Source organism: Phaseolus vulgaris, chromosome 9 (assembly GCF_051622355.1).
Source record: "Phaseolus vulgaris cultivar YP4 chromosome 9, ASM5162235v1, whole genome shotgun sequence".
Taxonomy (NCBI): Eukaryota; Viridiplantae; Streptophyta; class Magnoliopsida; order Fabales; family Fabaceae; genus Phaseolus; species Phaseolus vulgaris.
Genome location: NC_143506.1, coordinates 26,562,603 through 26,706,781, shown reverse-complemented (window position 1 = coordinate 26,706,781; position 144,179 = coordinate 26,562,603). Strand labels below are relative to the sequence as shown.

General features: G+C 29.9%; 7 protein-coding genes and 1 long non-coding RNA gene across 20 annotated transcripts in view; 3 read left to right on the top strand and 5 right to left on the bottom strand.

The window, feature by feature from the left end:
* Positions 1-86, top strand: part of LOC137822321 (uncharacterized) — a 3,597-nt gene extending 3,511 nt beyond the window's left edge. Inside the window, exon 1 of the mRNA XM_068627207.2 lies at positions 1-86. This exon is cut by the window's left edge and continues 3,511 nt beyond it. Coding sequence (XP_068483308.2) covers positions 1-86 — 86 coding nt within the window.
* Positions 87-36,403: 36,317 nt separating this feature from the next.
* On the top strand, positions 36,404-38,453 carry LOC137821713 (heavy metal-associated isoprenylated plant protein 7). The gene is made up of 5 exons (XM_068626439.2): positions 36,404-36,586; positions 36,719-36,959; positions 37,041-37,240; positions 37,372-37,456; positions 37,810-38,453. Exons 1-5 carry the CDS (start codon positions 36,578-36,580, stop codon positions 38,283-38,285), a joined length of 1,011 nt encoding a protein of 336 aa, XP_068482540.1. The 5' UTR covers positions 36,404-36,577; the 3' UTR covers positions 38,286-38,453.
* Positions 38,454-53,681: 15,228 nt separating this feature from the next.
* Positions 53,682-56,124, bottom strand: LOC137823038 (palmitoyl-acyl carrier protein thioesterase, chloroplastic). Its single transcript, XM_068628142.2, has 6 exons — positions 55,350-56,124; positions 54,981-55,114; positions 54,757-54,870; positions 54,482-54,659; positions 54,297-54,365; positions 53,682-54,151 (listed from the first exon to the last, which is right to left on the bottom strand). The coding sequence occupies exons 1-6, from the start codon at positions 55,734-55,736 to the stop codon at positions 53,903-53,905; spliced, it is 1,131 nt and encodes a 376-aa protein (XP_068484243.1). The 5' UTR covers positions 55,737-56,124; the 3' UTR covers positions 53,682-53,902.
* A 3,117-nt stretch (positions 56,125-59,241) lies between these two features.
* LOC137821344 (dual specificity protein phosphatase PHS1) lies at positions 59,242-65,939 on the bottom strand. 4 transcript variants are annotated; one of them, XR_016515681.1, is made up of 11 exons: positions 65,658-65,905; positions 65,413-65,484; positions 65,216-65,349; positions 64,720-64,912; positions 64,220-64,396; positions 63,956-64,116; positions 62,390-63,470; positions 61,689-61,835; positions 61,367-61,594; positions 59,981-60,138; positions 59,242-59,837 (listed from the first exon to the last, which is right to left on the bottom strand). XR_016515681.1 is itself a non-coding variant. In XM_068625893.2 (11 exons), the coding sequence occupies exons 1-11, from the start codon at positions 65,721-65,723 to the stop codon at positions 59,477-59,479; spliced, it is 2,766 nt and encodes a 921-aa protein (XP_068481994.1). In that variant the 5' UTR covers positions 65,724-65,939; the 3' UTR covers positions 59,242-59,476. The 4 variants fall into 4 exon arrangements, 3 of the variants coding, with proteins under 3 accessions (XP_068481994.1, XP_090151641.1, XP_090151640.1); XM_068625893.2 differs by having other exon boundaries at positions 62,402-63,470; positions 65,658-65,939; XM_090295515.1 differs by having other exon boundaries at positions 62,402-63,481; positions 65,658-65,782.
* A 5,567-nt stretch (positions 65,940-71,506) lies between these two features.
* Positions 71,507-75,181, bottom strand: LOC137823053 (serine carboxypeptidase-like 45). The gene is made up of 10 exons (XM_068628166.1): positions 74,536-75,181; positions 74,297-74,398; positions 74,084-74,179; positions 73,647-73,739; positions 73,479-73,558; positions 73,080-73,367; positions 72,877-73,001; positions 72,627-72,719; positions 72,391-72,508; positions 71,507-71,935 (listed from the first exon to the last, which is right to left on the bottom strand). The coding sequence occupies exons 1-10, from the start codon at positions 74,792-74,794 to the stop codon at positions 71,786-71,788; spliced, it is 1,404 nt and encodes a 467-aa protein (XP_068484267.1). The 5' UTR covers positions 74,795-75,181; the 3' UTR covers positions 71,507-71,785.
* Positions 75,182-77,064: 1,883 nt separating this feature from the next.
* Positions 77,065-77,966, top strand: LOC137823054 (uncharacterized). Its single transcript, XR_011083051.1, has 2 exons — positions 77,065-77,469; positions 77,605-77,966. It is a non-coding gene; the product is annotated as an uncharacterized LOC137823054 (long non-coding RNA).
* A 275-nt stretch (positions 77,967-78,241) lies between these two features.
* Positions 78,242-87,635, bottom strand: LOC137823052 (coiled-coil domain-containing protein SCD2). Of its 4 annotated transcripts, none has more exons than XM_068628162.1 (17): positions 86,807-87,635; positions 86,362-86,531; positions 84,898-84,979; positions 84,701-84,742; positions 84,558-84,620; positions 83,682-83,731; positions 83,554-83,581; positions 83,139-83,213; positions 82,920-83,030; positions 82,780-82,840; positions 82,474-82,590; positions 82,267-82,385; positions 81,760-81,829; positions 81,477-81,518; positions 80,754-80,794; positions 80,231-80,357; positions 78,242-78,676 (listed from the first exon to the last, which is right to left on the bottom strand). In XM_068628162.1, exons 1-17 carry the CDS (start codon positions 87,194-87,196, stop codon positions 78,537-78,539), a joined length of 1,728 nt encoding a protein of 575 aa, XP_068484263.1. In that variant the 5' UTR covers positions 87,197-87,635; the 3' UTR covers positions 78,242-78,536. The 4 variants fall into 4 exon arrangements, with proteins under 4 accessions (XP_068484263.1, XP_068484262.1, XP_068484264.1 ...); XM_068628161.1 differs by having other exon boundaries at positions 84,898-84,991; positions 86,807-87,630; XM_068628163.2 differs by having other exon boundaries at positions 84,898-84,991; positions 86,362-86,527; positions 86,807-87,607.
* Positions 87,636-93,714: 6,079 nt separating this feature from the next.
* On the bottom strand, positions 93,715-108,656 carry LOC137820809 (uncharacterized). 7 transcript variants are annotated; one of them, XR_011082696.2, is made up of 14 exons: positions 108,392-108,655; positions 108,165-108,275; positions 107,057-107,154; positions 106,768-106,851; positions 106,505-106,635; positions 106,242-106,314; positions 106,106-106,151; positions 105,866-105,975; positions 99,107-99,214; positions 98,974-99,033; positions 97,687-97,748; positions 97,222-97,332; positions 95,376-95,688; positions 93,715-94,385 (listed from the first exon to the last, which is right to left on the bottom strand). XR_011082696.2 is itself a non-coding variant. In XM_068625065.2 (13 exons), the coding sequence occupies exons 1-13, from the start codon at positions 108,543-108,545 to the stop codon at positions 94,176-94,178; spliced, it is 1,560 nt and encodes a 519-aa protein (XP_068481166.2). In that variant the 5' UTR covers positions 108,546-108,652; the 3' UTR covers positions 93,715-94,175. The 7 variants fall into 7 exon arrangements, 4 of the variants coding, with proteins under 4 accessions (XP_068481166.2, XP_090151517.1, XP_068481167.2 ...); XR_016515608.1 differs by having other exon boundaries at positions 94,045-94,385; positions 99,107-99,209; positions 108,392-108,656; XR_016515607.1 differs by lacking the exon at positions 97,222-97,332 and having other exon boundaries at positions 99,107-99,209; positions 108,392-108,656.
* Between the last annotated feature and the right edge of the window lie 35,523 nt (positions 108,657-144,179).

Below are 144,179 nucleotides of genomic sequence, written 5' to 3'. Positions count from 1 at the left end.
GGATGTATTTCCAAAATCACAAGGTCATTGTTAGGACTAACTATCCCATTATGAAGATTCTCACCAAACCTGACCTCGCCGGATGAATGATAGGTTGGGCAGTCGAACTGTCAGAATTCCACATCGAATACCAACCCAGGGGAGCCATCAAGTCCCAAGCCCTCGCCGACTTCACAGCAGAACTCACTCCCTATCGGACCGAACGGACTCCCCGATGGACACTATACGTAGATGGGTCATCTAACAGTCGTTCGTCCGGAGCAGGAGTTGTACTTGAAGGACCAGGGGAGATTGTTGTCGAACAAGCCATGAAATTTGAATTTAAAACTTCCAATAATCAAGCCGAATACGAAGCTATAATCGCAGGTTTGCATCTGGCGATTGAATTGGAGGTAACAAATATAACTTGTAAAAGCGACTCCCGTCTAGTCGTCGGACAGCTTACAGGGGAGTATGAGGTAAGAGAAACATTACTCCAACAGTATTTTCATTTCGTAAAAAATCTTCTAAACAGGTTCAAAGAAATCTCCTTCCAACACGTACGGAGGGAAAATAATACTAGGGCGGACGCTCTATCGAGATTGGCTACCCTAAAAAAGAAAGGCGCCCACCGGTCGGCCATACACGTGACCCTGGCTAAACCAAGTGTTGGTACCGAAGAATGCATGGCGACTGACACCCAACCTAACTGGATGACTCCCATAAAACAATATCTTACCGATGGTGTATGCGATCCACATTTGGAGAAAACGATGAAGTTACAAGCCGCCCGATACATACTGATTGGCGAAGATCTTTACAGGAGAGGGTATTCCCGTCCCCTCCTAAAATGCCTTGGTCCAGAACAAGTCACTTATGTAATGATCGAGTTACACGAAGGGATATGCGGAACCCATTCAGGAGCGCGGACTATGTCCGCCAAAATTCTAAGAGCAGGATACTACTGGCCGACCTTACAAGGAGACTGCACTGAATACGTTCAAAAGTGCGTGAAATGTCAAGAGTTCGGCACCCTATTGCACCAAAAACCAGAGCATTTGCACTACATCCTATCCCCTTGGCCGTTCGTGAAATGGGGAATGGATATTATCGGACCTTTCACACCCGGAAAAGGGCAATGCAAGTTCCTACTGGTGGGTATAGATTACTTTACCAAATGGATTGAGGCTGAACCACTAACAGCCATCACCGCCCGGAACGTACAAAGCTTTGTGTGGAAAAACATTGTCTGCAGGTTCGGCCTACCTCAGATCATTATCACAGACAACGGTCGACAGTTCACCGACCGTGGGCTAGCTGAATTCTATGAGAAACTTCACATCAAACATATAACGAGTTCGGTCGAACACCCTCAAACCAACGGTCAGGCGGAAGCCGCCAACAAAGTTATTCTCAATGAGTTAAAGAAGAGACTTGGCCCGTCCAAGGGAAATTGGACTGAAGAATTGTTAGAGGTTTTGTGGGCTTATCGTTGTACTCCCCAGTCAACAACTCAAGAAACACCTTATAGCCTGACGTACGGCACAGAAGCCATGATTCCGGTCGAAATCGGCGAGCCTTCACTACGCCGACAGACGTTAGACCTAGACTTAAACAAGGAAAGTCTACTAGTCGGCCTCGACCTCATTAATGAATTAAGGGACAAATGCAAGATAAGGGAAGAAGCATGCAAGATACGAGCAGCACGAAGGTACAACTCCAAAGTGAAGCCACGAAGCTATCAGAAAGGAGATCTAGTTTGGCGCATGCGCAGCGACGCCCGGAAGGACGGAGGAAAGTTTTCAAGCAATTGGGAAGGTCCGTTCCGCATCTCCGACACAGCAACAGGAGGAGCTTATTACTTAGAATATTTGTCAGGAAAATCTGTACCGAGAACGTGGAATGCCACGCATCTCAAATTCTATTACAGTTGATGAATAAACTTAGTGCACTCTTTCCTCGCTCGGTAGTTTTATCCCTAAGGAGGGTTTTCTACCGAGAAGGTTTTAACGAGGCACTTTAAATCACCAATCTTGGTCAGAAATTCAGTTAATTCACCGTTCATTCGGTCGGAATACATAACGAAAGTTATCCGAATTATAACTTAAACGTTATTCACCAATCTTGGTCAGAAATTCAATTAATTCACCGTTCATTCGGTCGGAATACATAACGAAAGTTATCCGAATTATAACTTAAACGTTATTCACCAACCTTGGTCAGAAATCGAAATTATTTATGCCTCGTTCGGCATCAGAATTATCTTATTACTTTAATGTAATCAGAATTATTTATGCCTCGTCCGGCATCAGAATTATCTTATTACTTTAAGGTAATGCGAATTATTTATGCCTCGTCCGGCATCAGAATTATCTTATTACTTTAAGGTAATCCGAATTATTTATGCCTCGTCCGGCATCAGAATTATATCATTACAATTATTCACCAACCTTGGTCAGAAATTCAATCAATTTATTAATTAACCGTTCATTCGGTCGAGATTATATAACTACGGCTCTCCGAATCATATACTTCTTCAAACCCGGATCTATGCTCACAACAATCTCTGCAACATAAACACGAAAGTAAGAAACAGATACGCTATTAGCCGAACGACCGCAAGAAGAAGGTGCTCACCTTTTAGTTCCGCCTACTGCTTGGACGACCCATAAAGAGCTATCAGTTCCCGCGTAGGGAGCCTACACGGTAGTTGATTCACGACCATCAAAATTTCTTGGTCGATGGGAGACAAAGATTCCCAAAGCCGATGGTCAAGAGAAGTGGGATTCTCCGTCCAATAGAATGGAAATTTTGTGCTTCCAGCGGCATTATAGAATAGATTTTGTGCACCGGACGACCCCAGGGTACTCATGGTAAAATTATCACAAAAACCCCTGCGTCTCATACGACTCTTCGTCCTTCCATGACCTCGAGCCTGGGGGGCAAGTGTACCGGTCGGCACCGGACGACCGCAGTATACTCATGGTAAAATCATCACAAAACCCTGCGTCTTATACGACTCTTCGTCCTTCCATGACCTCTAGCCGGACGACCGAATGGTTTATGTCGATTAAATCTAATTTAATCCAGAACGTGGTTACACGTGTAGAAAATAGCAGTTATGACAACCATTGACGAAGTAAAAACACGTTCTCTAGACCACTCCCCTGGTTTTCAGGAAACCACCAGGCACGACCCAAAGACCACTAAGCATGTCTCTAACCATCAACTGATTGGCCCACATGGCCAAGGCCCAGGTCAACCTACTAAAGGGACTTCTGAAAAGGGGGAAAAGGTTTTTTCCATACTATCAGAGAATTCTCACTTGAGCACCATCGCTGACTTGAGCGTCGGAGTGCAATCGCAGATACCCCCGCCGGCCGACCGAAGCACGCGAAGAGAAAGAAGACTTGAAGAATAGGACAACCAAGAGTGAAGAAGACACCTTGTATCGACGTGGATCAACATTACTCAGTCCCCAATAATATTAACTGTTTTGTTTAATATTAATAATATGAGGAGGTACAAATTACCGATTCAATTCCTATTCCTCGTATATAGTATTATTTATCATTTTATTTTTTCATCTAATACTCTTTATTTTTATTTCTCTATTTATAATTTTTTGGTTTTATTTCTCTATTTAGCACCTTTTTGTTTTTATTTTTCTATCTAGCACAATTAAAAAAGTAAAACAATAAATAAATTAATAAATTAAAAAAATTGAATACATTAAAAAAATAAATATTTTTAATGTTTAAAATAGTTAGAAATATAATTAATGAATAAAGAAATAATTTTTTACAAAATAAAAATAAAAAATTAATATATAAATTAAAAATGTTTAGTTTACTTTTTTTTTAAGAATGAGAAAATAAAAAAATTAAACCCTACAACAACATAAAAGTTAAATCTATATATAAAAATTAGTATTTTTATTATTATTATTAATGATGTAATCATGTTAATTTCAAGTAAAAAATACATGATATAATTATATAAAAAAAATCAAAGACAACTAGTATTAATTAGTAGTAGACACAGATGATATTGAAGAGATCCTAAAAAAACTAAAGGAAATGTTACACTTAATGCTTAAAAATGAGAAGAGAAAACATAAAATAAATAAATAAAATATAGAAAATAAAAACAGCAACAATAAAAATAAAAACAAAAAACAGAAATAAATAAAGAATGACAGAAAAAAAATAATAACTAAAAACATAAAAGATATAAAAGGGTTTAGGGTTTAGAAGACAAAACAAAATAAGATAAAGATAAAAGATATAAAAAAAACAAATCAAAACAAGATAAAGATAAGAGATATAAGACCATACTAAATAAGTATATGTTGAACATAAAAAGAAAAAAAAGAAAATAAATGAGAGATGATAATTCATTTAATGTTTTCTTCAATGGTACATTAAATAGTTTATGCGGAATGAAAACATAATTAATGACGAGAAGTAGACAATTTAGTATTGTTGGGACACGTTCTTTTTGTGTGTCGTGGTGTTTAACCATATGAATCATATTTTTTTCGTTCACGTTGTTCTCTTATGTCCATATCAGTCCTTATTCGACGACTTAGGCCTTCCCTTTGAGGTTTTTTTCATGGGCATAGTATATGACCAGTGTATGCAGACCAATACTATTCAATATTATTTGTGTGTCCACTACTAATTAATACTAATTGACTTTGTTTCTTTTATAATTATGTCCCGTATTTTTTATTTGAAATTAACATTATTATATCATTAATAATAATAAAAATAAATACTAATTTATGTTTATAGATTCAACTTTTATGTTGTTGTAGGGTTTTATTTTTTATTTTCTCCATTGTTAAAAAAATTAAACTAAAAATTTTTAATTTATTACTTTTTTATTTTTATTTTGTAAACTTTCATTTCTTTATTCATTAATAACTATTTTAAAAATTATAAATATTTATTTTTTAATGCATTCAAAATAAAAATTAAGTGCTAAATAGGGAAAAAAATGTTAGATGAAAAAAATAAAAATATAAATAGTGATACATCAAGAATTGAATCACTAACTACCATGTCCAAAAGTAATAATTAACTACTCGTGAAGAAAAGGTAACCATCTTTACTTATGTGATAATGACTAAATGTATATTTTCATAATGGATTTATTGTTTGAAAAATTACTGTTTGAAACTATTATGCTATAAATTAATCTCTACGTAACATGTTTTATAAATATTCACCACGACCATGGATATACTCGGTAGTCCCAGACTGTTTTAATAATTTTTTTGCTAATAATATACTTTCTAACACATTCCTTATTGTTGGTTAATTTTTTTTTTTTGAAAAATTATAGAATACGTTCATTGAATAAAAAGTGAGACCAATTTTTATTTCCAATAAAAGCTCGGTAGAGTGTATTAAAAAAAGTGGTAGCAAAAGATATGTGCTAGAATTTTATCATTTTGTTTATTTATTGAGCTTCGCTTTATTTAGATAATCACAGGCATAAGTATTTTTAGAGAAAAATAAATAAATTTCCATATACTAAAATAAACTTATATTTGTAATATTTTAATTTAAAGAAGAAACTTAAATAGTTTCCTTTCTTATTTTTTTATCAATACATATTTTATAAAGAAAGCCTCATAAATATAGTGAGCAGTTAGCTCGAGTTTCAACCTCATAACAAAAAGACGTGACAAAGTTGACAGAAAGGAAGTTTTAGATGTTTTCATTTATGGTGACACTTTTATTTAAGGTTGAGATTTTAACAGTTAGAGTTGAGTACCTAAGGAAGATTCTCACTGGACACGAACTTAACCAAGATATGGTGAGAATGCAATGCAATTGCGGAATTGAAATGGGCACAAGGTAACATCAATGGTGGTCATCGCCTCCCAAATGATGCACCATACTCATGATTATGAGTGAAACCCAAGAGCAACAAAGAAGATAAACTAAGAGACAAACACATAAATTGGAATGGAGAAATGGAATGAGAAAACTTATGATGGTGGGTGAGAAATGTCACGCCACTTGGAGTGTAATGTGCTCCAAGATGAGTGTGTTGGCCGCCACTTGAAGCTTCCCATTCACTCAAGATAAGACCTCTGAGAGCTCACACAGTTTGTGCAGAGTTTCTTTACTTCATTCAATTTCAACTCGTAAAATACAATGGGTAGACCTCATATTTATAGGTGAATGAGCCTTGGAAAATAAGCAAGAGGGTAGGATGGGAAAAGGGAAAAAAGGGGTAGCCTTAGGGTTTGACTAAGTCAAACCTGCACCATAAGCTTGTCCTAGAAACTAGGTCAAAACTCTTTCCTAAAGGGTTAGGAACAAGCTAAAATAATAACTACACCCCCTATTATGCTAAAAACACCTTATTCTAGCCTATCTTTGCTATTTGGACCCTTAAAGTGAGCCCAAAATTATTTACAACATATTTTATCGCTTAAGAAGACCAAAAGGAAGAACAGTTGGTGCTCTGGTTTATGCCCATCTTCTCTGGTCAGGTCCATGAGATCCTTGGTGGGGTCTTGAATTATTTGTTGAGATGATGGTTCGTCATGTGCTTTGTCTTTTGCTTCCTTGATCATCATCATAACTACTTGGTTTGTATCACCCAATCATCTCCTTTCTTTCCTAGAATCCTAAAATTAACACGAATTTGGGAATAAATTGTTCTTATTTAAATTAACATCACAAAATATATAAAAAGGTATAATTTCATAAATTAGGGGTTATTTTATATTTATTTTAGCAATTAATACCCATAAGTGTATATATTTTAATATGAAATATTACTGAAATTTGGCATTTATCAGTAAGAAAGATTAACTTCAATCCCAATTCTATCAATCAACTTCGCATAATCATTTATTCTATTTTTTATTTAAATTATGAGCACATTTTATTGAAACAATGTTCATATCTCTTGAATCAATTTATTGTACATATTTCAATATTTAGTGAGTTTTACATATTAAAATTTTAAGGAAATTGTTCCTTATGGGTTCGATATCTGTCTTTTGAGACGAAGTATTACTTCTGACTCGATACACTTGTCAAATTAGGTCAATAGCACATTAACCCTTTAAAGCTTTGTGACTTGAATCTTCAATCATATTCATATCTTTGCCACATATGCTTTCACTGTAATTACCTTGGACGTTGAGTATGGAAATATTTTCTTTGTTTTTCGCATCATAGGTTTTCTCAATTTCTTTATCTTTTAGAAACGTTTATCTGATGTTTCTTGAATCTCGTTCTCCATTACGTAAAATACGCTCTTCACTTGGTCTTGTACTTGTTCTTCACACATTTTCTTAAATCAGCTTTTCTCGAACATTGTACTAATTCTTCATCACATTAGACACTGAATAAGGAAAGTTGTGTTTGCATCTTAAAGTCTTGTTCTCACTTGTTCTCTTATTAATTTAATCTCTTTCGAGATTCTCTTTTTCTTGTTATGTGCAACAACTTGAATTTCATCAATGACTTCCCATGAATTGCACTCCACAACAACTTTATGGTATCCGTTGGACCTTTGGTAAAGAAACTTGCTCTCATTTTCCTTTATGTCTTAATTATTCCTAAAATCACATAAGGAAACTTTTGTGATGATTAGTAATATTAATATTTCAACATTTCAAAGCAATTATATCCCTGAATAAAAATTTCTTAATATCTTAGAATATCAAATGAATTATCAATACATTTCATTCTTAGATATTAATTCAAACACATAATCAATATATTCAAGTTAATTATCCAAATTAAATCTCTTCTTTTATCAATCATAATTTCTCTTAAATATATACCACAAAATGTATTTTGAAAAACCTTTTCAAACATAGATTTAAATCTTAATTAAGTAGAACTATGTTTTCACAAAATATCTTTTGCATAGATATATCAATTAAGCTCATTACGCTTTAGAGACTGTTTTCATAACATAAACAATTTAGCCTTAAAATATATTCGTTAAAACTTATTTAAAAACATTTTGAATTCCAATTAAAGCATTGTTTTTTTATTAAATATGATTTGTATAACTCAACATGATCAAAACACGTTTTGAACACATTGAATAGTCTTTTGAGAACATGTAAAAGTGAAAGGATTAAGTATGGAAACTTCCCTAACATTTGTTCGTCCAGTGTATGATATTCGTCTGTGACGTTCTTTCGATCATTGTTTGGTCTGTGTAAGGCTCAAACTTTACTGTGTGTAGTGCGTCGATCAACATCGTTTGGTGCATTTGTCTTTGTGCATTTTGTGTTTAGACTTCGTCTAACACTTGAGTATGACACTTGATCCATTGAGTTCTTTGTAGACTTTGTCTATTATGAGATCTATACAACTTGTTGCATCTAAGATATTCTCAAGGTTTGAAAGTTTTATCGTTGGGATCGTTTAAGACTGATTTGTCTCAACACTGCTGAGCCATTCTTCATGCATTGGGTATATTGACTCTCCTACTTCATCCCTAGTTGCTTGCTTTTCTTCACTTTTCTACACAATTCTCTGTAATTTCTTTCTTCTCTTCGTGTTCTTCATATGCAGTCATTGTTAGAGTGTTTTGGCATGCTTCTTGTTGATATTTATAAAATTTCTTCCTAATTTACATGTCATTTAACCTATGAATTGTCTTACAAGTATGCACTTATCACTGGTGCAACGGTTGATTTTAGGAAAAAAAAAGAAAACAAATTAAATAACAAAATGTGAGCTCTATGATTAGCAACCAACTGTTGTTGAATATGTTCCACAACATCCTTCATCCTTGATTGAGGTTGAGTAGCTTAAGGTAAGACTTGCTTAACTGTAGATTATTCTCTTGTTGGAGTGGCTACCTTCCTTCTTGGCACTTAATTATGAATTTGGTTAGTGCAGTTAGTCTAAATATAATCTTTAATGATGGATGGTTTGATGATGCTTACTGGATAACTATGCACTCTTAGTCCATACTTTTGCATTGTTTAGAGATCAAGATGGAAAAAATAAAGGCTTTGCAGTACCTCTAACAGTGGTCTGAGAGATAAATGATCTGTGTATCTCTTCGATGATCAATTATGCTATGTCCACTATGATTCCCTGAGTTATACAATAAAGTAATTGTTCTTGTCTAAGGTCATGTAAAAAACATGAGTCATGGGAATAATGTTAGCAAACATGATGCTTACCCATACTCATGTTTGACCTTTACATTTTCCTAGGAAGACCAATTCTTCCTCTTCCAATTGCTTGTTTAGATATTCCCAAATGTTCTGCCACTACTACCATGGAGATGTCCTTCCTTCTTTTATTCAACTCTCTGTTCATTTCTTCAGTTATGTCCAAATTAATTGGAAGGTGTCTTCCTATAGCAGTTGCATCATAACAAATGTGCTATCCTTTTACCCATGAGTATCTGTAAATTTCATTCAAGTTCATTAGGTAGACATTTGCAAATAACTCTCTCATTGTTTCTTCATGAAAATAAGGGCAGGGTGTGATTAATCTGTTCCACTTCCTCTTTTGTATTTTTGTTTTGAATTCCTCGAATTCCCAATGAGCAATTATACTTTTCTTTCCACTACAATGACTCTAGATTTCAACTAATAGTACCTTCCTTATTTTCCTTTCTTCAGGAATCCTGCTTTATCCCATAGCTTTACTTTAGTCCTCATTCTCTAAGCTTCCTCCACTTCCCTAAAGAAAGTGGAGTTAATTCACACATGTTTCATGAGGAAGATACAACTCCCTTACAAGGTCAGAAACTGAAAACTCTATTCTACTATTTATAGGTTTATACAAGGCTAGAAGATGTTGTGGTGCATGCAAGAAGAGTCTTATGATGTGACTCTTCTATGTGTTTTTCTAGTCATTGTCCTTGTAAGGGGTCTCATGTGTCTTCATGGATGATCCTCCATCATTAAAGCTCTTCGTAAATTTCTTTTTAAGTGTTATTTTTACTCTATTTATCGAGTTTCTAATCTTTAGAAATAAATGTGTTTTTCACTCGTGCCCAAAAACTGATTTTAAAACTAACTAACCTCAGCTTCTTTTTCCAAGGCCTTCTAGTATAGGTTGACGAGGAACTATTAACCATCTACTACCAATTTTTGCATAATTTTTACTCTGAGTTTTGATTTCGAATTTTCATTACTTGAATATCTTTATTAAAAAAAATAATGTTGATTTGATAAAAAACAATTAGAAGAATTTTTAATAATTTTCTTAAAAGTTAAACTACACTAAACATTTTATAAACGAGCAATGGTAAAGCTAAGTAAAAAGCTGCAATTAAAGTTGAAAATAAGATTTTAATCTTACTTTAGTTAACTTTTTTATTCCAAGTTTGTAAAGCCACTTTGGGTTTACAGGGTAGAGTTAATCGCTGTCACCATAATCAAAATCATAATTTTATGCATTACATACAAGAATTTATCTTCAAATTAATGAGCGAGGTGTGCTTCCTCAGGCAACACAACTCCTAAGCTCTATCTGACAATAATGATTCGGAGAGAATTCATTGGAGTTAGGTACATACATCACCTAAAGCATTCTCTCCTTTCATTGCACTAAACACTATCTTTTATCATTGTTGTTATGAAAAATTAAAGACATTCACCCACCCATCACATCCTTGCAGCAAATGCACTCAAACCTTAAACCTACCCCTTCGCTTTCTGCCTTCCATAAATGACAATATCAACAAAAACACATCTCTTTATCTCTATCCCAAAAATTTATAAATAAAGCCACAATCGTACATACATGTCATTGTTTCGTATTCCTCTTTTCTTCTTTCTCTATTAGTGTGTGTATATATATATCGTTCCTTTTGAGATCCTTTTACGTACACTAGTCATAAGAGATATTTTTTTAATATTTATTAACCCTAGCAAATACCCTTTTGACATTTTTAAACGAAAAATGTCAGTCACGTTAGTGTTGAAGATGTTTCTCTTTTATAAGTTTTTTTAAAATGGTTAATTCAGATTAGACGCAAGTAAACTCCGTTTCATTATTTCATACTGATTCTTATGCTAGAAAGCCTTTTAAAAGTATCAATAGATTATTCAAGTTACAAAACTTGTAAAAACCAAATCATTATTAGTGTTTGATTTGTCCAATTAACCTGCATGTGATTTCAATAGCCTGTTTTGATCGTGGTTGGGGATGAGAGTAACGAAACGACATGAGTTTCTCTCTGTACATATATAATTAACAAAATAAAGAACCACAATGTTACAGTAAATGAAGACCAAATAAAAACAAAAGCTAAAAAAAAAAAAAAAAAAAAGTAAAGTGAGTTTGATCTTGTTGATTAGGTATACTTCTTCCTTCTTTTTTTCATTCCCAAATAATTCTAAATACTTGACATCTATGTTAAAGAAGTTTAGGGATGATCTTCAAAAACCTCCTAAAGGTTATCTACTTCTAAGAAGATTTTCACAAACAAATCATCTCTTCCCTAAACATTCTCTACAACCATGGCCTGTATCTAGAATTCACCCATGTGAACTCTCCAAGCTCATGAACATAAGTTTGTTTCACATCCTAAACTTAGAAATCTTCTTTGGGAACAAACTAACTATGTTATTTGCAGGAGTTCTAAATTTGAGGACGAATTCTTTCCAATCTGGGGGCATGATACAAACCAAAGCAACCAGCAGATGACTAAGAACACATCAAACACCTCACAAAATGGTCAGTCATCTTAGTATACAAAGTCGGACTCCACCAAACCTCGAGAAAGCATAAGTGGAAGAAGAAGTTATAAACCAGAATATCAGAAGTTCTTCCTTCTGGTCTTTTCCACAGGAGAAAAGTTATGTAAATAAATTGAGTTCATTTTAGAGGTCCAAATAGCAAAGATAGGCTAGAATAAGGTGCCTTTAGCATAATAGGGGGTGTGGGTAGCATTTTAGCTTGTTCCTAGCCCTTTTGGAAGACATTTTGACATAGTTTCTAGAAGAACAAGCCTAGGATGCAAGTTGGACTTAGTCAAACCCTAAGGCTGGCCATTTTTCCTTTTTCCCATCCTATCCCTTTAGCTTGTTCTCCAAGGCTCCTTCACTTATAAATAGGAGGCCTACCTGGTGTATTTTTCAAGTTGAAATTAATAGAAGAAGAGTTACTCTTCACAAATATTGTGTGAGCTTGAGTGAGTGTTATCTCCTCTCCCTTGGTCTTATCTTGATGAGAATGAAGCTCTCAAGTGGTGGTCTTCCACTCATCTTGATGGTTACCACCCATCAAGTGGCGTGAACATCACTCTCATTTTCCATAAGTTTCCTTCTTCCATTCTCCTTCATTTTCGCCTTCCATTTTATGTTCATTGTCTTTGTTTCCTTCATTGTATTGTTTTCGATTTTGTCTTTATCAATTGAGTTTTGCAACCATTCTCACCATATCTTGTCTTTTCCTTTATGAAATAAATATTCACATCTACTTAACCACTTGGTTAAGTTAATGTCCAATGGAGATTTTCCTAAGATTTTCACTCTTAAATTCCTAAAATCTCAATCTAAATAAAGTGTCACACCATAAAATGAACAATCATAAAATCAACTCACATCATAGTTCAAAGGATACTTAAAAGAGGGCTCCTTTAACAATAAGGAGTTTATGTGATTTGATTTTAGAATTGATGGAGGACCATCCGGAGGACACGTATTGAGTCTTTAACTAGGGCCATGGTTAGAAAAATGGAAGAAGAAGGAGTTCAGAAAACTATTTTTGTGGAAAATTAATTTTTAATCTTTTTCTTCCAAATTTCCTAGTCTTATAAATTTGTACAAAGTAGTATAGACTTTATTTTAGACTTGTATTTCGACCACTAACCTGGGCCATGTTTTAAGGCCAATTTTGCCAATTAGACCAGGGGTGTAAATAGAAAAAAAAAGTCTAACTAGAGTTACAATTGGGCCTCCTTGGACCCAATACAACTTTAGACCATCTGAAGAGTTTTTTTAGAGTTAAAGCTTGCACCATGGCTGTCCATAGCACTATAAATACAAGTGTTAGCCCCCTTGTAAATCAAATTTGAATTGATAATGAAATGTTGCCCAAGTTGCTAGCTCATTCTCTTCAAATTCTCACTCTCAAGTTTGCACTTCTATTAGTGTTTTGCTTGAATCTTCTTAGGAGTTGGTCTAACCTCTCTTAAGCTTCATTATCATCATACACCAATATTTCGAAATTTCTTTTACCCATTTTAGCCACTCAATGCCACCAAATTCCACACCCCAAAATACATAACAAAAGACTCATAACAATGCAAGCTAGGATTGCATCAAGAATTGCACATTTTTATGAGTTGCACTTGTTTATGAGTTTTTGGTTTTAATCAGAGTAAGGTGAGACTCAATGAAGACTGTCACTGGACACGAACTTAATCAAATGGTTAAGTAAGTGTGAATGTTCTCTTCTAGAGAGCAAAAGAGAGAATACAATTATAAAAATGATGATGATGAATTGCGGAAATGTAGACAAGTAAAGATAGAAGATGACCGAATTATAAAGAGAAATAAAGTGCATAGATGGATAGGGAAATGGTGTAATGAAGAAAAGGAAAATAGAGAAAAGATAAGAGAGCTTAGGTGAAATGAAGGGGATGATCATGCCACTTGAAAGGTGAGGGAATTCTAATATGAGTGGTGAGGAGCCGCCACTTGAGGTGCACTACTCTCAAGATAAGACCCAAGAACAATTTAGAGACAAAGTTCACTAATCACTCAAGTAGAGCTTCTCTTTTTAATTCAAATTCAAGTGTAAATTACATGAGGCAGGGCACCCTTTATATAGGAGAGAGTGACTTGGGGAGCAAGAGTGAGAGGGGTATAGGCGTATTTGTGAGAAACTTTCTAGAAGTAGGTCAAAAATCCCTAAACCTAGGTGCACTTGTCATGAAAGGTGGACTTGGCACAAACCCAATTTATGCTAAGTACATCCCAATTTATGCTAAATGAACCCTACTCTAACTTATTCTTCTATTTAGACCCCCAAAGTGAGCCCTATTTATTTACATAAAATTCTTTTGTGAAAAGACTAGAAGGAAGAACACATGATATTCTGGTTTATTTTTTGTTCTTCTTCTGCTTAGAATTTCTTGAGGTTTGGTTGGGGCCTGGTCTTGTATGCTGAGATGTCTGACCTAATTGTGAAGTGTTTGTTGTGTCCTTAATCATTTGCTTGTCAAGGTTGTTTGTATTGGGAGTGGACTTAGTGGAAGTAGGGAAAGAAGAAGTTGAGTATGAAGAAGAAAGGGAAGAAAAAACTGTTAGTTTCCTAGATTTCTCTCCCTATGAGGAGTCATAGATTTTTTAGAAGTCTTCAGAAATTGAGCTAACATTTGTTTTAATTTAGCAACTTCATTCCTAGTTTCTCTTAACTCCCTTTTAAGTTCTTCATTTCTCTTGGTTTTGTGCATGTGATGCATATGATCACTCATTGTTGATTAAAAATTGAAAGAGTTTTCACAAAGGTTTGAAATCAACAAAGGTGATAAAAAAAATTCATAAAATATTTTTATTTTAGGTGAAGTCCTTCAAAACTACAATAGGAGATTTCTCCAAGTTCACTCCTAGAAAAGTGAAGTGAGTCACTAGAACTGCTTAAGTACCAGAGCTTACCATAGATAGTGCTCACTAGAGTAATTTCAAAGAGCCTTCAAAACACATTTTGACAACACAAGTGTGTGTGCAAAAAAAAAAAACAATGAGTCCTAAAGATCAAAAAAAGGTCTACTAGGTATTTGAAGAAAGAAATTTTTGCACTAGGTGTCTTAGAGATCTAAACAAATAAAGAAAAACAAAGTCATGTAGTGAAGACAAATTCTAGACGAACCTTAAGTGAAAGTTCAACTAACACTCAAAGTGAATTGACACACTTTCACATTAAGAAGTCGAGATTACTATTCCAGGGTTTTTGAGTGGGATTGCTTTAGGAGCATTTTCCAAAATGTTGCACAAAATTAAAGAATGCAGAAAAAAAATGTACACAAAATTTCATGACACAAAAAGTCAAGGGATTTTTTTTTCTTGGCACTTTAATGTAATTGCAAAGATGGTGTGCAACTGTAATCTCTATGAATCCACTTGAGTAGCTCAAAAATACTCCTCTTGAACGCCTCTTGGTTCTTGGTAGGAGGCCAATAAACCTCAAGCTTGAGGCTCTTAGAAGGAGAAGGCAATGTGCTTCAAAACAAGCGTGCACCTACGAATCAATGGCCAAACACGAACATCCATGAAAAGGAAACAAAAAATATGTGAAGAGGAAGACACAAAATCTGTGAAAAGGAAGACATAAAATGAGAGGGAGAGTGAAATGTGAGCCACGGTGAAATGAGAGCGGGAGTGAAAAATGAGGGGGAGACCGAAAAGTTAGAAAGGTGGCGTGGAGACAACCATGTATCTTGTGCTAGGTCACTCAACCAACGATGGTCAAGCAAAGGCTAAGCCCTACCTTCCACCTAACATTGGTGATGGTCCAACTCACTATCAACCCTGGTTCACACACAGCGCCGACTAAGACCTGACTTTCTTTTCTCAAACCTTGCATTGTCCAAGCCCTGATTACTTTTCTTCATGAGTTGTATGGATCGACGACCTAAACCTTGCATGCCCCAAACCACTGTAGAGTAGAGACGGTCCAGCCCCATCTAGAATTCGTCCATCCCTAGAAAAAATCTTTGTATGTAGGCTTTGCGTGCGTCGATTTGCGTTACACAGTGTTGTTTGTCTCCATTTGTGTCCATTTTGCGTCTCCATTGCCCATACTTTTGTGCATGTGAATTTCGCATCAATATAACCCACTCTAACACCGTCTTTCATGTGACCGACACTTAAATTTGGTCTCTATATCACTGTTTTCTTGTAGGAAAAATAATGGAAGACATAAATATCCTTCATCAACTTAAGGTAAATGACCATCCACACCAGTAAAAGACCACATTCTATGGATTAAACTAATCTAATCTAATCTAAGTGAGGTTATTACCAATATCAAATAACAACACATAACCTCACAAACACTATAATGAGACAATGGATAACATTCCAATATTGATACAAGAAAAATAATTCATACCAACAAACAAACAATAATTAAGCACAAAAGCAGCAAAGAAAAAAAAGAGTGAAATGAATGAATGTTCCTAAATTGTTACAATTCTATAAATTAGCAAACATGTCTCTTTATATCGTTAGCAACTTAGTAGTAGTTGAGTCTTCACTATGATAAGTGGGTGGAAAACATAAGTTTCTTCTAAAGTCACTCGTCAAAGCCCTTAGAAATTTATATGTTTCAGACTTACTATATGCTTATTTTGGTTGAGTGAACATTCAGAAATATATTAGACCTAGTAGGAGTATGGTGTATACACACTCAAGGTGATCTACCCATCTTACAATAAAGTCAATTGAGACTCTAAGTGAGAAAAGTGGATAGGTAACCTAATCCTATAAGATATATACAATTAAACATATTGACTCAAAATGAATCAATCAACTTGAATACCACTTTTACTTACATGGACTAACCTAAAATAAGGTACAACTAGTGGAGTTGAAAGGGACTCTTCCCTCAAAGAATGTTAAAACCTAAACATAACAAAGTAATAATAATAATAATCAATAAAGAATACTAATATATATATAGTATATCAAACTTTATATATTTGAAAAGTAAAAGCTAGGCATCTGTGTATTTAAAGCATTCAAGGTAAAAATATATCATACATCAACATAACATGGCCCTCCAATTCGCAATTGTTAGGTTTCATTATACCACATAAACAACACAATACCATTAAACAAAATTGAGGATGGACTCTACCTTGAAAACATGTACACTTCCCAAGCTTTGAATGATTACAATGATCAAATGGTTACCTCTCTATGTCATGCACAATATTTTCATACTACACTACTATCGTAAAGAAAATGAAAGGAAAAAAAAAACACAAAAAGGTGGGAAAAAATTTATACAACAGCCAACCAAAAACATAATATATTAAAAAACTTATTTTAGTGTATTTTTTCATAGCACTAGAATGTAATTGGGATAATTGGAAGATAGCAGTACAATATAATTAGGATAATTGGAAGATTTCAATATGCAAAAATAGAAGTTAGCAAAAGAAGCATAGTGATAAAGAATTCAATTTCATCCTTGACTTGTTAAGTGATACTTTCAATAAATAGAACGTGCAGGCTTAAATCAAATCACTTTTTAAACCTTATACCAAAATAAAATCACACAGTGGCACAAGATATGAGAATAGAAAAGAAGAGTATGAACAAATTAAAACAATCGCAAGATGTGATTCACGACAACTACAAGACATTCTGACAAACAAAAATTCAAAACATATCCTAAAATTCTTAATCGGGAGTCCATGAAAATATGATTCACAACAACTACAGACACCTTGGTGATAAATTTTTTTAAACTCGCCCTACAAAATCCTAAGCATAAGTATTAACTTAACCTTGACACAATTAGGTTTAGAGGTTTTATCAACGATGAGACAATTTGGTAAGGACTATGTGATTCAGAGTTGCTGAGCAACGGTGCGATCTTGTGTAGTGAAGCAATTTCTCAAAAATGGTAGAAATGAGAGTTTCCAAAAGAGAGATGCACCACAAATTTAATACTGAGAAAAGAGTTCTCTTTGACGAGAAATTAACTTTTTTCTTGGAGAAACAAAATTTCACTTAAGTTTTTCTTTGATTAAGAGGGAATTGATGGAGGGAATGAAAATGGTAGCAGACAAAAAGGAATAATAATAATTATGGGACTTTTGTAGAATAATGGTATTGAAAATATCATCATTATTATTTGGGGATGTTTGACTACCCTATGTGATTTTCATATGTTAAAAAAAATCTTTTTAAACTAAAATAATTTTATGTGTATTTAAAATAATATTTTTTAAAAGTTATATTATAAGAAAATTATTAAATAAAAAATAATTTTAGAGGTAAAAATAATAATATTAAATATTATTTTAAAGACTAGTAAAATTATTAGTATTTAAATTAGTTTTTATTATTGATAAATAGTTTCTAAATTGGTATATAATATCAAAGATTTAGCTACCAACATTAGAATCTAAATAGTTGTTAACTAAAGTGTTAGTAGCTAATACAAATTTAAAAACTATTTATCAATAATAAAAATAAATTTAGATATTAATAATTTTTTTAGTCTCTAAAATAGTATCTAATTTAGTCAATATAACTATTTTTTAATTTAAAATTGATTTCTATTTAATGATTTTCTAATAGTGTTACAGGAGAAAAAAAAATTATATTATATATATATTATTTATAAAAAATATTTTTTTTCAAAGTATTTATAGAAAAAAATTGTCTAAATATGTCTATCATTTTTATCACAAAAGTTTAAAAGAATGTTATTTTTTATTAATAAAAAATAAGAAATAAATTAAGCACATTTAAGAGATACTTTAACTCTATATAAAAAAGCTATATGACATGGTCTCAATTCACATAAAAAAAAGCATTTTAACCACAACACAACATATCATGTTCTCTAAACTCAATCATACAAAAGTGACTCCAAGATGTGAATCCCATATATCTCCATAAGTCTCTACATTGACTCCGTGTTCTTGTTACAAATGAATTTATATCAAGAAGGATTTGTTGTATCATTAGCAAAATATGATAACATTTGTTAGATTTACACCAACTCTAATCTACATGAAGTCTCTTGTATTTGGCATTGCATTGTAGTCTCCTACATCCAGTCAAAATTATCTTACCAACTTGCTTCAATTGTTTACCTGCATTAAGCTTTAAACCTCTACTAAAAAAATTATAAAATAAAAACTAATTTTAAAAACAAAAAATAATTAATTATTATATTAATTAAATTAAATATTATTTAAAAAATTAAAAAAATTATTAGTATTTAAAATATTTTCTATTAATAAAAAAATTTATAAATTAATTTTTAATTGGTATGTAAAGGGAGATTTGAGTGAATGTCAACTTTATTCAAACAGATAACAAATTATGTGTTTTCTTTCTTTCTATATATGCAAGATGTTTTTCTTTGGAAATACATAAAAGAATATCTAATATGAAAATTATAATGATGATAATACCAAGAAAAATATTAAAGCTAATCAACACTTTAATTATTATTATTATTATTATAATTAATACATCTAGGAAATAAATTTATATAATATGAAAAAGCTTTAAAGCAGTAAGGGTAAGAAGTGTTACTAATTTTTCTTTCTGTATTAGCTGTTGCGAACTATTTCCTAAGATCAGTGGACAATCAATTCAATCATATATTTTCTTACTCATTATGTGATAATATGTCATCAAATTTTATTGTCTTTGGTGGCATATCATATATACTGTGAAATAATGAAGATGAGACCAAAGAGACAAAGTTGTTGATTAGGTGAGTCATGAAAGGTAAACTAACTTTTTCATCATAGGTATGTTTTCTTCAATTTTACCATTCACACGTGTGTATACCATATACCATCTGCTTTTATCATTGTCGAAGGAATCTGTTTACTTTCTACCTTATCCTCAAGTTACTTGTTCTTGATGAAGACTATTGTTGCATGTTATTTTGTTTGATGACTGACTCCAGATAAGTATAACCTGTGTTGTGTTAAAAGCCAAACCGTAACCATTTTGGACGGATAAGATTTGGCAGACCCGTTTTGTTTGTTCTTCTTTTCCTCATCAGTATCTCAGTTAAGAAAGTGGTTGAATCTAATTTTTGGGTCCAGTTCACTGAATGAATCCAGATGTGAAACAACCTTTCCTTCTGTTCTAATTTGCAAAAAAAACATTTAAATATAATTATACTTTGGTTGAACGGAATGGTGGGTAGGACCACAATACAACACCGTATTCTGCTGATTACCCAAAAGGTCCCAAAACAACCTAGGAAATGCCAAATAACATTTGATAAGTTTGTTGGGAAGTGCTATTTTTTTGGCCAATATTGTAATACATAAATTAATTTGTAATTAGATGCAAACATACTCGTTAACATAATAGAAAGTATGCTTGTGAAATCTAATAACTAAAGATGTGAGAGAAAAAATAATTTGAAGTCATTGAGTATGAGTGTGATTTGTGTGATTTCTAGTTAGTGTGTAATTAGGTAGTTATGAGTGGTTACCATGATTGAAGCTCAAGAATAATTTATGTAACTGAAGCAAATGATTAATTTGTTAGATTGCTTGGAGTTTGAAGATTCTACTTTGAGATACACTAGAATAACTAGAATAACAAGAAAAAAACACTTTGGTGGGGTATTATTGACTCCAACCCTGAACAGGAGTTATATTCTCTTTACCTACAACAGTGAACTCCAATGAACATAACTGTTGTCAAACAAAGATTAATATTGTAATTGTTCAAGAAAATGACAACATATTGTTATAAGTTAACACTATCAGTCTTACCTCTTATTTTTTTTTTACTACTATAACTATCAGATTTTATAGTAATTAATGTTTTAGAATATATTATGATTTTTTTCTTTTATTTTTTTAATTTAGAGAAATTTGTAGATCTATAACAATATATCATAAAAATAATATTATAATCCTATTTGTCTTAATTATATTATAAAATTATATTTTAAATATTATATTACAAGAAAATTATTAAATAAAAATTAATATCTTAATTTATAAATTAGTTTTTATGTTGGTATCTAACATTAATTACTAACAACTTTACATTTTAAATTAATCACTATAAAAACTAATTTAAAATATAAAATAAAAATAAATATCAAACAACTTAATATTATAATTCTATTTATCTTAATTATATTTTAAAATTATATTATTTTAATTTTTTTTATTAAAAATCATTAAATAAAAATTAATATCTTAATTTATAAAATACTTCTTATATATTTATTGGTATCTAATATTATTTACAAAGTAATTTAGATTTTAAATTAATTACTATAAAAACTAATTTATAATCTAAAATAATTAATATCTAAAATCTTAATTTAAAATTACTTTAAAAATTAATAATTACCTTTTATTTTTAAAATTAATTTATATTTAATAAATATATTTAGTTAAGATTTTTTTAATATTATAATTAGTTTAAACAAATAGGAAACAATATTAATCTATAAATTATCCACCCCCACGAGAAATATATAAAATATATAAAATAGAAAGAAGTTACAACCATCAATCAGCCTAAGTTACAGCATGGACAGTGTTGGAGAACAAAATTGCAACTAAAGCTAACTTGATGAGAAGGGGAATCACGGTGGAGAGCAACATATGTAATATGTGAGGAGGAAGCGGAAACAACCCTTCATCTGTTTGGTACGTGTAGGGTAGCGTGGCTGGTTTGGGTAAAATGCTCTGAGTGGGTGAGCATGACAGTGGTGGTTCATCAAGATCCAAAAATGTTTTTCTCCCCATTTCAGGATGACGAGGAAAGTGAAGACGTTAACTGGATCTGTTATTGTGGGTGAGTAATAGTTATAGACGAAATTTAGAAACAAAGGAATAAGAAGGTTTTCAAGAACGGCTGGACGCATAGATCACATATAAATCTTCACAATGGTGCAGTGCAAGTCTGGTCATGGGTCACCTCGAAGGTACGTTTAACATGTTTTTCCTACTCAGATTGATGTTTTGAACCTTTGGTATGTATGAGATCAATCAAAAATAGGAAAGGTTAGAGGGGGAGGTCGATTTGAGTTGGTCTGATCCAAGTTAGGGGTATTACTTTGTATTTAGACATGGGTAGACAACGAACTTTTCCCGCGTTGTCTGCTTTATAACTATCAATGTGTGTGGTAGGCTGAAGAAAGTTGTTGGTTTTGCATAAGAGTTAAGATATCCCTAAAATACTTTCATTTATTCCTTTTTTTTATAAAATAAAATATAAAGAAAAAAAAATAGATAAATATGGATAACATCAAAGAATCAAGAGCAAATTAGACAGCTATCATGTTGATGATATTTTAACATTTGATGTCCTGACATAACATAGTAAATTAAATCATTTAATAATGTTACTTTATAAATTAAATTGATATATTATGATATTTTATGTACTAAAATTACATATTTATTTTTTACTCATTTTTTATAATTTATTTTTATTATACTTTTTATTCATTTTCACACAAAAATTATCAAATAAAAAATTTAGATTTTACAATAATGTTCATAAATAAATAAATAAGAAAAAAAGTTGTGTCATATATTAATATGAACATATAATTCCATGTTACACCTAGACATCACTTTATATAATTGTAACTATCACATCTCTTGAGCATAATTGTTCAGACCTAAATCACTTTATATAATTGTAACTATCACATCTCTAGAGCATAATTGTTCACACCTAACAAAAAAGATACATTATGTAAGTAGTGAATAATTAATTTTGATTAGATGAATAGAAAATATCAATACAAAATACAGAATAATTTTTAAAAAAACACAAATACTTACTCATAAACCACCACAGGAAGAATGAATTGAGAAACCAACTAATAAAAAATAAAATTTCATATAAAACATTTATAATTATATTTTTAAAACTATTCAATAATATAATAAAAATATATTTGCATAAAAGATAAATAAAACAATTTTAAAGATTCAACACTGCAAACGGTCAGATTTATGTAAACAAACATTTATCAGTTATAATAAACACTTATCGGTTATAATAAGTCAAAAATTATATTTATGTTTACCATAAATTTTCAAATAAATTTTATTCATTATGGTTAATACTAAAGTAAAATGAAATAGATTACTTTATTATTGACAAAAATTAACAAATAAAATTTAATATCAGATAAATATAAAATAATTAAAAAATCATGGATAGAAATTATTTATAACTTTTTAAAATAATAATAATTAACTGCATACATTTTTACTAATATATTTACTTTAAATATAATATTTAAAAGATCAGGGACCAAGCCCCATGTACCAAAATAAAGTTAGATATCTCTAAGCCAATAAACAACAACTATGAGAAATAAGACACATTATTGTTAATATAAATGATACATACAAAAAATACTTTTCTCAATTTTACTTACATGAGTAAATTTAATATATATATATATATATATATTAAAATGTAAGTGATATTTGAAAATTTGATTTTAGAAACAAAATTGTGTTTTCAAACACTTTTTAACTATTTTTCTTCAAAAGTATTGTATTTTGTAGGACAGTTTTAAATAATTTAATGATTTTTTAAATAGATATAAAATATGTGTTTATAAGAGTTTTTTGTTTTTAAAAAATTGCATTATAAGTCATGTTTCCAAAAAAATGATATTTTTAAAAAAATATTGAGTTTACAAGCATAATATTAGAATTTTTATTATTTTTAAGTTGAATTCGTACTTAATTAAGATTTTATTATATTGTAATTTATACTAAAATTGCACAATTTTTAATTTTAAAACGATTTAATTATTTATTTAAGTATGAATAATTATTATCGTTATAATTTTCTTATGATTGTGAGTACTGATTCATCTTCCTAATTATTAAAATTTTATATTGGTATCAAGAATGCAATTTATACCTATACACAAAGACGAAGAATTTTGATTTATAATTAGATGAAAATAAAGTTTATATGTTTTGTCATTTTTAAAAAATTATTGACTATTGATAAAAAAAAATATGTGTTATTATTAATAATCAAATTAGTGATAAAAAAAAGTGTAGTCACTACCGTGACCAAAAGAGTTATCAAAAGTCAGTTTTGTAATTTAATATCACCAAAATAATTACTATAATTTTAGTTAAAAAAATCGATCACAAAATCGATTATCAAATTTGTTCTCAATTGATCGAAAAAATTAATCACATAAAATCAATCACAAAATTAGTAACCAAATCGGTCACAAAATCAATCTCAGATCTGTCACTAAATCAATCACAAATGTTTTTTTTATTTCCCAACAATTTATAAATATTTCTAACTTCCATTTTTCACGTTCAACTCACTCCCTCGCACTTCTCCCACCCTCAAACTAATTTTAATAATATTAATAATATTTAAATTAGAAATAGTAATAATAGTAGTATTATTGTTAACATTATTATTAATATTAACATTAATAACATTATTATTAATAATAATATTAATAATTGTTATTCTTATTATTAATATTAATAATTATTATTAATAATAATATTAATATCTACATTAATAATATTAATAAATAACATTAGTAAATATAATAATGATAATAATAAGAATATCATTAATAATATTAATAAATAACATTAGTAAATATAATAATAATAATGATATTAACATTAATAATATTATTAAATTAATGCTAATGATCTTTCTTGTATGTCTTTTATTGGACATTGTTATACTTGGTTTAATGGAAGGAGAATGTTGCATAGAATTCAAAGAAGACTGGATAGGGTTTTATGTAATGGAGTGTGTCTGGATGAATGATATTCTTGTACTTATGAAGTTCTTGTTAAAAATTGTTCTGATCATTCCCATATTCTTGTTAGTCTTGCTAGTAATTCTTTAAGGAAGATTAACAATTTTCGTTTCTTTTTTGTTAGGCTTAAGGCCACTTCATGTATGAAGCTTATTCATGATTCTTGGACTAATAAGGTTGTTGGTTCTCCTATGTTTATTTTGCAACATAAGTTAAAAAGGTTGAAAATTGAGCTCCGAGACTGGAATAAAAACTCTTTTGATAATGTTTACAATGCAGTTCTTCTTAAGTAGGGTCTCCTCCTTGCTATTCAACAAACCTTAGAGACTGTTAGTTTGTCTGATATTGATGGGCTTCTCTATCAAGAAATGATTGCTAAGAAGGAGCTTGATCATACTCTTCACTATCAATATTTGTTTTGAAAAGAAAGGACCAACATGCTTTGGTTTAAAGATGGAGATAAAAATACTGCTTTTTTCCATGTTGCGGTCAAGAGGAGAAATAATTCTGGTGGGATTCATCGAGTACAGATTGATAATGAGGTTACTGAGGATCCTAAACTCATTGAGAATCATATTTTGGACTTTTATAAAAATCTTTATGCTGAGTCTATTTCTAATGTTCAAGATACAAGCAATATGGAAGATTTTATTGGTACTTATATTCCTGAGCTGGTTTCCTCTGAGAAGAATATGATGTTGATTAAATATCCTGATTTTTTGGAAATCAAGAATGTTATTTTTAATCTTAATGGTAATAGTGCTCCTGGTGTTGATGGTTTTGGTGGTGTTTTCTATCATTCTTGCTGGAAAATTATTGGGACTTATGTTTGCAATGCTATTCAACAGTTTTTTAAACAAAACTAGGTTCTCCCTGGAATGAAAAGTAATGTGGTTTCTCTTATTCCTAAGATTCAGGATGTTGAATCCATTAAAGATTACAGACCAATTGTTGTTGCTAATTTCAAATTTAAGATTGTTTCCAAGATATTAACAGATAGGCTTGCACTTATGGCTACTAGAATTATTTCTCCTAATCAATATGGGTTTGTGCAGGGTAGACAGATTCAAGATTATATTGGTATTGCTTCTGAAGCTATTAACATGCTTTCTAAAAAGGTTAGAGAAGGTAATGTGGCTTACAAAGTTGATATTCATAAAGACTTTGACACTCTGAGTTGGAAGTTCTTATTATTTGTTTAGACACGCTTTGGTTCTCACCCTCGTTTGTCGGTTGGATTAGTACAATTCTTCGTTTAGCTATGCTTTCTATCAGAATAAATGGCAGTTTGGTGGTTTTTTTTTTTCCTTATAGTAAAGGTGTCAGGAAAAGTGATCCTTTGTCTCCTTTACTTTTCTGTCTTGCAGAGGAAGTTCTTAGTAGAGATATCTCTAAGCTTGTGAATGATAAGAAGGTTTTACATATGGCTAGTCCACAAGGTTATCTCACTCCCTCTCATATTTTATATGTTGATGACATATTTGTTTTATATAGGGCAGATAATAAGTCTCTTATAAATTTGAGTATTTTTCTTAAAACATATGGTGATTTTTCGGGTCAATATGTTTATAATTCTAAGAATAGTTTTTTCACCAGGATAATTCTACAAGATTTGTCACCAAAATTCAATGTATTCTTTCTTGTAGTCATGGTTGTTTGCCTTTCACTTATTTAGGAGTGTCTATCTTTGTTGGTGCTCCAAAGTATCGATTTTTCAACCTTTGGCTGATAAAGTCATATTGAAGCTAGCATCTTGGAAAGGTAAATCTCTTAACATGATGGGTCGAATTCAGTTGGTCAATACGGTGATTACTGAATTTCTAGCTTATAGCTTTAATATGTATAAATGGCCTATTTCACTTCTTAAGCAAGTTGAGCAGTGGTGTGAAAATTTTATTTGGACTAGTGATATTCTGAAAAAAGGCATAGCTACCGTTAATTCGAGGACGATTTGTTCACCTCTTGAGAATAGAGGTTTGAAGATTATTAACCTTCATCATGAAAATAATGCGTATCTTCTTAAGCTTTCTTGGAACTTTGCTTATAGCAACAAGCTTGGTCTTTTCTCCTGAAAGTCAGGGTTCTTAAATCAAAATACGAGTCTATAATGGTTTATAAATCCTCATCTCTTTGGCCTGGAATTAAGCAATTTTATTCTACTATACTTGATAATACTTCTTCTAGACTGTTGGTACAAGTACTTTTATTAATTTCTGGAATGATAAATGGTGTTCTACTACTTCTTTAGCAAATATTGTAGGATTATCTAATGGTGCTAGCATTTCGGATATCGTCTCTTAGTTTTGGACTGGTTGTGATTGGATTATTCCCTTGTCTTTACAGCAAATGCCTCATTTTTTTAATCATATCATGGTTAGGGAGGAACGGGATCTCCCTAATTGGATTCTAGATGAGTCTGGTCGTTTCACTCCTAAATTGGCTAAGACTTTTTTCTTGAAACCAGGAGTTCCCTGTGGTTGGGGTAAATTCATTTGGTCTTCATATATTTTGCCTTCCAAAACTCTAATACTTTGGAAAGTTTTTCATGGGTGGTTTCCTATAGATCAACATATTCAGAATAAAGGTTTGCATATATGTTCTATGTGTACGCGTTGTGAAAAGCACGAGGAATCTATTCAACATTTATTTTTTGAATGCTCTAATGCTTTACATATTTGGAGTTGAGTTCGACAAATTTTTCTCACTTCTCATTTCTCTAATAAGGATGATCTTCTTTCTTTTATAGAGAGTGATGGTAGTCTTTTGGTTAAATTGATTAAGCTTGATGTGATAACTTTTTCTATTTGGATGATATGGCGTATGAGGAATTATGTTAGATTTTAGGATAAGATTGATGTTTCTAGGGCTATTTCGGTAATTAAAGATTAACTTGTCTAGTGGGAAATTCGTTTAAAGCTTCAATGAAGAATGATAAGTTGGATTTCAACGTGATTAACTTTTTTTGGTATTAATACTCGTACTGGTAAAGTTTTTCGTCCTCTTCCTGTTAGATGGGAGTTCCCTTCACCAGGTTGTGTTAAAATTAACACTGATGGGGCTGCTAGGGGATATCTTTGCTACTTGTGGAGGTATTTTTTGTGGGAGTATGGGGGAGTTTATTGATGTTTTATATGCGTTTCTTGAAGTTCAGACTGCTATGATTGCTGAGTTTTATGGAGTTATATATACTATTGAGGAAGCTCAAAAGATGGGGCTTACTAATGTATGACTTGAATGTGATTCTGCCTTGATTTGTGCTGCATTTATTGTTAAGACTAATGTTTTGTGGATGCTTCGTAATCGATGAAATACTTGTCTTAATTACTATGGGAAAATCAGGTTTAGGTTTACTTATATGTTTCGTGAAGGGAAAGTATGTGTTGATAAGTTGGCTAATTTAGGATTTATTCATAGATAATCATTTCATTGGTATAATATGCTTTCATCTAGTATGTTCTTAGAATTCTTTATGAATATAGTCTACCTATGTATCAGTTTTATTAACATGAGTTTTGGTCTAGTTTCCCCATATTGTTTTTGTATTTTCTTTCTTTTTTCTTTTTTAATAATACTTTTTTTCGTGTGATGACAGATGATTGTTGTTACTTGAGGTGTGAGCCTAGCTGAGATGCCAAGTTGCATAGTGATACCTAACATAAAAGCTTTTATAGAAAAAACATTAGTAAATATAATAATAATAATATTAACATTAATAATATTAATATTAATAAATATAATAGTAATATCAATAATGATATAATATTATTAATAATAATTAAAATAATTTTAATTATAATTTTAATATAACATCATTAATGATACTATTATTAATATTGATAATGATAATAATATAAAGAATAATAATAATAGTAATAATAATAACAATAATAATCATAATTTGATCATTAAAAGTTTTTGGTGTAGTGGTTACATGTTTTTATACTTAGTGGACCTGGGTTTAACCATTTCTTGCAGCAAAATATTAATATTAACTTTAATAGTTTAAAAATTATTACTAATAATAAAATCATTTTATTTTGTAGTACAAAATTTTAAAATAGTCACTAAATTTGTTCGAACTAAGAAATAACTTGTCGAACTCATAATATTTTAGAAGTATTGACTCCTTTATCTCTTATCCTAAATGTAGTTTTCATAAAACTTAACCTCATAAAAAACAATTATGCTTTCAAATGTTGATTGTATGATCTTGTATCCTATGACAAAAACTATAAATCAAATGAGTTAATAAATTAGCAATGGAATTAAATGTTACTATCATTAGTAAAGTTAAAACACATTACCAATTACCAATGTTTTTAACTTAATGTTCTTGAATTTTTTATGTAAAAGTTTAATGAAATATGTTAAATATAGTACAGTGATTATGAATCTTATGCATCTGACCCAACTTACTCGTAAGATTGATAATATAGTCTCTCTTTTTTTGTCTATTATAGTATATAAGCTTTCTTAACGCATTAGATATTGTTGTAAAAGTTGGAGGAACCACATTAAATTCACCTTTGCCCCACCGTCAATGCATGACTTAAAAACCAAAAAACACACTCTATGATAAATAACAATGGATCTTTCACACCATCCATCATATACTACCAAATTTATCAGTTATGCTATGTAGATTTTATTGCAAACATGCAACCATCTAGAAAGATCGTAATATGATCTTCTTAGTCTCCAAATTCCATGACAAGTGTTTTTTTAGTCGTCCATATCATTTTGTACGTCATAAAATAATAATTAATTGAATCTAAATAGTATGTTACATACCACCAATGTTAATTATAAATAAATATAATAATTATAATTATTATATTAACAAGGGAATCAAAGTCATAGCTTAGGACTAAACATAAAACACTAAACCACACAAATTTAATAATCTCATTATCTTTATTATTATTATTAATATTAATATTATTTTTGTTATTATTTTTAATAATAATAATATTATTATTAATTTTATTATTATTATTGGTATTGGTATTATTAATATCATTGTTATTGTTATAGTTAATATTAATATTATTAATTTTATTATTATTACAACTAATAATAATATTATTGTTATTGTTATAGTTAATAATATTATTATTATTAAAATTATTTCTATTATTATTAATATTAATTTTATTAATAATATTATTTTTTATTATTAATATTACCTACGCATACATATCCATAGTTAAATTTATTTAGAATATATATATATCTATGGATAATTTACCTACGAATTTATATTTATGAATAATAATTTATATGTATTAAATTTGTGACGGATACAAATATATAGATAAAAATTAATATGTAATGTTAAATTTATTTATAAATATGAATTCGAATTTAATAATTCTTATATAAGTTTAAAATTTCTTATGATGTTTGTGCATCAATTGGAAGGTTATGGTTGTTTTCCTAAAATTTTTTATTAAGAGAGGCATGGCTGTCCAATGGTATTATGCAAGAGGGATTGTGTCCTATTCTTCGTTCTCATCAAAGTCATCCATAATATCTCTTATAATAGGTTCATCCTCAATGCCCATTGAACTGCCACACACTTGAACCCTATTCATATATTATAACATTAAAAAATATACCGTTTAGCATACCAAGTGCAAAACATTACAAGGGACAAACCTTATATTAAGTATTCTGAGAAAGAAACTACAAGTAAGGATGGGATTGTATTAAAGTAGTCATAGTTGTGACATAGCATTGGTTATACTTTAAAGTTGCTTTGTATATTTTCAAATTGCAATACCTAAATTTTTAATGAAATGATATTTTCAAATTGCAATACTTTAATTTTTAATGAAATGATAGGTAAATGTATAGTTTATCATAGGTGATAAATATGACTTGACAAAGTTTTTCAAGCTTTAAATTGCCTTAAAGTGTGAAAAGAACTAATTTAGGCTAAATTATTCACATTTGCAAACGCTCTTAACTCCCGCATTAAAAACTGCTTTCATAAATGCGTGCATAACCTTTTTTTACCAATATAACAAGTGTAAAAGGAATGAGAAGTTTGAAGATGAATAAGATTTGAAATTAAAATCTATCACTATTATTCATTTAAATGCAAAGATGTCACAATTTTGATAATCATTAACTAATATATTTGAATTTGGTGGTAGAAACAAGGGTAGCAAAGGTTTGTATATATTGTTGCATGTTGGATTTGGGTGGTAAAATGACTTCACAAAGAAAAATTGCATTTCTAAGTATGACTTCTATTTACATAATTTTTTAAATTTTTACCTATTCCAGAAAATTTAAGAAAAATATTGCACCATTTTGATACTTTAACCTATACAATTAATTAATTAATTATATATATAATATTTACATCACTAAGTAGTCTTCAAACAACTAAAAATATAATACAATAATCCAAGCATAATACGTTATATATTTATAAAAATATGTAAACAATAACTTATCATCACCTCTTAACTAAACAAGGAACAACTTATAACAAAAAGTCTTTGATTTATACTACCTCGTATGTAGTAATGTATATGGTATATATGTATGTAGTTTCATGGTGACATGACTTCTCTCACGTCATCATATAGAATGAATATAATATGGTGAGAAGTCTTTGATTGTCATAATAACCATTGTACTGAACAAGAGTGCTCGAGGGCTCGAGACCTTGGCTATTGGATCCAAATGGTAGGTAACGAGTTTGGCCTAGATGTTGGTTAGCCTAGAAAGGGTAATTAAGATAAAATATATAATTATTATTATCATATTATTCCGAAGATAAAAGATAGAGAGATATTTTATTTGTTGTGATATTATATTTTATTTGTGATATTATATTTTATCTGTTGTGATATTATATTTTATCTGTTAATTTTATTTATTGTGATATTATATTTTATCTGTTGTGGTATTATAATTTATTTGTTATGATATTATTCTGAAGATAAAATATAAAGAGATATTTTATCTGTTGTGATATTATTTTGAAGAAAAATATAAAGAGATATTTTATTTATTGTGATATTATTCTAAAGATAAAAGATAAAAAAATATTTTATCTCTTGTGATATTATTTTGAAGATAAAAGATATAATTGTTATTATTTAAGTCTTATCATATTACTCTGAAGATGAAAGATATTATGCAAACATAAATATTTTTCATAGTTATTTATATAACTAGTTATTCTCATTCTAGATATTTTAATACTTAATTTTTTTATTAGGTTTAATATTTGTGTGTAGTTATCTTGGTAACTCTTAACTTATTATTTATGTTGTTATTTTATACTATGTTTTAATGTGTTTTAATACTTTTCAAGAATCATAGTATTAAATTAGTATTAAGCTTATGTATTGGTAGATGAATTCTAGAAAAATGGTTGTTCTTAATTAAGAGGTTTACGTATATCATAATTTTTTTAAAACAAAAAACATATTAAAAAAGGTAAATTGGTAATTGATTTGGGACTAAAAAAAATCAATCCTTACTTCAATCAGTATTGAAGCCAAAATAGAAACAATATATTTTTAAAAATGGTAAATTTTGCTGTATAATTAGTCACCAAAATTGTTGTATATTCAATGTGTTATCGGTCATCAAATTTGTCACAAATTGACTCGTTTAAATAATCCTCTAGTGAAAACAAGACTTTACATAACTTGTTTACTGAAAAACTGTTGTTAAAAGTATCATTTTAAAATTTCATCTTCACTTCTTTTTTTGTTGTTCTCTTTCCCTCTGCACAGACTTGCTCACTAGTACCGCCAACAACACCAATCGCTCGGGTACCACCACCCAATGCAGCGCCCAACGCTCCTTCCCCCTGTGCACACTCACACTCCCGTTCCTGACGCACCTCCTTCCCTCCTACCCTCAGGCAATGCACACCTTTTCCCCTCACCACCACCCTCATAATAATTTATGTTATATTCAACTTAACATTTCATATATTTTACTTAACTTACATTACAATTTGTGTTGGTCTTCGATTGTATATTTGATTGTTGAGATTTCGTGTCACCACTTTCATTTCGTGTTACCTGAAGACCAATATGAAATATTTGTAACCATATACACCATCTTAGGATAGATGACTGATTAAAATGACATTAGGTTTTTATTGAACTTTTTGATATACTAAATTTTTTTGTTTAAATTTATATATTTTTGGGAGTTTTTTTATATTTAAATTGTTTAAACTAGCACTATTTGAGTTTTTTTTTTAGATATGCATATGTGAGGATAGTAATATTTCATTGCATATGTCACAAACTTTTAGTCATTTTTAACAACGATTGTAAGAAAAACTGTCATATATAATTTTAACAACAATTCTACTTACAACCATCATTAAAAGTAGCAAATTTGTTTACAACAAATTCTTTTACTCGTTGTTAATTCATCACTTATATTGACCTTTTTTTTTTAGTTAAAATCAGTATGATAATGCTCGCCATTAAAAATAACGGTCTTATAACAACAGCTTGTTAAGAACAATTTTGGAATCGTTTTTAATTATCGTTAAAAATTGTTTTTACATTAATTACTTCCGTAATTTATATATATATATATATATATTTTATTTTTTTTTTTACTCTGATGTGATTATTACAATGCTACATAGATTTTTTTTAAAAATCTACTCTAATAATAAAATCGTTAAAGTAAGTGCTTAACTTGATTTCATAAATCATACATTGATATTGTACTAATACTTAAAATATTTCTATATTAATTTCTTTTATTCATATCATAATTTTTTCTTAAACAATATTGCTTATATAAATTAAAGAATTGGTATAAGTATGTTACATATTTTGTTTTAAAAATAAATGTGACTCGACATTATTTCACTTTAAACAAATTTTGCAAGACTTACAGTAAAGATGACTTAATACACATAGTCGTAAATAGCTACTAATATTTTGCATTGATAGTTAATAATTATCAATAACCAAGCTATCAAGTTATGAATAAATATAATGACTTTATCTTCGGATTGGTCTAACTTTCTAACGTATTTGTTATGTGACATTAACTTTAGAAGATAGATGGTAATTAATAAGATGACTTATATAAATTCTTATTTATAAGATTTGAATTAATAAATTTATTGCTAGATGTATACTGACATAAAAAAACAAATATTTAAATAAATTTTATTATATAAATGAAACTTGTATTATTTAGAAAAAAATATATTAATATGTAATTATAGTTTTAGTTTTTAATATAGTTAAATATTTATTAAAATTTTGATTTTTTTAAAGTTTTATATATATTTTTTATTTATGCTAATTATTTTATTTAAATAAGTGGATATGATGAGTATTAATAAAATTTAAATTTTTTATTTCTCAACTTAAATTACTGTTATACTGGATGTTTTATAAATTTCTATTGTCTGTAGTCTTCACATATCATGAAACACTAATTACTTTAATTGAACTACATCAAAATAAATAATATTTTAATAAATACTATAAATAGTGTAATAATTAATTATCTCTACTATAAAATTGAAATGCATAATAGATGAAATAAATTAAAAATAAAAAAGGAACTGAAATATAAAGGATAACAATAAAAAAAATTAAATAAGTTATAAATTATAAACTAATTCAAGTAACTAATTGAAGTAGCTTGCCACTTATAAACTAAATCTATTACTTTAATAATCTTATCAAATATTTTCGTATTAATAAAACTAGCTTATAAATTGGTAAAATAAGCTAATTTATTAATCTTATCAAACTCAATCTAAGTTGTTTAATACATAAAGTAACTGAATTATTTGAGAAAGCAATTTAAATAAATAATAACCTCTTAATAATTAAGAATCTATATTATAATTTTAAACAAAAAATATTAATGTTAAAATAGATGTATAGAGAAATATATCATATGCAAATATTGTTAAATACAATTCCCTAATCATGAATTATCATATGCATAAAAGTATTTACTTTTGTAATAAATAATATAAAAATTATGTTAACAATACCTTTTATTAATTAATCATGTAATTTTTTTTTTATCTTAACTTATAATCATTTAACTTAATTAATATATAATATGAAAACGTCTTGTAAAAAGAAGAAAGTTTACTTAAAACCCACCAGTCATAAAACTTACAATGATAAAAAAAAATACTTTTTTTAAATAGCTTGAAGACTAATTTTGTTTCTATCAATTAAATAGATTTAAAAGGTTTTTATATTTGAATTGTTTACAACAACAAAATAATTAAATAAAAATTAATTTTAAAAATAAAAAAATATTTATTATATTAACTATATTAAATATTATTTTGCATATTAAAAAATTATTATATATAAAATAGTTTCTATTATTAATAAAATGATTAAATATATTTTTGGTATTGTACCATAATATAATTTTCGTCATTGGTTCAAACTTTAGACCATCCAAATACTTATATTATGAAAATGATTGGAATACAACTTTTTGTATGTGAAATGGTTGTTAGTTTTTTCAAAAGATTTTTAGTTTTTTTTTTAAAATTCGTTATTCTTTTGATTGCATATTGATGTTCATTATAACTACTTTTAATGAGTTGATAAAGTGAAACCTCAAAATGAATCATTTTCAGATACAAAATGACTTATTCCAATCATTTTCGTACTACAAACACCTGGATGATCTTTGTACTATAACATGAAATTAATTTTCATCATTGATTCAAACTTTACATCATCGCGTACTTGTAGTGTGAAAATTATTGAAATAGGTCGTTTTGTATCTGAAATGATTATTAGTTTTTTCAAAGATTTTTAATTTTTTCAAAATTTGATATTATTTTGATTGCATATTGATGTTAAGTGTAACTACTTTCAATAAGTTGATGAAATGAAACTTTAAATTGAACTAATTCCATATACAAAATACTTTATTTCAATATTTTTATATCACAAAAATACATGGTCTAAAGTTTGAATATCAACTATAACCAATTTAATAATTTTTGTGCAAAGCATTAGTATACATTATATGTGAATACATCTTAATAAGAGACTGAATCTTGATTTATATGATATTATGAGAAAATTGTGTTTTACTTCAACATTGATAAAGTTTTCAACATCTTTGAGTGTGACTGAAACAAAACATTGAGTCAGCATTGGAAATGATTTTCAAAACTCTTGGTAGTTAAAAGTTTTAATATGATTTTTTAATTAGTTTTTATCAATACTTTCCCTTAGTTTTCTTAACTAAGTCTAATCTAACGTATAACGGACAGTTAACACTAAATAAGTTATCATAAAATAAGTTATTATAACCTGTTAATTTTACCCATAATTGTATTTTGATAATTTCTTAATTGAATTATTAAACTAAACTAAGATTTCCTCCGTTTCTTTCAAAAGAAATCAAAATCACATTTATATAATATGTACGTTATGTATACATGTGGAGATTTGGTTTTTGATGTGGTTTTGTTATTTCATTTTGGTTTGGGTGGGGTTTTGGTACCCGGATTCAAAATAATCCTCCAATTATCTAACTCAAATTCTTATAATAGTTAGACTTGCACAAAAATGTACTTATATTTTTTTTTTGTACATGTCCATTAAATCTGATCATCATTTTCTGAATTTTTACATATAATATTTCTCTAATTAACGTTTTTGTTATTAACAAGGACTACTTTTAATAAATTTATACAACTATTTGCTTAAGTGTTAAGATATTATATAATCCTATATTAAATAATATAAATAGTTTTAATACTTAAATGGTTTTTGGTGACATATTAAACTATGTTTAAAACATTATGAGATGTACTTGTAATATTATGAAAGAAAACTAACAATATTAATAAATGATTAATTATAAATAATTAATATGGGCGTTTAAGAAACTAAATAAAAATAAAAGAGAGAGAGAGAATACAATATAATGTTGTGTTATATATAACTAGTTTAGAAGTGGTAGTACAGAAAAGAAAGAGAGAAGTGAGGGAAAAGGGTGAAAGAAACAAAGGGGGAAATAACAGGCTTAGCAGCAAAAAGTAGCACCTCCCCTAAGCTTATCCCAGCGCCATACTCCACCCACTTCCAGTAGTTTCAGTAACACTCATGGGGGAGGTCTTAGTAACCCTTCTCTACCTTTCTTTTTTCTATTCACTCTTATGTGTTTCAGACACGTGGAACTAACCTCTATTATTATTATTATTCCTCCTTCTGATTTTGTGATTTTGTGCTTCTTTTGTGATTTAGGAGGAAAAGAAACCAGAGGAACCCAAGGCCAAGGAGAAAAAACCAGAGGAACCCGAAAAGAAACAAGAGGAGAAGAAGGAAGAAACTGCGGCAAAACCAGCGGGAGAGAAAAAACCAGAAGAGGAGAAGAAAGAAGTGACTCCTCCACCGCCACCGCCTCCGCAGGAGATTGTGCTCAAAGTGTTCATGCATTGCGAGGGTTGCGCTCGCAAGGTTCGTCGCTCCCTCAAAGGATTCCCAGGTGGGTCCCACTTTTTTCACACAACACCCATTTTGATTCGTGGCATCATATCTGAACCCACTCGTGTGTGTTTGAGTTTAGGTGTCGAAGATGTACTCACCGATTGCAAATCTCACAAGGTGGTTGTCAAGGGAGAGAAAGCGGATCCTCTGAAGGTTTTGGAGAGAATACAGAGGAAGAATCACAGACTGGTCGAGCTTCTCTCTCCGATCCCGAAACCTCCAGAGGAGCAGAAGGTCCCGGAAGAAGAAAAGCCCAAGCTCGAAGAGAAAGTTGAAGAGGTTTGGTTCTTTCTACACTGGCTTGTTGTTTTGTCCTATAACCAATATTTTATGCATTATTTTTACCATACCTATTTGCGGTGTGGGATTCTAACAAATTATGCCGGCGTTTATCTTTTCCTTCTGCGCAGACTCCGATTGTGACGGTTCTGAAAGTTCACATGCATTGCGAAGCTTGTTCACTGGAAATCAAGAGACGCATACAGAGAATGAAGGGTATATGTTTGATTTAATTTTTCCTAAGCTACATCCCATCAGCACGAGGTCTATTGTTTGTTGGGTCAATTAAGCAGAACAAGTACTTTCTCTGTTTGAATCTGAATCACCCATGTGAAAGGGTTATTCTTATTATTTATTGTTGTTTCATTATTCTCGTTTTATTAATTCCACTGCCCTGAACTTTAAATTGAATTAATTCAAATATTAAAGTCGGTCAGATTTAGGCTGAAGTGATGCAGGTGTGGTAAAATTCTGTGCCTTTATAATCCCATTTAATATTCATTGCAATTAGTGAATACCAGCCCTATGGTGTAACTATTTATTATTATTACTATATCAAAATTGTGCAGGAGTGGAATCAGCTGAACCCGATCTGAAGAACTCAGTAGTGAGTGTGAAGGGCGTGTATGATCCAGAGAAGTTGGTTGAGTACGTGAAAAAGAGAACTGGGAAGCACGCAGCGATCGTGAAGCAAGAGCCAGAAAAGGAAGAGAAGGTGGAGGAAACAAAGGAGGCGAAGAAGGAGGAGGTTGAGAAAGAGAAGAAGAGTGGTGAAGGAGAAGAAAACAAGGAAAAGAAAGAGGAAGAAGCAAAGGGTGAGACCAAAGCAGAGGAAACAGCAGCATCTAGTGAAGACAGCAACAAGGTTGTTCCAGAGGTGAAGATTAATGAATCCTTCTATAACTCACCAAGGTATGGCATGGAGGTGTATGCATATCCTGCACACCCTGTACACCCTGTACACCCTGCATACCCTGGGTATTACCATGCCTACCCTCCCCAGATGTTCAGCGATGAGAACCCAAATGCTTGCATTGTCATGTAAAAATGGAAGGTGTCAAGGGTGATATGGGAAAATTGTGATGTGGGTGGGTGATAATATAGATTATACCCTTTCTTATGTTACTTATGGGCTGTTGTACTATTCCTGCTGAAAGTACACTGTATGCATAAACTATAGAATTTTCAATTTTGTAAGACTTCTTTTGCTTTATGTTTAAGTAGAATATACTATATTACTTAAAAATGAGAAAAAAATAAGTGTTTTGGCTGACTGCATATTCAAGTTTCAAAATAAGATGATTTTTTTTTTCAAATTTTATCTTTATGATAAATAAATTTGATTTTTTAAGTGTTTTTTCTTTTTTAAACAGTGTATTATGAAATGTATGGCTTCAAAATTGGTGTATACCTTCACAATCAAGTTATCAAACCTACTGATAATCCGATTTTAAGAATCTGTTCAAGGATTACGAGTCGATTCAGGAGTAAATCCGTTTTTTAGTAAATTCAGTGTAGATTCAGTCAAATTGGGTAAACTCGTGTGTTTGAGACTGAGTCATCGAGTTATGAAAAAAAATCCAAAACTCCCGGTGAAAAAAAATCCAAAACCCCCGGTATTTTTTCTAGATTAGACCTTCGGGTGTTTCATGTTTCACATTCACGCAACCATCTTCCTCTTTTACGCGGCCATCTTCCTCATCGCAGCGCATCGTCATCGCACACTGCACATTCTTGTCGTTGCACCACTCGCGAAGCACCACTGCTATGTACTACTGTTAGGCTTTTTAAGTTGGATTTGAGCTTTTTAGTTAATTTGGTTTAGGGTTATTTTTAGGTTGGGTTTAAGAATTTTTTGACAGTGAGGATTTTTGGACAGATTAGGATTTTTGGCCGATTCAAAAATTCTAGATAGATTGAGATTTTTTTTTATATTGGAGATTTTTTGACAGATTGAATTCTTTTAGATTTTTAACAGATTGATTGTTGTTTTTAAATTTTTGACAAATTGTAAGATGTCTGGAAATGGTGTAAGATTGTAAAATTATTTTTTTTTGTTAATTTTTTTATATGAACACGAATCTACGAGTCGAGTTTACGAGTTAGATTTACAAGTCTTCCATAAGTCTGAGTACACTCTCGAGTCTCATAACCTTATTTACAATAATCAACAAGTAAATTTTTTTATTGATTAAGGAGATACATTCTAGAAAATAAACACAAAATAATCTTTACTAAATTTATTAGTAGTAGTCTGATATATGTTCATACTCGAAATCATGTTGGTTGAAAATAGTGTTTTTTACAATGCAATAAAAAATGTCATAAATATGGTTGATGTCTTGAATATTTTTTAGGATGAGAAATCTATTTATATGTGAAATATTTAGATGCTCATTTCCTTCCGTGGAAAATTTATTTAAAAATAACCCTTTAAGAATACTAATAATTTTTAGAAATAATTCTAAAAACATTTATACTAAATAGATCAATTTTACCTTGGCAACCTTAGAATCCCTTAAATGTTGTAGTACTAAACAAGAGAGAAAAGGATTCCCTGCTATATTTGATTACATATTCACTCATTTAATTTAATTTATCTGTAACTATTAAATGAATACGAATGCATAAAAGTTGAATTTATTGAAATAAAATATGATTTGTTCAATTTCCTCGTAATAATGGTTCTAAATTAATAAGTTGGTGAATCTATCGAAGAACAATTGTAGAGAATTTCGATCCGTATAAGCATGGCAACGATGGGGGCGGAGGTTTGCCAGCACACATTTGACCTTTTTTTTTTATATAATTTTGCTTTCTGTTCTAATTTCAACCTCGTGCAACAAAGAAATCATCTCTCTGTCAAGCCAAATAATTAAACATCCGTGAGTAGAAAAAGTAAGAGACGAAGTCTAAAAGTATATAGGATGATGAAGTTTCAATGATGTCAATTTTAAGCGTTGTAATTTTTGAGTCCTTTATTGTGCTTTCTTGAGTTAGCATAAGAATGGAAGGTGACCAATTCTCGTCGTGAACGTCATTTTCTCCTTGCGTTAGCCTTCGAGGATGAAAATGAAGCCTATCACAGATGATCAGAGATGACGATGGTTCAGGTGAAGGTGGACGATTTCAGCTAATGGTGAGGTTTGCGGTTAGGGTTAGCAGCAAAAGTCTATAAAAAAAGTTTGTGATTGTCTTTTTTTTTTTTTTTTTTTACATTTCTGTAATCAAATTTTAAGTGATTCTTGTATTAAGAATTTTAATTGATTAATAGAAGTTATATGATAAAGTTTAACTAATTAAATTTTTTTATTTGTACTACTTATAAGCATTTTGAATCTGATGTTTCTAATCTGTTGATTTTCCTTATAATTAAATTTTTAAATTAAAATCTCAATTTACCCCTCTTAAACTGAGCCTACTTTTTAACAAACGTAACTAGGGTTAAGAATACATAAAAACAAAACACACTTTATAACATGACTTTTCCGCTGGATTAATAAATAAAACTTTAAGGATGTGATGTGATGACTTGTAAAGAAGAAAGAAGGGAGTATATATATCAAGTTCTAACTAATAAACACATCAAAATAAATGTTCAATTCTATATAAACATTTATTAATTTTTCACTGTTCAGTTTAACTAACTCTAAAAGGAAGAGATTCTACGAAAAATAAATTAATAGCAAGAACAATTAAGCAAAATGACCATTACAACAGACATATAACATAATATGGAATATTTATCATAATTTTGATGAGGAAAGAAAGGGTACATTGATTACTATTTTAGAAGAAGGAAACGAATAATAGTGGTTGAGAGGGAGATATGATGGCACATACCTTCCGTCTTAAGATCTGGCATTCCAATTTGAAGAAAGATCCCAAATTTCTAGAGAGTTTAAACGAAACTCTGTGGAGATACATTGGTAACATTACACTGAGACACAGTCTTATACTCTCATAGTTAACGCCAGGAAGAAGATACATCATCACACATACATTGCACTGCAAAAGGACAAAAGCTTCAGTCATGATGTCTAGCCTTCCTTCTTAATAGTATTATCTTTTTGGCTGTCCTTTCAAACCAAACCAATCGAATTTACAGGATCAGATTGCACTCTTTTTTAATATCACTTTCAAGCCGTACCCATTCATTCCGAAAAAAGCACTTGAAAGCTAAGGTGAGCCCGCTGCCAAGTCAGTTTGAAAGACACTCTCCATCACCCTGCCCCACACATCCTCAACCAAAATGCTAGGTGCTAAGGGAAATCCACCTCCATACCTAAGTTAATGGATAAAGATGCTTTCATCATCCTAATTCTGTGCTTTCTGTATAGCCATTTTGGGTTCATATTCATTGTGAGGGAAATTAACTCCACCCAATATCAAAGTTATCAATTGTGATCTTTAACACTTTTAAGATATTCTATAACTGATTTTGTGTAAATATGTGTAGAAAAAAAAAACTTAAAATCTATATATTCAGGATTAATTTCAGTAATGTAGAGTGATGGTTTGGACTCGAATATGTAGTAGGTGGATCTAGTCCGACCCTTGGTAACAGAAATTTTACGTCAAAGATCTTGTGTTAAAGACATTTAAATGTTCTTAATGACTCAATAAAGGAAGATTGAATTACGTTATATAAGATTGACCAATAAATGTCAGAACTGATTTCAACAACCGAAACCAGAAAATAGACAGAAAAAATGAATATTCAATTTTTAGAAATGTTAGATAACTTGATACTTTTAAACAAGTACCATTTCTACACTTAGGGATCGATGGTGATGTAGCAAAGATTTCCTCCCACTAGAGTTAAACCAAGAAAACAATTATACAACCAAGTAAAGGTTTAACAATGTAAACACAAACCAAGTAAAGGTTCAACCAATCCCTCCATGAAACTATTATTATAAAAGATAACAGAATATTAGGTTTGAACCATTACAAAAAATTGCCGAATAAATATCCAAACTACCCAAAGTGGTCTTCATGTGGGAAAATCAATATGCAACTTTGACTAGCCAATGTCATGTGGTAAAACAGAAAAATTAAATGGGATGGACTAAAATGGCTTCAACAAGATGTCTCCCGAAGATTCTTTTCCTCTCCTAAATATCAACAAATAATAGATATATCCTATGCCTATTAATTGCTATCTTTCATTGATGTTAACTTTGGTTGTAATGAAATATAGGATTATTATTAGTATTCGGGAAAAATAATTTTCAATAATGAATGACATTGTTACTAATTGTATGATGACAAATATCTATTATCATAAGTAAAATTTAATAAATGTTTTTTTATAGGCAAAAAATCTTGAAAGTTAGTATGAAAGTAAATACAAGTTGGTTCCTTTATAATATGGAGAGGAGGCAGAACTATTATTGAAAGTTTATTTTTATTTTAAAAGTAATGCATTAAATGAACAACATCCCTAACCTTAATAAATTTGTCAACCAAATTTCGTTGTATATTGAAACACAATAAACATATCACAGAACTATACTTTGAGAAACCATTTATAAAAGACTTGCCATATACATTTGCACTATATACGTAATCACATACACAGTTAACTTGATAGGACCAATTCATAGAAAACTACTTTCATATAATCAATACAAACTTTATATATCAATATTTACTCATCTATGTATTATGATAACCTAAAACAAATCTAATATATCACACATTATAATTATGGGGATGTAGTGAGTATGAATGAAGCAAGTTGTCATTTTCAAATCATTAATTTTCTTTAAGAGAAAGGATTTGATTTGTTGGATATCTACCGTTTTGAAGCAATGAATTAAAAAACTATAGCACCACAAATATTATACAAAACTATTTATGGAAAAAAAGTGTATTTCAAATAAATCAATGTGTGTTTGAATGATGTTCGTCAAATGAAAAATATGGCACATCTATGGTTTCCTATTTGTGTATATATAAAATTTAACCAACTTAAAAAAATATAACCAATTAAAAATTAAAACAAAGAAAATTAAAAGACAAAAACACTTTCATGTGACAACACCCATCCTTTTTTTTTTTACCTCTTTTTAGTGGTTACCTTTCACCATTACTTAGTATGAACTCATAACTCTATGTAATCAAACACATGTATGTCAATTAAGTTATATATGGAAATACATCCAATAAAGTAATATTGTACAATGAACACTTATCCTTATCAAACTCTTCAAATTTTTTGTCTCTTGATTCTAATGAGAGCAAAATGGCACTTGTCACATTCCTTCTTTTACGAGATTAAAAATTCATGCTACAAAGTGCACAGTGAGATTGAAAATACAAAAATGGAGAAGGAATACTAAGAATTATAATTTTCATAATTTATCAAACAAATTGGTGGAAGCGATAGTGTCCTATCCAAATCTTCTTCAAACACAAATATATTTAAAATAAATAACATTGATCCAACTAGCAATGAAAAAAAAAAACAGAATAGATGGAACACAAAACCAAGTTCCAAAAATTTTAACCATTACACTAGTTAATTTGTCATGTTATGATTATTATTATACTTATTACTATATTATCAAAATTAATATAATTAATAATATAAATATTATTAATATATTTAATATCATTCATATTATTAATTTCATTAATATTATTATTATTCATATTAATAACATTATTAATTATTATAATAATTTTATTAATATTATTAACATGATTAATTATTTTTAATATTATTAAATATTAATAAATATTATTAATATTATTAAATATTAATAATATTATTAATATTATTAAATATTAATAATATTATTAATATTATTAAATATTAATAATATTATTAATATTATTAAATATTAATAATATTATTAAATATTAATAATATTATTAAATATTAATAATATTATCAATATTATTAAATATTAATAAATATTATTAATATTATTAAATATTAATAATATTATTAATATTATTAAATATTAATAATATTATTAATATTATTAAATATTAATAATATTATTAATATTATTAAATATTATTTATATTATTAAATATTATTTATATTAATAAATATTATTAATATTAATAAATATTATTAATATTATTAAATATTATTAATATTATTAAATATTATTTATATTATTAAATATTATTAATATTATTAAATATTATTAATATTATTAAATATTATTAATATTATTAAATATTATTAATATTATTAAATATTATTTATATTATTAAATATTATTTATATTATTAAATATTATTAAATATTATTTATATTATTAAATATTATTTATATTATTAAATATTATTTATATTATTAATATTATTAAATATTATTAATATTATTAAATATTATTAATATTATTAAATATTATTAATATTATTAATATTATTAATATTATTAATATTATTAATATTGTTAAATATTATTAATATTATTAATATTATTAATATTGTTAAATATTATTAATATTATTAAATATTATTAAATATTATTAACATTATTAAATATTATTAATATTATTAAATATTATTAACATTAATAAAATATTATTAATATTATTAAATATTATTAACATTATTAAATATTATTAATATTATTAAATATTATTAACATTATTAAATATTATTAACATTATTAAATATTATTAACATTATTAATATTATTAAATATTATTAACATTATTAATATTATTAAATATTATTAACATTATTAATTATTATTAATATTATTAAATATTATTAACATTATTAATTAATATTATTAATATTGTTAAATATTATTAATATTGTTAAATATTATTAATATTGTTAAATATTATTAATATTATTAATATTGTTAAATATTATTAATATTATTAAATATTATTAATATTATTAAATATTATTAACATTAATAAAATATTATTAATATTATTAAATATTATTAACATTATTAAATATTATTAATATTTTTAAATATTATTAACATTATTAAATATTATTAACATTATTAAATATTATTAACATTATTAATATTATTAAATATTATTAACATTATTAATATTATTAAATATTATTAACATTATTAATATTATTAAATATTATTAACATTATTAATTATTATTAATATTATTAAATATTATTAACATTATTAAATATTATTTATATTATTTATATTATTAATACTATTAATATTACTTATACTATTAATATTATAAATAATAATATTATTCATATTAAATATTATTAATATTATTAAATATTATTTATATTATTAATACTATTAATATTACTTATACTATTAATATTATAAATAATAATATTATTCATATTATTAATATAATACTAATAATATTATTTATATTATTATTATTAATTTTATAATATTAATATTATTAATTTTATAATTTTAATAATATGTATACCTATTAGTTAAGATTATTATTATTTATGAATATTAATTATGATTTTATAATTATTTATATTATAATAATATTTTTAATATTATATATATAATTATTATAATAATAGTTGGTAGGTAATAGAGATTCATGGATAATATTGGTAGATAATAAAGATTCGTGAATAATAATTGATAGGTAATAGAGATTCGTGGGTAATGATTGATAGGTAATAGAGATTCATGAGTAATAATTGGTAGGTAATAGAGATCTCTGGGTCATAATTGGTAGGTAATAGAGATTCGTAGGTAATAGTTGATTGATAATAGAGATTCGTGAATAATAGTTGGTAAGTAATGCTGAATTTACCTATGGATTAAAAATATGTGAGTAATATGTGTAGGTAATGTTGTCTATTAGTAATATCTATAGATAATACTAAATTTATCTACAAATTTAAATCCGTGAATAAAAATCTATAGATAATACTATTTTTTTTTTTGTACTGAAGGTTCAATTGGCGTTTTATTTGTTGTTGTTGGCTTTTTAAGATATTTTTAGATACTACTGAATTTTATTTGTATTGTTGAACATAAATATTCTGTATTAGATTTGTTTATTTTATACATAACTCATTTTTATTTTATATTACGGCATGTCAATTTTAAGTGAAGTTTAATTTTGAATTTTATAACTATATGTGTATCATTTTTTTATTAATATTGCTTTATATATGGTATTACAATATTAAAAAAAATATAATTACCTTTTTGGTCCATACATTAAGAGTCAATAGTCAATTTGATCTAGTAATTTTTAGAAAAATCAAATTTATTCTAAAGTATTTTAAAAAGTATGCAATTTGGTCATTTTTGTTAAATTTTTATCAACAACGTTAACTTAAGATTATATAACACACAATGTGGCACATTTTTGCATAGGTGAAATTGACGTGTTATCCAATATAAGAAAACATATTTAATAAGAATCAAGAGTTTCTAATTAATTATTAATTATATCTATTTTTTACTTTTGAATCGAGACTTAACAATATCGAAGAGGGGTTGCGGAGGATCAATGGGGAACAAGTTTATGATGTCACTGAGTCTACCGGTGGTGGCAACTGTGAAATATACCGGTGGTGAGCTCTCATTTTTGGGTCTTATCTTGGGTGTGTAACATCTCAATTGGCGGCTCTTTGCACCACTCATCTTGGAGTCCTCTTTTCTCCAAGTGGCCTGGCAACCTTCTTATTCCATAAACTTTCTTCATCTCTTCCTCTTTTTATCTTTCTTTGTGCCATCCTTCCATTCCATATATGTCTTTTTTTACTCTTTAATTTGTTCTTTGTTTTGTTATTCTTTTTTACTTGTTCCTTGTCTTAATTTCCACACCTTGCATCATCCACACCATATTATTGTCTTTTCTCTTTGCCCATATAAAGTTCACCTTCACGTTTACTTAACCATTTAGTTAAGTTTGTGTCCAGTGGGAATCTTCTTAGGGTTCTCACCATAATTGCTAAAAATCAAAATTCATAAACAAAGTGTCACCATAAAATGTGCAATCTTAAAATCAACTAACATCAGTCGTTCTAATATAATCACTTTCACTTACAAAGAAAATAAGTTTGTGGTTAGTTTTTAAATACCTTCACAAGTAGTGGAAAAACAACTACAAACGCACTTGAAATTTGAAGAAACTTTGACTAGTGTTGAATTAGGTATGGATACAAATTTTTATAAAGAAAAAACTAGTGAAGTTTTGCCTAAACAACATAATCAAATAGTTAAACAACTTCACCAGGTAGAAAAGTATAAAAATAGTACTCCTTGGATCAATATTGTCTACCTATTAGGTAAAGGGTACAATGACCTTGGAAGCAAGGTCGTTTCTTTTTGTTGTTCTTGTTTTTGAACAAATATCATTTGTCTTACCGTTTGCTTATTTCTATAGGATAGTGTTTGATCCTGGAGGACAATGAGGAGAATAAAAAGAAATAAGGTGGCTATCCGAAAAGAAATGCCAGGATCTGAGGACAAATCCTTTTTCAAGAGGGAGGAACTGATGGAGGTCCATCCAAGTCATCAAAACATCTAGGCTAAGAAGAGAGAAAACAATGTTTCAAAAGATATGTTTTAGAGATTTCTCCTTCTTTAGCCTTGTAAAAATTATATAAAGTAGTTAGGATTCCTCTTCAGTCCTTGTATTTTGTATTTAATTAGAATAGAATTTTAGGGCCTTGTATTCTGGGCCAAATTAATTTAAGATTCTGGACACACGATCTTCTTCCAAAGTCTCCACATGACGCCAACTAAGACTCCAAGTAGCCGCCCATTCCTTTTCTTCTCCTAAGATGACTTTTCAAATTCCTCCATGCCATTTAGCTTCTCCTTAGACTCCCCTTCTCATGCCTCTTCAACATCTTTGTGCCACTTGTCTTCACATGGATGGAGAGATTCTTGAAACTAGGATTGCCACATGCCAACCTACCAATGGAGAGGTTTCTAGAGTGCCGCATGGAAACTCATGTATGGAAAGGATTTTAGGAGACTTAAAGAGTCACTTTTAGGAGTAACCAACACTATAAATAAATGTTTTTGTCTTGTAAATCATTAAGACTTTGAATCATAGTAAATTGTTGCCAAATTGTTTTTTCATTCTTCTTCTAAGTCTTTCTTATCTCTTGCTCTCACTCTTTAGTTTGAGAAACCTAGAGTATTGTTAGAAGGTTGACCTAACCTCCTTCCTAGCATCATTCTCTGTCAATAAACCCATACTTTTACCCATTTTTTATGCTTTCATTTTGTTGTCATCATCTTCTCCATCCAAAAATTACTTTCAATCGAAGAACTTTTCAAGGAGCCAATGAGAACTCCATCACTTACCCTTTCCTCAAACCTAGTAATGTGGTGAGACTCGAAGCCAAGTCCGTTGAGAAATGTCCAAAAAAACTTTAACCATTACATCAGTCAAGTTTTGTTGTTACATTATGATTATTATACTTATTAGTAAAATTATCAATATTAATATTAATAATATAAAAATTATTAACATTATTAACTATTATTAATATTATTAAGTATTATTAATATTATTAAATATTATTCATATTATTAATATAATACTAATTATATTATTATATTAATATTATTAATTTTATAATATGAATAATATGTTATACTTATTAGTTATGGTTATTATTTATTATTATTATTATTTATGATTTTATTATATTATATATATATAATTATTATGATAATAGTTGGTAGGTAATAGAGATTTGTGGGTAAAAGTTCGTAGGTAATAAGATCTGTGAGTAATAGTTGGTAGGTAATGCTGAATTTACCTACGGATTCAAATCGATAATATCCGTAGGTAATGGTTTTCGTAGATAATATCCGTGGGTAATGCTGAATTTACCTACGAATTAAAATTCGTGCATAAAAATCCAGATTATACTATTTTTTTGTAGTGACTAAATTTAAATTTCATGTGGGTAAATAAAATTTGTTTTAAAGAAAATAAAAAAGAGGAAAAAAGAAAAAGAAAATAAACAAAAAAAACACCTCTCGTTTCCTTTCCACACCTCCCGATTCACTTCCTACACCCCCAGAACCCATTTAGTTTTTTCACTTACACACCCCACTATTACCGTTCGCAGCCCCCTCACTCTCAATTTTTCATTATTTCACTTTTTCTCTTTTTCATTGGGCCACTCCATAATTTTCTTCTCATTCACGCTCCCCTCACCACGCTCACAAGACTTTTGGTTCTTTTCCTCATTCACTCTTTCGCGTATCACTCTGCACATAGTCTGCATGTTGCTGCCATCGCCACACAGACAGCCAAAATTACTATGTAGCGGTTATGGTGAGACCAGTTTGCTGAGTGTGTCAATGAACCAGCTCCTCCAGGTTTCTCAATTCTCTAAGTTCAGAGAATGCAGGTTATATATTATTTTATCGGATTTTGGCAGTTTGCTTGCTTTGCATGTATATATTTAATAATCGCGTTTCGATGGTGTTTTGGACGTATGGAGGTGCAGTCTGGATGCATTTGAGCGCATACCACATACCAGTTTCTGCGTTTCAGTTTTAAGTGTGTTTTCTTTTGCTATTTGCGGTAAAAATGTACGAGCTTCATCTGCACTCCTCGCATTTCTGTACGCGTGTTTCTTCATTTGTATGAAGAGCAGTTTGTGTCCATTTTGTTTTTCTCTCTTTCAATTTTGTATAAGTGCATATTGAATGTTGTTTAAAGCTGCTACATATTTGTTTTGAGCGTCATTTCTGTTTGTTGGTGGTATGAGAGTTTTCAGTGCAAAGGTTCTTGCAGTTGAAACAAAACGGAAAGGGTTTATAAAGAGGTTTTTAGCTTTTGTTCCAACCCATGTTTTGCACAACATATGCACCTTTTTAATTTCTAGCTCTATTTTGTACCAGTGTTTCATTTTTGAGTTCTGCTTTTATTTCAAAGAAGCCATCACAAATGTTGCATACGCTTTCTTCATTCATTTCACTATGCATGCGTTTCCATCTTGTATCACTTTTCCATCCAAGTTTGCATTCACAATGTAAAAAGAAAAGTGGGGGCCACGAGTTTGTGAAACAAAATTAGAATCTGAAAGTGAGAACGGTTCACCGATTTGTAGCAATGTGGGGACCAATGTACTGATTTAGAATGGGCATGTAAGAGTTGCAGAAGATTGAAGTAAAAGAGGGAGAGCAAAACAGACGGGGCATGCATCAATTGCTTTTTGGGCCCCTCGTTAATATCTCCACTTCCTTCCCATTTTTATTTGCACCGTCTTTTCAAAAGCCTGGCCCATTCGGCTAGCCGAACAATTTTGTTTTTATAAACACTCATTTTCATATCTACACTGCATCTTAAAGCCTACGGTGATTAGGCTGGGCCAACACTTTTTTTTTCTTGCCACCTGTGTTTTCTGTGTCCATACCACCTGGCCCATCAATTTTGCTATCTGCCACCAGTTTTTTAATTTATAGACCCTCCAACTCTTGCTTTCTAAAAAATATAGAAAACAATATTGAAAAATTTCAAAATTAAAAAGATCTTATTCAAAGAAATAGTTTAATCTCCATAATTGTGTGATCTTTGATTTTCTGTTACGAATAGAAATATGTAGGAGAAAGGTCAATCTTTATTGAGTTCACTTTTTCAAAAGTCCAGTTTCAACTGACAAAATCCAAATCATCCTGAAATTCTTTTTCAAATACACATTTCTTAACTTCTAGAACTATGTGATCCTTGATTATTTTGTTATGAACAAAAAATATGTAGACTATTATTGAACATGAGTTAACACCTAATTGTTAACTTCTAAAACTACGTGATCTGGTACATATGTTTATTTTAATTTCAAAAATATCATCGTGTTTTATTGACGACGTTTGGCTTTGGATCGGTTGTGGTAAGACTATTATTGAACGTGAGTTAACACCCAGATACCAGAAAGACCTAAATCACGAGAGGATTATGCATGAGGTGTGTATAGTACATTCGGGTACGACACAAGCAAGTGTTCCCTGGAGGCACTAAGGCCCGTAAGGGTTAGGGTTTCCAGGAAAAGATTGCATGCATGACACGTGAATAATTAGGGCACCCACACAACAGATGACGCCGCAGCGCTGGTACATGAGTTGGTACCCTAGCGGTCATACTGTTAGAAAGATTGCACACCATAAGAGGCAAGTCTTGTGCCACGACTGCACTAAGCTTGTGCAACACGTCACAGGATGTCTCACCAGTGAACCCTAATCCACTTAAGGAAAGATCCTTGAGGGATAGGGAAGTTGACCTAATACAGCCTATATAAAGGGTGGTAAGAACCCTAGAAAAGGTACGTCGTTTCTAAGACTGAAACTGCTTTACACACTTATTGTTTCTTAGCCCAGTACTGACTTGATCGTCAGAGTGCAACCAACAGGTAGGGTCCTCTTTGTTTCAACGGAGCCACTCTCAGCCACCTAAGGAGAAGGCGTAAACCACCAGGAGATAGGAGGAGCCACCATCTGCCTTTGAAGTCAACGGCGACCGAGTCAACCGGCGAGAACAACTTTGGATTGGTTGTGGTAAGGCTATTATTGAACATCTTTTTCTGCACTAATGCTTGAATGATATATTGAATTTGTGTTCCTGAAACTCTCAACACATTTCTCTCAAGTCTCTTTCTTTATGATGCTCTCATGCATTCTAGAACTCAAGGAAGTTGGCTTAACCTCTTCCTTGACCCTTTGCACCTAGAAAAACCGCCCCTTCACTTTCTAAAACTCATACCATTCAATGCTTCCTCCTTAACTTTACAAGTCTTTCGCTGCCTCCATTGAATTCGTGGCTCAACTCAAGGCACCATTGCTTCACAATCTTTTGGGCTTCAAGCCCATTTCTTGGCTTCTTAGGATTCATATGTTCAGGTATTTGCATGGGAATCACTTTAAGTTGCTTCCAATTAGACATGAAGTCTTATTGAGCTTAAGATTGACTCCAAACGAATCTCAATCTTCTCTATTTTTGCTCAGGTTGGCTGGTAAATTTAAGCTTGTGTTCATGGTGAAGGACTCTTTGCGCTCAACCTATGTGAATTCACCCAAACTTTTATTGGGTCACTTTGATTCTTTTGGCCTTAATTTGCTCCACTCATGATATCAGCTCTCAGTGATTTGTGAAGTTTCTTTAAAACTAGCTCATTGAATTCAATCTGCTGAATCATTTTTCATGTGTTGGGCAAATTGATCTTTTCTTATTTTTCTCTTTGTTTGTTGTTTTTTTTATTTCTAAAAGATTTCATCTCATTTTTCTTTTCTACTCCTGGGTTTTACATGCCTTTCAGGTTAGTTTTCTATGTATTTTACACATTATGCATGCCATTTTAAAAAGCTTTCATATTAAAACCGTTGTATTTAAGATAGATATTTTTTTTTTGTCGTGAATGATTCATTTGGTTGAGTTCTATGCACGATTAATATGTTAGTTTTGAACTTCATTTGTTCTTGGGTAACTAAATCTGAAGTTTTTTTTTTTTATTATTCTTTTGGACGTTTACTATATGAGAAAATGATAGAAGACATCTTTAATTTAATTCTCATGAGTTGTTTGTCGTTTCTTTTGGAATATTTATTTTTATTAATATGTAGCATTACTTGTCCTTTCCTTTTGAGTAATACTTCATGCACATATATATTCATTTTAGGCTTTGGGATTCTATAGAATTCGAATTGAGGACCTAAAACAATACATGAACAAACTGGTTGAACTAAAATCAATATATTTCATAAAAACATAAATATATAAATAATGTATTAATTAAAATAAGTAGTTACTTTTAACTAATAAAAAACTATATAATCTACTTAGAATATTTTTAATTGCTTATTTTTATCAAAAATAATGAAAATTAATTATTGGAATCTCTTTTATATTAGTATATCTCTCCTCTATATTCGAGAGGCTTTGATGACATTTTTAAGAGGTGAAAAGAAATTTTAATTCTAATGTGAAAAAAAGAAGAAGAAATAAAAGTGAAATTCATTAAAACATTGAAGATATGTATGATAAAAAAAACTTGAGGTAGCTTATAAACCTGTAAAATAAAACCAATTTATCAATTTTTTATTTGATCAAACAAACTCATAAATTATTCAAATGAACTAAAGTAGTTTAAATATCATTACAAACATACTCAAACATCAAAGACTTTGTATGAAAAGAGTATCTTCTTGAATAGCTGAAAGATTGAAACAAGTGCTTTTGATTGATCAACAACTCCTTTTATTGAAGCTTAGATCTCCTGCATAATTTGGTGAGAGGTTCATCCAACCTAATAAACTAAATTAACGCAAAAGAAAAATAGATGCATAATTCGCAATATCAATTAAAAAGTAACATATCACGAATACTGATTTATTGATGAGTAGCGAATCCATGAATTTTAATATTAATATTTAATCCCTAAGCAGAAAAATTATTGTTGCATGTAAATATTTGTGGTTGAATTATATCAGGTGTTAGCAGCATTAGGCAATTAGGCAATTAACTCAGCCGTTATTATAAAAAATGCTTTTATTTATAATAAATTTCTGAATAATTAGCAATCTATAGTTCTCCTCACAGAAAGAATTTACAAAAAAGGATTAAGGACAAATGTAATGAATGTAGAACGTAAAGGATCCTAGAAAGGAAAACCAGAAGAGCGAAAAGCTAAAAGGAGTACAAGATAAGATCCATAGATACTCTGTTTTTTTGTCAGTGTTACGTATCACTGTTGGTTTTGCTTGAAATTCCACTCAGTTCTGGCTCGAACAACGTCTGCTTTATCATGTTGCAGACGAAGCAAGTGTGTGTATTGCAGGTCCGGTTTTCTGTTCTTGGAATTATTATTGGACTCAAAAACTCTTTCTGTTGGAGACGTCATTGATTCCACAATATTTGATTGTGTGCATTCACGTCGATACTCCAAAGTCATGCTTGTCATATTATAATGCTCTAGAACTTCAATTGGCACACTCTGCAACAACAAAATCACATCAATACCAAGTCCAAATTTAATAATCACTGATGTTATAGTAAATGGAGTATTGCTATCTTTGCCACAAATACAGTAATTTGTTTTGCCATTTTCTTGCAACTTGTTCTCTGTCAACAATTCGTACCTCTAAAATCCATCCAATGTATTTCACATTGTTGACATGCTGGTTAGCGTCCATGTCATTCCACCTTGGCTGTATTACATGCAAAATGAAGGGTTTAATAACGTGATCTTAACCAGAAGACATCGTAATTGCTTTTTGAGAAAGCAAAGAAATGGTGATTGATAATAAAGAGATATGAAACTTACAGCCAACCCAGATCGGATTCTCTCAGCTGTGTCATCAGTGAGTTTGTCTATTCTCTCACAATCTACTTCTTCGGTAGGAACGGCAAGCCTGTTTAGGTAAAAAGGAACAAGCTCTTGTTTAACCTCTTCAGGGATCTTGGAAAGTCTTCTTGTTTGTCTATTCATGATCACCCATGTGCTGCACCAGAGAATTTTCTCATCATCATGTATTGAGAATTGAGAAAAACCTCGATGTCATTGTGATTAGAGTGTATGAAAAAGATGAAACTATGCACCTTGTGGCTCTTGTTATGATCTCTTTGGTGTAGTGATCCCTGATTATCCAATCTCTTCGCATTCCATTCTTTCCTGCTGCATCGACCCAAGTATCAACTTCAATTTCGTCTCCCCTGTCACGTATTCATGCTCTTGCTCTTAATTCTTTGAACCAAACAATCAAATACAAAGAGGTCACAAGTATTTCGTAAGGCAAAGGCTTGGAAAAGCATTATATTTTTACCATTTGTTATATTTCTGAACTTGAAGTTGAATACGAGTAACAACCCAAATGAGCTTTCGAAGGCTCATCTCGCGGGTTGCTCCAAATCCTTCTCCCCCAATCCCAGAGCTAGTGACATGATTTAAAGCAGTTTCCTGAAAATTAATTTTTATTGCTTTGTTTCAGTCACACTGTCATTCATTATCTATTTGAACTATTATTCATTCTATCTTCAACAAGGTACAGAAATTCAGAACATCACTATGTTGTCATACTGATAAAGATCACAACATACTTTTGTTCCATTCTATGGTGTAATCGTTGGACATCACTACCATGATAAATTTTGTTAGGCACATTATTAGAAAATGGTGGAATTGTGAGGCTAACCTGAAGAAAATTCATGAGTGTCTCCATGGTGGCAGTTTTATCTGGTCCAATTTCGTAAGACCTGATAACAAAAATTTGCCTAAATACAAACTTATCCTCCACAAACCTTCCACGCAAGCTGGTAACAATAGCTTCATCTGCTGCACTTTCTTTGGCGAACTTTCCTGCTTGTAGAGGAGCCTCTGCCACGTGTGTTCCATTCACATTTACTCTGTTGGCAGTGTCCATTTTTCGAGGACTTTCACTATAATTTGCGGTCACCGACAAGAATCTTCGTTTATTATTAAACACGTTAGTAATATTGCATGGAGCATAAAACCTCACATTCTTCTTAGAATCGTTTAAATTCCGTGGGAATTGTAAACGGATGTTGCTGATTGCGGCCATTGATCGATGTAAGGTGGTTGATGAAGGACTGAAATCAGCAACAACAAGCCTAGTGGAATTCAGAATAATGAAAAAGTAACGTTAGATATAAGTGTAGCCCAAGTTTGTTGGTGAAGGGGAAATGATTTCATTTGAAAAGGGTGTATAATTTGTAGGTGCAACTAATGGTGAATTATGGGAAAGGGGAAGCTTAATTAAGAAAGAAAAAGAAGGAGATTTTGTGTTTGTAACATAGGGATGTGAAAATCAATAACTTGAGAGAAAGATATCGGATTCGCAGCCCAACCACTTTCATTCGAGTGGGAGAAAATAAGGTGAGAAATCCATCGTTAACTTGCACGCAAAAAATAGAAGATACTAGAGGGGGTGTTGCCTATGTGCCATTCTAGCCATAAAAAATGGAGTGTTCCTCTAATGTTCATGCCCTTTTGAATAGGGCACCTCTAATTTATCTCTAAACAATGAAAAGTTGTTTAGAAGCCTAAGACTAAAGCAAAGGCCTTCAAATTTGGTATATCTTGTGTTGGTAAGCTATTTCCACACTTTCTTTTACGTCTACCTATTTGCGTGGTCAGAATAATACAATGTCAATTGCTTAATCGCCTAGAAAAAGTGCAAAATTACCGTGACCGATGTATATAAAAAATTGTACCTCAAATGGTTCAAAGGGTAAAACATATTTTTAAGGGGTCAAAATTTCTTTAATAGGAAAAGCAGAACTACACATAACGTGCACTTGAATGGGTAAAAGATATTTTTGAAGGGGCAAAAATTTACTTGAATAGGGAACCTGAAATTGTACTTTTAATCATCTTTTTCGCTTTGTAATTTTAGAAAATTGTTAATTAGTTTTTTTTACGATAATTGCTCGTTAACTTATCATATACTTTTGTTTTATTCTTTCACTAATTAATTAGTCAATCACATACTTTTATTTCTAGTTGTCCTAAAAGACATTAAGAAAAATATTAATCTGTAATTATCCTCGACATCCATATGTAATTAAAATAATAACGAATTTTAAAAAAAAAACTAACAATCATTTCACATATCGAAAAATTTATTTCAATAATTTACATGTAAATATCTGGATATATCTGGATGGTCTAAAATTTAAAACAAGAAAAAAATAAATCTCGTGTTATAACACAGAAAACAAAAATATATTTAACCCAAAAAAAATCATTCCTAAATTGATAAATCACGCCAAAATTTATAATTGGTCCAACGGAAATTTTAACCCATTTGCTACTTTAGCTCCACCGATTAGTTGCAGCACTATTATTATTGATCGATTAGTTACTAAAGATGACATTGAGTTATCAATGTGCAACAAATTAAAATTGTAATACAAATTCAATAGAAATTAAATGGTTTAAGGTGATAGTTAAAGAATTAAAACAAGTGCTTTTTTTAACCAGTGTGAAAACACCTTAATAAAATTGAAGAGTACATTTCTTCCCATCCCAATAAAAAATATTTTTTTTAATTGTTTAACCAATGTCCTAAGCACATGGACGAGCAGTTTGTCAAATAAAAAACACGAATTATTATAAAATTGGACGATAAATAGGTTTAACCATATATTTACCGGAGAATTTATCATAATCATCAATAAACCCAAGATACTAATATAAATAGAAGACAGCTTCATAAAATGATAAAACTAGATAGAGAGGATATGATGGCTTTAATAAGGGGGAGAAAATGAGTGTAAAGGATTTTGTTAGTAATGCAAAATGTCTATTTTTTAAAAGAAGTCATAGAATTAACAGAAATTTCAGACTTTTCAGTACAATGAATATGATTCAGTGAGTAATAAATAAAGGTTCTAAGATTTAATCCAAAATGTTTCACTGGGTGGAATAATTGTGATTTTATTATTATTATTAATAATATATACTGGATGATACTAATGTATATAAAACATGGTTTTTAAAACATTTTTAAGAGCAAATAATATTAAAAACATAATATTTTTTATATTGATTGATTTTTTACTATTGAGGCTACACCGACTTTTTCATAAATCCACCAATTCTCACTGTTTCAATTGAAAACAACATTACTCTTCATAATTCTATATAACTAAATTTTAGCAAATATTTTTTAAGTTTCTTCATTCATACAAACGTTCTCCCAATCATATCCAAACACCACATCTCAAGCTAAGAAAAGAGACATAGTAGAATATTTTCTTCCTCTTAACCTTGTAGAAACTTGTAAATAGTAGAATAGTTTCAATTTCAGGCCTTGTAAATAATAACTTAATAATAAAACTTGCAATTAAGTCAATATTTTATTATATTTTAATATTTATCACCAAGGTAATATTTTTTATTTTTTTTATTGATAATTTTATTTTTAGTTAAAATATTCAAATTCTATTTATTTATCATATATTATTTATTTTTTAAAGTCTATAAATAATATTTAAAAGATTTTGGGCTTAATTAAGTTTTAACTTAATATTTTCTATTGACTCCTTATTAAAAAAATTCATGTCACTGCGGATGTGTCTTCATATGAAAAATAAAATAATGGTTTACTTAAAAAATTAAGTCCCTCATATTTTCAATTGTGTATCGAATATTTCCGTTATATTGAGTGTCCAATTTTTTTTATATTTTTTAATTGAGTTTTTGTCGTCATAGTTTGTAATTTATAAAATGAAACTATGTCATTTTTTAGAAAAATAATTAGAATTTTAAAACTTTATTTTTCTTATTATCCAAAGTTGTAGTGTTCTCCTTTTGATATGTAAGATCAAACAATCAAGTCACTCCAACAGCAAAGACTCAATTGAAAAACATAAAGAATTTGAAACTTAATATAAAAATAATAAAGAATTTTTTTCATAAAGACTCAATTGAAGATAATTAAATTTATAAAAGACTTAAAACTTAGTTAAGTCGTTGTTTATTTTCCTTATGAAGATACGTAAACAATATGCAAAGTAACAACCCACTGCGTCACCCTAATTAACCGATAAAATCTAATGACAAAGACTCTTAGTTAAAAAAATATAAAAAATTTAGATAACGAAAATCTTTAGAAACAACTCAATTGAAAATATTTATATTTACGAGGGATTTAAAATTTAATCAAGATTTTATTATTCTTCTCCCAAATTTGATTATAAATTATTTGAGAGTTAAAGTTAGTTATTAACATTTGAAAATTGAGTTCAAAGTAAAATTTTGACACACTAATAAATATTTCTTTTTAAATTAATTTTTATTTATATATTTTTTATTTTCTCTCTTTTTTCTTTATTTTCTTCCTACTAATTACATACTTTAATAAAAATTTAGCTCTCTGGACTAGACTTAATTTTGGTGTTGGCCCACATTCATTTATAGTTCCGCTAATGGTAAAGATGGAAACTTTATGTACTAGGAGGAACAAATAAGCAAATCAAATATATATTTTCTGGATGAAACCATCCATAAAGTAGGACTCAGGACAACACAATTACAAAATGTAGGTAACATTTTCGCAAATGTAAGAAAGCTTATTCTTTAGACTAATTCTTTGCAAGAGGCCAAGATAAGCAAATTTGATATTTTTAACAAATTCTTTTTCATGTACACAAAAAAAAAAAGAATCCCCATTACCCAATTACATGAAATCACTAACTAAACTAATCCTATTTCCAAACCACTATTTCACTCACTCTTACTATTTCTAACATGAAATTAAATCTTGAATGAATGTTCAGTAATATTTGCATGCGCTATCTATGCATCAACCATAGAATGAGAGTGTCTTTGTGTGGGACTAACACTCCCACCACGGCTAATCTTCAAAGTTGTTAATGCCTTCTGGATCTCCATTGTCATGGCACTATCAACACTCCCTGATGACAACTTTTTGTGTGATTTCTGAAGGTGAAGTTTAAGTGAACTACTACTTAGTCCAGCATTCTTGCCACAGATGGGACAAATTTTCATCATTGGTTTCCGTTGCTGCCACTCCATTGAAACCTTGCCATGCAGTTTCTGGTCTAGTTCAAGTAAGATCTTTGCAAAACCATCGTTGGGCTGAGATCGACGATGAACTCGCTTTAGAGCATTCCATGCTTCTAACAAAGTGAATTTCCTACAACACAAAAGCCTTTTAGTTCCTAAATTGCCCTAAGTAGTAGTAGCAGTGATCATCTTCACTACCATGGAACACATAATTAAGAGTTGCATGTGTTCCGATTATCATACATAAGATTGTATTTTTATATTTTTACTTACTTCCTAAGCATCAGGAAAGCAAGGACCAGAGTGGCACTTCTGCTTTTCCCCTCAAAGCAATGAACTAAAACACTTTGACCAGCTTTCTCAACATAATCTATAAAATCACAAGCCTCTTCAAATATGCTGCTGATGTTAGAATCTTCATTGTCACACACCTGTTCAATGGGAGAATGAAGAGAGACAATGTGAAGAATTATTCCTGAACAGAACCTCATTTAAAAATGTAATTGATACCTATCTATCCAGGAAAAAAATAGTTATAGATACTCACAATTACATGCATAACTTAAACATCATATTGAATAGCAAATAAATTGCATGATTAAACGAGAAAATGAGAAGGCCTAGAAAATACTCTATCCGACCAAGAGATCAATTTTTCAAACCAATGAATCAAATAGCGTCCAAAAGGGAACTGTAGAAAAAAAAACGAGAAAAAGAGGGTGGAATCATATTATCAGAACAGAGAAAGATGTTTTATTTGTCTGATCATTTTATAACAATACAGCCATTGATTTATAGACTAGATTAGTCCCAAAGAGAATAAAATCTGCCACAATCGGGAAAAACTGGGAAGTAAAAAATAATATAACCTATCACCTAAATTATTTGACCCTGATTTAGATTAATTCAAATCAGATTCTGAATAGATTTATCACAATATTAAATCAAGACGTAAATTAAGAAATATTTGATAGAAATTAAGGAAAAACTTGTGAGAAACTTTAATTTGGTCACAGTATAAATGTTAAGGTAGAAAAAACTCTACTACTGAATTAATCTGTGAACCCAACCAAGCCATCTTGTTTGATGAGATAAGCTGCATCCATGAAGTGAAACCATTGGGGCATCAGAAACCAAATTTCCTGTAAAATCATTCATATATTAAAGTTGGAAACTATATTCTGGGTTCCATGGACTGCCAGTAGCACTACCCAACAGCTCAAGCATTTGGGGAGGGTTTGCCTAACTACCACGCCTGGCCAGAGGATTATCTGATATTTTGCTTGTGAGGATGCCCAGTTAAAGACCAAAAACAAGTTTTAGCATAAGCTAAGATAAAAAGTGTCTTGTCTACACTTGAAACACAGATATCTCAGGTAAGATTGTGTTGGGGATGGGGATGAAAAACATTAATGAGCATAATCTTAGCCTTTTGAATGAATGGAACATCAAATAGTAATTGGAAACTAATAAAGTTATTCCAGTAAGAAACAAATAAAAGTCTAAAGCTCTAATTCAATACAAAAACTGAATGAATCCTGCATAAAAATGCATGCATGATTAATACAAATGCAGAGTAGGACATTAGGCATGAAATCAATTGATTCTTACACAAACTAAACCTCATATAATGGTAAAAAATAGATCAGTACAACTTACAGAGAAATTTTTGTATGTGAATAGATCAGGAAACTGAGAATCTGATTGGCCAATTTCATTTGTACACAAACATAAAATATGTGTAATTCCCAAGCGTTGCAGTGTGTATGTAGATCTTGCAGCTAGTGCTCCACCAATAAACAGACTATTTGTAACAGCAGATGGTCTCTCTGTATTTGCAGCCTCAGATATCAATGCAATCCTCTCAAGAATATGCTCGAGTCTGACCTGAAGGTCAATGGGGTAATCGCTTTATTCATGTATCCTCCATAGGTGAAATTAATCCAACATATTAGTTCTCAATACTATTATAAATTGATACCTTGAGTTCATATGCATCAACAACAGTGTTGTTATCACTACCCTCAAAAAATCCTGTATTAAAATTGTTGTCCAAGCATAACTTGACTGCATCATTTTTAAGCATTTCATTCCACTGTTCCAATTCTTTATTAGATTCTGAGTCAACCTAGAAATCAGGATAAAGTATAAGACATATGATAAAAGGGAACATGTAATAAAATGCAGTTTTACTTGTCAAAGACAGACCTAGTGACAATACTTCTATATCTTTTTTTGTCAATCACCTCGAGATACATGAATGATTGTGTATGACATTTGCACATGCAGGTCACAGGAAAACGAAACTACTAGAAAACAATTTATTTGGAAGAAACCAAAATTTTAAATGTACGGCTGATTTAGGAACTCGTCTATGTCACACAATGTAATGTAACTACTTCAATTATAGCAACAAGAGCAAAAGGTCAGAGTAACCTGTTTTCCAAAATAAAATAACTGAAACTTACTAGTCAAATTTCATGCTCTCATTCTCAAAACAACAAGAGTACATCCTGGTTGGTCTTAAATACTGTTCACATAAATTTATTTTGTGTAAATAGAGCAAAAAATTACTTTTACTTTGCATAACAATCAATATGCCAATGTCTGATTAATTATGATCCAGAAAAAAGACAGGATTACAGAACCAAAACAATGAATCAAGAAACAAGATCATGTTACCTAGAGACCAACCTTGGCAAACTTATGTAAGTCACGAAGCTTAGTTGTCAAGCGCAGACCACGAAGTGACTCCGCGCTTCCTTTAGAGTGCTTTCCATGCCAACCTTCTCTTGACGCAGGAGAGGCAGAGTCACAGCAATCTCTAATGCTTGAAGATGTTGATGCCCTTGGAGCAGTTCTCTGTGATTCTGGATCACTCCAATCTTGATGAATATCATTAGAATGTTTCTCTTTAATATATGGGGAAAGACAACTGCCTGAAAAAGCTGGTGAAGGTAAGTCATGAACCACTGCATCCTCCTTTTCAGACTCTCCAGATGATATTTTGCCTACAGCATTCATAAATACCCTTAACAAATTATCAAGTTTTTGATGAAGTGTGAGTAGGAATATATGGAATCCCTGCATGTCCATGAGAGCAGCACGAAAACCATTACGGAACTCGTGAACTACTGATGCATCATCTATGTAAACATCTGTTGTTGTGTTAGTCTCTTCTAGATGAGGACATCCTAACCTTCCTCCAGTTATATCATGTAATAGGTTAGAGGAAAACTCAGAGCTATTAAGAAGTAACTCGACCAACTTAGGATAATTAACCTGGTCATCTGCACGTTTTCCAGCAGGGGGTCGACGGGGTACGCCAGAATCAATTGCCACAATGTTAAAGTCAGTTGTCATTGATTCTCCTGATGTTTGAATTTTCAAGTTCAAGTTATGGGTTATTGAGGTGTATTTGATGTCAGAAAGACCAGAGTATTGTGATACATTCATTCTACTATCAACTGATGTTGACCTTTTGTCTTTTTGAAGTGCCCTACTCACCCTTGGTCCGCATCGGGTCACCGCAGAATTAAAGGTTTCTCCTATTGTATCCACACTTGCAGAGATTACTTTTTCAGTCAATAACAAATTTGCAGAGTTCCCACGCCATCTAAGCTGCCGGCAAGGGAGCCTATCTTCATTTCTGATGACAAGATCCAGCATCAGTACTCTGCCAAGAGCTGCTGATGTTCGTTCTGCATATTCCTGTGACTCAAATGCTCTAGAGCTTTCAAGCAAGGGTGAACCATGCACATAACTGCAATAAGACTATTAAAAATTTAGAATAAATGATTAAAAGTAGTCATCTTGCAGCAGAAGAATAGCCGAGTGATTTTGCACCAAATAATTACCATGTTGATTGCTTTAATTGTGTTTCTGGAAAATAGAAAATATTGAAACTGGATTTGATTTAACTTAGAAATGGAATAAAAAAACTATCATACTACTCCAACTTCCACTAAATTGCCCACAACCACACGTGGAGAAGGACACAAAATAGTTAGTTATCTTGCTAATTACCAAAAACTGTCATTGTAATATTGAAATTTATATGAAAATGTCATCTGTTGGATGGTTGCATTAACTCAGACGTAAGATGATAACATTGCATGCCACTATTTGGAATTATTACATCAGGCCCAATCATGAAAACTCTAGGAAAGAAATATAACAGGGCAAGCAAGATATCTCCTGCTGCAATGGTATAAACCTTATCATATTAACACTAGATTTGAATCATACCTCATAAACATGAGACATCGGCTAAGATCAAGTGCTTCCAGAAGTTCTGTGCATGTCAGTTCACCAATTTCATCACCTGCAGAACCTGCCGCATCTCTTGCTTTTTCTGTAGCTTCCTTTATTTGTATCCACTCTAAACTGGTATTGTGGATGACTCTAGCCTTGAATTCCAAATAGAAGTAAAGGATGAATATGGTAAAAATATAGTGTGATTTCCTAAGCCAGTAAATCTGGAGGATAATTAGATAAAAGAGAGAGAATAACCTGAGGAGTTTGGATTCCCAACCACTTGGCAAATTCATAACCAAGACGTTCGGATTGTGTTGCCATTCTTGAAGATGATATCTTTATAACAGCTGTTTCTTGTTTTGGACAAGCATCACCACTCCCACAACCACTGAAAAAGGCAAAGAAGACTACCCCTCCAGAATTTACTGTTACCTATGTGCACACAAAACTGATAAGAAAGTGAGGCACAATTAAAGAAAGAAAGCTGTGTATTTCAAAAGAAAAAACAAAATCACAAACAATTTAACATAACATTGATTTCTTTAAGCCCCACACACCTGGCAAATAATATATTGGTTTTTGTAAAGATTGGAAAAAAAGCTGACGATTATCAACATGCTCGAGTAAAGATGACATGTTTTTTTTATCTGTATATCTAACTCTATGGAACTTATAGACTGAAGCTATTAGCATATTGACACAACTTCAAAAACCCTTAACTTATTTGTGCCAGTAAGTAAAAATAAATAAAAGACCTCAAGAGCTCGGTTCATTTCATCCTCAGAATGTTCATTGCTGCTAGTATGTTCAGTGTGGTGAAGCGAAGAGAGTCTGTCCCAAGAAAATGAACTCGATTCAATGTCCAACACTTCAGCTTTACCAAGTCTCTCCCACAAACTAGTTTCTGATTGCTGGTCATTTTTCACATCCTCTATAGATTCTCCTGGGCTGAACATAAATTAAGTCATCTTTAGCAACCACTTCAGATAAAAACTAAATTCATAACCAAAAAGGAATCTCCTCCAACACGCCCCCTTCACTTCTAAAAAAGCAAAAAAAAAAAAAAAAACTAAAGCGTGGCTAGTTTGAGAAAACATTTTCTACTTTTACTTTTAATAAATAATCACAAACTGATTGGCTGCTTCCTATACAATTTCTTTCACTTAGCATGGTCCTATTACGTACATGCTCAATGGCAATGATGAAAAATGGTAGAAATGCAATTGAAGGAGAAGAAATAGTAGTAGAAACCTGGAAGGCATGGTGGAAGAACGGTGAGGGAAGCCAGAAGTGCGATAATTGGAAGTGCGTTTACGAACTAATTGGAGCCATTGCGTAAACATAGACGCAGGCCCTGCAGTGATGTCTCCCAACATGTACAAAACCTGCATTCACCGAACAAGTTTCAAGCTTTTTTATTACAGAGAGAACCCAATTACCAAATATACCTTGGAAGTGACGCTGAGAGTGAAAGGGGCCTCAGCCTCCTCCTTTACCACTTCACCTTTACCCTGCAATTCCTACTCCCACACGCAAATTTCAAAACATCACGTTACATGGGTTAGGACTAGGAGTGAAGTTTGAAGATCACACACACTCGATGCAAACACGATCTAGATTAACACCAGTTTCCCTTTTGGGTTTATATAAAGTAAAGTAAACGGGAAGTGAAAAGAGAAAAATGGGTATACACCTGGTTTGGGTTTTGCAAAGAGTTGGTGAATGCCCCGGGATCCTGCTTTTGCTGCTCTTTTGCCATCTTCTTTGCTATAAAAAATTATTTGGGTTTCTGAAAGAGTGAGAAAACTGCTCCACACTGCTTTTTACAAGAATGGAGGGAAAACCGTGCCTTGGTGTACACAGAGGTTAAGGTCATCAATAATAATTGGTTGAGTACAGAAACATTTTCAGTAACGTTCTAAAATACTTTTTAAAACATGTGGATCTTAGATTTAAGATTCTAAATCTTAAATACAACTTTTGAGTCTTCCCACAGAGGGTCTTGTAAAATTTTGTATTGAATAAAATTGGTAAGGTCTTATCAAGGATTAAATTCATTTAAAAGTCACGTACGAAGATTATATTACAAATGGTCTAATAAAAAAATTTATAATTAGTGAAATTATAAATAGAAATAGAAATTTTCAACCTATTCATAAATAAGATAAAATAAAAATGGGATCTCCCTATCTACGTAGGGAAACTCGGATTCTTCAATCATGGTTTTTTTCTAATGTAATTCTTTTACGAATATCCCAAAATGGGAAGGAAAATTTTTGAAAAATGAGTACATCGTCAGTATGAAATAGTTATTTGAACACTAAAATTGTCAATTACTATTCTTTAAACACTAAATCTAACTTCTTTAACAACTTTTCATTTATCACTCTATCAAGAACTTTTCACTTCTCTTTTATAATTGTGATTCTTTAAACTTGTGAGTTGTAATATTAATTTATCTCAAGTGTCACTCATTTTTTCACATTCTTTTCTCTTGGAGATATGTTTCCATTTTCACTTTTTTTTCTTTTCTCTTTTATGTAGATATACTCTTATTTTTTTTTTCTTTTTTTTTTCTAATTATTCCATCTTCTTTACATGCATTACCATTTTGTATATAGGTTCAAAATCAACTCACAACTATGGCAACAATAGGAGAACTCAAACTCACATTGCAACATCTAACTAGTAAATGTGTATTCGAAAACCTAAAATTATAAAGTAAGCAAAAAATGAAACTTAAAATCCTAAAATAAACAAAAGTGTCCAAAATGATGGTAAAATACTTCCTTCTTTCTTTTTTTTTCTTTTTTTTACCAATCTTGTATTTTTATTATTAATAATTTGACATAAAATGCATAATTTGTATTGGATTAATCCATAGGAAAATCGTTGTTGTCATCAAGTGCATAAAGTTTAGTCCATTGGTTATGCATAATTGTATTGGATTAATCTAGAGGGAAATCGTTGTCGTCATCAAGCACATGAAAGTTTGGTCTTTTAGTTAAATTGGTTACTCTTCTCCATATCCCCTCACTCTGAACAAGTAAGTTTATCAAAAAAAATTCATAAGACACTACAATTGTAAACCTAACTACATTTTACACATTTCTGATTTGTTCCCAAGCTCATTGGATACAAATGTGTTTTTTTTTCCTTTGTGGCTCTTTTATGTAAAGAAAATGGTTGATGATGCATTAATATATTAGCTCGGATGTAACATTAATGGTGACACTAACCGTTATTAAAATAAATAAAAATAAGTTGTGGGTGTTTAAACTTAATGTAATTACATCTCAAAACAACAAAATATAAAATATTAAGGAATAAAAACAACATTTAGTCTTATTTTTATTACTCAAAAGTAATTTATAGTTTTGAAAGCTTTTATAATTATGGAAAATATTTATTCTGAAACATGATGTCAAAAACTAAGACTATGATCTAATCACTTGTTAAAGTAAACATGAACATATGTTAGTAAAATATTTAACTGACTTATGTAATTTAAGTTGTCGTGACCTTGAGATTTTACTTTAAGTCTTTTGCTTTCTCGATGTATTGTCTTAAGTCAAATATGCATAAGGTATTCTTTTTCAAACAAAAGAATTACAATATGATCTTTAGTCTAAATGAATAAGAAGATATCTGAGAAGTCAAGTGCGACCGACATGACATATCTCATGTTTGTTTCACAAATCAAATAGTCTTCTTACCATTGTTATCAAATGATAAATTAAGAAAAAAATTTTAAAAATTAAATAAATCACAATTCAACCATTCTTTATGATTTTCCTATTTTTCACAAAATCCTTGTTGCTCATTATGTCCTCCTGCAACCATCCACATTAATTTTAGTGATAACTGGTTCACTATCCTTTCTACTCTAGCTTCAACTTAATGTGTTCCAACTCTAGTCTTATACATGTCTTTGTCAAATGTTAAATGATTCCATTAGCTAACAAATTAAAAAAAATTATATGTTTTGGAATGCACAATTTGAAATATATTATTATAATGCTTGAATGTATTAATACATTCTAGATTGTAGATTTTGGAATATATTTTCATATCCATAAATACATTTCAAATTGAACAATCTAGAAAAAAAACCATCAAATATGTTCCATATTGTACAATTTGGACACTTTCCAAATCAACCATTATGGAGTAACACAACTGATTGAACCTATTCAACGGGGATGGTAATGTGATAGAGTCGATGATAACTCTTAAGAAGATGATGGTGTTCTGACATGTACTCTCACACGTAAGCTCAAGTAAAGGGTGCACAAGCGGAGAAAGAAGAGAAGTGAGAGAGAGATGAAAGCTAAGGTTGGTTTATAACTTAAAGCGGGGTGGAAAATGAAGAGGCCTAGCAGGGGATAATATGGGGTATTTTGGTCTTCTACATATTCCTTTAGAGGTGAAGGTAGAAGATAAGGGGGGTGCAGAAATAAATGGTCGAACTTTAATGCATTGTTTGGATCCACTAATTGAATCTTGAAGTGGATGTGCGAACGGGTGGCTTGGATGTTTGGATCAATTGATGTGAAGGAGAGTGGGAGAGTCTTTTTTTTCTTTCTTCCCTCATATGCGAGGATGAGCGCGGATGAGAGGGTGCATACATGTATACCCATTCAAAGTTACTGTAATACCCTATTTCTTCCGGGGGGGAGGTGTGCATGTGAGAAGTTCTTAGATTTGTTGAAGGTTATGAGGTTGAGGAAGAGGAAGAAGAAAGCATAGGAAAAACCCTACACGTGTGTTAAATAAATATGCTTTGTTGTTGAACAAAATTAATTTTTTAAGCATATCTGTGAAGGGAGAATCGATTTTCATAGTAATTGTTATAACAGAGAGAATCTATTCTCATAGATGTTATAACGAAGAGAGAATCGATTTTGTTGTGTGTAATTGTTGATTTGCAAAATCGATTCTCAAGGAAGTTATTGTTAAGGCATAATCGATTCTCCATTATGGTGAAATCAATTTTCATGCCTCTAGAAGCAGAATTCATTCTTAATTAATAAGAATTAATTTTAATTAATAATAATTTTAATTATTATTATTATTAATTTTATTATATATATACACAATATATTCCATTATATATATAATATAATAAAAATAAAATAATTTTCAAAAATATTAAAAGAATATAAATAAAATTATTAAACATTACATAATAATAAAATAAAATTATAATAATAAAAAATATATACAATAATTATTATTATTTTCATAAATTATTATAAAATTATTACTATTATTTAAATTTAATGCAAAATTATTTTATATTTTATTTTTAAAATTATGAGTATTTCAATAATTTATTTCTATGTAACAATTTTCAATTTTTACACATATTCATTATTTTCCATCTAAAAATTATTATAATTATGAATATTATCATTTTATTTTTTAATTGAAACTGAAATCTAGATAAAATAACTCATATTTCATTATTCAAATATTTTAAAACACAAGGGTAAATTTGTAAACTTATACTTTTAAAAAAAATTATAATTCCTTTCCAACTATCATCACTCTTAAATTTTAATAAACCATCTTTACAAATCTACTCTAACATCCCTCAATCCAAATAATCTAACATATCCTCTTAAATTCTCACACATCTACTCCCTCAAATCCTCACAAATCTTCTTCTTAATTTAAACACATCCTAAATACCTAAATGCGGGAAGGTCGAGCAGTCACTATACCCATAAAAATATGAATTCAAAGTTCAATAGAACGTGTTATTTTCAATAAAATACTTTAATTTTAATTTTAAATATAATAATATGACATACTAAGTAGTATCATAAAAAAATTGAAGTTAACTCATTTATTTATTCTTATTCTAATTTTGAATTTTAAAATGTAAATAGGATTATTTTATCAATATATTTTAAATCATCAGATACCTGAAGACTTAGGAATATCGGTTTAATAAAACCTTTTCAAAAAATTTATTTATTTCAAGTGAGTTCTACTTTTTAAAATTTCATGGCAAGTTTTTTTTTTTAAGTGTTAAAATTTGACAAGATCCAGACTTCTATAGTTTTTATTTTTACCTTAATTTTTTACTACTTAAAAACTTAATTAATTTCTTTTATTCTTAAAGCATAAGACCTGTATTATAATAAAATTCAGAATCTTAAGTTTAAGACATTCACCATATCAAATCAATGTATTTTAATAAGGTTTATTTTATAAGACATTAACCATAAATTTGAAAGTAACATCACTAGATCAGAGATGATAGACAACAAAGGAAAAAAAGGGAGGAGATTACTCTCTTTCATCACTTTCTTTACACATGAAATTTCTGGAGAAATCGAAGGTGGAAGAGGAGGTTTAGGTCTCTATGCTAATTTTTTATGTCTAAAGTTGATGATTCTAATGCTCTATTCTGAACAATTTAGGTTCTATGTTGTTCTGTTATTTGAAAATTCTTTTTATGATTGTTTGAAATCACCATTTTTAATCCCTGTATAACTAATTAGAAACGTAGAGATTTGTAAAATAAGTTTTATCTCTCATGATTCATGTACACATCAAGAAAAATGTACCCTGGTGACCAACTACACCACGAAATCTTGAATTAGTTCCACTCTGGAATTAATCAAAAGCAAAAAATGGGTGGTGTGCTGGAGTAGTGGTGTGAGTTCAAGCGAATTCAGTGCTATTACTCAAAACCTGGCATCTTAAAATTTGTGCCTTTTGAAGGATGATGAGTGGCTGCTAATCTAATCCAAACCAGTGAAATTACAAAAGCACTTCTATGCCCTTTGTTTTTTACAACTTTTGTGCATGTTTTACACTGTTCTTTAGAATATGAGCAGTGATGCAGAGAGGACAAATGGGATCAGAATCCACCTTTCTGAACAAAAGGTTGTTCCCGTTGGCTAAGATTAGTACTTAAGTACAAGTTCTGCTGTAGAGATGGTTTTTTGTCTTCTCCTGAACAGGAATCATCTAGTTGACGTCATTCATCACATGTAATTTCTTACACACATATATAGCAGTTTTCAAAAGCCAATAATGTCCATGGAGAAAAGACCAATGTGTGAGAGAGCATGTAGATCACTGTCTAAGCTCTTCTTACAAATAACAGTGAGTGAATAGTACTTAAAATTTAACTGTGATATTCTTATTCATCCCATAAAGAAACTGCACATGGACACTGCATCAATACACTTCACTGATTTTCCAAGTAACAATTTTGTTGATATGTGCTTTTCCCAAATGGCTTTAGTTGCCGTAAATTGAGGAGGGCGAAGGTAAATATAATTGATTTTTAAATAAAGAAATTAAATTTTGCACAACTTTTGGTATGGTCAAAAGATAAAACAAAGAGGTATGCGATAAGATGAATGCATTTGAGATATAAAGAGAAAAAGTAGTGTGTAGAAGAGTGACATATAATACATCATATTGACACAAGAAATGCGACATTACTGGTGTTCGAATGCAGGGGCTTAAATTACATAACAGGATGGTCCACTAGAAATTTATAACAAGAATGCACCAGTATTTTCTCACAACATTTTTACAGAATCTCTTCAATCCAAAGGTCAGTTACAGTTGACAAGGGTCAATTACAGTTGACAGCTCAAGAACAAGCAAGAACCCAAAAACTCACATGCAAAGGTTGAAAACCCAAAAGAAAAAAAGATACTTTTCCCCACTTTTCTTATCACATTCTGCACAAATAATAGTACATTTCTTTGCTAATAATATGGTACTTAAAGACCATGCTTACTTAATACTTACAAGCTAAACTACATATGAAAACACAAAGGAAAGGGTGTGTCAGAAGACTTCAGGTAAAGATATGCCTTTCAAGAATGACTTGAATAGTACAAGTGATCTTCGAGGTTGTGAGAAAGGAACTTCATGGGAGGCACCTCTGACAGTCGCAAATGAGAGGGTATTGCCATGAACTTGAGTCCACCCACCAACCTAAGTTTCATTAACTGGGATTAGTTTCTGATGGTACATACAATTTGGTATTATTGATAAAAAAGTGGAATGCTTTTTACTATTGTTGTGAATGCAGACATAATATGGTTCAAAGAAAAAAATCGACATATTGCATAATGGACAAAGCTATACTATTTTAATCACTAATCTGTCCACTCAAAGCTTCTGGCCTCTTATAAATAAATATTTTTTGCAATTGTTTTCTTACTAATTTAAACTAGTAAGATGTCAATCACACGGCATTTGACCTCAGTTGACTGATTTTCTTTTTCTTTTTGGAACAAAATATGCCAAGCATAACTAAATATATTTTTTAAAAAAGTAGCTTTTCTTAATTAAGAATAAAGCATAAGTTCCATAGAAATTAATTGGATTAAGGAGAAAAGAAAATGAACTGGGCCAAAAGCTACGTTCGAGTTAATATACATACATACCTGCTGACCTTCAAACCATACTCTGTAAGGGACTGTTGTATTCAGTCCTAATTGTCTTCCCAACTTCTGAACTAAGGTACGGCTTCCAGTCAGTGGAATTACTGAATCTTGATCTCCACTGTAACAAGAACAATGCACTTGGTCATTTTAATTAGCACTGAGAAACATATGTATGAGGCCTAAAGTTGAAGTGACCAAATAAATAAAAAGGAGAAGAAAAGGTTTTGGTAGGTTACCTGTAAATTAAGACCCTAACTCCAGCTTTTATCAGTGATCCAACAACAGGTAGTGTAGGCACTTCCAGGTTGAGCATATCATAGTTGAGTACGCTGGTACAACAAATGCAGTCAAGTGATTACATTGTTTACTGAAATCACAATCAGCAAAGACAGGCTAAGCTGATTATGACTTTTCATCCTTCAAGTTTCATTTATCAAGAAGAACTAAGAAAAGGCAAACACAAGACATCTAGTATGAAGGAATTACTTGCTGCAAACATCCCACTTCCGAACTCCAACGAGCTTTGCATGAAGTGCCTCTTGTACATCTCTCCGGTTTAAGTAGTTTGTAACCTTATCATCCACACAAACATCTATGCTCTCACTTGCTTCCTGCATGCCACGATTTAAGGCACCAATTTTAATGGAAAAGCCAAACTTGAGAAGTACTGATCTGAAGTAAAGACTCACTTGGGTTTTAGGAGAAATAACATTGGATTGTGATAGCACTGAGGAAATGCAAACATCAAGTGTGACATCATATTTGTCCACAAATTTACTTGTTTCTCTGCTCACTTGGCCCATAACCTTTGAACAAAGAGGCGAAATTGAGTCCCTGTAGTACTCACTCACGTACCTAGAATAGTTGCACACTGTGGTGAACATGTTGTAGGTTGAATCTGATATTAGCCCATGAGACCAGAAGAACTCAGCTCTTGAATTGAAGTCGGTGGCATATTCTAGAACTGGATTACCCAACTGCATTCAATACAAGAGAGCATTCGTTTCTTAATTTCCTTTTTGGTGTCAGCAAACACCAAATAGTAATATTTAAGAAAGATAGCTTAAACGTTGATTGATAACACTTACCGCAATGCCTTTCAGATTGAATATCTTTTTCTTTGTGTTCATTTTAATCATGAGCTTTGCAAGTTGAGGAACATAATGACCTGATACATGCAACTTTTTAAATGTGTAAGAACAAATAATTTCTGTAACCTGCTTTTGAAATGGAAATTCCAATAATGACAAGTTTACCTGCATAGCTTTCCCCCGTTAGAAACAAATCTCTGCTCCTGTATTGGGGGAACTTGTTGAACCAGCGTAGCAGGAATACAAGATTGTCCCTGGCTTAAGAAATCAAAAGAATTGCTTCAGATGACAAAATTTGCATGTAAACAATTCATTATTCAGGGACAGTGCAATCATACCGAATAAAAAGTATACTAATATACCTTCTTCTAATGCTGGCGTAGAGAATACGAGATGAAAGAATAATCATGTAAAGTGTCACGCAAAAGTTAGCATGAAATTTAACCATTGATCACTGTTTTGTCTCAACTTTTTAAAAGCCTAAGCAGCATACAAATGATGCGTGCCTTTTCCCATGGAAGATAGAATTTAAAGAAGCTTTCTAAAGAGAAAGGTTTTGTCCCAAAAGATTAAAAAAAGGGTCTAATATTAATGAAAAATACCTGTTGCCTCGTCATTCACTGTCATGTATGAGGAGCTACCTTTAGCATAGGAGAACCCCACTCCAACTGGTGTCTCTAAATACAGCATGTTTGCCTCTGCAGCACAAAAGTAACCCAATCAGTGGAAGAATGAAATGCAGGCCATTCTGGCAGATAGGTATAAAGGAATGTGCCTATAAAAAAAAGGTATAATGGAATGTAGGTAAAGAGTACCTTTGTTCCAACTATACTCATTTTTAATCAGAAATTCTCCATTTGGCCTGAAGGGTCCATTTTCTGAGAATGCTCCCACTCCCAGAGAAGAACAACCAGGTCCTGAATAACTAAATATTAGTCAAATTCAATAGTCCATGAATCCATGATGCTAATACTGCTTATGATAGCTTATTCTTATTTAATCCCAAGTCTAGAAAAAAATTTAATATCAGGTTTTGAAGCAAGAGATTGCGGACCTCCATTGAGCCACAGAACAAGAGGCTTTGAAGCTGGATCAGTTTCTGACTCAGCAAAATAGTAAAAGAGAGACTTGTGTTTCTTGTCATCCACTGTGACATATCCTGAGAACTGTTGAAAGCCTACGTAGGGTTGGCCAGGAAGCTCATCAATTCTGTCTGCATGAGAAGGGTGACAGAGCACCTCCAAGGAAAAACTCAGATAAAGGAGCACCACAGCCATTTCCATGGTGTTGGACTTCCATGTTGGCCACTTCATGGTTTCACAAACGGGAAGAGTAGGACTAACAAAGAGAAAGAGTGAAAGGTGCTGTATTTAAAGTGTCATCACCTAGTGTGAACACGAATAGCATTATGAGAAATGACAGTAAAACTGTAGAATTTAATTTACATAAAATCACAATCTATACTTTAAATTTCCGCCAATTCTGCTATAATCTTGAAATTAATGCTACTGTAAGCTGATTTAGTTTACAAAGATAATATTTTCTTTTTCTCTTCTTATTTTTTTTTTCTTTTATGATATCTGTAGAAACGTTTTTTCAATCAGATCTAAAATGAAAATTGACTTAGTGATTATACATTTTGTACTAACATATTACACAAAGGAGTTATAAAAAGTTAGAGTGATTATTCATAGTATGACATTGGAAGGACTATATATAAATGTATATAATGTATTCTTGACACTCGTGGCACGAATATTGCTTTAAGGGTGGGCCAGGAAGGTGGCTGGAAATTTTATCTGTTTCATTCTAATTATGATTACAAATTTAGCTTTTGAATGGCAGGCCTGAAAATGGTGTTGAAAGAGACGTGACAGAGGCAATGACCATGGTGTGCCGGGTCATTCCATATGCAGTGGCAAAAGGATAATTATGAAAAGAGTTTTCTGCCATCAATAGGAAATTAGTTATTGGAATATGGGCTCTGCCTTCAACAATATTCCTTCTTAAATATTACATTACATCGTTTAGATCGATCATCTTTACATTTTGTTGTTGTGGTCCTGTTTTTTGTTTATTTCTCTCTGCATGCATTAACAACAAAGACCTTCTATCACCCTTTTGCAGTTAGCAAAAAACAAAGAAAACTTGTATCCTTTTTCACTGCACCAACAGGAATGTGACCTTTCCATGGAAAATGGCTTTACGGGGATACTTTTCACTCCTTGGAAAAATACGTATTTTGAGGTTTTGTTTTTTTAAAGATCAGATATTTTTTTTTTCTTATTTCTCAATTCTCATCATAGGCCAAGAGAAATATATGTAATTTCTTACAGGTATGAAAACTAACTTTCATTAGTTATTATTAGTTAAATTTTTTCAAAACCTACAAAATGAGGGAGGTTTCATCTCATATTTAACAGTCTTTGATTATGAGTTTCAATCAATTTTAACTAATATTAAAAAGATTCTTTTGCACTTGGTTAATTAACAGTACTCAAGCATCTTGGTTAAATGCTGTAAACATGCAGGTGTAAAACAGATGCAGAGTTACTTTTAATGTTTGTTCAAAGGAAAATGTTTGATTCATTGGTTTTTCTTGATCAGCAAGTACGGCTAGATTTGCACATCGACAAGATAACTGGTTACAGAATGGAGATTCCAAGGAGAATAGAGCCATCTTAGTACTCTAATGGCCATTTAGTTTAAAATGTATGTGGCTTGTCAGAGAAGCTACAGAATCTGAAGAATACTCAAATGCATCATTAACCATAAAACAATACTCACTAAAGAACTTGAGTGATGAGAGGGGTATACCTTTCCCTTTTTTTTATTGTAAAGAATCTTTATTTAAGTAATGAGCAAGATCTGGGATGAGGTTTTTTCATGCCCATAATAAGTATGTTGTTGAATGGACATAAAACCCAAACATTATTAAGTGGGAGTGGAAATCAAATAATCTTATTCCCATAAAGTCTAATATTTTCCTTGTGGTGGTTAAAGACTTTTCTTTATGTACTTATGTGGGAATGAACTTGTTCCCTTTGACCAGATGTGAAAAGGCTTTTCTTATACATAAGGTAACTCTATGATTCTTTGAAATTCAATATTTTTTGTGCTGGTGATACAAAAGCAAATATAACCCACCTCCATTCATCAACAATATATATATGTTTTTGCTTACAAACTCACATGCTAGACTCCAAGGAGCCACATGTTCCCCATTGGGGCCACAAACCTTTCCACGCTAGCTTCAAGTGGGCCATCCTTCATTCACCATTTCAACTTTGCAAGCTGTGTTATGTATTGCTTGTTTGGTATGCAGCTGCGCAATTTATGGATGTTTTTGGTTTGGCAAACATTTGGAGTGATTTGAACCGACCCCATCTAACTAGAGTTGAAGGGAGAAGGATGGTGTAGTCAGGCTATAATTACTACAAAGCAGTGTCACCGGACCACTCTAACCACAAGGGTAGCTAGGCTATTATTTTATTTCCACAAGACAAGGCAGAAAAAAATGCAAGATAATGAATGCCAAAAAAAGAACAAACTATAAAATGACAAATTTGATCAAGAGTTATGCGGTGGATTCTGTGCTTCTGTTGTAGTTGCAGCTCACAGAACTGGTAAAGGAGAAGAAAATGGTCCCTACCTTTACAGCTTTTACAAAAGATTTCAGGTTTTTCATCATTACTAGCACTAGTGTCACTGATTTTGGCGTTCATCTCCTCATTGTCAAAATATTCTATTGCCTCTTAAGACCCGAATTGTATTCCTAACCAACTCCAAAACAAAAAGCGAAAAGAAGAGTAGGTGCTCATAATGCATAGGAAAATTATGTCACAAGGGTATGACTGAATATTATAACCGAGTAGAAGTGGTTGGAATGACTTTTGAGCATCAGAGTTGGGAAACGTGTGAAAGAGTGCGAGTGAAGCCTATATTCTGCTTTTGAATTCTTGCAAGTAGAGCAAGGGCATGCCTTTTGGTGAGTAATCTTCGTTGCTGTTTTTTTTTTTTTTTAATTTCGTTTTTCACCTCAAAATTTGGGTCCTTTTCACGAGAGTCATAAAATACACAAGTGGAGAAAAAGCTCATAAACTTTAACTATTAAATTGCGCAGGCTTTCCTTCTTTTTATGATTCGGGTTGCTATACCAGCCACTATTGGCGTCCACACTCCACAAAGCGGAACAGGACCCCGCGTGAGTAGAGCACCATCAGAGGTTCGAATTATTCTCAGAATCCATTATATACGTGGACGACTAGAGTATCAATGTTTTCTGCCAGCAAAGGCACGCTCCTGATGAATCTTCAGCTGAACGCATGGGTTGTGATATAAAACTACTGTTGTCTCTTACTACTATTACCAAATATTATTTCTTATCATTATTAATACTACAGGATAGAAGAAGAGCTTACCTTTTTCAATGTTAACTTATTTTTTAGGTGTGGGTGATAAATAAGAGGAATCTGATATATTGTGCAATTCAATACTGCCCTAATTGATATATCTCCAACTAGATGTTTAATCCTTTTACACCACCATTCCGTTAGGCCTAACTGAATTCCAATATGCAGAAATGGTGAAAACCATGTGCTTCTTAGTACTTTAAGAACATCAACATCTCAAACAACTTAGCATCGAATTACTGAACTTACTATTCCTTTTTTCTATGACATGAACCGTTTCAAGCTTTCAATTGATAACTAAACAAAAAAAATATAATATAAATATATATATATATATAAAACCAAAAATAAACAAAAAAATAGTGGCTGCAATTCTCCTGCATCCTCGTTTAATAACAAACATACAAACTGGGATTCTGAAGTTACAAATTAAACTTAAAAGAATAAGGAAAATTTCTGTCTTGTGTAGATTGCCAATTATTACAACCCACTGTGTCTGGTGCAATGTAAAGATTCTCGCTTTCTTTGTATTCCCGAATATAATGTTGAGATGTTTACAGAATGAAAAACTTGTGTAGAAAACAAAACAAAAAAATATACATATAGGACAAAGAATCAATTAAGAACTAAGGGGCCGAGACCATCAGGATGAGGCATCCGAGTCGGTGGCAGGCTTATGATTAGCATCTACTGACCCCTGAGCCTGATCAATTCCCTTTCGAGATGCTTCCCAAAGCTGCGGTTCTATACTTAGCTTCCTCAACTCCAACAAGCCACGCTCAACTAGATAGAAAACAGAATGAGCGATACATAACAAACCAGTACATCAAAAGCAATAAAAATAACACCCTCCTCTCTTTGAACTTTCCCCCAATTTAAATCACATCTTTATCATTAGATTTTTTTTTTAAAATAAATTAAATAAAAATTAAATTGAAGTGATTTGTAATCATATGATGCTATATACTTCAAGGTTTGTTGGTTTCATGTGAATAAGAAAGGATTTAGGAAAGATGGAAAAGGCTATATATTTCTTACCTCCGTCATTGGGAACAGCAAGTGAAAGGGAAGAACGATGAGTGTCATTTAACCTTTTGTAGTCTGTCCAATATTGGGCAGAAAGGAGGAGGGATTTTTTTCACACAGACAAAAATACTTTTATTGAGAATCACGTCTCATTCTTTATTTAGGATGTTAATCTCATTTTACACATATATCTTTTTTTCGCTTCTACTTTCAACACAATTAAAATGAGAAATGGAAAATTTTCTTTCTTTCCTTTCATCTTCTCCCCCTACCAAACAACCTAAAAAACATTTCTTTCTAATCATTTACCTTTTTTATCTTTTCTTTCCTTAACCAAACATAATGCATGGATAATTAGACAAATTTAAGGATCTTGATATCCCTAGAGCTACTAGGATCACTTCCTATGGTTCTGAGTCAGACCCAGAGATTACCATTTGAATATCTAAACTTCAATACTTCCAGTTTAGATAAAACCTAAAAGTGAGATTTTTTTAATTTCAATTTGTAATTTGAAAAAATAATACAAAAAAAAAATAGAAGTGTATGCCTGATCTTTAATTAAGACTTCCTAAGCATACCTGTTTTCACATTCTAAAATAAGAATATTCAAATATTATAAAGAAAATACTCAAATTATTAATTTTAGTTTGGAAAATAATAACTACCATGTTTTAGTCCGCATGGAGGTTGACACCTGAGTAACTAATAGCTGTTAGGGTAACAAAAAAAGACAGGCTTACAAAGTTGAAGAGCCAAAACAAGAGAATGGATTAAAATGAGGGAACAGATTTGTTTTTTCTTTAAATGATCAGTTGACCCTGTCTTTGGTTTAAAAGGCAAACCAAATTGCCAAGTGTTTTAAGCAGGCAGCAGGGATCATGCAGATCTGCCATACAGGCTGAAGAAAACAAGGTTATCTCTACTGCTGAATAGCATAATTTGTCCAAATTATATTGAATAGATTCAGTTCCACCAAATACCAATTCTGAGTTGATATAGAATCATTTCTGATTAATATAGCCAAGACCAAAAATCAGCTTGGTTCCGGTCATGACGTTTATTTTTCTTACATACTAATTTGAGAACCAAGATCAACATTTTTCTATTGACCTGTTATACACATTTTTTTAAAAATGCTGTTATGATCCATAGAGGAAGCTTCAATTGGCTATATTTAGCCAATCAACACAGTTCAAAACCATGTATATATTAACCCCCTGTAGTTTCAAGATTGTTTACTTTTTAACGTGGTAACATATTACTCTCTTCAGAAAACCAAATATCATAATAAGAAAGGCAAGAGCTTACCATCAACAGCATCATGTGAAGTTGGTGCCTGCCCACTGCGGGCAATCCAAAATTGAAGCTGCTCTTCAGCAATATCTTCTTCCACACCATGAAATAATGCTCTTCTCCAAATATAGGTTAACCATGACTGCCATGTTTAGACTTCATTAGTAAATCATATTAAATTACGTGTACATGCATACTATTTACAAATTAGTTAAACATTAAATTCAACTTTGACAAAAACTGCCCATTATAAACCCAAGGCAACTTGGGGAGCCTACATTGCAAGATTTCATCTTAAAAAGATTATGGTTAAAGAGTAATAATCTGCCTTGAACAGAAAGAAATTCAACAAAGAACACAAATCTCTGCCAAGATAAACTGATTGCTGATTTGATAAGAAATTTAGACACGTGTTATACACATGAGACAATACTAGTAGAAATCCACATTCTAAAGTTTTAATCCGAAGGAAGATATCACAATTTCATAGAAATAATACCATGAATTGTGCCAAATATTAGAATAAAAAGCAACTGACCTCTTTGAAAAGAACGTCTTCTGCTTCCTCTTCACTTAATTCTGGAGGAAACGAAGAAACAGAAAATCAGCAATGAATCACTGGCCAGACACATTTCCATTTAGAAATGAAGTATGGCTAAATGCAACCACGTCGCATCATATTTTAGCGTAAAAATACACATGAAATCACTGGCCTCTCACATAAAGTTCACCCGATAGATGGAGATTAATCCATAGTTAAAAGAGTTTACACGGTTCAATTAAATGTTGTCTCACGTTTCTCTATCATCTACAAGGGTATACACCAATATTTTATGCCTTCTAGCTTGTAAAGGCAAGGGCGCTTTTACATTTCTCACAGATAATGAAGAGGGTAAAAATGACTACATACCATGCAATTTACAATATTGACGTATCATCATCCTCCAATACAGATCTTATCAGACCATGCATGCACAAAACTAATGTATGTTATCCAAAATCAAATCCCAACTTCCCCTTCAAGAGAAGAAAAATAGAGAAGAAAAATAGAGAAATGAATGAAAACTATACAAGCGATATTTTACCAGTGAAAGGGAAACAATAAATTCTATAATGCAAATATACAACCTTCACACTTATAATATTCCATAGGGATTTCTATAACAGCAAATTTAACATTGGTAAAGCAGGTCAAAACATATTTCTTCTCAAAACTTAAAATAGACAAACACTATAATAAAACAGACAACTTAATTCTTACCAAATGCTTCTGAATATTTAGCATCGCCTTGTGACTTGGAATCTGAAAATAAAATAATAAAAATATGAAAATTATAAAATAAAATCAGTTTCTTCTGCTAAACAGACTATTTTGGAATAGTTTCAGAATAATGGTTTGGGAAAATGAATGACCATAAAATGGATACATGTATCAAAACTACTTAAATAGAATTCTTATCACAAATTAGACATCTGAACAGAACTAACCATAAAACTAGACAAAACTGATATTTGAAAAAGATACAAGATGTTATATTAAATACCTAAAATGGACTGTCGAACCAAATTTGGTCGTCTGTGTTGAGCTAGTGCAAGCACAACAGCATCCTCAACCTACAAAATAAAAAATTCAGAAAAAAATGTTCTGCAATTTACTATAGAAAAGTATTAGTGAAGGAGGCCAGCTCCTTACAATCAGAGGAAGCCATCCGTACAGAATACAAGCAATAACACACAAAAATGGAAAAAAAACAATGAAGAGATTACTCCTCCCCCCTCTCAAAAACCCTTCAAAACCACCACTTGCATTCCCTTCCTCTCTCCTTTTACATACCAAACTGACCCGTATCTGCCTATAAATAGACTTATCTGTGTAACAAATTCACTTTTAATATTGTTACAAAATAATGATGCTTTCTCTCATCTCAATGAACTCTTTCATAAAAGAAGCTTTAAAATATGAATTTTTGTATCTAAAATGCCCAAAAGAAAAGTACAATAAAGAACTGAACAAACAAAGCACTAATTTTGAAAAAATAAACATGAAGAACCTTTAAGGATGCAAGTTCCCTCAACCCCATCTCCACTGAAAGCATAGTCTCAATATTTCCTTCCCCGGCAAGATCATTCAAATCACGAACAAGCTTGCTTCTATCTGGACCATCAGCACCTGGTTCACGCTCTTTCATTAGACATCAAAATAGATAATTTCAGAGATATAATTCTAATGAATGTTTTTAGTACCAACTCATTCTCACTTTTGTTCCAAGATTCTTCCTTAGCCTTCTGTCCAGCAGAGATGACAAGTTCAAAAGGAAGAGGCGCTAGAGAAGACCAATGTTCATGCTTGGATTGTGCTATATCTGCACATATGCCTAAAAAGCATAGAGGTACATGATTTTTCAAATTACAAGGATTATAAGGACTTATGTTATTGTTAGTATATAAACTGAGTTTTACAAAATATGCTCCTCAAACTTTTGAAGTCACGATTTTTCAGATAATAGTTAAAGATTGGAAACTGTATTTTTCCCACAGAAAGTTGAGGGCAGTAATTTCGTTACCATGTTTTACAGCAAGACCCCAGTAGCGGGCTAGCCAACATCTCTTCAGGACAACTTCCTCCTAAAAGACAGATAAGATGAATTAAGACAAATGGGAAAATGATGACTTACTAAATCTTATTTCAATGATAAATAGTAACCATTTCTTCTTGGGTCAAAATCATTCTCTGAGTCATTGTGCGAAGAGCCTTTGCTTCAGCTTCAGCTTCTTGCTGCTGCTCCAAAGTTGCTGCAGCATCATCTTTTAGGTTCTGACAAATACAAAGAAGATAGCTAAAACTTATAACAGAGAATAATTAATCAGAGCAGATAAATGGTACAACTTAGAGGGAAAACATGTATGCTTTATTCAAAACTACCTGAATTTCCACTCGAAGGGCAGTGATATCCTCATCTCTCCCACTCTGTGTTTGTTGAGCAGCCTTGAGTGCAGCCTGTACAAAAATATTGAGTATTCCAAGGACATTCTTTGAAAGAACTAACAATGACGAGCCTCTTGCTCAAAGTCCACAATTCAAGGATAAAACAGTAACTGGAAACAGAGCTTTACAAAAATGTCAAGCAACATAACTGCTTCTCTGATTCATGCTTCTTTGCCAAATATATGCATGCATTTTTCTCAATAATACAGAAAGTCAAAAACAATTTTGAGATAAATATTTAGAGGACATGGAATAGTGCGTTATCAATCAAGGGTGATCATATAACTTCAAACATACAGCCATCATTAATTTCATATTTCTGCCACATCTTATATCCATTGTTTCGGTATACCTCTCTTTGACGCAAAGCAGCTTCCTTCCTGAAAATATAACACAAAAATCATATAATCTTAAACAAAAATAAATAGTTCCATTACCACTGTGCCAGCCAGCATACAAGAGAATTTAAAGCTAGTTTACCTGCTCAACAATTTTGCTTCCAGGGATACACCTTCTCCAAGAGAAGCAACCTGCCAAAGTCAAAATAAACAAGGATACTGATATCAGCAAACTCAGAATACTGCCTGAACTTTATAGTTGCTTTTGCATATAGTTAAATAGCTCTTAGTTCATGTAGACTAATTTAGATAAGTTTCTCCATATTAAGCACTAATAAAAGAAAAAATAGAGGTGAAATGAATCATACTGATAGAACCTTGGGAGCATTACCCTATAAACCATTGTGGTTAGAGAGACCAAGGCCTCATGAACCCCACACTAGGATCCCATACATACTTGTAATGTCAAAATCTAGTCCCATATTTTGCAATTAAATCCTAACAACCTACCAAACTTCACAGCCCTAACACACAAGCAGGTCGGTTGTGCAGTGGCCCATTGGCTAGTACAAGCAAAAACTGTTATGTCAAAATCACCATCCACACCGCTTATTTTCACTAGGGAAAGTCACACTGCAAAAACTAGCCATAAAAAACCCTCACTGGAATCTCATACTTCCAATGTGAGAATCAAGTCCCATACCAATTGAGTCCTAATATATACTTCTTCTGTAAGATAAAATAAGATTATGCAATCAATTTTGGGAGAAGATAGATGAAAGAGTTTATAAAAGAGTCAAGGTGCGTAGGTTGAACTTATGAGAGAAGTATGATTCATTGTACTTCCGTATTTTCTTCCCTGATAAATGTTTATTAAGAAGTTTATCTAAACTTGGTCGTAGTTACAGACTGTTGTGAATGAAAGCTTAATAAATATGCAAAATATGGAATCTAAAATACGGCGTTAAAATTACATTGGTTAGTTTTCAAATTTAGTTAATATCTAGGAAAAAATTACCTGTTTCTCAAGTTCCCTACTTCTGGCCTCCACTTCTTGGCGTTTCTCCTCTGCTTGTCTTAGCTGGAATATAACCAGGCATTATGTTCAATATCACATAACATGAGAAAAAAGCCAACTTTGTAGGGTATTAATGAACATACCTTTTCTAATAAAGCCTCGTTCTCTTCTTGTAGCATATCAAGCTGCAAAATCAGTATGAATCAGCTTTTCAACACTCATCCTTTATGAATTATGATAAAAATACTAAAATAAAAACTTGAAAGAAATAGCATAGCCAAATTGAGGATCAACGGATTTAGCTTTTGGAGACTGAAATTGATGGGTATAAATACTATACTTCATCACGGAGTGCAGAAGCTTCACGCTGATCTCCTGTGTCTTTTGAGTTAAGTGGCCTGATAGATATATCTGATGGAAACCTGAAACCATCACTGATGGTTATAATTCAAAGAAGAGTAGGTTATCAATATTCCTAATGGCCAACAAACTAGTGTTTGAGAGGCTAGCACTTCAGTTTGCATATACACCCAAAGATATATATATATATATGTGTGTGTGTGTGTGTGTGTGTGTAAGCTCATTCATACATAAAAAAGGATCAATTAAATGTATGTGGACTGTGGAGATGTGAAAATTGGCCAAATCATGACTAGAGATATGTATTCAACCACATTATAAATAATTAAACTCACAAAACTATGGCAAGGGAAGATAGATGCATGATGATTTTGTGGAGAACAGGGCATAGAACTTGAATGATGGCTTCACACACAGTTAAATGTTTTGAAACTTAAATAACTATCAGCTTATCATAACTTCCCCCTTTAAGGGTAAATTTTTAATTGAGGAGATATAACACGACCAAACAACTCACTGAAGGAGTGTTACAACATACAAGTGTGTTAGATGCTTATTTCTTTTAAAGGGTGTTTTGGTACGGTAAAAAAATTTCAGACCCAAGAATCATGATTTATGGGAATCATGAATCATGGAAATCATAATTCTTAGAAATAACTATATTATGCCTGATTAGTAAAAAATATTACTGAAAATATTTATATAAGAGTAACATGATCTCTTTTCATTAAATTTTTAATTCAACATGAAAGTTAGATTCCCACCTCCCGACATGAGAATTTTTTTGAGAAAACTTGGCCTAAAAATCAGTTCTGAAAAAACGTTGTTTACTAGGAGTGTTGTTTTTTAAAAAGGTAAACCAAATATGAAAAAATAGTTTTACAATTTCTGAGAAATTAAATTTGTTGCCTTTACCAAAGACCCCCTTAAAGATCCAAATAAAGAGTACATTGATATTTGTTCGTGAATATAAAAAAGGAAATAAATATTATAGTGAAAAATAGATCGTATGCATATTTTATTTTTCTGGCTTCATTAGTTAGCTTTTGAAGAAAAATAATTATTTACAGGAAAGAAGCTATTTCCAAACACCGAATTCATACATTATAAACTTAAACAAAGCTTTAATTTTCTATAAAAATATTTACTTTTAAATCCTTAACATGAACACTTAGGACATTCTTCGTATTGCCTTCTTTAAAATTTATAAAGACTCAGCTTCAGCGTTACACTACTATCATATCAACCTGGAAATGCTCCAAGACAGAAAAGCTTACTAGTTAATAACCATATCCACAAAACAAAAGAACTAAGGGGAAAAGGAACTACACAGCGTTACGGTAAATATTGTATCAACTTAGAAATTGCTCCGAGACGTAAAAACTTACTAGTTAATCAACATAGCTGCAAAACCATAAGAAATAAGGAGAAACAGATACAGTACCTTTTCTCTCTATTGCGATTAGTAGGAGGGTCAATAGGAGGTATAGCCATAGGCGTTCGTAATGTGGATTTGCTCGGTGGCACCACTGCCGCTGAACGAACAGAAACCCCCGATCTTCCAGCTGATGTTGAACGAACGGAATGAGTATGCTCTACAAAGTTCCGACCTAACTAATAAAAACATCAAAATCCTATTAACTCAACAAGAACTAGACAAGACGAATTGAATCAATCACAATCATGCAACCAAAACTGATAAAACTTCGATCTCGCTCGATCGTTATTAATGCCATACAAATTAACAACCACGAACCAACAAAACACACCTAAGTTCAAAATCGTATCGAATACGCTATTACTTCATTTTATTTTTCACAATTCAACAAGTGAATCCATGCAATTAATCATGCAAACACATCAGAACGAACAATTGCAGTGGGAATTACCGCAGGAGAAGGAGATCTGTTAGGCCTGGCGACCGAAATCGGAGGAATAGTGGCGGCATTAGTGCTGGTGCTCCTGTTACTGCTGGCGTTGCTGGAGAATGAAGAAATAGATGAAGGAGGCGGAGCGCTGAACCGGAAATCGAGATCGTCGTCATCTTCCCCGTCGTCGGCGATGGCGTTCTGAGACGCCATGACGCGAGCGAGGCGCTGCGCGGCGGCTTTGGCGGCCACGTTTTGCGTGCGCTTGACGGTGGAGATACCGGTAGAAGAAGCACCGAGGCGCGATTGAGGATGAGCCGGAGACATCGCCGGCGACGACGAGCCAGTGCTGCTGGAACCACCGCTCCACTGCCGCGCGTATATAGGACTCGCGTTTCTCCTTCGATCCATGAGTTTACGGTGCTGTGGATATAGAAGTGTTGCGTTGACTGAGCTAGATTTTCGCTGGGCGAGATTTTCTCGGGAAAATCGAAGGGAAAATTGGGAGGAATAGTCGGAGAGTTTGTTCCGTTAGAATGGTGGGCAGGTCTATGGGACAAAACGACGCCGGTTCGTCATAATGGGTCCGCTGAAGAGAAGACTCAGGAGAATACGTGGCTTTTATTTTGTCAGAGAGGTTCTAATATTCGGTTTCCTTCACTGGCGTGAGAGAGAGACATTTGTTTTGGCGGCGTCAGAACGGTGTCGTAGGAGGTGAACTTTGAAATGGGAGCATCATTTTTGTTATTGGATTTTTTGACAGTGAAATCGCTTATCCTAAGGAAGGAAACAATTCAATTCAGTTCAAGTCAAACCAGGTTTAGGAAAATTTTGATTACATTGACAAATTAGTTAGGTTGATGGTATAAACATTTTAAGGAATTGATTAAAAAAAGTTAAAACCATTTAAAAACAAGTAAGTTGGTGGTAATAAGCTTATCTGAATGGATTGTTTTGTCTTTCTTTTATAAAAAGAATACATATTCATTGTTATTATTTCAATATTTGTTAATTTTTTTATTATTTTTCTGATGCGTATTTTTTTTATTATATTATATTATATTAATGCAATGTACGTAAATTTGAAATTTTACTTGATTTTTTATAACTTTTTACTAGTTTGTTGTTTAATGCATTGTGCAATGTTTGCTTAATAATCGGATTAATTTTTAAAAAATTTGGTTAAACTTGATTTTTTCTTGTTTGCTCCCAAAGAAAAACAAAATGTTTGTATATATGTATAGTGGAATAAAGAAAATGAAAATTGTTACCTTTCTTTACTTTAAAAAAATAGAATTATAATCATCTGTAAAATAAGAAGAAAGAAGAGTAAAAGTTTAGTGAATTTTTTAGGACATATAAATGGCCCTAAACTTGATTAATCAAGAAAAAAAGTTTGATAATCAAAATACGATAGGATAAGAAAATAATTATTTTATCATGTTGTAATTAATTATTTAATGTATTAATAAGAAATTATTTATTGATCATATTATCTAACATGTTATTTTAATGTAATGTAAATGTTATTGCAAGAGGAATACTATTGAGAAGGGAAGTTGTTGTATAAGACATTAATCCCTTATTTATATTTTTACACTACTTCACTTTTATTATAACTATTACTGTAATGTAATATTATTATTATTGAAAGAGAGATGCCATTGAATGAGAACATTATTACTAAGTAGGTTATCAGATACTTATAATCCACTAAACTAACTTATTTGCTTAGAACCAAGTTATCAGATACAACCTAGCTTGTTAGTTAATTTTGCTGAACAAATTGTCTCTCCCTCATTTTCTCTTCTACCAACCAAACAAATTACTAGCTGAATTGTGATATTTTGACACTTCTTACTCCAAATTACACCTCTTCAAATGACAAAAATATCTTTTTACATTTCATAACCTCTATCATTTGAAAGGTGTAATTTGGAGCAATGCAAAAAGTGGGTGTCAAAATAATATTTTTCTTCTCATTTATCAACCAAACAAATTATTAATTATATTGTCACATATTACGGAAAATCTCATATAAATGGTATATATAACAACTTATAATAAACTACAGACTTCTCTATTCTTCATCTTTAATTTATATCTTATTATTATTATTATTATCACTATTAATATTTTTTTATTACTATTATTATTATTATTGGAAATATAAGAGCACCCATGTATCTGTATTTTTTTTTTTGAAAGTTTCATTATGATAGAAATTTAAAATACATATAAAAATAATTTTAGATGAGTCGAAATTGAAAAACAAAAAATAACATATAAAAGAAAATTTATGAATTGATTAATCAACATTTTTTCTCTCCTAAGGTTTGAGTTTCTCTTCTTCAAGCTTTTCATTTCTTCCACTGATGATTTTGGGATCTGAGAATGTGATGATATTCACGTTAAAGTTATGATTCACTTTATGGTAGATACCGAAAGAATGATGGTTTTATCAAAGAATAGAGTTATTTGAAATGGAGTGGAAAGAGTGATTGGAAATAAATGTTATTTTATTTAATAAGTAAAATTTGATGTGGGACCGGAAGTAGTGAGGGTGAGAGTATGCTCTTTCTTTTTGTTGTTACTTAAAATAAGGAAGTAAGGGAGGGTGGGGAATTAGTTTGCATATATATACTATTACATAACATTAATTTAAAAAATTATAAAATAATAATATTTTGTAAGTAATTCATATGAAATGACAAAATATTTCATTGTACTAATAAGATGAGATATATTAAATAAAAGTAGAATAAGAAAAAAATTGTATACACCAAAATACTGTTATAAAGAGGAATCCTCTTTATTTATAGGTATATATTATTATTATTATTATAACATGTTATTATCTTTAACTTTATTCTAATATACACCAAACACTAAATAAAATTGATATTTATTTTATTTTGTATATTATTATGTTTTAATCTTATCTTTTATCATATTCTATTTTATCCTACCACAACATAAGTACTATGTTTTTTTTTATTTGCATGTTACTTTTTTTTTTCCTAAACTAAAGTTATAGGGTAATGTTCCAAAATATAATCAATTTTACTATAGTTTTTATAGAGGGTTTATCCAAAAATATTTAGTAATTTATAATAAAAATTATATATAATATGTATATATTAAAAAACACAAATTATCTAGTTATTTCCTTCTATATATTAGTATAAGACATGAACCTACATTTGTTTATGTACATAGTGTATTTAATTCATAATAAATACAATGTATGTTATAAAAAAAGTTATCATAATAAAACAATCATAATTTAATTCATCACAACAACAATCCATCATCATTTCATCAAACACACATGTAATGTTTACCAACAAATATTTATTAACATATTTTAAATATTTATATCACGTATTATTTATCAAAGAATAACAGGTCACCCATTTTAGTACCTTAGGTATGTAAATTCTGATCATATAAATCGAGATAAGTTTAAAGTATATTTATACCAGATCTCAACACATGTTCTGATGAAACAATAAACTTTCCTTTAATTTCTCACTACATGATGTCTTAGTATGTATGACTTAAATTATAAGTGAAACTAAATACATATGTTATAACATAGTTTTTTTCTTAATACACAAATTTAAACAAGGACTCACATCTCACTCCAAATTTGTAACCTTAAATTCATATATTATGAACTACATTTTCTATTCAACCTAATTTACTTGAATAAAAATAATAAATGTACAATTCAATATTTTTTATGCATTTATATATAACACTCATACTCATTCAATTAAAGAAAACACAATTTTAAAACCAAATAAATTTTCCTTTTATTTGATCGAAAATAAACCTAAAAAAAAAATTATATTCAAACAGGAGAATTGTTATAAAAGCTCCAGATTTATATGTCAGTTATTCAACTTTCCTTAACTATCAAATACTTAAATGACGCATTATCACCTTGATGACAAAATCAATATACTTAACTAAAAACAAAAAAAATGTTTTAAACACTTACTAAAATATTTTTTTTTAATGGAAACTCAAATATTTTCAAATTTAAACAGTATTTAAACTTTAAATAAGTCTAGAATTATTACCCGTGAAAAGTATATTTGAAATATATATAAAACAAGAAAAACAAACGCCCAATGATAATTTTACTTTACAGAGAATCCAAGAAGAACAAAAATGCAACTTTTTGGTGTGTTTGTTTGCTACCTTATTACTCATACCATACCTCCCTGCTTTCCTTTATATGAGTTTGTCTAGGACAAAGATTCATTATTGCATTTCTACATGAGTATAAGACAAATTTCATTTACAAGATAACATTTTGTCTCTTTTTCATGAAAATCACATGCAGTGTTTCCTTTTAAATATTCAAAATTGAAGAACTAGATTACACGATTTATTAACATATTTAAATAATGTACTTTTTTTTTTCATGTACCTAAAAACATATTAGCCCAAATCAATCAAATAAAAAAAAGAGCATACCATCTTTTCCAATATGCAATTCCTAGTCAGTGCATCACACAGTTTTTTACTATTATACATCACATCAAACACCATGGGTACCAGTTTTTTTAAGAAATAAATATAAAGCTAAAAATAAAGTATTTAATATTACCAATACTTTTTAATTCATAACTATTGATAAAAATTTAACACTTTCTTGATGAACATGAGATTGATTGGCCAATTACATCCTAATATTATAAATTTAAGAACGGTTTGTTTCATATTGATTTTTGGTTAAACAAATGCATCCCTTATTTATTATTTATTTATATTCTTTAAATATATTTTTAATACTTTAATATCTTATTAATTTTAAATAAAAATTATTCTTTATTTGATTATTGTTTGATTGAATTGTTAATTTGAAAATATTTTTATTAAAAATAGAGACTTATTATATTATAATAAGAAACAAGCTTTTCAATTTAAATTATTTATTTCATCAAAATTATTTTAAATAAGACTTTAATAATTAAATCCACACACACTCACATACTCACTCCCTCTCACATACTCACTCACTCTCACGCACAAAATATATATATATATATATATATATCTGAAAATTTGGTGATTGAACTCATTTATTTTAATTTTTTTTAATAATTGTATTTTTTTAAAGTAAAATGTATTAGTTTCCTTTGACTATCATAGTAATTAATAAGATATTTTTTATATTTCAATTATGATACTTTATTTTATACATACTAGTAACATCTAATGATTAATAAAGAAGGGTATATCAAATTTTAATAATGAGTTTTCACTCTAAATTAAATAAAAACTTTGATTAGACTACTTCAATTAATAACGAAATTATAGAATATTTCAATCAATGAAGAAATGTGTTTTCTAAAATATAAAGTGTTAATTTAGTTTGATAATAATATCATAGTATTTTCTTGATTAAAGGTAATAGTGTAAAATATTTCAATTACATCACTTTTTTTTACGATAGACTTCTAAAAATGTAATGTAAAAAAAATGTGGTGAGATATTTTAAAATGTTTACATTCGATGTTTTAGATAATGGAGGATTATTCTAAGAATGATGGAGGACTATCCTTGCCATCTAAAATATCAAACTCAGAAGAGAAGTGTTGAACAAAAGATTCTTTTGAAGAAGTTTTTTTTTTTATGAAACCTTGTAAATTTGTATAGAGTAATTATGACTTTCTAATTCATTCTTTAAATTTTTGTATAAGACTTTTGAACCTTGTATTTGGGCCAATTTTTATTTTAGAATAGAAGAGCATGAGAGGAAGTCTAAATGGCATTCACATAGGCGTCACATGAACACCTATATGGAGTCTTTTTCTTCATTTTTCCAAAGTTATCTTTAATATTGTGAAGAATCGAAGAATTATACAATATGGACATGACACAGAGAAATATTAGACATTCCAACTATGTCAGACACAATATAATATTTTGAAGAAAGGATGAACGATCATTTAAAGAAGATGATACATAATGTTGATGAAAAAAATTTATGAAGAGCATGTATGATTCTTTGAGGTCTGATATGGAGAAAAAATTGTACCCATGATGTAATAACTTTAAAACATTGTCAGCAACTTGAGAACGGTTCAATTTAAAACAAAGAAATGAACTAATAGAAGTTTAACAAAATTATTGAAAATTGTTGAAGGAGATGCTTCTAGAAGATAATAGATTACTTAATTGTAACTATGAGACAAAGAAAATGTTTTTTGTAATAGGTTTAGAGTACAAGAAGATACACATAAGCTCTAATGATTGTGTATTGTACATAAATGAGTTTGCTATATTGAGAGTGTGTCCAACAAGTAAGTTATCATTAAAAGGAAACTTGATACAAATAATTAATAATAAGGAAGAATCAGAGGGTTCGCCAATAATATATAGGTTTAATAGATTGTTTGTGATTAAAAAGTTTCTTTCTTTATTCTTACATTTACCACTCATCTCTCTCTTCTCTATATTCAAATACAAAGTTTAAAATAAAATAAACTTATTTATTTGATCAAAGCAAGAAATTTTAGGAAATTAAAGAATTTTCAATTACAATGATTTAAATTCTCAAGAATTCTTAGATATTTCATTCAAACACATTTACTTTTTTTGTTAAAAAATAAATTAATATTTTAAACTTCTGTGTTCATTCGCTAACCAAAAAACTTGATTTTACTTGGTGAAATCCGCAATATACTCCGACCATTACATAATATATTACAAGAACATTTGAAATAGCTAAACACAAGTCATAAGGTCACCATCTGCAATTGTGGCTCTTAAATGTGTTCTTAGGACTTATTTTCTCTTTTTCATTGGAGAAGAGTGAGTTGAATGCCGAATGTAAAACATGTTCTTCTAGAATAACCTAGAAGCACCGGACCTTAATCATATATTAAAGACAAAGTAGAAATAACATAAAGTGAATTAAGAATCAAGTTAAATTCTTTATTAGAGCAAAAAAATAAATGAAATTCTTATATTTTAACTGACATTGAGGATCCACAAAAGGCTCATTAAAAACTCAAAATAAGTTTTCCTGTTGGCGATGCTCTAACCATGCTTAGTATTAGCCATAGGACTTCACAAAAAAACTTGAGATTTAAGCTATCCATTACAATCTAAAAGTCCCTCTATTATCCTCTGGCTATGTATCAAGTCCGGAACAGTGCATAACAGGGTAAGGTCTCTCTCTAAAAAGTTGACAAAAATTGATGATAGTTCTTGCAGGCACTGCTTTGAGCCTGGAATTTAGACCTTTCACCAAATTATTCCAATTTTCAATAGAATATTCCATTTGGTAAAATGCCTACTTTAGTAGATGTTACTCACGATTTCAGATAAAAACTTCCAACTAGCCTCTCTGTGAAAGAATATTGCTTCTTCATAACTGACTTTGATTTTGATGAATTGGGTAGACGGTATCAAATACAACCCTTGCAAAAACATGTCGTACTTCTTGCAGGTTACCCAGAGCTAAAGAGTCGTAATCAATTTCCCGGCGTTGCTTTGACAAAAATTTCTGAACAGTACTCACTCTCACACCATCGAAAATTTTGTATACATCTAGGTATAATGATAACGGGATGAATACCTGTAAAGTTGACAAAAGATTGAAAAAACATCAAGAAAAGTTCTCACTTGTCAGTAAAAACCAGACGTGGTGGCACAGAAATTGAATCTATATCGTCAAATCAATTCTAGAGCAAAATATAGTCCTAGAGTGATATGATATCCCATATCACTAGTATACATAATGTCAGAATGCATTATACCAAAATAACCCAGAACAAATGTTAACAAATCGCAAGTTGATATTTTTGAATCATAAATAGAATCAATATTCAGAAAGAAACACAATAAACTTAACCATAAGTCTGAGAATAAAATCATAAATCACAAATCATCATAACTAAGTCCAACTTCAACTTATTTAGAAATAAACATGTAACTCAAAAGTAAAAAATGAGCCATAAGTCTTAATTCTTGAGAAATGGTAGTTCAGCCTAAGAACATCCACATTATTTTCACATTGGACATGTAATATATTGTTAGTCTGTGAACTAGCAAAGATGTGATTGATTTGGCAGTCTGAACTGTCTAATAACATCATCAATAATTGGACAAGAAATCCATAAATTACAAATGATAAGTTAATATTCCAAGTAATTAAAACCAAATAATTTTTTACAAGAATTTGTTAAAAAAAAATACACATCTTTGGATCTTCCAATATCTGGGCCTTATCTTATTTCAGCCTGTGTACTTGAAAAAGAAAATCCCCTAGATGGCACTAGAATGGAAACGGATTAAATTCTTGACTCTTGAGATACAGACTAGTGAGGAACATTCCTTGTTAGAATGACATCTACGATTTAGATCATACGAAACCAAACTGCTGACAAACATTCTCTCTCACTCTGCTTGTTTTGCACATAAATAAGCGTGCTACTGGTGGGTAATTTGTATGTTTTTTCAAGGGGATGGTGAAAAGTTCATTTATATCTGGGTTAGCCTTTCTACTGGAGTAACTGGAAAAAATTGTCCTCGAGTATACACAAAAATCAAGCAAAAAGATTCTCACCAAATTCGAATGAGGGGCTTGAGGATAGTCAGCCATAGCCTGAGACACAAAATACTCATTTGTCATCTGCAACATTGTCCCTCTGACAGACTCAGCAAGATCCAGAATCTCAGCTTCCAATGACTCGGTTTCCAGACCTGAATGATTTAATAATTCAGGAAATCTGACATCGTGTGGTTTGTTGATCATCCCTGCTATGTATACCGCTTCCGACAAATTTCCACCATTATGGATGGTAATGCTGAACGCAGCAACTGCCAAGGGGTCCCTTGGTCGATCACTCAATGTTTTGTGTAATGCTAAGATACCAACCCTGAAAACATACATTCCAGACTAACTAAGCTTCGTCGACCCAACTTTTAACCAGCTTATTAATATTCCTGAGTTCTAACAATGTATATTCGATAGTAAAAGAAATTGTCATATACCAAAATCTCAGAATAATGGGAAGAAAAAATTTAAAAATAATTCTAACCAATAAAGAGAATTAAGAAGAAAAAAATTAAAAAACATACTCAAATGTAATAGATTATAGAATACAAATTGATAAAAGTAATAAAATACACAACACACCTATTTGCTGTCCTAGAAACAAAAGTCTCATACAGAGATTATCCTCTGTCCACAAACTACAAATAACTTCACAATACCTAATTACACAACATGCTATTACTATCATATATACCTGCAAAACTACCACCAATTATTTTCATCACATACTATCGTTCTGCAAATATAGAACTGTTTTCAAAAGCAATTATGGGTTTCTAATACACAACTGATTTCTAAAACAGTTATTTTCTAAACATAACTGTCATTAGTCATAACTGCTAACTCTCAGTTTCCATCAAATTGAGAAAGTTACAAAATGGTTTAAATCTACAAAAGGCTCCAAAATTATCCGAGATTTTTTTTTTGAATAACCAACACTTTTGTTGAAAGGAAAGAAACTGTATATTCATTGTGTGTATCTAATACATTCTCTAATCTAACAACTATACCCAAAAAAAAAAGGAAACGATACACTCAGATATTTCGGATCCCCTAAAATATTTATGATATTTAAAATTTTCAATAACTTTTTTGCAAAGAAAAAATTTCGGAAATGATATGGATTTTAGTCAGACACCATGGTTCAAGGCACTTGATTTTAACTACGGCAATTCTGAATTTAGATTATAGCTCACCCAAAACAAAAGATTAGCACAGATGACTTGGGTACCATGTATTTGGCTATCTATCTCTCTAAGAACCGATAACAATGTCCCTCCCCCTCCCCATTTTAGAGGTAAGATCCTTTCTTCCCATTCTAGTTCTAGATCCCGTTCAACTATTTTCAAACCATAAAAACAAATTGTCCATAGATCATGCTGTTAGGATCTCTGAAAGGACAGAAAGAACAACATGGGCTTTATTTGTCCCAGAGTTAATTGAATTTCAAGAAAAACAAGAACACAAAGGAGACTACTCCTTTCACACCGGAAACTATTCAGTTTGTATCAACCCAAAGACCTTCCTCCCTCTCTGAACTAAAACCTTATTAATAGAAGGCTGGTGCAAACAACTAAACCAACTAACTAACTCTTACTTAAATCCTAACAAATAGGTTAAAGAGTGAAGTAGGTTTAATTCCTATTTCTACCCCTCTTCCTATAATACACTTGCAACGTCTTATTGGTATCTTGTAGTTCCTGAGGTATAACACATGCAAATCTATTGTATTAAATTTACACCAGTGATAGGCACTGAAAGAGTGAGAGACTTGGCACAATGAATAGGTTGCTTCCTTGTAACTATACATAAGGTTGAAAACAATATCTCCACTTGGGAAGGTAAGGTTGCTTACCAATCCCAAACGCATTATGTGAGAGCATCATGCACTAATCATCCTTTCAATAGGTCTTGAAAATGTAAGATGATGGTATCAAACGGAAGACTTAAACATGTTTTACATTACCTGTAAATATAGTGGTTATGGGTTGTTATATAAATTGCTTCACAAAAAAAGAAAATTGAAGTAAACCATGGGCTTCACAATTGATGATAAATGAATCAGGAAATAGTAGTGGTCATTGGTGAGACATTCACTATGAAACAAGGGGGAAAAGACAAATAAAATTAATTCATGTCCTCAAACATACAGCAATGTATAGCATGATCTTAAAAGAAGGCTTAACTTTAGTTTATAAGCAAATTACAGAAGTATTGTTATGGGTTTTTTTTTTCACACAGCATTACAATAATGTATATCACATATGGCTAACAAAGTAAAACAAGGGAGATGAAGGCAACGTTGTTGCATAGATCTTACCATAAGCTATTATGACATGGTCGATTAGGTGCCAAAAGTTTATCCAGATTGGAGAACAAAGACTGAAATGAAATTACAAAAGATCCCACAAGAAAAGTGTCAATGAGATGCTAGCATGTTATTTATTTTAAAATTTAAAATAACTACATTTTTATTACATTAAAATATATATAGTTTTATAATTTTGTTATTTTTATGAGTAATTAATTAAAAAATAGAAAAATGGTACAATTCATATATTATACACACACATAATTTTATAAAAAAAGTATTAAAAAATTATGTAGCCGTTATTTTTAAAAAAGAAAAGTTATTTAGTTATTTTGAAATAAAGAGAAGTTATACAACTACTTATTTTATTAAATAAATAAATCATTTTTTATTTATTAAAGGACAAAATTGTCCAATTAAAAGATGACACCAAAGAAAGTTACCAAATGACATATTTTCTTTATATAATGGTATAGATGACACCATATAGTTTTATTATTTTTATGCGTAATTAATTAAAAGTGGAAAATAATACAATTTAATATATACATAATTTTAAAAAATTATCTAGTCGTCATTTTTAGAAAAGATAAGTTATTTATTTATTTTGAAATAAAGAGAAGTTATTCAATTATCTATTTTATTAAATAAATAAATAAATTATTTTTTATTTACTAAAGGGTGAAATTATCCAATTAAAAAATGAAACAAATATTGTTATGTTGTGATAAAGTCTGATAAAAACCACACTAAAGGAAAACACCAAATCAGTCCTGCTCCCAACTCCCTATTTAGAAATTCAAAAGACTCCTGTCATATGTTTAGATTATAATAGTAAGTAAAGCTTTAATGAGTAAGTGGGAAAACAAGGTAAACTCATTATGCAGCCTACTCCTATACAAGAAAATTTTGGTAGACCTTAATGTTGAAGACTTTCAAATGATTAAAGTGATTCCTAATTCTAAATCAAGGTATTCAAACTGAGTTAAATACCCTACCCACCCTCAAAAATGCCTGTTCTTAGTAACTAAGGAACTTTTCATATTGCATATTCCAGTTAATACCAATGCAAGGACTGTGCAAAAAATTTATTTTCGAAGGGAAGGTGGCGCTTGAATTGATTTCCAAAAACATGTTTTTAAGGCAAAACTTGATAGAAAGGATTACAAAAAGTTACTACTTTAGCTTCATCAGTCTGATCTCTAGTATCTTATTCCACTTAGATTAATGCTGGGAGGCTAATATATTTCATGCAATTGTCACAAGTCTAAACTCCATAAAGAGGTATGGGGTTACCAGAAGCATATTGGTTCTTCTATCCCGTCTTTGAAATCCATGGTGAGCAAAATAAGCAGCCTGCGACAAGAACCTAAATTATACTTACAATCCATATGGGATTCAGAAATTAAAGGGAAAAATTAACATCTACCTGAAAGGGGAAAAGTATATCTAGAAGACCAAATTTCCATAACAGCCTCAGAGAAGCTTCCCCGGAACCATATGCTAGCATATGATTCATTTCCATCAACAGCCTACCCTGAAACAATCATTAAAGAAAACAAATTTGCCAGGACAGTGGTACACATTGTTAGAATATCTATGAAATACCTCCTAATATCATTATTGTATTTTAGAATATCTTAAAGTATCTTGGATGATCTTATGGAGGGTAGTTTTGATATTTCATTATGTTTATTGATTTCTTTACTTCTTTGCAAGAAACTACGAATTAAGAGTCTTATCTTTTATATCATGTCATTGTACACGAGAAAAAACATTATTATCTCTTTTATTTCTTCTCTGCTTAAATTATTATAATATCAACATGGTATCCAATTTAAGGATAACTTCTTCCTTTGGTCTTGTGAGTTCATACCACCAACCTGTGTTTTATTTTCTTGCTTTTCTATTCTTCGTTTGCTCCCAAACTCAACATTGTGCATTTTTCCATATTAAATTCTGGTCTTGAGTTTTTATTCCCTGGGTAGTCCTTGCTATAATTTAAACATGTCATTGCACAATTCGGCTATGTTTCAGATTATCTTTAAGCGGATTAGCTCCATTTTAGCCCAATGGCTCCATTCTGCCCTATCTTTCCATAGATTGGCTATGTTTCAGTCTGTCTTTCTACAAATTGGCTCTGTTTCGGCTTATCTTTAAATAGATTAGTCCCATTTCAGCCTAACGGTTCCCTTTTAGCCTATCTTTGTAAAAAACAATCAATTTCGGAAAAGTTAACACGCACACTCTGTTTTCTGAAAAACCACTTTTCTTCTATTTCTCTGTGGTATATCTTTTTTGTTGTGCAAAATTGAAAAACTTGGGTTTATTTTTTGAAAGAAAAATCTGAGGCATTCAAGGTGTTCAAAAAGTTCAAAGTGATGGTGGACAAGGCAATTGATAGAAGCATTAAAGTTGTACGATCTGATAGAGGTGGTGAGTATACTTCGATGACTTTCATGGAGTATTGCAAGGAGTAAGGCATAAGGTGATTTCTAACCGCACCGTACACTCCTCAACAAAATGGTGTAACTGAGAGGAAGAACCAAACCATTATCGACATGGTTCGGTCAATGCTCAAGAGCAAAAATATGCCGAAAGAATTTAGGGTGAAAGTTGTGCAATGTGCCATCTATGTGCAAAATTGAAGTTAGATGATCAAACACCACAAGAGGCATGAAGAGGACAAAAGTCGGAAGTTTTTCATCTCAAAGTGTTTGGTAGTGTGGCTTATGCACACGTACCAGATCAACGAAGAAGAAAAGAGCAAAAGGTATATTTTTATTGGGTGTGATGAGAAGACAAAAGGGTACAAGCTACTTGACCCGATAAGCAAGAAGGTGATGGTGAGTCGTGATGTGCGAATAAATGAAGCAAGCGAGTGGGATTGGAACAATTCTTCGGAAGTTATCATCGAAGTTGGAGAATCATCAGTCATTGCACCGACAAGTATACAAAAAAATCAGAAACTAGCGATGATGATGAACTACGACAGCCCAAAATACGAAGTTTGCAAGATTTGTATGATTTGACAAATGAGGTACACCTTGTATGTCTTTTGGCAGATGCTAAAATATCAGCTTTGAAGAGGCAGTGCAAGACAAGTGGCAAACTGCGATGGATGAGGAGATTAAAATGATTGACCGCAACAACACATGGGAGCTAAAAGAATTGCCAAAGGGAAGTCAGCCCATTGGTGTAAAGTGGGTATTCAAGAAAAAGATGAATGCTCAAGGTGAGATAGAGCAGTACAAGGCGCGACTCGTTGTGAAGGGATACAAACAAAAAAGGGAATCGACTACGATGAGGTGTTTGCTCCCATTGTAAGAATGAGACAATTTGATTGCTCATTTCCCAAGCGGCTCAATTTAAATGGTTGATATTTCAAATGGATGTCAGGTCGGCATTCTTGAATGGTGTGCTTGAAGAAGAAGTCTACATTGAACAACCACCCAGGTACATGAAAAGCAGAAAAGAGAAGAAGGTGCTAAAATTGAAGAAGGCACTTTACAGGTTGAAGAAAGCACCGCGGGCATGGAATACTCGTATCAAAACATATTTCAAGGAGAACAGGTTCAGACAATGTCCTTACGAGCATGTCCTTTACACAAAAGAAGAGTGGAGGTAACGAGATATTTGTTGCTTTTTTATGTTGATGATCTCATTTTTATGGGTAACAATGATGAGATGATACAAGAGTTTAAGGGAATAATGACACGAGAATTTGAGATGACAGATTTGGAATTGATGAAGTTTTTCCTTGGTTTGGAGGTTAGACAAGAAGAGTCAGTATTTTTGTATCACAAGAGACATGCAAAAGAGATTTTGAAGAAGTACAAAATGGCAAATTGCAACCCGGTATCAATACCAATGGAACCAAGTGCAAAACTCTTGAAGTTCGATGGAGGAGAACATGTCAATGTGAGCAGATACCGGAGTTTGGTAGGAGGCCTTCGCTATCTCACATGCACAAGGCCGGATCTTTCATTAAGTGTTGGCATTATAAGTCGATTCATGGAGTAGCCGATTTACTCATATTGGAATGCATTGAAGCAAGTCCTACGGTACATCCAAGGTACTATATCACTAGAGTTGTTCAACTCGAAAGTAGAATATTACAAATTGGTTTGTTACTCTGACAGCGATTGGTGCAGAGACATAGATGATCGAAAAAGTACATCGGGATATGTATTCTTTATGGGCAACACAACATTTTCTTAGCTCTCAAAGAAGCAACCAATCGTGACGCTATCGCGTGTGAAGTTGAATATGTTGTAGCATCTTGGTGTGCATGTCATGCGATATGGCTTAGAAACTTGTTGAGCAATATGGAGCTAAAGCAACTAGGTGCAACCGTGATTAAAGTTGACAACAAATCAACAATTGAGTTGGCAAAGAAGCCAGTGAACCATGAAAGAAGCAAACACATTGACGTTTGTTTTCACTTTATCCATGATCATGTGAAGAAAGGAAGTGTGGAATTGGTGCATGTGGCAAGTCAGGATCAAGTTGCGGATATCTTCACAAAACCGCAACAAAAGTATTTTTCGACAAATACAAGAAGATGATTGACATGGTGGATGGTAGAAACATTTAAGTTTATGGAGGAGTTTTGTTGAATAAACTTTAAATGTTATTTTGTGGGTTTTAAATTTAGAAGTTAGTGAAAAATAAAAGAACGAGAGTTTCGATGGATGAAAGGCCAATAGTTGTTAGTGGGATTTTATGGCCATAAAATGGTTTTATTATTTTCTGTTTTAGGAGAGCTTGTTAATGCCTATTATTAAAGGAAAAGAAAGAATAGGATAAATCCCCTTGTGTATATTGAACACATAGGATTATGTTTATATGGGAAAAGAAACATATGGGTCAAGCCCATTACATAAATATGAAATAGCTAACAATATCTAATTATATATAATAATATCTAACACCTATAAATAGGTTGTTCTCTCAATTGTAAGAAACACAACGAAAAAGATATACAACAAGAGAAATAGAAGAGTGGTTTTTCATAAAATAGAGTGTGCGTGTTAACTTTGGCGAAATTGATTGCTTTTTACAATTTGGTATCAAAGCCAATGGTGAATTTGATAGGTCAAATGCCGCTGCCATGATTAACGAAGGCAACCAAATACGATAACTGGAGCATTCAAATGAAAGTCCTTCTCGCGTGTACCGACTATGGTGAATTAACTCAACCGAAACGATGAAACTTAACCAATACACGAGTTGTGGAAAAGATTTTGAGAACATTAACTAACAATTTTGAGAATATTGTGTACGCGATAGAAGAGTCAAAGGATCTAGTGACGCTCACGGTCGACAAGCTCGTCGATTCTCTCGAGGCACACGAGGTATGTAAGAAGAAGGAGGAAACACTCGACCAAGCACTTCAAACCAAGGTGTCGATCAAAGACGAAAGGGTACTCTATTATAAAAAATTTCGAAGTAGAGGGCGTGGCCGTGGAAGTCGTGGAAATGGTAGTGGTGGTCAAGGCTTTAGTCATGAAGGGTACTACAAGGAGAAGAAACAGTCGAGCCAACCAAATTGGCATGAAAGAGGACGCGGTCGAGTGCTACAAATGTCACATATATGGTCACTATGTGAAGAATTGCAACTCCGACAAATGTTATAATTATGGTAAAGTGGGGAATTTTGCAAAAATTGTCAAGCCAATATAAAGATAGAAGAAACAACCAACCTAGCCTTGGAAGACGAAACAAATGAAGGTTTTCTCTTGATGGCTCAAAATGAAGTCAATATTAACAATGACACTTTGTGGTACCTCGACTCGAGGGCAAGCAACCATATGTGCGATCACAAGTACGTATTCAAAGAGATGCAAAAGATTGAAAATGGACATGTGTCATTTGGAGATGCATCAAAGGTGGATGTCAAAGGCTGAGGTACGGTTTGCTACTTACAAAAAGATGGTCTAATTGGGTCACTCAAAGATATTTATTACGTACCAGACCTCAAGACCAACATTTTGAGTATGGGACAACTCACAAAGATAGGTTACTCGATATTTTTATAAGATCCGCTACTACACTAGAAGAACAAGCAAGGGCATTTGGTTGCTCAAATAGAGATGGGAAGAAATCGAATGTACAAACTAAATTTGAGAAGCATATGAGAAAAATGTTTGTGAGTCAACATAGAAGACAAGGCATCGCTGTGGCATCTCCATTTTGGTCACCTACATCATGGTGATCTAAAAGAGTTAGCAAAGAAGAATATGGTGCATGGGCTACCCAACATGGACTACGAGGGAAAATTTTGTGAAGAATGCATGCTCAACAAGCATGTGAGAACCTCGTTTCAAAAGAAGGCCAAATATTGGGCTAAGCAACCTCTCGAATTGATTCATACCGACATATGTGGACTAATTACCCCCAAATCCTTCAGCGGTAAAAGGTATTTCATTTCCTTTATCAATGATTTCTCATGAAAAACCACTCTTCTTCTATTTCTTTGTTTTGAACACATCGAATGCCTTTGTTGAATGCTCCAGTTATCGTATTTGGTCGCTTTCGTTAATCATGGCAGCAGCATTTGACCCGTCACATTCACCATTGGCTTTGATACCAAATTGTAAAAAGCAATCAATTTCGCAAAAGTTAACACGCACACTCTGTTTTTTGAAAAACCATTTTTCTTCTATTTCTCTTGTGTATCTTTTTCGTTGTGTTTTTTACAATTGAGAGAACAACCTATTTATAGGCATTAGCAAGCTCTTCTAAAACAGAAAATAATAAAACCTTATTATGGCCATAAAACCCCATAAAACCCTTCATCTATCGAAACTCTCGTTCTTTTAATTTTTCACTAACTTCTAAATTTAAAACCCACAAAATAACATTTAAAGTTTATTCAACAATCTTTTCACAAATTCACTATGCTTCAGTATGTCTTTCCATAGCCTTGCTCCATTTTTTATGTACCCATGAATAGCATAAGACCATCTAACCAACCCCAACCTCCCTGGAGTATGACACAGGACCCAAGGATTGGTTAGCCAGCTCAACCATCTTAGCCAGCCCAGGACACAGGCCCCACCATTCTTGGGAGAGTCCCCAAGAGCATTGCTCACGAGCAAGGGCTAGGGCACAGTTGTTCTCTCTTTTCAACCTATTAGTTGTGTAGGATTTCTTTTCTAAATAAAATGGGCTGACATCAAATTAGGAAATCCTAGGTCTTCCTACAAACCCTAGGCATCCCTCCCTCCATTAGGCATGCCCTCAGTCACACTTTGCACATTAATCACATGTGCAAATTGTGACTCGTTAGATCCAATTTTTAGGCATTTTTTAGGAGCACATGGGAGAAAATTTGAAATTCAAATCTCCCTCTCCTATTAGGATTCTCAACCCCTCATCCTATAATAGGGTGCCTCTCTGCTTGTATTTCACACATTCAATAGAGTAAAGTTACTATACTTGATTTGTGAGAGAAGGGTTCTCTACTTTGAGTCCTATCTTGAGTTCTAAATTCAAGTGGCGACTCTGATCATCACTTATCTTGAAGTAATCTCCAAGTGGTGTGGCTTCTCCCATTGCTTTTGAATCCATATAAGTCTTCTCCCTTCATCTTCTACTTTCCGTAGTTCCTTCTATTCTCTTCATTTCATGTTCTTCCTTTTGTCTTGTGTTTTCTTTTTCTTCTACATTCTTTTAAGAGCGCTTTCACACTTATATAACTCTATTCGGGTTAAATTTGTGTCCAATGGCAATCTTCATTGAGTTTCAGCATATTCCAAATCCAATTAACTAAACAAGAGAAACTCTAAAAAGAAGTGGGTGATTTAATCTCTTTAATGCAACTCAATACTTATATCAATTTCATATTGTCTTCTTGTCTATATTGCCTTAAGTAAAAAACATGATAACAAAATAAAGCTTCAAATTTTAGGGAACTCAAAAACATAGGTAAATCATAGGATTTCAGGTGTTAAAGGGGGAAATTGAGAGATGTTCTCCTGCATTGTGATGTTATAATATGGTATAAAACATAAATCGCTAACCCTTTTTTTATAGTAATATTATATATCATAATCCTAACCTAACTAAAATCATGATTATAATAGGAAATATGGAAACAAATCTTTGGAGATAAAACACTCCAAATTATTTAAAGATATAATCATGATACTATTGGATATTTTTTGCATATTCTATTGAATACCTTATCAAGGCTTAACACTGAAGAAGACAATTTCCTAATATGATGAGCTGCCTCCTTTGAAATACTAAATCCTATGCGAGCAGCAATTCTAATTGCACGTAGGATGTGAGCTGCATGAAGAACAAATGGTGTCAGACAGAACTAAGGAATTTAGAGAGATGGCGAGTTCAAGGCAGTTTACACCTAAAAATGGATAAAACACAGAAAAGAAGGATGAAGTAATTAATCAAGGAAACTCACCACAATCTTCCTTAAATGAAGTTTCAGCAGGGATTATTGTTCGCACCTATGCACAGTTTCAAAGAATATTGTTACAAGGCCGCTGCTTATCAAAAGTAACATATGAAACCAAAGATGTTATGAGATACATGCACACTTTAGCTTTTCTAATATCTTCTATTCCTCCAAAATAATCATAGACAATTCTTGCATGTGGATCAAGCATCAACCTGCAAGAACATGAGGTTGGTTAACATCATAGAAATTGTAAAAACTAAAGTGTGTGTGAATTTTAAACAAAGCAGAGTGGTTATAGAGCAGCAGCTGCAGACAAGCACCCCTTCCCCCTTCTTCAAAGAGATAGAGTGAAAAAGAGATTTGCAATCTTTTTAATGTTGCATGCAGGGACCAGTGCACAACCCATTAATTGTGAAGTCTCGGTTTAAACAATTCATCCAACGAAGATGATCCTTCTTGTCAACGCCATTGAGTGCTTCAGTATGATGAGAGAATTCAAAATCTGCCTTGAACTTGGCATCAAAACTTGAAACCTAAAAGAAGGGAGATAAAATTATCAATAACAAAAGCAATAGAAGAAATTCAGCACTTAATATAGACAAATTCAAGTGAGCAAAATTCAGACCAAAGCTAGTGTTCTTTAAAGTTAACAGGAATATACCAACCTCAACAATGGTACCATCCAATTGAACATGGCATACAGGAAAACGTTTACCAACTATCTCACACCATGAAAATGTTCTCATCACCTGTAACTTGAATCAATATTCATCAGGTAATTGTGAGATCCAAAGTGACATTGCATAAATTAACTTTTTTATGCGAAGCCAAATGCCAATGTTGAGTGCTGTTGCCCTTCTAACTTTTATTTAATTAAAATAATGTTGAGTCCAGTAAACTGTCATTTCATAAATATTAAAAAACTAAAAACATAAAATAATACAAGTACATAACCTCTTTAAGCTCGGCTGAAGTTATAATATGAAAGTCCTTTGGTGTTTGATTTAGAATAAGATCCCGCACACAACCTCCTACAAGGTATACATCATATCCTACAAGGAGAAGAAATACAATTTCAAGACATTCAAAATATAGGAATCAAGAAAAAATAGAAAAACGTAATTAACAATAAAAATTGAAAGAAATATATAAAAGCATGATAGCATAGCACTGCAGACATAATCCTTACTGGATCAAACGCAATCACACTCATCTCAACACAATCAAAGCAAGCATCTAAAATTTGGTACATAGTTGAAGACCAATTAGTATTGCTCATCTAAATCAAGAAGTCTTAGAACCTTATGCTCAAGCTATGAGTATAAAGAAACTAAGACATATACCACAGTAAAAGATCAATTCTGACAATAACTCAACTTTTGTGCTTGTCAAACTCTTCTATTGTGACAACAATTCAACTATTAAGCTGTCGTGAAACCAGTTCACATTGATGTGAAATTTCAGTTCCCAATAGATATCGAAAGAGATGGAGAAATTGACTTAGTTTACACCAGAAGTGAAAACCAGGTTGCAAGCATCTTCACAAGGACTCAAGCAGGATACATTTCAGAAGTTGAAAGAGACACTCGGAGTTTGCATAATAGCAAGGTCCGGATTTACATAAATATTAGAAATATCAGTTAAAGGGAGGTATTGTTGGATAAAACGATCATTTTACACTGCTTGTTAGCCAATAGAAATTATGATTTACCAAGTCTTTACAAGAATGTTCAGATTTTTATGTAGCTTAGTTTTTCTAGTATTCTATTCCTATTTTAGTTTTCTGGTTTGTTTCTAATGTATGCCTATTTAAAGGCCTTTGGTTGATGAATAAAGTGAGTGAAATTCCTCCACTTTTCTGCTGCCTTTGTTTTGCCTATCATTTGCATTTGCATTAGCTTCTGTCAATTTTAAACAAAGCATAGCTGTAATCTCCGTATAAATATAAAGCTCATCAATCAACAAATTCCCCGTTATAATAAAGACAAAATCATGGAAACACTCGTGCTTTCATCTTCCCTATAAAACCCAGCTCAAGAAAGTGACAGCAGTGTGCACCAACCCTTTTTCTTCAGCCCGTTAAGAACCTTTTTCGTAGAGCTTCCAATCATTGAATTACAAATCCCAAGCTCCGCGGAACTCAGCCTCTTCCATGCAGGGAAATTCTGTTTTTCTTCCTCAAATTAACAAACACAGTCCATTTCAGAGTTACACAATGCAAAACTCCAATGAAAAATTTTCAAATAATAAACCCTAAGTTGGCAACAACTGAGTTGAGTGTTAACTTGCCTTCTTTACGAATTGAGACAATGCCTTGTATGTTTGTCAGGGTCTCGGCCCCAACCCCAGCAATGAATCTCGGCACAACCTTGCGAACACATAGGAAGGGTGTGGAACTGAACAGAGTGGGTTTGCGCGCGAATTTTAAGCTAGCGAGCGTCATGGAAATGAAAATCGATAAAACCTTTTCATAAAAGCTACACAGTTTGCATTGTAACCGAACCCTGACTACTGCTGGGTTTAAGGTTCACGAAAACTTCTTTTTAAAACTTTTTTTTAGTAGGATGGTCATGAATCTAGATCCAATCAAATCAAATTTATTAAATTTATCTACATTAAATTTATTTGAATTTTTTAAAATTTATTTAAAATAGATTAAATTCATTTTTCATCTCAATCTGAATTCTTATCGACTCAGTTTGATATACATTTGGGACTTCTTCTTCCTACACCTCTACATTTTTCTTTTTCTACCCCCATAATTTTAAAAATACCGAAACTGGTCTTGACCTTTTAAGTGGAAAAGGGCACCGAGATGGAGTGTGCTACGAATTCATCAATCCGTAAATGAATCATGTTTTTTTTTCGGATGAGGAGGTGTTTCGGAAGCAAATTGTTAATAAATTGTTGATTTCCGGATTGTTGAATTTGGAAGCCTAATTTCTGTTACAGATTGATGGATCCAGAAGATTTAAGGATTCTCCAATCTGGAATATTTGCGGATTCCCCAATCCAAAAGATTTATGGATTTCCAAATCCGGAATGTGAAAAAAACCAATGAGGATTCCTGATTTCATAAAATTACTGAACTGCATTGTCTGAAATATTAGATATAAACTATGGAAACGATAATTCGAGACACTAACGACCACCACCAAAAGAAACATCTTTTTGTGCTAAGAGATGGAGAAACGTCGCCGCTGTTAAGAGAGAAATGGAATCCATGTATGCAGTCTGTGTGCAAAGGAAGAAGAAAGAGTAGTATGGGTCTTATGTGCATTTTGGGGTTTTTAAAAAATAATAGGGTTATTTTTGTCTTTGCATAATATTGTGGGGGTGCAGAAAGAAAAATGTAGGGGTGCAGGAAGAAATTGCCACACTTGGGTTCACTCGGTTCGAGATGGACTTTGGTCCACTCAACTCAACATGAAACATAGCTGATTTAACTCGATAAGGATCTTGACTTGGGCCTGGGTTGACTTGGTTTACATAGGCCCGATGCTGACTCAACCTTGGTCCAGGGCATATACTTAGGGGCACCTTTTTCTTTGCATGGGAAACAACTCTTCAAACTTCTTAAATAAGTAAGCTAGGCACCTTCTACATGCTCTCCAATCATTCAATGACACATGACAACCTATGATTGGAAAGTTTCTTGTACATAGGATTGTCATATGGCATGCTATGAATGGAGATTATTTTAGAATTATAATAGTCATGTTAGGGTCTCCTTAGGCTATAAATAAAAGACTTATTTCTTGTAAAATTGGACTTGATTGATATATGAAATTGTGTTTCTAAAATTCTCAACACATTTTATCCAAGTCTCTCTCTATGATGCTTTTTGCATTCTTAGAAACTCAAGGAAGTTGGCCTAACATTTTCCTTGGCCCTTGCACCTTATAAACTCACGTCCAAACGCTAAACCTCCATAGCCATTTGGTGCTTCCTCTACAAATCTACAAGTCTTTCGTTGTCTTTCATCAATTCCATCCATTACTAAAGAAAAATTGCTTCAATTGAGCTCACCATTGTTTATCTTAAATAAAGGTATTCTATTTGTAGTATCATCTGCTACATTTACAAAAATGTAAACTCACTTGCTGATACAGTTAAATTTGTAATTTGTGTTCGCATTGTAAATAAATTGCTCATACATACTTATTATAGCTAAAATAAAATAAAATGTAAAAAATATATTTCAAGAATAATAATTTAACTTGTAAGGCTTTGATTCATTTGCACATTTGCACTTTCATTATTGAAAATTTGGAATAATTTGGACAATTGATATAAGAAATAATAGATAATTGTATAAAATTTTAGGTTGTCAATTAAGATATATCAATAAGTTCATTACTTCATTGCATCTAACAGTCATAATACACAAATTATTTAAGGTACCTGACACTTTCTCATTGTTGTTGCGGAATGTTCCAACAATTATATTTTTTCTTCTTCTTCATGTATTTTGTGCATCTGGGTGGATGGTTGAATATGTATTTAAAACATGTTAAAACCAATAAATTGGTAAAAGAAAATTGTATATACAAAAATAGAACAAGATTTTCACCATTGATCATTAAGCACACTACTAGACTTAAGAAATTTGAATATAAAAGAGAAACAAACATTTATAAATAATAATAACTCCAAAAATATCACTTAGCCATTTAATCCCAACAAGATAGATTTAGAAACTCATGATAAGATCTTACAATAATAGTTCCATATGAGAAGTTAAACAAAACAAACATGGATCCTTAAGTGTTGTTACCAGCTTGGCTTCAAGATTTCCTTCTCCAAAGAGAGATTAGCCTTAACTTCTTATGATGTTTTGGCCTTGTAGCCTTATTGATTATGAAGTTCAGACTCTTTGAGTTTGAACCAGCAGAACCTCTATATTTAAACCTTTTTTTGCATCTCACTTGATCATTTTAAGCTTTGTGTCTCTCTATCTCTTGGTATCTTTTGATACCTCTTGATTGCTATTGATGTCTCTCTATCTCATGATGCCCCAAGGTTCCTATTTATAGATTTTCTGAATGTAATTCAAGGGGATTCATCATCTACCTAGTGTAGGTCAATCCACTTGTTGTGGAGAATGGAGATTTTTAAATATAGTTATTACTAAAATCTTTACTGATAGAAAACATATTAGATACATTTTTTTTTCAAATTTATTTTGTCAAAGTTGTTAAATATTATTGAGGTCTTTTTCTATAACCAAACATTACCTCCCAAAGTTCTGCCAAAGTTGTGAAACTTGGTAGCTCGAGACCAAGTAACAATTCACATAATTTATTTTCCTATAATTATGTTTGTTAACAAGTCATTTTTAAGGTAGATAAACTATTACTAAAGAACTCTAAGGTTAACATATAAAGGTTTATTTATGTTTATAAGGAGAAAATTTTGCTTTCTATACTAGTTCCATAGATAAGCTTGCAGAGATTAATTTATTTTGTGTTTAGACTAAGCATTTTAAAAGGGCAATTACTTTTTTTTTTAGAGAATTTGAAATATTTTATACCAAAATAACCTGGGTAAGAAATTTTGAAAGAAATTAAATATGTAAAATTTCATGAAATAATTGTATTACTTCAAAATTAAAGAATTTAAAATTTCACCTAAAAAGTAATAAATTGAAATTCTACATATTCTTAAATTCATACCTGACCAAATTTGACCCAATTTGTCTTGGTCCCACTTGGGCCCAACCTGACATGGACTCAACTCGAGCTAAATCAGACCGAACTTGACTCAAACATGGGTCTAACCTAACTCGGCTAAACGTGATCCTGTCCTGGACTCAACTTGATTTGGACCTGTGTCAACTTGGCTTGACTTGGGCTTGAGCCAACCTTAGCTCAACATGGCTTGTGCCGACTCGGCTCAATTGGGCGTGGGCAAACTTGGCTTGACCTTGGCTCTGCTTAACCGATCCTGATCAGGCAAGGCCCAACCTGGTCTTAATCGAGCAAGGCCCGACCTAATCATGACGAACTAGGAGACACCTGGGCCTAACCCTACTTGATTGGATGTGGGTGATAAGTGCCAAATTTTAGTAATATTTCATATTAAAATATAGGTACTTATGAGTATTAATTGCTAAAATAAGTATAAAATAACCCCTAATTTATGAATTTATACCTTTTTACATATTTTGTAGTTTTTATTTGAATAAGAATAATTTATTCCCAAATTTTGTGTAATTTCAGGATTCCAGGGGAAAATGGAGATGACAGGCAAAAGGAGAATAATATAAGCTAAAAAGGGAAAGTTGGAAGGTCCTGACACGCACCAAGCCCACAAAAGCCCAACTCAACATTAGAGCATCTCACTCAAGCGAGTTCATTCTCGCTTGAGCGAGATTTCTCCAGCAGCATTGGTCATTTTTTTGTTTTACTCGCTCAAGCGAGCTCAATCTTGTTTGAGCGAGAAATCGACTTAAGCCCAAACAAATTAGGTTAAATAGGGGGCTTAAGGTACAACCCTAGTGTGCAAGATTGAGGGAAAAACATCATTGAGTGACTTGTAACTCAATTGGGAGAATAGGATGTGTGAAAAACATTAGAGAAGGCAATCGTCAAGGAGAAACATCCTGGATCTTCTTTTCTTGTTATCCCTGCTTGTAACCGTCATCATGTGTGGCTAATTCTACCCTTTGGGATTAGGAGTAATTTGTTCAAACTCTTGTGTATTATGCTGATATCTAAACATAATATTTTGTTCTTGATTGATGATTGATATTATTGTTTTGCTTCTAAATGTTTGGTTTACATAATCTAGAATCTAAAATTTGACTGGAAAGTACTTATAAGGTTCTGACCTAAACGATAACACTTAACATATTTGAATGCTATGAACAAATTTGAAATGTTAATTGTTATCAACATCTTATCTTAATGATAAGTTTTTTTTTATAAATATGCGAGAAAACGATATTTAGGAAACACCTTAATAATTTTATATGTGATGATTCAATATAAATGATTTTTATACGAACATTAATATCAATCAAAGGACACAATATTATCATGCTAATCAAAATACAAAAGAGTGAGAAAGATGAAACTCAATCCCTATTTTTCCACTTGAATCAACAAACTCTTTGAATTGTTTTCTTGTTAATCATTGCCATTATAATAAATCCAAATCAAGTTCATATAAAGAGAAGGAAGATTTGACAACCTGAAGAAAAGAAATTCATAAAAAAAAATTGTTTTATTTTTAGCTTTGTATCACGAAACCTTTGTATTCAAGTTTATTTTCCTTGCTTATTCTTGCTTACATTAGTTGGTGGGAAAAATGTTTTCAAAGCAATCCCATTAAAACACATTGTAATAGCTAAGTTCGTTCATTAGTGGTGAAAGTGTGTCAAGGGGCTCTAAGTGTCACTTGCACTTTCACATAGGACACGTCTAATTTACTTTTCCGTCTTTCCTTCTTTATTTTCTTTGTCTTTAATTCCTTCTTGTTTAATTTCTTGCTTTCCTTTATTTTTCTAAGTCACCGTGATGCCTAGGTGATTGTTCTCTGTTTGTAGTTGATCTTCATTTGATCAATAGGATGTCTTGCATGCATCACATTTAGGAAAAAATTGTTTTGAAGGTTTTTTTTTTTAGGAAAAATTTTTTTAAGACTATTTGAGGTAAGCTCTGGCTAAAGGAAGACTTGGTACTTAAGTAGTCCTAGTGACTTACCTCTCTTTTCTGAGAGTGAACTTGGAGACAATTTGACTTGTTGACCTTGATTGAAACTTCACCAACTCTAAAACCTATTTGTGAAAATGGTCTGAATATATATATAAATAGTACACTCATATTCTAGGTTTAACTAAAGGAAAGAATATAATTAAATACTAAAATCATAAACAAAATAAAGGTTATTTTCACTTCTATAAAAAGAAACAATTAATAATTAGAAAAAACATTCAATTATTCTCCTCTATAAAGAGAAACAATTCATAATTAAAAAAAAACACAATTAATATTAAGATTTTTTTATAACTCTTATCCTTTAATATATTCCCACATTTTAGAATAATATTCTAATATTGGAGAAGAGTGGCAAAGGCTTCATTTTCAGAGTGGGGGCAATCTTTTTTGGACGCACTTTGGGCAGCAGATTTTGTAGAAGCACCGTACGTACTGGTTTTGTTTGCTTTTGAAGAAGTCATCTAGTGAAAAACATATAGCTGTATTCATCTTACATCTTTTAACTTTAAACCAATGTTGCATGTATAGTAATCGCTATCTCAGAATGGAATATAACAATATAGTCTCTACATCAAGTTGCCATCATGTTGTGGTCCAAATTAACAATGGAACTTTGCATAAGATCAAAATAACATAGATACCCTAGGCTCAAACGTATTAAAAAACCTACGGTTCTTACTTTTCTCTGTGTTCCCTCTTTTCATGAACATATTGCTTTGGTAGATATTGCCCAATTTTGTTGAGTCATTTTCATGCACTATCAAATTGACGTGGTTCTACAAAAATACAGAATACACATGCCATTTGAATTCCTTGGAGAACACTAAAACAACAGAGCGAAAATATATGAGGTAGACTTTTTTGTTAGACCTTAACCTTATCATCATCTTATACATGGAATTTAGCTCTGCACACACCCACATATCGTTTTATTTGTGGTAGCGTGTGCACATCAGTATTATCCCATCATCGTCTTGAAAAAATATAAAGAAAACCTTGGAACTTAGTTGCGTTCATATTCTTGCTATCAATTCTGTAATATCGTGGGACATGCATGGCTTAAGGTACCCATTTTGGCAAGTGAGAGTGCAGAACTGTCAATCACTTCGGCCAGCTGTGAACCAAAATCAAATTCCAAGTTACACTTTATCTTTTTTGTCAGAAGGATGAACCAAGCAAAAGCAAAGCCCCACTATACATAAGAAACAAATTACCCAATTCTGTCTCAAATAGTAAGGAACATTAACAATAATGACTCACGTAAAACTGAGATGATATATATATAAGAAACTATAATCTTAACTAGTACTCCAAGATTAATATTTAAGCGGTTTAATTGGAAGGGAACTATAAGCAATATAAAGTGTCTGAAATTAAGTTGCATATATATTGTACAAAATTCCACAACATTATGATGATTATTCTATGCCAATCTTTCATGCCTAATATATAAGAGAGAGAGAGAGACGTGAATAGGCTTATGGGTACGCATGCATTGACACCGATAGCAGCGTAACAAATTCTTTCATTCTCTCTATTGATTAAACAGTAACCAGTCGTGAAAAGATTTTTGTGTCGTCCAAAGTAATAATGCGTGATGATAATAATCGAAGAACGAAGAGAGGATAAGGTCGAAAGTTGATTTGATCTCTCAGGAGCGAAGAATTTAAGAGGATAATATTATTTTATCTCCTCGTGTTAAGAGTAATGATTAAGAAAGACGCTTAAGGCGTGGACCCAATGGCACTAAACGGTCTCAATCTATAACAGTTTGAGTAATTAGAGTCGTATGAAAGTTTATAAGTAAAGACATAATAAGATTTAGTTGATCAGAGTCTTAATGAGCCAAACACAAATCCACAATAGAAACTGCCAAAGATCGCCGTAAAACATGATCACACATATCAATCGTTGTTTATTTGTAATGCACAGGAATTCAAAGTCTCAATTAATGATTGTGCTTAATCATCGTCGGTAATACGAAATGACAAAACTGAAATCCATAGCTTTAGAAATGAAAACATTTCAACTTTCTCAAAAAGAAATGACAAGAGCTTAAGTTTGAGCCCTACGTACACACACAGCTGGTGTATATATATTGTACAGTCCAATTCTTGAAGCTGGCACCGACACGTACATATTATATAGTCTCTTCACAAATAAATGTACAGATAATATAATTAACGAAGGAACCAAACCCACTTCGAAATTAATCACGCGTGTGGATTCGTCGGCATGGCAAGATTTTGTTGCCCACGTTTTTCTCTTTCTCCGGTAGCGTGAGTGGCGGCGAGTTCTATTCTATTATATTTTGTTATGTTATATGTTATGTTAGGTTATGGGTGTAGTTGTACCCACCAACAGCTGCTACAAATTTAAAAGAAAATCAAATTCAAAGGTCACTAGACCCTGTTTTCTTGTGGGAACATTGGTCTAAATTTGTGTATGGTCGTATTTGTCTGGTAGTTTGTATTTCGACTAATGAAGAGGACTACATGGTCCATCAACTGCAATAAAATATGATTAAACTAAATGTTGTGCCAACTTATTTTGTGTCTCTTGTTCCTGCTTGATTGACATATATAGTATTAGTCTGTTCTCTCTTCCAGACAAAATACATAAGATCCATGCAGATTTTTTTATGATCTTGGTTCATTTACATTAAATGCAAAATGCTTGGTAAGATGTCAAAAATTGAATTCTATTGCACCTTGGAGTGTAACTATAAGATTTGCGTATTTCAAAATGGCGAAGAAAATTGTTTGTTGTGGAAGAAGAACGTAACGTTGGGGGTGGTGAATAGTGAAGGGAAATTCAATGGTGATTTGTAGTGTAATTAAGACCTGTATATTTCAGAACTGGCGAAGTTGGTGTGGAAGAAGGACCCTCAGCTTAAACATCACACTGCACATTGTAATAATCTGTGAAGTGAAGAAAAATGTTGAATACTTTACTTTCGAATCTCAAATATATATCACTGTCATTGTTTTATAAAATATTCTCCAAATGAAGACAGTTATTTAATTAAACTTTATTCTATTTTTCTGACCAGTACAAATAAATAGCTGTCAACCATTAATGTTATCTTTAATATATATAAAGGTTAATTTTTATATATTGCTAAAACTTTTCACACTCAACTAATTAGAAATTGAAACAATATAACTTTAAAGAGTTAATAAATTTATTCCATACATATTTAATTCACAATAATAATATCTCAATACTAAAACACTTCCATTTGGCAATCCCTAAAAATAATATAATAATATTTTACATTAAAAAATAAAAATAAAATATTAATTTCATAAATTATTAATTAGGTGTATTTAGTGTGAAGAGTGTCAAGCTATCAGTATTGATATATGAATGGTTGTTTTATTAAAAAAAAATGTAAAATAATTGTTTTTAGTATAGTCAAATAAACTTTGGTTTTTTAATATATGCAAACAGTAATGCAGATTTGGTGTTCTTGTTATATGCGTGATTATTCTAGTGAAAATAGCATTATTTTTATAATTGAAACATGTGGAATAATTTCCATACACTACAAGAAAAAAAGGTTTTAATAGAGGTTATTTAGTGGAGGTTAATATAACCTTAGGAATTGATTTAATTAATGGAGGTTTTTTCTAAAACCTCAACAAAATAACGGAGGTTTTTTAACCTTAGCTAAATTCCAAATGTTTATTCTAAAACCTCAGTAAAATAACAGAGGTTTTTTTAACCTTTATTAATTTCCAAAGGTTTATTTTAAAACCTCCGCAAAATAACGAAGGTTTTTTTAACCTTCGTTAATTTCCAAAGGTTTATTTTAAAACCTCCACAAAATAACGAAGGTTTTTTTAACCTTTGTTAATTTACAAAGGTTTATTTTAAAACCTCCATAAAATAACAAAGATTTTTTTAACCTTCGTTAATTTTCAAAGGTTTATTTTAAAACCTTCGTTAAATTCTAAATATTTATTCTAAAATCTCATCAAAATAATAGAGTTTTTTTAATTTTTTTTAAGTGTCAAAAGTTTATTGTAAAACATCAATAAAATATTTTATATTTTATATTTTCTCAATTCTTAATAAATAGATATAATTAAATTTTTTAGTGAGTTTAGCCTAAACTGGTATATATATTTAAATATGCTTTGAACTTAGGTCTTAGAGGTTGATTCATTAATTGAAGTTAGAAGACACTTCATTAATTGAAATTATTATTCAATTCTTAAAGATTGTTTTTATGAATTTCAATAAGTAAAAATAAGTTGTTTGTGAAGTGACATTAACTTATCACATATATACACCATCATAATTTATTTTTTGGTTACATTTGTAGTATCAAATTTTGAAGAATCCGACACTGGAAACTATTCATTATAATAATATTAATAATAATATTTATAATAATATTTATACTAATATTAATAATATTATTAATAATAATATTTATAATAATATTAATAATAATATTAACAATAATAATAGTAATAATATTAATAATATGAATAATATTAATAATATGAATATAATATTAATTATAATAATAATATTAATATGTATAAATTATGTTAATAATTATAAGTGAAATAAAAATGATAATATGATCAAAGAACTTCTCTGGTCCAGTGGTTAACCCTTCCTTGATTATTGGAAGGACTTGGGTTCGAATCCTGACTAAAAGTTATACGTACATGGATGTATCAATTATGGTGCTGACAGAAAAAATCAAAAAGGAAATAATAACCACCCATACCCATAATTCCATCGTGAAGTTACTATTTTATTATGTTGATATTCATGTAATTTAGATAATTTCAAAAAATATTTTTTATATTTGGTTATAAAAATTGTTTCAATTCATTATTTTACGATGTATTAATTTTACCCTTAATATAAATCCTTACATATTTTCTTATTTTTTTAATTTCTTTCTATAGTTTTTATATTCATTTTCTCTTATATTTAAGTTTTTTTTTGAAGTCTTTTTATTATATCTTCTTTTGATTCTTCATACAAATATTTTAAGGCTTCATATATATGCTCAATCAGTTCAGAAAATTATTATCTCAACTAATTCAATATTTCATAAATGTTGTAAATGATTATGTGGTGTTTTCTTATAGATCTTATATATTTTTTTATGTACTCTCAACTTTTTTTTAATCATAAGATTGTTATTGCTTCGAGAATCAATCTTTAGGTAAGAGGAGAACTATATGTTGAAAATATTTAAGGTCATGTAGAAATAAAAACTTGTTGAGTAAATGATTATATTGTTATTCTTGAAATTGTGTGTGAGATAGTGTTATTTGAACTTGTTTGGAGTGTTAAATAAACCTATTTTTATTGAAATGTCAATTTATTGCATTTGACTGTAAAACATGTTTCAGTTAGCATTAAAATGTGTTGAATGATTTAAATTGCTTTGGTGTTTGTTCTGTGAAATTTCTGTTGTTTTGTTGTTTTTGGTAGTTTTATACACGTTATTTGAACGCCGAAAAGTATTTAAGCTACCCCTATTATTTCAAGTGTAAATAATTATTATTCAAAATGTCCAATTGATTGTTAAAGTGACGTGTCAAGAAATTATGAGACCAAATTTAAACGGGTTCTCGAAGTTATTAATGTTAAACTAAGTTAGGTCAGTTAAACATTAGTAATGAAAGAGTTAGTATTCATTCTCACTTTATTACAATATGTAACACTCTAACTCTAATTAGTCGTCCAAGTAAAGACAAAACTACATTATTTTTATTTCTTAATTATGTCCACAATAAAAAAAATTATATTATTGACCAGGAAAGTTTGTTGGTAAGATCAAAATTTTGTTGGTAAATAAAATTTGACAAAAAAAAATTGTCGATAAATTTTACTTATGGATAAGACAAGTCTTTTGGTAATTATCGATGACAACAATTTTGATGATAATTTCGATGACCCAATAGTCAATAACTATCAAAGAACTTATTCTATTCATTAGAAATTATCGAAGAATTTATGCGTCCTAAATTATTGAAGGATTCATCCATAAAAAATGATTGAAAAATTTATCCATCATAAATTACCAAAAGATACATCCACTGATAGTAGTTATCGAAAGATTCATCTATCTATAATTACCAAAGGAAAAGTTTGTCCAAAAGTTTAGTGTTGTAAGTGTTGACATATACCGATGGAATAATTTGTTGATAAGTACGTTTACATGTTTGTTCGAGTTTTTCCATTGGTAATTTAAAAATTTAAGACAATGTGGATTGTCCATATACCTTCACAAACCAGCTAATCTCCATATAATAGTTCCATACTTCTCGCATACAGAACGAGCATATGTAGATGAATTATATTAATTATACTTCGGTATTTTCCTAAATGTTTATGTATGAAACTAGCCATGTAGCCGTGCACAGTAGGAGTATTTTATAAAAAAAATTACAATAGTAAAAGATTATAATATTAAATATTATAATATTAATAAATAAAATAGATTATGTAGTGCAACATTATTCTTGTAAGTATATTTGCAATAAATAAAGAATAAAATTAAATATAAAAATAAATAAGAAATAAAAAGGTACAAATAATAATTGAAAACATATTTATAAATTATACTTAATGTAGCTATCAAATTTAAAGTGTTGATCACTTAATAGGATCAAGTCAACACATTTATTTTAATAAGACAACACATAAGATTTAAACTATTCTAAAATAATATAGTTGTAGAAATGTAATTACCAATATAGTCATATAGTAGTGTGTATGTTCCATTTGTACTTTAAATTTTATTATATAATCAAGAAATTAAAATAAAAAACTAATTAACGATTTTAATTCAATGACTATTACATAAAACTTTTGAAAAAAAATGCAATAAGTAGAAATAAATCAGAGAAAAAAACAATTTTACTAAAAAAACATGTCAAGCAACAAACAATAGGAACTAAATTACATAACTTTCTTACTTTAGTTAGCATAAATTGAGTATTGAACAATATTGAATTATAATGTCAACACATTTCAATCACCAGGTAACTTAAATGTAAAACTGGTGGAAGAAAATATATGAAAGATATCAAAATATAAAAGACTAATTTGTACGTGTCATACTTGTACTGTTAAGTTTTAGACAAAAAACAAGAAGTAGAAGTATTATTCTATCAAATGCAAAGTAGAAGGATTTATTACAATTTTGCAGTAGAAGCACAATTATAATCATAACAACTATATTACCCTACAAATTCAAATAAGAAACCGTTAGCAGAAAAAAAGTAGACATTTGTATATGTGAATATTGCTTAAACTTTTGTTATATATATATATATATATATATATATATATATATATTATGTGTGTGAATGTGTGTATGTGAATTTGAATCAACAGTATCTAAAATTTAAGTTATGATCTTTTAATATTTTTTTCTAATATACTCTTTCAATTATGCTCCTGTACCAAAACTGCGTCATTTTAGGCATAAATATTTTCAAAAGGCACGAACATGAAGAAATATTCATCCTAAAAAAAGTATGATTATACTACTAAGAAGATAAATTAGAAACCTGTAAGCAGCATAATCATGTTGAGGTTGCTATTTGACAAATAACATATATTGGTACACAATCACATTTACTATCATGAGAGTTAGATTTTTTATATGTAAAAAAATGGAACAAATAAAATGAATTGAAAATATAATAATGTTCATACCTCATATGTGTGATGTAACATCATATTTTAAAGATTTTCAAATACTTCGTTGTAAACAACATTAGTTGTTGAAGTAGTTTATTGTTTGTCTTCATCCAAAATTAAGATTTTCAAACTTTTTTTTATATTTTACTCGAGAAATCACAACATATAACTGTCCATGTGTAAATATAGGTCTTAGAAGATAAAGCCCAACTTCGAAAAGCATTTGACTTTGACTTTTATTTATAGTCATTAAGTACAAGGATACTGGGAATTGTCTTCTTTGAAACTTGAAAGACATTTATGAATTTGAAGGAATCAAGTCCATTATAGGAATGATTATTTTATGACCAATTTTTTTGTTTGTAATCATTGTAGCACCAATAACATTCTTTCCCAACTCATTAAATTGTAAATAGTGTGTCATATTACATAGTCCATTAACTTGATCAATATTTCTTAAAAGCATTATTGGGACATCGATTTTGAGTTTTAGGCAATGATTAGGAATTCCTAAGCATCTAATATCGTTTAAAAACTCCAATGTGAACCACTAATCTTAAATGTCTTCCTGTTCATCAGATTGGCAAAGTGTGTATGAACTTAAGTAAGTAACTTATTCTTCGAGCATTAAACATATGATAAATTCATTAACTTTATGTACACATTCAGTCATCGGACAAAGTATTACACCGTCATCAAAATAGTTAGCATTGCTCATATTATCCATTAATTTAGGATACACAAATTCAACTAAGCTGAGTAAAGGTGAATCAATGTGTTCGATTAACACATGTTTAGGTATTTCAATTATGCCTTCCATCCATTTCATTTAAGTTCATATTTCCATCACCAATCTTTAGAATCCAATCAGCAAATTCTTTGATCTTTGCAGCACTTTCGACTAATTCCTGACTTGTTTATCTCACATTCTCTAAAAGTTTAAAAACTTTGCAGTATTTCCATAATTCATAATAGTTTATAGCTGTTTTTACAATGTCGTATTACAAACATATCTATTTAACTAAGATATTAAATAATTTAAAATTTGTATTTATTAACATTTAAAATAATTTAATAATTTTATTTCTTTCAGATATTTTATTTAAGAAGGACATTAAATAATTTAGGTTTGTGTTTATTTAGAATTTTAAATAATTTTGGAATTTTTTTATTAATTTTTTTATTTAAATATGACATTCAATAATTTATGCTTTTTAATTTTTAGAATTTTAAATAGTTTAAGAATTTTATTTATTGCAAATTTTTATTTATGTAGGATATTAAACAATTTATATTTGTATTAATTTAAGATTTTGAATAATTTAAAAATTTTATTATTTCAGATTTTCATTACGTATGATATTAAATAATTTAGTATATGTATTTATTTTAGATTATTATTTAAGTAGGAAATGAAATAAGTTAAGATTTATGTTTATTTAAGATTTTGAATAATTAAAATTTTTATTTATTGTAAATTTTTATTTAAGTATGACATTTAATAATTTAGGATTTGTATTTTCTTTATAATTTAAATAATTTAGGAATTTTATTTACTTAAATAAAAATTTACAATAAATAAAATTTCTAAATTATTCAAAATTTTAAACAAATTCAAATTCCAAATTATTGAATGTGATACTTAAATAAAAAATTACAATAAATAAATAATATCTTAAATTATTTTATTAAATAATTGAATAAAAATCTAAAATAAATAAAATTTATAAGTTTTTCAAAATCCTAAATAAATATAAATCCAAAAAAAAAATTCATGTCATTCATAAATAAAAAGAAAAAAAAAGAAATTATTCAAAATTCTAAATAAATACATATCCTAAATTATTCAATTCTATTCTTAAATAAAAATCTAAACTAATTAAATTTTTAAGTGTTTCAAAATCCTAAATAAATACATATCTTAAATTATTTTATTTTGTACAGAAATAATAATATTAAATAAAAGTCATTTTTAAAATCTTAAATAAATACAAAGTCTAAATTATTTAATGTTTTAATTAAATAAAAATAAGAAATAAATTAAATTTTTAAATTATTCATATATAAATACAAATTCTAAATTATTAAATGTTATACAAATTTAAATTATTTAATCTCTTATTTAAATAAAATTTAGGATTTGTATTCGTTTATAATTATAAATAATTTAATAATTTTATTTATTACAAAATTTATTTAAATAGAAAGCGTATTTATTTAAGACATTAAATAATTTAGATATGTATTTATTTATGTATGAAATTTAATAATTTAGGATTTTTATTTGTTTATAATTTTGAATTATTTAGCAATTTAGTTTATTGTCGATTTATATTTATATAAAACATTAAATAATTTATATTTTTTTATTTATTTCGGAATTTTGATTAAAAAAAGGAAGACAGGAGGACTGTGAATAAAATATAAAGTCAGTTAAGAGCTGTATTTATAGTAAAGTTTAAAATCAAGCCTTACCACCTAATCTTCGAACCATTTTCATCCTTACAGTTACAGCGTTTGACAAATAAAAACTTAAAACAATTTTAGAAACTGAATATCAGAAATTATTATTAATATTACTAATTACTAATATTTATTACGAAAATAAGAACCGAAAAGACATTGATCTGGATATGGTAAGGATTTAGACCATCATAACCGTGGTTAATTAATGACAATATTAAAAATGTTGAGTCTATTTACATCCACCCAAACCTAAGATGCATTACAGTAAACATCCAACCAACCAAAAGAAAAGAAAATATAAAAAAATAATAACATAAAATAATGACATTAAAAACATGTAATGCGAAGAGGTAACTAAGATGAGTTGATCAAATAACAAAAACAAATGCAAACAAATATAGACTTAAAAAATTGTAATACAAATTCTCCAGAAATAAGATCAACCAATGACAATAACAAATCCAACAAAAACAAAAAATTCAAATAAACAATGAAAAAAAATAAAATGAACAAATCAACTGAATAGAATGTATAAAAATGGCGATTAAAACATGTAATAAAAGTGAATAACAGTGAGATGAACAAACAACAATAATAGATGCAACCAAAATACATCTCCAAATAATAATATACAAAAATGGAGTTAAAAGCTCATAATACAAAATCCAAAAGAACAAGATGAGAAAAATGGTGTTAAAAGTGGGAAAGAGAAAAGAAAAAAAATAATAGTGTTAAGAGCTTTAATACATAGATCAAGCAACCCATTAAGAGTGAAAATAAAATAAAAATAACAATAATGAGATGAACAAAGAACAATAAAATACATCTTCAAACAATAACGTACAAAAATGAAGTTAAAAACTCACTCAACCTAAATGGCATGAAGACATCAGGTTAAAACTAAGATTTTTTTTTAAAAATAGAATATTAAATAATTTAGATTTATATTTATTTATGATTTTAAATAATTTAAGAACTTTATTTATTTCAGATTTTTATTTAGTAATTAATTTAAGATTTCTATTTATATAAGATTTTGAATAATTTAAAAATTTAATTTATTTCATATTTTTATTTAAGTAGAACATTAAATAATTTAGTTTTTGAATTTATTTAAGATTTTGAAAATTTTAGAAATAACATTTATTTTAGTTTATTATTTATGTAGAAAATTAAAAAATTTGTTATTTATATTTATTTAGGATTTTGAAATACTTTTAAATTTAATTAATTTAGATTTTTATTTAAGAATGACATTAAATAATTTAGGATATGTGTTTATTTGGGATTTTAAATAATTTAAGAATTTTGTTGATTTTTTATTTTTATTTAAGAATGACATTAAATGTTTTTGGATTTATATTTATTTAGAATTTTAAAAAACTTATAAATTTTATTTATTTTAGATTTTTATTTAAGTAGGAAATAAAATAATTTAAGATTTTATATTTATTTAAGATTTTGAGATTTTTATTTAAGAATGACATAAAATAATTTCAGATTTGTGTTTGTTTACAATTTAGAATAATTTAAAAATTTTATTTATAATTTTTATTTATTTAAGATTTTGAATAATTTAAGAATTTAATTTATTTCATATTTTTATTTAAGTAAAACATTAAATCATTTAGATTTTTATTTATTTAGGATTTTGAAAATTTTAAAAATATTATTTATTTTAGATTATTATTTAAGTAGAAAATGAAATAATTTTGAGAATTGTATTTATTTAGGACTTTGAAAAACTTAGAAAATTAATTAATTTAAATTTTTATTTAAGAATGAAATTAAATAATTTAAGATATCTATTTATTTAAAAAATTTAATAATTTGGAAATTTTATTGAATTTTTATTTTTATTTAAGAACGGCATTCAAATTTTTTGGATTTATATTTGTTAAGAATTTTGAAAAACTTATAAATTTTATTTATTTAAGATTTTTATTTAAGTAGAAAATAAAATAATTTAAGATTTTGTATTTATTTAGAATTTTGTAAAACTTAAAAATTTTATTTATTTAAGATTTTTATTTAAGTATAACATAAAATAAGTTAGGATTTGTGGTTATTTAGGATTTTAAATAATTTAGAAATTTTATTAGTAATGAGTTTTTATGTCTTTTATGTACCGTTCATAGGAGTAGCATTGATTTTAATTTATAACTTTATTTGAACATTTGTTAACATAGTTCAATAAATACCTTGTTAAATTATACCTATTTGCAATATTTTATAGTAATGTGAGTTTGATTATTGAAATAAATCAAAAGATAATGATAAAATCATTGTTTCAAATAATAATGTGAGATACTAAAAATAAGTATATGAGATTTTTAATTTATTGAAATTGAATTTAGTCAAAGAAGATTGAGTAATATTTGCCATAGATTGAGAAAAATATTTGTAATATTTATTTGAAGAAATTTATTTAGAAAAAATGGATTTAAATGATAAACAAGAAACAATGATAAACAAAGTATTCCATGAACCACACAGATTTAAGTCTTTTTTGTCTTTGGATACAATATCAATTTGATATTTAAGGCGTTTTGAATAAGTCTATGTTCAGGATATTTCGTGTAACTGTCATGATTGAATATTTTGTAATAAATAACCAAAAATGTATAATTATATTTATCTAAAACTAATTTTAGACATTTAAAAAAATCAATGTCGATATTTAAATACTTTTTATTATTAATTAACTTTTAAAAAATCAGAAAAATATTTATGAATATATGTATATATGGTTTGAATTTGTGCAATCACACAATGTTTGAAATTCTTTTCTTTTTACTCTAATAATTATTGTCCGTTGAAATTCTTCTTTACTTCTCTACCTCTCTACCTCTCTACCATTTCTTCTTCTTAGTTATATGTTTCACTTTATTTCTCGTAGTGAGATTGGGAGAAGAGAATGACATTAAGTAACATCAAATAATATTAAATAAGAGAATCACATTAAATAAGATTGTAGAAGAAAACAGATAAAAAAACATAAATAAGGACATAAATCAATGACATAGAAATAAATTTAAATTCGCTTCATTATTTAAAAATTAATAAAACATCTAATAACTCGTGTGACACTTGATGACTCAATTCCCTATCTAGCACCATTTACATCTTTATTTCCCTATCTACCACCCTTTTGTTTTTATTTTCCTATCTAGCACTCTTTTGTTTTTATTTCCCTATCTAGCACTCTTTTATTTTTTATTTTCCTATCTAGCACCATTTTAAAAATAAATAAATAAACAATAAATTATTATTTTTTTATAATTTTAATTTTGAATGCATTAAAAAATAAATATTTTTAATGTTTAAAATAATTAGAAATATAATTAATGAATAAATAAATGAGTTTTTACAAAATAAAAATAAAAAAGTAATAAATTAAAAATGTTTAGTTTAAAATTATTTTTTTTAAATGAAGAAAATAAAAAATTAAACTCTACAACAACATAAAAGTTGAATCTATAAACATAAATTAATATTTATTTTTATTATTATTGATTATGTAATCATGTTAATTTCAAGTAAAAAATACATAACATATTTATAAAAAAAACCAAAGTCAATTAGTATTAATTAATAGTGGACACATAAATAATATTGAAGTATTTACCTAAATGAAAAATTCTAAAAAAAACTAATACAAACGTTACACTTAATGCTTAAAAATGAGAAGAAAAAAATGCAAAAATAAATAAGTCTAGAAAATAAAAACAACAACAATAAAATAAAAACAAAAACCATAAATAAATAAAGATTGACAGAAAAAATAATAATAACTAAAAACATAAAAGGTATAAAATAAAGGAAAAACAAAATAAGATAAAGATAAAAGATATAAAAAAAAATCAAATAAATCAAAACAAGATAAATATAAGAGATATAAGGCGATACTAAATAAGTATATGTTGATCATAAAAAGAAAAATAAATGAGAGATGATCATTCATTTAATATGTTCTTCAATGGTACATTAAATAGTTTGTGCGAAATGAAACATAATTAATGACGAAAAGTAGACGGTTTAGTAATGTTGGGACACGTGTGTCCTGGTGTTTGACAATATTATTATTTTTTCTGCCATTCTTTATTTATTTCTATTTATGTTTTTATTCATTAATTATATTTCTAACTATTTTAAATACTAAAAATATTTTTTTTAATGCATTCGAAATTAAAATTATAAAAAAATTACTGGATTGGGCAATTCTCGTAATTAATTATGTTTCATTTTGCACAAACTATTTAATGTACCACTGAAGAAAATATCAAATGAATAATCATCTTTTATTTATTTTCCTACATATACTTATTTAATATCGCCTTATATCTTTTATCTTTATCTTGTTTGAATTTTTTTTATATCTTTTATCTTTATCTTATTTTGTTTTGCCTTTATTTTATATCTTTTATGTTTTTAGTTGTTATTTTTTTTTCTGTCATTCTTTATTTATATTTATTTTTTGTTTTTATTTTATTGTTGATGTTTTTATTTTCTATACTTATTTAGTTTTGCATTTTTTTGTCTCATTTTTAAGCATTAAGTGTAGCATTTGCATTAGCTGTTTTTTAGAATTTTGCATTTAGTGTAGACACTTCAATATTATTTATGTGTTCACTATTAATTAATACTAATTGACTTTGGTTTTTTTATAATTATGTCCTGTATTTTTTACTTGAAATTAACATGATTATATTATCAATAATAATAAAAATAAATGTTAATTTATGTTTATAGATTCAACTTTTATGTTGTTGTATAGTTTAATTTTTTTTATTTTCTTCATTTAAAAAAAAAATTTTAAACTAAACATTTTTAATTTATTACTTTTTTATTTTTATTTTGTAAAAACTCATTTATTTATTCATTAATTATATTTCTAATTATTTTAAACATTAAAAATATTTATTTTTTAATGCATTCAAAATTAAAATTATAAAAAAAATAATAATTTATTATTTATTTATTTATTTTTAAAATGGTGCTAGATAGGGAAATAAAAAATAAAAGAGTGCTAGATAGGAAAATAAAAACAAAATGGTGCTAGATAGAGAAATAAAAACAAAAGGGTGTTAGATAGGAAAATAAAGATATAAATGGTGCTAGATAGGGAATTGAACCACACTTGACACCTGCAATTTTTTTAAAACAAATTTAATATTTATTAATAAAAATAAATTTTATATTATAAAAGAAACTAATTTATGTTCATAAAATAATTATAATAAAAAATACTATATATATTAATTTGAATTATATTTTATAGAATGATTGAATGTAATGTGTAGATTTTGGAACATGTTAAATAAATGTTCCGTCTAAACAAATAATTAAATAATTCAAATTTTCAAATCAACTTTTTTTATCTAATAGATCATACTGAACTTAGTAACTTAATTGAATGACTTAAAGCTAATTATTTACGACGTTGGATTTTTCAATCATCATTAAAAATTTCTTATTGTTTCACTAACAGAGGAACCCATATAAACTTTAGCATCACAATATTAATGTAGGTTAAAATCGTATATTTGGAGAACGACATTAGTTGTTTTGAATAAATGAAGTCGTGCTCCATGACAATATTTCCATATTCGTAATTTTTGCTTGCAATTATCCATTGACATAATTTTGGTGTCAAATTAGACTATTCTTGTAAATTTTCCTAATATATGGTTGTATAAAATCCGGTGAGGATAGTGTTATAATTTTTAGAAGATAAAAAAGAAGTGTGGGTTAGAGTAATAAAGAGTGTGTGGTTGTTTGGTGAGAGAATAAGGAGGTTTGGAAAAGCATAGAGTTTGTTTGTTTGGTTAAAATGTTATAGATAAATGTTTGGATGATTTAGAGACAAAGCACGAGAGGCATGCAGGCAGAGGCACGACAGGGAGGGAGGAAAAGGTCTTAGGGAATGGAGTCGGAGGGGAGAACAAAACACGAGCCATGGTCCATGCTATGTATCTTATTAACAGCGTTTCTACTGCACCATGAATCAAATGGAAATCTGTCATTTTCCATGGGTACATATATTATTATTACGTTCTTTGAACACGCTCCATTTCCTCCGTTCATGATCCTCCATTATTCTTCCACCTCCCAAACATTCAACTATTTTAGCTTATACACATATCAGACAATTCAAACCCTTGACTCAAACTCAATCCATTAACATGGCGAAATTAATGGCTTTTTTACAAGACCTAGACATAAAGGACTTGGATCAAATTCAAAACTCTACCATCATCTTGACTTTTTCTCAACACTTTTTTATTTCTTCCAAAATACCATCTGTCGTCCATTTCTCAATCTATTTATTTCTACTTTACTATCCTTCTAACACTGTCAATTTAGTTTCTTGTCTTATCAAGCTTTTTTTTATCCTTTTAGCATATTATTTTATGTTTTAAATATATCATTTTAAGAACAACAATTTATTAAACAAATCCATCTTTTAGATATGTACTTAATACTTTTAACGTTTCATTTATACTTATAAATATATGTGCAAGACATGCAATGATTGGCTAAAAAACTACCTATTCATTTGTTGATCATGAAGAGCCTTTATTCCTAGTTTTTCGAATCACTACTATAATTTTTTTTTATTTTTTTTTCAAATATTTATAAAAAAATATAAGAAATGATTTTCTGTGGTATTTTGTTAAATTTTTTAAATTTTCATAAAATATTCACGCACAAAATTTCAAGAAATGTAATTCTAGAGCACTTAATTGTGTATTAATACTCTCTAGAGACAGTAAAATAACTTCATGCGTCAAGCCAACTAAATTATAGTGAAAAATATGTTTTGGAACTAAAATTTAGACAATGTCATATTTAATTTTTAACCTAATTAATCGGGATTTTTTTATATGGGTTATTTTCATGCCAATATGGCAAGAATTTGGAGAAAAAAAATATTTGTCTTAACTTGAATAGACTTAATAGTTTTCAACTAAATTATTATTATTATTATTATTATTAGCAATGCGATTGTCTGCCTTGGTCATAGAATAATACTAAAAATATACAATTACAAAAAACCTTGTTTTTTATTTTTTTAATTCTAAAATACTGTTTGCCAGTACTCGTATGTATCACGTTGTTACGGTGTTAAACATTTAACAATGTTAGGACAAAAATGGAAAATATGCTTAGATTTTTTTTTTTAAATGTACCAACTTTTATTACTATTATTATTATTATTATTATTATTATTATGCTTTTAAAGTAAAAAAATAAAAATAAAAGTTATTTCATTTTGACATTAATTTTGTAAAATGAGTATTAGAAAAGAGGTGTAATAACTACAGATCTTAGTACATAATGTAGGTCCAGTAACCTGACACATACGTATTCCAGCAAAAAAAGAATTATACTTTGAGGAAGTTGAACATATTCCAGCGAAAAAAAAGTTATACTTTGAGGAAGTTGTATAAATTTTTTGATGTAACAATTTTAAAAAATATATAATAAATAATAAATTTATAATTAAATAATATAAAAATAATTATTAAAAATTGTAAGATAAATATAGAAAAAATATAAGTTGTGAATGTATAGAAATGAGTCAACACATTTTTCACTCACGGCTCGTCAATCCCAATTTGAATTACTCTGTGAAATTGTTATCTCTGCATGCAACACGATAAACATGCATATTGACTACAGTCAAACAATTAGCTTTTTATTATCACTCACATCTCAAATTTCGGTCTATAAAAAAGGTAAACATTTTGTCAGAAAGTCTACGCTAAACTCGCTGCCATTACCCTACAACCTTAATTTCTGGTTAAGAAAACGTGTGCCAAAGATTTTAGAAGATTTAAACTTCACACACTCACAAACCTACATGCATTTTCTTCGTCTTCCTCTAAAATACCAAGGGGATATCTAAATAACCAAAATATTCTCAAAATCTTACCATATAAAGTATTTTGAACTCTTAAAAAGGAAATGAAACTCCCAATGTACTCATCTCCACTGCCTCTAAAAATATCACCACAACCAGCATATTCCGAACAACTTTTTACAGCTCTATAAATATTTACTTTAATCCAATTCACTTCAAACATCAATAAATAAGTTGGATCCTCACAATCACTTTCCTAACTCTAGTTTGAATGACAAAAAAATTCAAAATAAAAAAGTCACTCATATTATTATTTATAAAGAAAAATTACTTGAGAGTATTATTACTAAGTAAACTTTAAAACTAATTCAATCTCAATCTCAATCTCATAAAATCGGCTCATAAGGTGAGGTTTGCACCCACTTATATAAAATGAAATACTCTAATCTCTAGTCGATGTGGAATCTCCAAGAGAGAGACTTACCAAACCCAATTTTAGTTGAAATAACAATTTATTAATAAAAGAATTATATTTCAATATTTTTAATATATATATATATATATAAATCAAATTATTTTTTTCTATAAAGTTAAATTATTTTATTTATAAACAGTTATAAAAAAAAATCTCATATCATTTATCTAAATTCTTATTTAGCTTATTTATAAAATTTTTTTAATTTATAAACAAAATTATTTTTTATTTTTCCTTCCTAAATATATCTTATGTAAATATAATATAAGATTTATTATTAACAGAGATTTAATAAGATTGCACGGCGTGTTAATGTATTATCACTATAAATGTGCTAAAATGATCATTTAAAGCCAATTAAAATTGGATTACTAGTCGGTTCGCATTTTTTTTCTTGGTTAATTTTACTTGCATTTATATGTGTGTCATGAAATTTGTGATGTATCTAATAATTTAAAAGAAGAACAATTAAAAAAAAAATTATCAGCAAGCAAGAAGACCAATTTATAACTCTTTCTAGAAAAGAAGAATAATAAAATGTCTATATCTAAATTACTTTTTATTTAATTTTATTTTTGTGACAGAATTTCTAAGAAACAAATCCACCACTAATACATGACATCATTTTTAATTATGTTTGTAACAATTAGAAACAAGAATTAAATAATTTAAGTCTATTTACTTTAACTTTTACATTTCTAAAATTAATATTTTTATTCTTATAAATGAGTAAATTAAATTTTGATTTTAGTAAGGAAATTATTTTCTAATTTTTTTGAAATATCTCTAGGAATTTAGAAAAAAATAAAATAAGTGTCATATATAACATCCCATAAATATATTTAACTAATACAATACAAATTTTACATATTTCTAAACAAGCTTATAAGACTTATAGAAATATAAATGTTTACAATATAAGGTTCAAAACAACATCTTAAAGCCTTCTAGACCCTCCTGCACTAGTATAATCATTTGTTTGTATACGTAATATAATCATCGTAGTTCACAACACAACAAGAAAAACAAAAGTAAGCAAACAAAAAGAGATATCATAATAAACTCAACACATGCAAAAAGAACTAACTAGATTAGTCATTCATAATATATTTTTTCAAATGTAGTCATACAAAATTCCAATTATCAATTACATCATTCATACAAACCACACATGGATTCATCATCTTTCGAAAGACTCATTAAATATGTTCATATCAGATACTAACATCTAATCCAATACCCAAGACTTAGATTTGCACAAGAATCTAAGAGAAGGATCATGGTAAGTTCAAACATACAAAATCGTGTGAGTACAAGCGGTCACCGAGTGTATGAGCTCCCTCTTCAACTTCTCACCAACTGATACCTTAGTCTGTGTGACTTAGATCATTAGTGTAACTAGAGAATCTATATTAAAACATAGGCTTTTCATACTTAATATATCATAACATCTCATACATTATCCTAAATGTATCGGATCAAGTTCATACAAACTTTCATCATACAATGTCACTCATATATTTTACATACCATTCATTCATATGGCATTAAAATTTCTTAATCTAATTTAATCTACAAATTAATATCCAATTTGCATTTTAAAAAAAATCATACATAAGTCAAAAATTTATCCAAAATCAATATTCTAAATTATTCAAACATAATTCACAACATTAAAAAGTCTATTTAACATAAAAAAAAAACCATCACTCAAATACTAATCCATCAAAATCTAATATTTCTATAAGACCAGACAACATATAAATAAACAACATCCCTGCGAGAGAAATTGAATCTTGGGACCACGTCCCCTCCACATTCATAACTTCTAGCCTAGGATATTATTAAAAATTAAAGCTAGCTTCCCCTTACCTGAATTTCTTGCTTTCCAAGCAACCTATGAGATTTATCCTTCCAGTCTGGAAAAGCTTCAAGATATGAGGACATAATGCAAGTTATCCAAATAGAACAAAAAATTAGTATATAGTAGAATGAGTGGAGATGATTACTTTTTTACTTAACCTCACCAAGATTCATGACTAATTCCTAAGGAAAAATTGAGAATAAAGGATCCTTAGAGTAAATATGAACTTACTCTGTTTGAGAATATGTTCGGGTAGAAATGTTCCTTAACTCCTCAGCTACAGTGTGGTGCAATCATATTCTAAAATATATGATCTATGGAGTGAGAAATGGAGAGAGAAGGGAGAGAGTTAGAGAGATGGAGAGAGAGAGAAAGAAAGAAAAAAAAAACTTTGTGGGGGTGGGGGTTGTGTTTGACTGGAGGTTACATTATCCCCAACTACAAAAATTTTCGTCTTAAAAATAAGCTTACCAAGAAAGAGATCAGGGTATGATGCTCGTATATCTTCTTCAATTTCCTAAGTGGAATATCGAAATATGAGAACCCAAAATACTTTCACCATAGGAATACTTCTTCCACGGAGTTGTTTTACTTGTGAATCTAAAATTCGGATTGGCTTCACTTCAAATGACAAATTTTCTTTCACCTGAACTAAATTAGACTTTAGAATGTGGCTAAGACCGCATACATACTTTCTTAATTGGGAAAAATAATCTATTTCAAACTTAATCTCTCTTTTAGGCAAAAGTCGTGGAATCTCATCGAGAAATACATCCAAAAACTCCTGAACTATAAACATATCTTTTTTTGTTTTATCAGTAACTATAGAACAAGCCAAAAGAAAAAAAAACATTATGCACCTTCTTGTACCTCTCTCTCAAGTTGTTGAGCTGAGATAACCTGCATTCTTTCTAATTTAGGGAAAATTAACTTCTTCTAATCACAGTCTATAAGGATACGATTAGCAGATAGCTAATTCATCCCCAATATAACCTCCAAATCTTTTAGTGGGTATACAAATCATGTTGATCTTGCATCTTTGTCCATCTATAATTCTAGACACTCAACACACATAAAAGAAGTTATTATAATACATTATGTTGGTGTAGATACCACCAACTCAATATCTAATTCTTGGACTGACTACTTGAGTTTCTTAGCACAATCAAAAGATATAAAAGAATGGGTTGTCCTTAAATTAAACAATATAAATAATTGTGTCCCAAGGATAAAATAAATACCTTTAAGAAGGTTATCAGACTGTGAATTTTCATCTCTACTAATAGCAAAGACTCTGCCAGTTGCTCTCGGTTTCTATTATTATTTTGTTGAACTTGTTGCACTACACCAGAATTTGGATCTCCCAAATAGACACGATAGTCTTTTGTTGCATGACCATACTTATGACATCTACCGCATGTAACATTTGGCACATAATGAGAACAAAATCTAAGAATACGTGATCCACCACATCTAAAACATTTGACATGGGGTGGTAATTGAGAATTAGGTCCTTCACTTATGAAGGATTGAGGTATGGAATAAGATTTCTTTTTATCTTCATATTTTGGTCTGCTTCTAGAAGGTCCTCCCACCATTTGTGGCATAATAGCTTTACTGCTACTCTTCAAAATCCCCACCACCTATTGCTTCTAGAAGGTCCTCCCACATTGGGACTACCATTTCCTTAAGCTCCTGCCTCAATCCAAACTCCATTTTTCTACATCTCCAAGCTTCAATAATGGTTTAGGTACAAAATCTAGCCAAGTGTTTGAATATAGTGGCATACTTAGTAACAAAGAGATTTTCCTATTCTAACTACACGAATTCAATCTCCTTTGCATATGTGACACTTTCAAGGAAATATTCCTCCAAGAATCTTGCTTTGAAGTTCTCCCCAGTGCCATCTTCTCCTTTGTCTTCCATCATTTGCTTCATGCCTATCCACCAAAATTTAGCGTCTTGAGTCATTACATAGGTAACATAAGATAACTTCCTCTCTTCAGGACATTGAGAAGCTTAAAAAATTCTTTCAATATCTCTCACCCACTGGTCTGCTTTGTGTGGATTTTCTCTTCCATTAAACTTAGGTGTATTATGCCACAAGAAATTCTCTAAACTAAAGGTATGGGGTTGTTCGGAAGCCGAGACGCTTTTGCAACTAATCTAGTTGTTTCTAATTGACCGGGGGTTACATCATATGCAAATATGTTACTGCATATTTTATTTAAAATAATAGTAATCTCTACTATATTTAATTTCAAATTAAATTTATTATTATTATTATAAGTATTTGTAAGAAAAATAGGTTGCACAATATTAAAAGAGAAGTAATTGATGTTTTAAAAAAACTTTTATTTTGATTAATAGAATTTAAAAAAAATGAAACACATGATTAAAAGATTAGAATACAAAAGTTAAGATTAATTTTTTAAAAAAAATAAAATAAAATAAAGAACATAAAAGTAAGATTCAAAACAGAAAGAATGATAAAAAAATATATTGATACAATTCTTCATAAATCTGTAACCGATTTTAATAATCATAATATGAGTGAGATTGTTTCATTATATCAAATATTTATGTTACACACTTCACATGTAGAAATGCAATCACAACAGATAAAAGATAGAACTAATAATAGACTATCTAGTCTATGAATCTTGTTTGAAATTAGCTTCCATTATTACTTAATATAATCAATTGATTATTCTATATATGATAACTGATTATCACATGAAATAATTTATACAAATACATTTATTTTGTTCTAAAACTCTTAAATGAAAACATAAAATAATTTTGTAATACAAAAGTGTGAAATCACATAAGAATAACACATCTTACACAATTAATCACATATAGAAAAAGCGACACTTCTATCACAAAAATTATAAGAATATTTAAGAGCCCTGGTCAACAATATTGTATTATCTTCAAATCCAAATTATTTCCTATTTATAAATCATATCATCTTTAAAATAATATTATAACTAAAATATTCCATCAAAATAAGTACTATATATATTTCACTAAAATATATAATAAAGTTATGTCAATTTATATTATTAAAATATTGCATGTAGAAATATTTATCTTTTTTACAAGAGTTAGAATTCTAATTATCTAACATTTCCATGAACATTTCTAAGTGCATTAAGTGCAATTATAACATTCTACAAAACACAAATATTAATTAAAAATTATTTAATAAACATAATTTTCTTTAAAATATTATACTTTCTTTCTAATTTAGTAAGTCAATTTAATAATTTATAGAATGCTTTGACTAACTTAGTTAGTTTGACTAACTTAACATGGGAAAAACAAACGGAGAGACTAATAGTAACACTAACAGCTATTAAACATCACTAAACAGCTCAACATCTTCCTTATAATTTCTATAATTTTTGTTTATTAAGTACTATATAAAATTTTCATAATTATTTTTAAAAAAATTACGTAAAAATGGTTTATCTTGGGCCGATAGATTTTTATGATCCAACAACTTCAGCCCATGCGATGTCATTTGTCTCACTCAGAATTCCTTCGGTTAATGATATCAATTTTTTATGCACTGAATTGTGAAATTCCCATCAAATATCAATGGTTTTGATCTTATTATAAATTCCAGTTCCATTTCCAATCACAAAACCTAGACGTAGCAATAGATACATAGTATTATTTATTTCCTTTCAGTATTTTTGTACCTTCTGGGTCTATAGCTATAGGATGTGATTATTTTTTTATTTCTTCATCATTGCATGTCTAAAATGAAGGTGTACCATAGGATACAGATCTCTATGTTATTCTAATTTTAAGATTAACCCAATAATTTACTTTAATCTAAATCTAAAATTGGAGATCCTACATTAACTAATTAGAGATAAAAATATTTTATTGGATATAAGTGGGTGCAAACCTTATCTCATAAGTTATTAAGTTAGGCTTAAAGTTTACTTTGTAATATAATATCAGAGTCATTTAAAGCTTATACTAATGAGTGTTTGATGAGCCTATCGTGCCACATATTATCGGACTTTTCATATATATTGTCTCACGCACGAACTGTCACTTTCAGCGTGAGGAGAGTGTGATATAAGTGGATGCAAACCTCATTCTATGAATCAATTTTATAGATTGAATTAGACTTAAAATGCACTTTGTAATAATCAAAGATTTATTAATACAACACTAATAACTTGGAGGATTCTAAGGACGAGAAGAACTCCCTCCGGATACAAGAACAAAAGGATCATTTTATATATTCCAAAGTTTCAATTCAGCCATATCCATTGTATTCTTATTTTGTTGTAGGAACTAACACGATTTAAAATTTTAAATGCATACATTTTAAAGAAGAATAATTTCATATTTTGGACTAAAATTTTTGGAAGAAGGTGACTAGAAAATGATAATCACGAGTTAGCTTCTTGTACTGCACTGCTGTGGTACGTAATTTGTTTGGATGGTTTTGGATAAAAGAAGGAAGAATCGTGTAAAATGAACAGGAAATTTGGGTCCCAATTCAGAGCATTCACTGAGTAAACTTGCATGCCAAAAGGTAACGGGAAAAGGTCGCTATCAATCCAAAACAAGACAGCTAATTCATCATATTTATGCTTTCATATTTTTCTGTTAATTCAAAAATTAAATTCCGATTATCACACACACAATGAATAAGTAAATAATTAAGTGTAAATGAGTATGATTTTTTTTCTAATGCAAACACATTTTATTTGAAAATTTAAATAAGAAAAAAATTTATATTTACAAAACTAAATTTCAGTTAAACTTCTATAAATGTCAAACATTTATAATAATTCTTTGAATGCTTTTGTATCCATTGATGCATTGTTTCTGCAGCGGTCATACAGGATTCGTTGAAATATTGGTAAACGCTAATATTTTAGTAGCATTTAATTATTTAAACGTTTGAAAATATATAAATAAAATTATTAAAAAGTTAATTACATACTTGAAGTTAATTTACCTCACATAATCTTTAGGTAAATACTATTTACAGTAGTATCTAAAGATTATGTGAGGTAAACTTTTTTAATTTTAATTTTATTCTTTGTGAAAACTTTGTGTTTTTCTCTTTTTTTTATTATCTATCTTTTCTTTTTCTTCGGTTTTTATACTTTTTAATCCATTTTTTTTTCTATTTTTTGTTAAATTTGTTTCTCATCTTTTTTCTCAATAGATTTCCTCACACAAATAAATAGGGTAAATAATAATTTTGATCAATAATCATAAATAACTTGTTTTTAAGTATTGAATAATCATAAATAACTTCAATTGATATACATGTACACTAGAGTAGAAAACAAATTTAAATTGAGGTTTAAAACTTGATAGGATGGTTACAAATATTTATTTTGGATTCTAAGTATGTTGGATGATTTTTTTTATAGAATTTATGGTTCTATATAATTTTCCAAGAGGACAAGAGTTCACTCTGCTAATTTCTTAATTGATTTCGTCCAATGAATATTAATATGTCCAATGAATTCCATGACTTCGCTAGGGAATGAGATTTTAGCTATTCACTCAATAAATTTATTTGGGTAAAAGAAAAAAAAACAGTTAAATGGAGTATGTCTAATTAAAACTTTATACACATGTTTCCTTTAACATTTTTTATTTAGAATTTAATTTAATTCGATACACGTGTTATACTGGTAGTAACTATAAACAATAGTATTCTTCCAAAAGTAGTCACTCGTTATGTTTGTGGTACATGTGTTGACACATGAACAATTATATTTTGACACATGAACAAATAACCCTTTAGGAAAAATAAAATAAAATAAAATAAAAAAAAATAAAAAAATAAAATAAAAAAAAAATAAAAAAAAAAAAAAAATATATATATATATATATATATATATATAAAAGTTGTGTGTAGATTTAGGAAAATATATATAAAAAAGTTGTGTGTAGATCTTATGATAAGTGCTATATGAATATATGTTTTTAATTTTGTGATTTTGCTTTATATATAACTCGTTAAGTACTAACTACATATAAAAGAGATGATTGTTCAAAAGGAATTTTAAAATCTTGAAAAAAAGATAAGTTAGCAATTGAATTTCACATGTAACAATGGTCATTGACTTGTATTCAACTTCACAAGAATTCTTTGATATTGTTTATTGCTTCTTTGATTTCCTGGATATGAGGGAATTCCCAAGATACACACTAAAATCAGTCACTAATTGTCTTGAATCACTACAAGTGCCTCCAATCACTATCACAAAAGGCTTTTAAATGAGCAGAAGTGTTGAAAGAGAAAAATAAACCTAGACTCGGAGCTTCTTTTATATATATCAGAATTCTAATTGTTGCATTATACTAAGCAATTGCATGTTTGAGAAAGTTGTTGCACAAAAAAGGTTATGTCAAGTCGGGTATTAGTGAGATACACAAGTCTTCCAATCAATCTTCTATAGGCTTGAACATTTGTGAAAGGAACACTTCTAATAGAAGATAATTTTACATGATTATCAATTGGAGTAAGTGCAGGTTTGCAGGCTAAAAGACCTACATTTGTTAACAATTCTAGTGCATATTTTCTTTGATTCATCATTATCCCTTTCTTCTTGCTATTTCAAGACCAAGAATATATCTTAAATCCCTAAGATCCTTAATCTTGAATGTTTGATCCAAGGCTTGTTTGATTATTTCAATCTTCTCTTTATCATTTCCTGCCAATATTATATCATCCACATACACCAATAATGTTGTAAAAGATCCTTCAGAAGAATTAATGAACAAGGAATGATCATTCATAGATTAAATATATCACACAGAAAGAAAAAGTGATGACCGTTTGGAAAACCACTCTCCATTAGCTTGCTTAAGGCCATACAAAGCCTTTTTTAATTTACAAACTTGTCCTGGTTGAGTATGAGTCAACCTAGGAGAAGAAACTATGTATACATCTTCTTTCAATTCTCCATGTAAAAAGACATTATTTATGTCTAATTGTTTCAATTCCCAATTATAGATAGAAGCTAGGAGAAGAAGAAACCTTATGGTGGTCATCATTGCTACGAAGAGAAAGCATCAAGGTAGTCAATGTCTTTTGTTTGTGTGTATCCATTTGCTACTAGCCTTGCTTTTATACCTTTCAATTGTCCCATTAGCCTTATATTTTATTTTGAGTATTCATTTGCAACCTATGGTTGTTTTTTCCTTAGGCAGAAGAGTAGTCTCCCATGTTTTGATTGTTAGTTTCATTGCTAGTATCTTGAACCCTTTGCTATGGAAAAACATGTTCATAAAAGACAACATCCCTAGACATAAAAATTTCTTTGGATTGAATATTCAACAAAACATATCCTTTTGTTTCCATTTTAAAACCAATATAAACATATTTTGATACCCTTGGATCATATTTTCTTTTGTTTGTTGACAAAGTGCTAGAATAACATAAAGATCCAAACATCTTTAATTCATTAAAATTTGTTGCAGTTTTGCAAAGCATTTCATGAGGAGGAGAATAATTTAAAATAGGTTTTGGAAGCATGTTTATACTATGCGTAACATGTATCACAAAATATGACCAATAAATTTTGGGTAAATGAGACTATATCATGAGAGCTCTTGCTACAGTTGATATATGATCATGTTTCCTTTCAACTATGCTATTTTTGTTGTGGAGTATTGACACATGATGTTTGATGCACTATTCCTTTGTTAACAAATAAATTAGTCATGAAAAATTCAGTCTCAATATCACTTCTTATTAATTTATTGTTGTCTAAAATTGTGTTTGAACAAAAACAACAAAATTTTTCAAAGTCTTGACAACTTCAGATTTTTGTTTTAAAAGAAAAATCCACGCGTACCTCAAATTGATGTTATTGAGTATGGTCCCCATACATCTACATGAATTAATTAAAAACATTTTTTAGATTTAGATGAATTAATAGGAAATGGAAGTCTTTTTTGTTTTCCAAAGTGACAAACATCACAAACAATATATTTTTTTTTATATTTAACAAAAGGAATTTTAGTCATTATAACATCAATACATTTGTTTGAAACATGCCAAAGGGTTTCTAGATCAATAACACTAACATTAATAGTATTGATGGTATATATATATTTGATGAGTTTGATTTGAAGTTTTTGATAGGATGGGATCCTGAGTATATAAAGTTTATCTTGCATCTTAGTTGAACCAATTATTTTCAAGAAGTTCTTGTCTTGAATGTGACAACCATTATAGTCAAAGGTAAGAACACAAGATAAATTATCAATCAATTTTGCTACTGAAAGGAGATTAAAAGTGAAACAAGGAATATACAAAATATTGTCTATGACATGATTTTGATTGAGAAAAACACTTTCAGAATAATTGGCAATGACTTGATTTTCATTTGGAAATTTGACATAAATAGGGTTAATTTGATGATATGAAGTGAAATGAATTAAGGATGAACAAATGTGGTCAATAACACCATATATATATATATATATATATATATATATATATATTCTGAGACAAATAAGTTTAAGCTAGTTATTATGAGATAAAAAACTGTTCTTTCTAAATTTAATTTAATTTAATGAATATTATATATCAAAAGTTTAAATCAATAGCACTCTACAAGAAAATAATTAAATAGTAATCAAATTTAGAGAAAAAATAATAATTAATCACTATATAAATTAAATTATATACTAATTTAGAGAATAAAAAATTATTCATATCTAAATGGTTTATATTATTAATAAAAATTTATAAAACAGTTTCTAAATTTGTATCTAAATTAGGTACCTAAGTTTTAACAACTAATATTTTAGATTTTAAGCTAGTCTCTAAAAGACTAATAGATACTAATTTAGAATATAAAGTAGTAAGTAACTAAAAACTTGGTAGCTAATGATTAGATATCAATTTAGAAACCATTTTATAATTTTTTATTAATAATAGAAACTACTTTAAATACCAATAGTTTTTTTAGTTTATAAAATGGTCTTTAATTTAATCAAATAGTAACTAATTATTTTGGTATCTAAATTAGTTTCTATTTAATGATTTTATTGTAGTGTTAGAAATAAAGTTAAGATTGTTTTATCACAATTAAAGCTCATTTTTTATGTAACGCATCTTTGATAATAACAAATGATATGGATACAAGACTTCTAGAATAAAGCTAATATTAATTTTGTCTTTTCTTATTTTAGCCTTTATTGCCTCTTTATTTTACATTGTCTCTTTAACTAGACCTAGAATGAATGTATTACTTGATATATCGAGACTCTTTACTTTGATTTAAGTAAGAAAAATAAAATAGAAAAAATATTCATTATCATATCCTTTACCTTTCTTTTTTTCCTTTTGTCTATCTCAGTTTTTCTTTTATAATATGGTATCAGAGCTTTGATTGCTACATTTACCCATGGGTGAAATTGTTGATCCCTCACAAAAAATTTGTTCTCCTTACCATGTTAGTTCATCTGATCATCCTTCCTTTCTCATTATCCCTTACTCTTGAGGGACCAAACTATCATCATTGATCTCGTTTATTTCAAATGAGTCTCATTTCAAAGAATAGGATAGGTTTCATTGATGGAACCATAGAAGACTCATACCAACTTATTGTTTCCAGCATGGCAAAGAGCCAATATGTTGGTTGTTTCCTGGATGCTCAAGGTTGTTTCTCCACCCATCATAAAGAGAATGGACAATGCCTTTAACATATGAAATGATTTAAAGGAGATGTTTTTGATCGTCGGGAGATGATTTCTTCTTTCAAAGAAGATTCTAGTAATGATGAGAAAAATCATGAAGGTTCAAAGATAAAAGTGTTGTCTCGACAAATTGATTTTACTCCTGAGCATTATCAAACATTGTTAGATCTTTGACAACAGTCCAAATCTAATGGCAATGTTTATAATTAAGTCTTTGTTATTCCTTCCAACATGACAACACAAACTGGTAATAAATTTCTTTATTCCTTTAGTTCTTGGATTCTTGATAT

Bases quoted from the DNA above. Each gene is read 5' to 3' on its own strand.
- LOC137821713 (XM_068626439.2), top strand. The intron at 37,241-37,371 runs GTTTGGTTCTTT...CCTTCTGCGCAG, and splicing joins TCGAAGAGAAAGTTGAAGAG to ACTCCGATTGTGACGGTTCT. The intron at 37,457-37,809 runs GTATATGTTTGA...AAAATTGTGCAG, and splicing joins ACGCATACAGAGAATGAAGG to GAGTGGAATCAGCTGAACCC.
- LOC137823038 (XM_068628142.2), bottom strand. From the start codon at position 55,736: ATGGCCGCAATCAGCAACATCCGTTTACAATTCCCACGGAATTTAAAC. The intron at 55,115-55,349 runs GTTAGCCTCACA...ATTAATTTTCAG, and splicing joins CACTCATGAATTTTCTTCAG to GAAACTGCTTTAAATCATGT. The intron at 54,660-54,756 runs GTGCATAGTTTC...TCTCTGGTGCAG, and splicing joins ATCATAACAAGAGCCACAAG to CACATGGGTGATCATGAATA.
- LOC137821344 (XM_068625893.2), bottom strand. From the start codon at position 65,723: ATGGCAAAAGAGCAGCAAAAGCAGGATCCCGGGGCATTCACCAACTCT. The intron at 64,913-65,215 runs GTTTCTACTACT...ATTTATGTTCAG, and splicing joins TCTTCCACCATGCCTTCCAG to CCCAGGAGAATCTATAGAGG. The intron at 60,139-61,366 runs GTAAGTTGTACT...CCCATTGAACAG, and splicing joins TCACATACAAAAATTTCTCT to GTGTGTGACAATGAAGATTC.
- LOC137823053 (XM_068628166.1), bottom strand. From the start codon at position 74,794: ATGAAGTGGCCAACATGGAAGTCCAACACCATGGAAATGGCTGTGGTG. The intron at 74,399-74,535 runs GTCCGCAATCTC...TTAGTTATTCAG, and splicing joins TGTTCTGTGGCTCAATGGAG to GACCTGGTTGTTCTTCTCTG. The intron at 73,740-74,083 runs GTATTTTTCATT...TGATTTCTTAAG, and splicing joins AGTGAATGACGAGGCAACAG to CCAGGGACAATCTTGTATTC.
- LOC137823052 (XM_068628161.1), bottom strand. From the start codon at position 87,196: ATGGATCGAAGGAGAAACGCGAGTCCTATATACGCGCGGCAGTGGAGC. The intron at 84,992-86,361 runs GTACTGTATCTG...TATAACCATCAG, and splicing joins AATCGCAATAGAGAGAAAAG to TGATGGTTTCAGGTTTCCAT. The intron at 83,214-83,553 runs GTATACCGAAAC...ATTTTTGTACAG, and splicing joins CTGCTTTGCGTCAAAGAGAG to GCTGCACTCAAGGCTGCTCA.
- LOC137820809 (XM_068625065.2), bottom strand. From the start codon at position 108,545: ATGACGCTCGCTAGCTTAAAATTCGCGCGCAAACCCACTCTGTTCAGT. The intron at 106,636-106,767 runs GTTGGTATATTC...CCCTTCTTTTAG, and splicing joins TGGATGGTACCATTGTTGAG to GTTTCAAGTTTTGATGCCAA. The intron at 99,034-99,106 runs GTAGATGTTAAT...TTCTTGTCGCAG, and splicing joins ATATACTTTTCCCCTTTCAG to GCTGCTTATTTTGCTCACCA.